General features: G+C 43.4%; 15 protein-coding genes across 22 annotated transcripts in view; 9 read left to right on the top strand and 6 right to left on the bottom strand.

The window, feature by feature from the left end:
* ttbk2b (tau tubulin kinase 2b) overlaps positions 1-2,260 on the top strand; it is an 8,722-nt gene extending 6,462 nt beyond the window's left edge. The window contains exons 14-15 of the mRNA XM_030109489.1: positions 245-945; positions 1,127-2,260. Coding sequence (XP_029965349.1) covers positions 245-945; positions 1,127-1,478 — 1,053 coding nt within the window. The 3' untranslated portion in view covers positions 1,479-2,260. The remainder of the gene's footprint in view (positions 1-244; positions 946-1,126) is intronic.
* A 145-nt stretch (positions 2,261-2,405) lies between these two features.
* Positions 2,406-3,628, bottom strand: churc1 (churchill domain containing 1). Its single transcript, XM_030109493.1, has 4 exons — positions 3,480-3,628; positions 3,179-3,314; positions 2,846-2,916; positions 2,406-2,766 (listed from the first exon to the last, which is right to left on the bottom strand). Exons 1-4 carry the CDS (start codon positions 3,516-3,518, stop codon positions 2,680-2,682), a joined length of 333 nt encoding a protein of 110 aa, XP_029965353.1. The 5' UTR covers positions 3,519-3,628; the 3' UTR covers positions 2,406-2,679.
* Positions 3,629-3,786: 158 nt separating this feature from the next.
* Positions 3,787-11,600, top strand: LOC115401359 (uncharacterized). Its single transcript, XM_030109488.1, has 20 exons — positions 3,787-4,288; positions 4,379-4,440; positions 5,203-5,406; positions 5,577-6,488; positions 6,576-6,927; positions 7,047-7,095; positions 7,734-7,888; positions 8,032-8,092; positions 8,190-8,871; positions 8,957-9,006; positions 9,086-9,225; positions 9,305-9,439; positions 9,570-9,686; positions 9,752-9,943; positions 10,022-10,084; positions 10,171-10,290; positions 10,399-10,470; positions 10,557-10,628; positions 10,706-10,852; positions 11,012-11,600. Exons 1-20 carry the CDS (start codon positions 4,166-4,168, stop codon positions 11,066-11,068), a joined length of 3,765 nt encoding a protein of 1,254 aa, XP_029965348.1. The 5' UTR covers positions 3,787-4,165; the 3' UTR covers positions 11,069-11,600.
* Positions 11,583-23,760, bottom strand: capn3b (calpain 3b). 3 transcript variants are annotated; one of them, XM_030109490.1, is made up of 25 exons: positions 23,042-23,144; positions 22,841-22,936; positions 21,805-22,132; positions 19,611-19,680; positions 19,327-19,445; positions 18,671-18,804; positions 18,189-18,357; positions 17,853-17,936; positions 17,673-17,764; positions 17,501-17,578; positions 16,664-16,824; positions 16,399-16,568; positions 16,306-16,317; positions 16,014-16,222; positions 15,864-15,900; positions 15,602-15,625; positions 15,393-15,479; positions 14,363-14,440; positions 14,182-14,239; positions 13,937-14,001; positions 13,630-13,698; positions 13,142-13,220; positions 12,845-12,961; positions 12,586-12,644; positions 11,584-12,212 (listed from the first exon to the last, which is right to left on the bottom strand). In XM_030109490.1, the coding sequence occupies exons 3-25, from the start codon at positions 22,114-22,116 to the stop codon at positions 12,186-12,188; spliced, it is 2,310 nt and encodes a 769-aa protein (XP_029965350.1). In that variant the 5' UTR covers positions 22,117-22,132; positions 22,841-22,936; positions 23,042-23,144; the 3' UTR covers positions 11,584-12,185. The 3 variants fall into 3 exon arrangements, 2 of the variants coding, with proteins under 2 accessions (XP_029965351.1, XP_029965350.1); XM_030109491.1 differs by lacking the exon at positions 15,602-15,625 and having other exon boundaries at positions 11,583-12,212; XR_003932946.1 differs by lacking the exons at positions 11,584-12,212; positions 12,586-12,644; positions 12,845-12,961 and adding an exon at positions 23,736-23,760 and having other exon boundaries at positions 13,206-13,220; positions 13,937-13,997.
* An 814-nt stretch (positions 23,761-24,574) lies between these two features.
* On the top strand, positions 24,575-30,897 carry nrbp1 (nuclear receptor binding protein 1). The gene is given in 18 exon segments (XM_030109492.1): positions 24,575-24,817; positions 25,145-25,267; positions 26,575-26,587; positions 26,590-26,675; positions 26,771-26,860; positions 26,953-26,993; positions 27,082-27,176; positions 27,293-27,376; positions 27,474-27,532; positions 27,806-27,904; positions 27,991-28,123; positions 28,272-28,362; positions 28,525-28,575; positions 28,661-28,796; positions 28,956-29,009; positions 29,089-29,152; positions 29,267-29,322; positions 29,408-30,897. Coding segments are annotated over 18 exon segments (1,614 nt in total). The 3' UTR covers positions 29,504-30,897.
* Positions 30,898-32,817: 1,920 nt separating this feature from the next.
* Positions 32,818-42,198, bottom strand: LOC115402093 (macoilin-1). The gene is made up of 11 exons (XM_030110519.1): positions 42,000-42,198; positions 40,295-40,436; positions 39,993-40,119; positions 39,742-39,865; positions 39,365-39,543; positions 38,779-39,256; positions 38,550-38,708; positions 37,438-37,608; positions 35,861-35,987; positions 34,971-35,145; positions 32,818-33,712 (listed from the first exon to the last, which is right to left on the bottom strand). The coding sequence occupies exons 1-11, from the start codon at positions 42,074-42,076 to the stop codon at positions 33,522-33,524; spliced, it is 1,950 nt and encodes a 649-aa protein (XP_029966379.1). The 5' UTR covers positions 42,077-42,198; the 3' UTR covers positions 32,818-33,521.
* Positions 42,199-45,416: 3,218 nt separating this feature from the next.
* Positions 45,417-49,108, top strand: LOC115401962 (cysteine-rich secretory protein 3-like). 2 transcript variants are annotated; one of them, XM_030110363.1, is made up of 7 exons: positions 45,417-45,544; positions 45,744-45,844; positions 46,028-46,118; positions 47,371-47,513; positions 47,711-47,805; positions 48,255-48,338; positions 48,908-49,108. In XM_030110363.1, the coding sequence occupies exons 1-7, from the start codon at positions 45,466-45,468 to the stop codon at positions 48,909-48,911; spliced, it is 597 nt and encodes a 198-aa protein (XP_029966223.1). In that variant the 5' UTR covers positions 45,417-45,465; the 3' UTR covers positions 48,912-49,108. The 2 variants fall into 2 exon arrangements, with proteins under 2 accessions (XP_029966223.1, XP_029966224.1); XM_030110364.1 differs by lacking the exon at positions 48,908-49,108 and having other exon boundaries at positions 48,255-48,342.
* Positions 49,109-58,141: 9,033 nt separating this feature from the next.
* On the top strand, positions 58,142-62,489 carry LOC115401737 (cysteine-rich venom protein TEL1-like). The gene is made up of 7 exons (XM_030110038.1): positions 58,142-58,245; positions 58,445-58,545; positions 58,749-58,839; positions 60,890-61,032; positions 61,231-61,325; positions 61,942-62,024; positions 62,314-62,489. Exons 1-7 carry the CDS (start codon positions 58,155-58,157, stop codon positions 62,439-62,441), a joined length of 732 nt encoding a protein of 243 aa, XP_029965898.1. The 5' UTR covers positions 58,142-58,154; the 3' UTR covers positions 62,442-62,489.
* Positions 58,158-76,814, top strand: LOC115401738 (cysteine-rich secretory protein 3-like). The gene is made up of 8 exons (XM_030110039.1): positions 58,158-58,241; positions 58,506-58,509; positions 74,014-74,114; positions 74,322-74,412; positions 75,188-75,330; positions 75,529-75,623; positions 76,054-76,136; positions 76,431-76,814. Exons 1-8 carry the CDS (start codon positions 58,236-58,238, stop codon positions 76,556-76,558), a joined length of 651 nt encoding a protein of 216 aa, XP_029965899.1. The 5' UTR covers positions 58,158-58,235; the 3' UTR covers positions 76,559-76,814.
* An 18,298-nt stretch (positions 76,815-95,112) lies between these two features.
* On the top strand, positions 95,113-102,815 carry rhag (Rh associated glycoprotein). Its single transcript, XM_030110283.1, has 10 exons — positions 95,113-95,420; positions 98,855-99,038; positions 99,225-99,375; positions 99,460-99,607; positions 99,806-99,972; positions 100,065-100,202; positions 100,802-100,923; positions 101,031-101,104; positions 101,222-101,295; positions 101,447-102,815. The coding sequence occupies exons 1-10, from the start codon at positions 95,225-95,227 to the stop codon at positions 101,519-101,521; spliced, it is 1,329 nt and encodes a 442-aa protein (XP_029966143.1). The 5' UTR covers positions 95,113-95,224; the 3' UTR covers positions 101,522-102,815.
* Positions 102,816-104,016: 1,201 nt separating this feature from the next.
* Positions 104,017-105,796, top strand: LOC115401416 (protein yippee-like 5). 2 transcript variants are annotated; one of them, XM_030109588.1, is made up of 3 exons: positions 104,017-104,233; positions 104,944-105,085; positions 105,478-105,796. In XM_030109588.1, the coding sequence occupies exons 2-3, from the start codon at positions 104,945-104,947 to the stop codon at positions 105,697-105,699; spliced, it is 363 nt and encodes a 120-aa protein (XP_029965448.1). In that variant the 5' UTR covers positions 104,017-104,233; position 104,944; the 3' UTR covers positions 105,700-105,796. The 2 variants fall into 2 exon arrangements, with proteins under 2 accessions (XP_029965448.1, XP_029965447.1); XM_030109587.1 differs by having other exon boundaries at positions 104,940-105,085.
* A 748-nt stretch (positions 105,797-106,544) lies between these two features.
* Positions 106,545-111,343, top strand: slc35a1 (solute carrier family 35 member A1). Its single transcript, XM_030109585.1, has 8 exons — positions 106,545-106,708; positions 106,864-107,044; positions 107,820-107,979; positions 108,901-109,053; positions 109,179-109,245; positions 109,423-109,599; positions 109,682-109,816; positions 110,050-111,343. The coding sequence occupies exons 1-8, from the start codon at positions 106,699-106,701 to the stop codon at positions 110,181-110,183; spliced, it is 1,017 nt and encodes a 338-aa protein (XP_029965445.1). The 5' UTR covers positions 106,545-106,698; the 3' UTR covers positions 110,184-111,343.
* Positions 110,445-134,362, bottom strand: rars2 (arginyl-tRNA synthetase 2, mitochondrial). Of its 3 annotated transcripts, XM_030109581.1 has the most exons (21): positions 134,349-134,362; positions 117,001-117,046; positions 116,791-116,864; positions 116,612-116,714; positions 115,963-116,046; positions 115,788-115,888; positions 115,650-115,705; positions 114,930-115,013; positions 114,781-114,857; positions 114,536-114,694; positions 114,359-114,465; positions 114,179-114,274; positions 114,036-114,096; positions 113,639-113,715; positions 113,147-113,271; positions 112,776-112,843; positions 112,573-112,682; positions 111,887-111,982; positions 111,726-111,800; positions 111,561-111,624; positions 110,445-111,032 (listed from the first exon to the last, which is right to left on the bottom strand). In XM_030109581.1, the coding sequence occupies exons 2-21, from the start codon at positions 117,034-117,036 to the stop codon at positions 110,946-110,948; spliced, it is 1,740 nt and encodes a 579-aa protein (XP_029965441.1). In that variant the 5' UTR covers positions 117,037-117,046; positions 134,349-134,362; the 3' UTR covers positions 110,445-110,945. The 3 variants fall into 3 exon arrangements, with proteins under 3 accessions (XP_029965441.1, XP_029965440.1, XP_029965442.1); XM_030109580.1 differs by lacking the exon at positions 134,349-134,362 and having other exon boundaries at positions 117,001-117,115; XM_030109582.1 differs by lacking the exon at positions 134,349-134,362 and having other exon boundaries at positions 116,612-116,710; positions 117,001-117,027.
* akirin2 (akirin 2) lies at positions 118,117-122,003 on the bottom strand. Its single transcript, XM_030109586.1, is given in 6 exon segments — positions 118,117-118,657; positions 119,730-119,801; positions 119,881-120,027; positions 120,958-120,979; positions 120,981-121,090; positions 121,518-122,003. Coding segments are annotated over 6 exon segments (534 nt in total). The 5' UTR covers positions 121,690-122,003; the 3' UTR covers positions 118,117-118,646.
* Positions 124,581-128,086, bottom strand: cnr1 (cannabinoid receptor 1). 2 transcript variants are annotated; one of them, XM_030109583.1, is made up of 2 exons: positions 127,963-128,086; positions 124,581-127,337 (listed from the first exon to the last, which is right to left on the bottom strand). In XM_030109583.1, exon 2 carries the CDS (start codon positions 127,290-127,292, stop codon positions 125,883-125,885), a length of 1,410 nt encoding a protein of 469 aa, XP_029965443.1. In that variant the 5' UTR covers positions 127,293-127,337; positions 127,963-128,086; the 3' UTR covers positions 124,581-125,882. The 2 variants fall into 2 exon arrangements, with proteins under 2 accessions (XP_029965443.1, XP_029965444.1); XM_030109584.1 differs by having other exon boundaries at positions 127,968-128,070.
* Positions 134,363-137,718: the final 3,356 nt, after the last annotated feature.

Here is a 137,718-nt window from a genome sequence, read left to right as displayed (position 1 = left end):
ACCACAGGTCTGAACGTTACGGCTTCATCTTATATCGCAAATTCATAATGATCGGAATGCAAATATTCTCAGTATTGCAACAAACACATTGTGGAGGAAGTGAGAGCAAACGTATTTCCAGAGCACCACAGCCGTGTGCTGAGCATGGCATCACATGCACATTGTTTAAAAGCAGTCATCATAAATTCACTGATGGATTTCACTTAAACAATGAAACTTATCTCTTTTACATTCCTGCTCTCAGTCCTCCAGCTGCGCCCCGCAGTCTCCTGTGCAGGAGAAGAGCGATGCCATTCCACTGGAGGCACCGTCTGGAAAATCTGAGGGTCTTGAAGAGGAAGTCGTAAAGGATGGGGAGAAGCTGGATGCAGCGCCAGCGCCCAGTCAGGCCAAAGGCCCTGCAGCCCATCTGACCGCCGACGTAGACCCAGAGAGCGATTCCGGCCTGCCCGATCGGTCCTCAGAGCCCCATCAGCAGCCTCAGGCCGACCTGGGAGGGGGCGCCGTGGAGAGCACCGTCACCGTCTCCTCCTCTCCACCTCCGGCTCTGCTCAGACGGAGAGACTCTCCCTCGTCCCCCAGACTGAGCCGGATCCCCGTCCGAGACCCCAGCAACCCCCTGGACTCTCCGAGCAGGGACCTCAACATGGAGAGACGTCACCGCTGGAGCAGTCCGGTCCCCGGGTCGCCCACCCACTCGCCCTCTCCGTCCCTCTCCTGCGACAACCTGCCCTGCGCTCTGCCGAGGGACAGGCTGCCCTCCGAGCGAGGCTCCAGGTCCGACTGCGCAGGAGAAGACCCCCTGTCCCTGTCCTCCTCGTCGGGCAGCAAAAGTAAGATCCCACGTCCCGTGAGTGCCACCTTCGTGCCGGAGCAGCTCACCAGCAGGTTCCTGCCCCGTCCACCGCCAGGGAAGCCTCCCATCCGTCCATGTGTGGACAGCAGGTGTGTGTGCTGCTCAGCGGAAACGTTGTATTTTAAGTAGCTTGTTTTATGGGAGAAATGCAATAGCAGTCATGGGATGTTTGGCTCTATTTCATAAGAAGAAAAATTCTATCATCCAAGATCCTTTAAACCTTAGGTTGTTCCATATTGTTGAAGAACGTCTTGTGTTCTGTCCCCCCAGACGCCGGCGGTTAAGGGTGCGCGCCAGCAGCACCAGTGACGCAGACTTTTTGGCCAGTCTGACCCAGCTGATGCAGGACCGCAGCGGGATGCTCTTCAGCCCTCCCCCCCGCCCCCGCAGCTCCTCCTCCTCCCTGCAGCGCTCGCTCAGCTCCTCCCCGTCCCGCCAGGAGCTCCGAGACGGCGCGGCCCTGCAAGGCCGCAGCCGCTCCCCGTCCAGCTTCTCCAGCTCTCCGCCCCCCCGCCACGCTCAGCCGCAAGACAGACCCGGCGGGCAGCCGCAGTGGGGCCACAGCCTCAGAGGCAGGGGTCCGAATTACGAGGGGAGAGGCTCTGGCAAAGTGACTCGATGATTTTCACACTATTGAGACGATCCGGATTGTGCAACTGTAGCGAGAGGCTGCGTCACACCAGTCCCTGATAGCATGTGTAAATACGGTATTTACTCAAGGGAATGTACTGTATGTAAAGTAAAATGTATGATAAATTGTATTTATTTATTTATTCATATGTCGGATGCGTCTCCGAAGACGTGACATCGTGGCTTGATACCTGCAGTTGAGACGATTGCTGAGAAAACCTTGAGATTGCCAACTTTTACCTCCCATTTCACTGTTAACACTCCATGTAGGCCTACTATCAGACCAAAAAGATCATGTTTAATACTTGAGGGATGTAAAAATAACAACTGTAGATATATATGTATATACCATGAGGAAGAATGGTATACAGTAATAGAAACTATGTATTCACATAAAGAACACTATAATAGTACATAACACGACAAGCAGCATACCAGCATCAGCGTTCCTGGACAGAACCGGGGCATGCGGCCCTCTGTTGACCTCACCTCTGTAAAACTGCTAGATTAATGATCGGGTGCAACAATGACCCATTTCTGCATATCACGTTGTAGTAGTGCGCTTTTACGTTGCTAGAGAATATTGGTCATGCAAAAAAGAATCGGCATATTAGAATGTACATGTAAAGTGCACTCATACTTAAGTATTGTTAAAGTGCATGAGTATCATGGCAAATCTTTTGTTTTTGTTTTATTTATTTGTACAATGGGCTAAAGCATCTGTATTTTTATCGAACTGCTTCTGATCAAATACATCATGATATGAGTCAACAATGACTTGCGGTTTATATTTATTTAATGTACATATTTTACCGTTTTTACAAATGCTAATTGACTTCTGTAAGTTTCTGTCGATAAAGGTCAATGCAGACAGTCTTTACCTTGTCTGGTCTTGAAATAAGAAGACCAGACATATTGGTTGTTTAAAAAAAAAATGTTTATTTACAATTCTTTGTCAATATATTGGTTTCTGACTGAGCACAGGTGATTTTGCAGATGGGGAGCAGGAGCTGCAGGCTATGGAAGAAATGCTCGACAATCAGGCTCAGTCCTTGGAAATGCCTGCTCTCTCCATCGCCTCGGGAGTATTACCGGTACACACCCCAGGAAATGCAGAAAGCAGGAATCCATGGCAGAAATTGCGAGGACAGAAAAGGGAGGGGACCAGCAGCACATCCGTTCCAACTCAGTGCCTAAAATGCAGCCAGTCTGGGGTCATTTGGTAATGCGTAGGTCACATCGTCTGCATTTCCACACAGCAAACAGAGCATGGTGTACTCCTGGAGACGACAGAAGAGATCAGTTAGAAAAAAAAAAAATCAAACAGAGGCTATTCCTAGTTTAATAAGAATCACCTACCTGATAATAATCAGTAACAGTGAATGTGTATTCGTGCCTGGCGATGACATGGTCACAGTGTTTACAGACATCTGGAGGAACAAACAGGGCGAGAGTTAATATAAAATCCAAAAGGAGTATTAGTTAATTTTTAATTACAAAAGACGAGACTTGTACTGCAAAGGCTGTACGAACATATTCATGTAAACTTTAAAAAAAAAATCTGATAGCATGACCACCTAGTGTCAAAGAGGCCTTTGGGAGTAGGGAAAGGAGTGCAAAGTGGTAGTTACTTTAGCTCTGATTTATTATTATTTTGGTACAACGCTGTAATAATCTGCCAGAAACACTGACGGTCATATGTGATAATCTCCACCCCGTCATCTTCCTCCGGGATTTTGTTTCTAATCAGGACAAAGTCCCTCTGGTGGCACGCGGCACAGCCGCGGTAATTCATCAGGTAAGAGCCGTCCTCCAGGCAGGTGGTACCCTGGAAATGGCATTGAGAGACAATCATGTGATGTTCCTACATGGCACTGATCATTCCACTCCTAAGATTTCAGGCAGAGGAACAACGCTGTAATAAAGTAGCCACCACCCCAGATAGCTAACAGCATCAACATCGTACTCAAAACTCTCTGTTGTCTCCACTCACCCGGTCTGGGTGCTCTTTTTGGACACAGCCGTTACACATTTTAATCTAAAACTATTTGAATGATAAAAATCTACCAATAGTTACAAGTTCCGAACAGCTAGCGGCTAAATATTTTGTAGCGCAAACCCCTCTTCCGCAGTGACACTCGCTGTAAGCGTGTTAGATATGTAAATTGATCTTTTACATCACGTATCGTTAGGATATCACACACGACTCATCCTTCATGTTTGGAAATCTACTATTTCTGCACTGACCAGCGATTGGCTGGCGTGATCCGGACGCATTTACGTAAACAAAAATGGCGGTGTCCTGGTGTTGGCGAAGCCTTGTTGCCATGTGAAGTCTGTGCGGTAATTTTTTTTATCGGTGCACTCATTGAATCTAATATTAAATGTGGTCCAGTTAATGCAGAAGGCATTTACTTCCCGTTAGGTTTCCCCGATGGACGCCGATGCTGTAAATGTGCAGCTGTTAGGCCAAACAGGAACGCGTTCATAGCTTGCAGCTAGCCGCAGTGCTTCTCATCAATACCATGTTTTGCTGACTGAGTGTCAATTTGATGGTTTTTGTTTTGTTTTGGACACGAACTGTTTTTCATCCCTCACCTGGTCCCGATGTAAAAAAAAATAAAAATAAATAAAAATTGCGTTTAAGTGCCAGCTTCAGTCGTCTTCATATCATCGGAGATGGAAAACGTCAAGAAGCCAAAACATGGGTTTAAACCTCGTGGGAAGAATAAACCCCAACCTACCCCCGCGAAAGAAAAACAGACCTACTGCATTCTGTGTCGGAAGATGTACTGGACGCATGTGAGTAACTGTTTTGTCTTCACTCTTATCTCAGCTGTTTAATGTTCACTGAATTTGTTTTGATCGTGTTGATATGTCTCCTCGCTACAGGACGCTCAGGAGCATATGCACAGCTTGCTGCACCACCAGGAGCTGGGCACTGTGGTGGGGATGTAAGTAACATTTCACACACAGAGGGAGATACAACAGCTTGTGCGTTTCACTCATTGAGATCACAGCATTCTTTATGATGAGCCGAGTGTGATCATGGACAGTAGAAACGCACTGGATAGCTTCGGTAGATCCATAGTCACATGCTTGTGTCATTATGAGCCTGCTTCAGTTTAAAAAAACAAAACAGATTTAAACTACTTCCTCAAACTATCAAAGTGAGAGCAAAGGCCATGGACTATAGTCACTTCCTGAATGAATCAATCACTTCAAGCAGCCAGCAGGCAGCCACTTGTGCTTTTAATGTATTCATGTTTTCTAAACAACTTTTTAATAAATCCAAATAAAATTTAACTCCACTTGCTTAAGATGTAAATGCTGTAGATGTGGTGTGTCCAGTGCTGGCCCTGGAGGGCCACCGACCTGCATGTTTGAGGTCTCTGCCAGGTGCAACACACCTGGTTACAATTACAGGATTAAGCAGGGATACGTATAAAACATGCAGGACCAAAATTAAAAGTTCTTTATTAAAGGTTCGTAATAAACGAACCTTTAATAAACACTGAGAAAATATTTGCATGAGATGACAGCATTAGCTGTTTCACAGTGGATTGTGCTTTTATGTTTGACATTTGTATTGAATTAATTCAGTATCAACTTTTCTTCTTCAGACTGTAAGATTAAAAGCCTCTCATCATGGTTTTATGATACAGCTCTGATTGGTGATTTTTGATAAAAGGATTTTTGTTTCTTTCCGTGAACAGCGGTGCGTTTCATGAATGCCATGCTTGCAAGGTGTCCGCCATGGGCTTGGATGAGTATGGCCAGCACATCCTGACTGCTCAGCACGAAGCCAACCTGCAATGCCTGAAGTCTAAAAATATCAAGGCCATTTCTCTGCATAAAACTCTGAGCGCAGAGACCATCAACCGCATTGTGGAGAGAAACAAGCAAATCAAGACTGTTGAGTAAGAATTTCACTTGTTCATAAACTCATGCGCAGATGCATGACAACATTTGACAATCGGGGATCAATCTAGGAATACTGATCCAGTTTCTCAGTCAATACTGCATTTGATAAAGTGTTTAATGTCTAGTTTTCAGATATTGAGGTTTGACTAATGTGTTTCTGTTGAAGGAAAAAAGCCATGAAAAAGAAAAGGAAGAAGCTGAAGCAGGTGGCTGCTAAACAGCTTGCAGGAGAGCAGCAGAAAATAGGGATAATAACTGCGCCCGCAGCGTCAGGGGCGAGGAAATCCAACCAAGAGCAGGCAGGAATCAACACTGCTGTTGTCCAAAACAAGGAGAACAAAAGGTCGGGTGTGCAGAGACCTTTCTCCCTCCCAGAACCATTTCCAATGGTTGAAAGCGAGACGTTTGATCCTTGGTCCGATGAAGCCCCGCATCAGCCTTCCTTCGGCTACCACAGCTTGCAGTACAACAGCACACAAGAGAAGGACTTTACCGACGACCAGCTCCCTCAGAGTGGAGCCATCATCTTTGGCAGGAGTAGCCAGTCCCCTCAGCCGACGCAGGAGAGTTCAGAGACCTCGGCTCGGCCTGCTGCGTTGAGCAAGCCCGCCAACGACGAGCCTCTGCGGGATGTGAACATCAGCTCCATGCTGAGGCACATCAGGAGAGTGCTGGGCGTGAGGGAGCCGTGCCGAGCGGAGCGGGAAGCCCGTAAACTGAGCGTCACACAGAGAAGTGCGATGAACCAGCCGGCGTACATGTCCGCAGCTCCAGCACCAACTTCACTGTTTGCTCAGTCCAAACAGACGGCCTCCGACGGGACACCAGAACAGACCCGCGATGCTCAGGAGAACTCGGGAGCAGCGGTCACGGTTTCTCAGGCGGATTCTGAGCGCATGCTGTACAACTCCGGCAAGGTTCGGATCGCCCACAAACCGGGAAAAGGCCATGTGAACACAGATGCCAAACTCAAACCGACTCTGGACAAGTTGCTCCGCCTGTCGGGAGCCAGGAGTAAGCTGAACTGGAGTCAGATGTCTAGTGATCTCAGGAAGAAGCAGATGAAAGGCATGCACAGGTGAGGACATCAGCATCACACAAGGTCTTTAGCTTTAGTCTGCATCCAGCAGGTGGGAGAGTCATCTTTTTCTCGGTGCGTTTGCAGGTTTGGACTCGAGATGATGAAGCATCCGGCGGACCAGCAAAGCTCGACACAGTCAGAGGACCTGGACTCCCCTCTGTCCGAAGGTTTCCACTGGGAGTCGCTTCCAGGCAGTCCTTTAGACCTGCTGCCTCCCCCCGAAGGCGCGGCCGACGCCGACGATCCCACAGAGGAGGAGGAGGAGGAGGAGGAGGATTCTCACGCAGTCGGACACATGGAGCCGCCCGCTTCAGCACAGCCCAGCTTCAGCAGCCGGACCGCAGCCGGGCTCATGGTGAAGATGGAGTCTGGCTTCGGGGACGAGGAGTTTAGCGACAGCAGTCGTCCCGCCAAGAGGAGGTGCGACACTGGAGCGGTGAGTTCTGACCGGAGAACTTGGAGTTTGTCACTGTTCATGTCGAATATTGTAAAGTTTTGCCTCACAAATGTAGTTGCATTGTATTGTAGCGCCTTAACTTTTATGTGTGGTTGCAGGATGGTGTCGATTCTGAGAATGTATCTAAAAGAAAGAAGTCAAACAGAGGTAATTTCTTATATATGTGAGATCCATTTCTCGTTTAAATTCTTAACCTTTTTTTTTTTTTTTTTTAACTTTTTATTTCTACCAAGCACAAAAACTGCAGGAATTCAACCAGACTTAAAACAAACTGTGCCAAAATATAGATAGTAAAATAGCTAAAACTCAATCCTCAAGTTGTAGCAATCAATTTTAGTTAATTTGAAATATGTTTACCAGGAAAAAGTCCTAATTCAGTTTATCCATGTCTCATATATTTTACTGAGCATTAGAGACGTTTTTAGAAGAATTCCATCAATTAAAGTTCCATATTGCAACACCCTCCTCTTTATGCATCAGATTTATTCTGCTTCTATTCAAAGAAATGCAAAAGAAAACACGACTGGGCCATTTAGATGCTCAAAACGAGTGAGATGCTCCTTCTGTTGCTCGTTCTCACATTTATTACTGGATGTGTTGCTTTGGCTTTGATGCATATTCAACATATTGACTTCCATGGCTCTTATAAAAGCTTTATTTAATCTGAATATTGTGTCTCAAGTGAGGGAAAAGTACATCGTTGGGCTTTTGGACACTGTCGGAATAATTTGGTGACTTTAAACTACATTTCTGAGTGAATTCAGTTGATTCCTGAATGCTTCCAGGCCAGGATCAAATGGACCAGCTGCTGACGGTGTCTCTGAGGGAGGAGGAGCTGAGCCACACGCTGCAGGATTTGGACAGTTCTCTCATCCAGGCCCGCGACGCCCTGCAGGCCGCCTACATGGAGGTCCAACGGATCGTGCTGCTGAAACAGCAGGTGAGTCGCATCCCACTTTATCGTCGCCGATTTCACTTTGGCAGTGAAGAGGGAGCTGAGGTGTTGGGTGAGAGGCTTCATCCTCTGTGATCGATCAGGATCCGTGTCAGATTGTGGATTCGTAAGTCCTGCTTTCGTTTCAGTGTGCCGTCGAGGTCAACAGACTGCGAGCCAGACGCATCGAGATCCTGCAGAACATGCAAGGTCAGCGTCGCTTCACACCTCAGTGAAACCTTTCGCTCGGAATTCTTGTGCAGGTGACGGATGTTGACGCTGCGGTTTTTATTGTGATTTCTTCCAGGTGAGCTCTCTGGATCGTCTCATCCTCCAGAGACGGCCTCATCCTCTTCCGCTGCCGTGCAGCCGCCTTCCTTCCCTCCGCCCGACGGCGTCCCCGTTCCCTCGAGCCAGCTCTCGCCTGCCGCGGCGCCGCCGTCGCCGGTCGGCCCGCTCCAGCTCCAGCCCTCTGCCGCTTCTTTATCCATAAAGAAGGAAATGTGCAATCTCCCGACGGCGACGCCTCCCAGCCGCAGTGCCGATGGGGATCCTCTCCCCGACGTCGCTGCAGACGGCTCCTCGTACGCAAACGCGCCCCCCACCACCGAGCCGTCTGCTGGACAGGAAGAGCAGGAGATCCTGGAGGAGGCGGAGGACTGCGGAGAAGCCGTTCCAGCAGAGGAGCCGCGGCCTGAACGGAGCGACGCCGGAGAGGAGACGGAGGGAATTTTCAGCACAGAAAACGTAGTCGTAGAGACCGAACCCGAAGAAGAGGAAAGTAAAGAGGACAGAGGGAACGAGAGCGACAACTCGGTGGAGGTGATCCACTCCAAGACGGAGATCATAGCCATCGAGGAATCGGACTATGAGGACTTACCTGAGGCGAAGCCAGACGGCCCCGATGGAACCGACGAGCCGCTGCAACCCGGCGGCGTGGAGCTGAGCTCTGCGGGAACGCAGACGGCGCAGCAAGCCGACGCTGACAGGTGAGGTTCCAGCTTCCAGAGCTCATCCTGAACTTCATAGTTTTTATCCCCACATTCAGACCAGCTCTTTCTCTCCACCCTGCAGCAAAGCAGATCTCATCGCCGCTAAAGCAGAAGATGGCGAAACCCCTGAAGGTGAGCGGATTTCATGCACTCCATCTGCTTAAAAAACAAGCATGGGTTGAGTTTTTGTGTTGTTAAAACTCCAGTTTAGTTTCAGAGTCTGCCGAGGACGAGCAGCCGTCAGTGGGACCATTTCTGAATCACACCGGTCCCGTCAACAGCCTGCAGGTCCACGACGGCCTGCTCTACACGTGTTCCGGGGACAACACGGCGCGGGCCTACTGCCTGGCGGTATGGTCCTCAGTTCAATCAGTAAAACGCACGCGTTCCACTTCCTATCATATTAATTTACGCGTCTTTTTCCGTGCAGACCAGGGAGTGCAAAGCTGTCTTCGAAGGACACACAAATAAAATCAACTGTCTGCTGGTGTCGTCCCTCCCCAACATGCCCACGCGCCTCTACACCGGAGCCAGTGACCAGATGATCCGCGCCTTCAGCATCAAGGCACCAAAAAATAAAATACTTGTTGGAAAATTGCTCATTTTTTAAATTTCGACTGCTCAGTACAATTGATTTCTCTTATTAGTAAATTTTCAGCGTTTGAACTTCTTTTCTTCATTTCTCTTGCTGTCAGTCTAAAAAGTGCCTGGAGCAGATCTTCCTGCCGGACAGAGTCTTGTGTTTTCACATCGCCTGGAATATTCTGTACGCCGGCCTCGCCAACGGTTCGGTCTTCAGCTATGACTTGAAGGTGAGTGGTTTAGGTTATTTTGAAGGGCTGCTCTTCGAAGGAATAACCTGCCGTCCGCCCGTCAGACCCTGAAGGAGCTGGACGTGTTCGAGTGCCACGGCCCGCGGGGGGTGAGCTGCCTGGGCACCGCCCAGGAGGGCGCCCGCCGCCTGCTGCTGGTCGGGTCGTACGACAGCACCATCAGCGTGCGCGACGCCAAGAGCGGCCTGCTGCTGCGCTCCCTGGAGGGCCACACCAAGACCGTGCTCTGCCTGAAGGCGAGGAAGCCTCACAGATCCTCTCGGCCCCGCCCCTCCGAATCGAGACGGTGCTGACAGGATGCGGTTGTTTTTCAGGTGGTGAACGACCTGGTCTTCAGCGGCTCCAGCGACACGTCGGTTCACGCGCACAATATTCACGTGAGTGTTTCACATTAATGTTAATTTGATCGGTATTTTAACACATCTCTGACCTGTGGTTTTGTTTGTTTTTGTTTTTCTATTAGACTGGCGAGCTGGTTCGTATCTACAAGGGCCACGGCCACGCCGTCACGGCCATCGTCATCCTGGGGAAGGTGATGGTGACGGCCTGCTTGGATAAACTGGTTCGGGTTTATGAGCTGCAGGTACGTTCGGCTCGTGCTTGAGGAATAATTCAACATCAGGCCTCAAGTCTGATAAATTCAAACAAGCGATCTGTTGTTTTAAGCCCATTTGTGTTTGTTCCTGTTCAGTCTCACGACCGCCTGCAGGTCTACGGCGGCCACAGCGACATGGTGATGTGCATGACTGTCCATAAGAGCGTGGTGAGTTTCAAACCGTTTAACTTCCCCTCCCTCATCACGACTCCCGGCCGGGGGGGCATGGTTGATGCCGACTCGTTTCTCTGCAGATCTACACAGGCTGTTATGACGGCGGCGTCCAGGCCGTCAAGCTCAACTTGATGAAGAACCACCGCTGCTGGGTAGGGAGCCGCCGCATGTTTCAACAGTGTCTCCTCCCTGAGCGTGTGTGGCTGAACTGTTCCCACTCCTTTTCCAGTGGCAGAACTGCTCCCTGATCTTCGGCATCCCCGAACACCTGGCGCAGCACCTCGCCGGAGACCACAGCAATCCAAACCTGCAGATGATGAAATGTCGCTGGAGAGGCTGCAGCACGTACTTTGCAACGCAGCAGCTGATAAGAGAGGTAAACGGCTGATTTGAAGTCAAAGGATACCAAATGCATGCATATTATTAAGAAAAAACAGTAGCACATGTATTATTCATGATAAAAATGTTTTAACCTCGTCTTTTTTTTATTGCAGTAATTGTATAATTTTCCTTTTTTTTTAAATTTTCCCTGCAGAAGTTGCCTGAACACATGCAGAAACACGTGGAGGAAGACAGCAGCATGCAGCAGTGACCGAGTGAAGGAGGATTAGCTTTGTCGCCCGTCACAATTCACCGAGTTCCTCTTTTGTATTACCAGGCAGAATGGGTTGTTTCATCCAGGGATTCAAACAGGAATTCCATCTCTGCTCTCGTGTAAACTCCACAGCCCGTCAGACCAGAGAGGCAAGTTGCTACTGATCCCTTAATACGTCTCCTTTTGTTTATATTTTAGGCTTCTTTTTTCCATTTTGTTTTTTAGATCGTTTTATTTATGCAATGAGACTCTTCTTTTGATGCAATGAAGACTTGGATTAAAAGAGATCAGACTGCGCCGCTCGGCCACAGAAACACCCTCACTGGTTTTGAAAGTAATTCCTCCATGTGATCGACCAATAGATAAATATTGACTTAAACAGTTGATTTGAAACTGTGGCATCACTGTTTAAGTCCTCTATTAATTTTGTCCTCATTTCCCCCGCCGCTGTCTTTGTCTTGCCTTAATTGGTATTATTTTAAAGTGCAGTATGTTTTGTGTCATAACATCAGTAATAAAAAAAATAAAACAGCCACCACCGATATTCATGTTTTATTTTAGAAATGTTTTTCTACAAAAAAGTGACAAAACAGAGATGATGCCAGCCTGAGTCATTTTTCTCATGAGTAATTTTCTTTATGATAATGTTCTGTTTTAAATTTTTCTCTTGGAAAAACATAAATCAGTCTATCAGAGGGTAAATTAGGAGAGAATGTCACTCATACTCACACTTAAGATTTATAGTCATCAGTTAACTTCCACATACACATACTCCCCTTTTATTTTCTTGTTTTCATCAAATATTTTACATCAGATCCAGTCTACAAAGAACTAAATTCACTCTACACGAAATTCTTTTTGTTTTTTTTCTTTCCGTTGGCTGGGCCCCTGAAATGCTCCCAAACCGCTCGAGGGAGGTTCGCCTTACACTCACCGCTCATGTAGACCGATAACACACAAGTAAAGACACAATTCCAAATATAAAACTGCATGAAAAGGGAAATCTGACACCGCTGACAACAGGATCTGGGTTTCTTCACAACAGCTGTTCAAAAATACACCATTTAATGAAGTGACTGTTCGTGCTGGCGAGCGTCGCAGACCGGACGGTGACCTAGGAGTACATGGTCAGCTGAAGCCACTGGGAAGAGAGCAACAGGATTTCATGATCATGTTAAAGTTCAACCACGAACCAACAATGACGCAAGATTTATTGCCACTGTAGGAGGGGAAGGTTAACAGTGATTAACTGAATTGCAATCTGCTCATTCTCCACTGGAGGGAACTAAATCTTACACGTTTCATTCAAATGTTTGGTATTTCATTTCCCACAATCCACCCTTCCTCCTGTATGCACGTATCGATACGCATACATGTGACAGACTTTTTAACTGTTCTGTCAACTAGCTGTAAAATCACTTTCAGTTATTTTTATTGTCTGAAAAGTCTGTGTGAATACTCTTCAATTGTTGAACTGAATGATTGGAAATAAAGAAAGAAAAATGTGTTTTTACCTCAAGGACGTTTAACTTGATGATTCCATCTCCATCTTTGTCAAAGGCATTGAAAGCCCCTGCAAGAGAAGCATCAGATAGTCCTCAGATTTACTCCTTCAAGGCCTCGTATATTGTACAGGATTGTCGCTATGCAGACTGTTTGCGTTTGTAAAATAAGAAAGGGAACGTTCGGAAAATTGGTTTCCCAAGTATTCACAAAGAGCTGGTGTGATGGAAAGCTCACATTGAATATGTTCTGGAAGTGGTTTGTACTCACTGAACATGCCCTCCAGCCTCACAAAGCAGCAGATGTAGCTGTCGAAGTCGATGTTGAGGCGCTCGTCTGCGTAGCGCATGGCGATGATGTCGTACAACTGCTTGTTGAGGTGAAACCCTGCAGTGGAAAAATGAGGAAGACAGGAATTTCATATCAGTTTGTTTTTTTCTGTTTCCCACCACATAAAGCAGTGAGTATGTGAACTGTGACTTCTGTAAAAAGGGTCACTCATGCAAGGCAGTGTTAGGAGTACTCTGAGCACACGGAGAGAACATGCAAACTCCACAAGCTGCCCACCTGCGTCATTAACGGCGTTCCTCATCTCAAAGCTGCTGATGGTGCAGGATTTATCGACATCATAGCGTTTGAAGATGATCTGCAAACAGAAAAAAAGAGACAAATTCAAGAGTTTGTTGTCAGATGCTCAATGAAATATGTTAAAAGGACATTTCAAAACCTTTAAATACTCTAGCGCCTTCTTTTTAAAGTCGCTAATATTAAACAGTTATGAATCAATTCATATGGAAAAAAAGAAATCTGCAAAGTGCATAAAAATGTTACAGTTTATGTCATAAAATGCGTAAAATTCTCACTGGGTATTTCTAAAATAAACATTTAAAGATGAAATACATCAATCTGACGTACTAATTTTGAACTGACAGTAGAAGTGCGTATGCCAATGTTCAATACACTTAATTATTTCATCAGGTATTCTGTGATCCACCTTTGGAAAAATTGTGAGATTTAACACATTTGCAGGTTCACTGGGGATGGAACTGTCCCACCTGCCACTCTTTGATCTTTTTCCACAAGTGTTTGAACTCCTGCAGGTTCAGCTTCCCCGTCCCATCGGTCTGAGGAAGGAGACGCTCAAGGGAAAAACACAGCATGTTTTCTATTTTAATTTATGGGAACTAACAGTCCTCACTTTCATCTTCGCTTTTAAAAAATGCAATTATGTGAAACTATTCAATCAGATTCCACGCAAAAACAGAATCAAACCCAGGATTTCTCCGATGTGAGCAGAGATTTCTAAACACTGCAGCACTGCACGGTTCCACCACATTCACACCCCTCTGGCTTTAAGGATACGTCCATTAAGGCGATCATACTCCGACATGTCTCCAGACTGAAGCCGTCCGACTTTATTTCACTGTCTGCAAAGAAGAGAGGTCATTTTAGGGGACATAGCAAGGACGCAGCAGCAGTAATGACAGTCATTTGTGCTTTACATTTAGAAAACACACACACACACACACACACACACACACACACACACACACACACACACACACACACACACATAAATCAGTCAGTGAGATCTTCTGTTCACCCACGTTTGGAAAGAACGTTCTTCATGATGGTTTTGAGTTCGTTGGCACAAATCTGCATATCCTGAGAGAAAAAGAAATAATTTTCTCCACATTCAACTCTTAATTCAACATCAGAACAACCCCCCCCCCCCCCCCCCACACACACACACACACACACACACACACACACCACTCCCCTCCTCACCTCGCCTGCAATCTGCTGGTAAATGATCCTGAACTGTTTTTCCTCTTCAGTCTCTACTTCGGGCTCCAACATTTCCCTCTAAAAGACAAATCAAATAACAATTTTTTTTTCACAAAGAGACAAAAACAGAAATAAAAAAACCTTCTTTGATAAACGATCAGTCTATAAAAGAGGAAATATCATTAACCGTCACAACCATGTACCAGCAGGGAGACGTAACAGGAGGCTCCTCCTAAAGAACAGCCACATCCTGCAGCCATTACCTGATTAAAGTTAAATATTCTCCTCTGACATGGAGAATATTCCCCCTTTTTTTTCCTATCTTTATTTATTTGAATTATTCATTCACTGACTTAAACTGTGTCCCGACTCTACACACACTGAATATATTCGTGATGTTTGGGTGGATTGAGGAAACTGAATCGCCTCTTGTGCATAAATAAATCTTTTATCTGATTCTCATCCTGGATCAGCGTCAATTGTGAAGCTTTATATTTACATATTGGGTCCACTGATTGGATTCAAGCTGCACGCACAAATGCATCCCCAACAGTATTTTAGGTTTATTACACAGAAACTGAAAAATGTTTCTAAAAAAAAAAAAAAAAAAAAAAAAAATCACAATTTTAGATTCCAAATTCAAATAATAATCAAAAGTTTTCAAAATAAGATTATAATCAAATAAGATCTACATCAACGTGATTTTAACATGAAAACACCTCAGAAAGTTCATTATTCAACTGAAAATTCAATAACCACAAAGTGTGAGACGGCACATGTACTTTTAAAACATCAGAGGAGATCAGTGCGCTAAAAAAACAGGTCATCACTGAGGCCTCATGGGAAAACAGGTGCGGCCGAGACACTTGAGATCACTTGGCTTAAGACTCGATTGTTTCATTCCCAGCGGTGATATCCGAGCCCTCAGCACTGGAGCTGTCAGGAGTTATGACGGGGCTGGAAAGCTCGCAGGTCAGGATAACGCACGCGTGCACGGACGCACATGCACGTGTCTGCAGCCCGACAGTACCTTTGGTTTCTTCTTCTTTTCCCCCAGAATGCCATCGTGCTCGATTTCCTTGTTGGCTCGAGCTCTGTCCGACACAAACACAATGGGCTGGCATGCGAGAAACAGGACACAGTTAGTACTGATGATCCGGTGATTTATTGATGGTGCAAAACACAGCTGCTCACAGCTGATCCATAATGAGGAGGAGCACCGGGTCAACACACGGTTACCTTCTCTTTCTTTTTCTTGTCTTGCTGGTGTTCGTTAAGACACGTGCAGGGGACAGAGAGATGAGATGAGATGAAGAGGGAGAAAAGAAACACTTCAATATTCATCTGCTAGTTAACCAAAGGGTGAAAAGCACCATGGGAGAAAAATACGGAGATGAATGGTCAAATGGTGAGTTGGTGAGTTTGATTCAAGCTCTGTGGAAATATTAGAATTTTAGTAATTAATCTATTTCAGTGGTAATGTCGGTATCTTGTTGCAAACCTGTGTTTTATTGGATCCAATGGTGTTTTCCATATCCCTGTGAGGATAAGCACAACAGAACTATCATGACTTTCTCATCTTTTGGTTTCTAAATCTATCTTGTTGTCAGCTCGCCCCAGAATAGCACCAAGCAGCATCGGCCGTCCTCACTCTGAAGTGTTCTGCTTCTCGGAGAAGACCCTCAGGATGAACTCTCCCTCCTTGTGGGGGTTGAAGGTCGTGGGGATGACGACGTATTCTCCCGGAGGCAGCCGGAAACGCTCCGTCACCTCCCGCAGGTTGATGTAGGTTTTGCATTTGGCCTTGGAGGCCGTGTAGAGGAAGAAATCTTTCTGCAGATGTTGATCCTGACCTCGCATCTGCGGATGGAAGTGTGTTTATCACAAACACGACTGGCTGAAGGTGGATTTCAAAATAAAACCCCTCTTCAAAATGTGCATACCTCCTTCGGGACCTGCAGAGACAGAAGAAATTCAACATGAAATCAGCTCGTGGCGTGGACCCGCTGAAGCGTTTCAGGTTCTGCGATCACTACCTCGTAGATGGAAAACCCAATGGTGAGAAATTTGGCCCCCTGGTGGCGCTGCATTCTTCGGCCTTTTTGCATCAGAGCCACGACGACGGTGCAGGCCACCCGCCCGTCCTCCGGGTCGTCGTCCTCCTCGTGCAGCTGCAGACGGTACTGAGGGTTCGTCCAAAACGTGTCTGCAAGATACAGCAGCGAAAAGTGTGGGAAAGCATGTGTTAGGCTGCACTATAAGGTGCAATATTTAACTTTTAACGCTCCGGCGGTGGCCTACCGGGGAAGTTTCTGCATCCCCCAGCCGAGCTGCCTCGGACCCAGCGGCCCTCGTGGACCGACACCGTCCAGCTGTGTCTTTCGTCACCCTGCAGGGTGTCCGGGGTCAGGTTGCACATCTCCAGCTTCGTGAAATACTTCTTGAAATCGTCAAAGGACATCCTGGAGGGGAAAACAGAAAGAGAATCTTGTGCGAGGAAATTCTGGCATGAGTGTGGCGTGTCCTGCTGCCAGCTAGAGGCAAATAAATTAAGAAAGATCTTAGTTTAAAATTAACCAAATAACGAGGAGCATTAAAAAAAAACCTGTTCCCAAATGTTTTATTTGGCAGCAACATTACAATTTGTTGTCTGATGGACATTTTATCTGTCATCCAAGTCGATACGGCGAGTGTTTTTTAGACAGATGGGGACTAAAGCATACAGGAACTTTTGAATTTTATGAGGACTTCTAATGCTCCCATTACATGATTACAATTAAAACTCAGATATCTGTGGCCAGTGTTGATAAGAAGTAAGCTGAGTGCAAAGGTTGAAAGCAATTGAGCTGTCATCTGATCAGGAATACATGGAAATAAATCCATTCAATCACTTATTAGATGAACCTTGAACAGCTGTATTGCATCAGACAGAAACATCTGGGCACTCTGGAGGCCCAGAAGACAAGAGGCACCTTGAATGAAATAACTGCAGTCCAAAAGGATCTTAAGTTATATTCTTTATAACGATGATGGACAACATACTGCATACAGATGCTATATTAATCATTCTATATTTATCTCTGAGTGGACTATTGATGTTTTTAAAAGATCAGATAAAAGCTAGAAAGTCTGACTCACCAGAACTCACTGGTCTCTACTGTTTGTTTCTTCAGGTTCTCCTTGTCCGCGATGGAAATGGTCGACCACTCCTTGGAACTATGGAAAATCAAACACAATATCCCAGAATGACTATAAAAACCAACATCTTCTCCACATCCCATAGGCGCCCTGGGTTAGCAGGTCATCTTACTTTGGACTCCAGGGTCCTTTCCAGACCACCCAGCCCCAGGGGTTACGCAAACGGATCAGACGAATTCTGCCGTTCTTTGACACGTCATCACACTGGAAGAACAACACCGACAGAAAATCAGCATTGCTCGGAACTGTTTAATATCGTAACCAACACCTGCGCTGAAACTGAAAGTCTGACCTCTTCCAGGCCGATGATGGAGTAAGCGTGACCCCTGATCAGACCCAGGTCGGTCCGAGACTCCATCTCACTGGCTGAAAAGACCTAACAGACACAAAACACGTCAGAGCCAACTGAAAATGTTTTCTTTTACAGGATGTTGAAGATAATCACAGGATCTGCAACTATTACTTTATCATTATATGGTGCCATATTTGCATGAAGCTAAATCTTCTCATTGAAAAATGTAATTTATTATTAGTGTGTTTTAATGTATCTTACAACTCCTTTATACCTGACTTGTGTTTCAGCGTGTTGTGTCGCTGTGAGGCTCAGAAAACCACCGCCAGCACTTACATCTATGGAGCAGCCCATCAGCGAGCCTCTCTCCAGAGCCTTCCTCATGATGCTGTACAGCTCTTTGGGCGGCTCGGCCAGCTCGAAGAACTCAGTCACCCCGCCGGTGAAATCCTCCATCGCTTCCAGCGTGTTTCCCCCTTTCAGAGCCTCGTACGATCCGTGCAACCTGAGAGAGAACGGTCAGAAGAGTCTGTTCCTTCTCCGAGGTCTCCATTTTTTTTTAAACAGCCACTTTAGGACACATGAGAGGATTTGAGTTCCCTGTTCAGTGTAAACACACCAACAAAAATAAACATGTTAATCATCTGTCTCGTTCAGGAATGAGTCCTAAATCATATTTGACTTCGGTTCATAAAATGCATGTGGCAGCGAGGTGAAAGGTGACTTCTTACATTCAGGGGTGTTCCACTATTTTATTTATTGTCTGTGAATGAGACATTGAAGTCAGAGCAGCAGAGGCAGTGACTGTCTCCACTCACTTTGCGTAGGCTTTTTCCAGAAGGGCGCTCCAGAATTCATTTTCTCTGAACGATTTGGTAAACACTAGCTGGTTGTTGCAGGTGGGAATGCGGTCGTCCACGATCACGTCAATCCATTCGCCATAACGCCAGAACTGGGTGAGAAAGACAACAATGAAGGACAACAAAGGAGCAGGAACTCATCAAAACCTGCAAGGGAAAGATCTTTCTTTTTGTACTTTTTAATAAACTCTATCAAACCACAACTGAGTTGTTTAAAACAAAAATTCAGCAACATGGAAGCGATTGAAGTGTGTCGAGGACTGGTTGTTTCACTTTGTTTTAACTGGAAGTTTTTATGGTGAACAAAGAGCAAACACGCATAAGACGATCCACAGAGCATGCTGCAAAGTTCACTGGCAAAGAGTCCATAAAAGTCAATCCAATAATAAAGAGTAAAGATTTTTCTGGTATGCCAGTCACAAAAACAAAAGGGTAATAAGGGACTGTTTATTTAAGCTCAAGAAGTATTTAAAGTATTTGAATTCACTGTCACATTTTCAGTTGTGGATTTCTTATTGCTGTGGCTTCTAAAACGAATCTAATTTTAAATGCACTGGTGTAAATCTAGAAATGTACTGTATTATTGCACAATGGAGGAAATGCTGATGTAAAACCTGGAAGTGAAAGATTCCTGCGTAGTTCTCTGTGAAGCTCTGGTCCTGGGGAATCACCCGGTACAGCAGCTTCTCGTTCAGGGTCAGACAGGCGATGGCAGCCAGCAGCCAGCAGTCGCCTGTCAGCAGCACATTCACCAAGCGTTCAAGTACCGATGAAACCACGCTGCTGCGTGAACCAGCCAACTTTATCTGACTTAATGTTTCCCTTTATTATCTGTAGGTAAAATAAACTTATTTGCTGCTGCATTTCAGTGTCAGTGCAGCAACGATTCAAATGTTACCCAATTCTCCCTGGCAGATATCGGTCCGGTTGGCTCCGTCGATGATGAACTGGGGGTTTTCACATATTTCCTAGAAGAAGAAACCTTTCTGAGTGTCTTGCAAAAAGATTTTTATCACAGTATTAAGTAATCCATGCACTAATGGATTCAAAAGCGTCCTAGAACAAGGAAACTATATTTCCCATTCAGTCTCAAAAGAAAGAAGAAACACTTATTGTTGAATTCACTAAGCTCCCTTCATTAACAGGAAATAAAAATGGCAATTAAACTGTGAAAACATGACTTTAGTTACTCAACATCCTTTTGAAGGTATTCAACATAAATGTAAGTAAAATAAAATATGTATTTGTGTGTTTGAACAAATTTAGCCCACAATAAAATAAAAAAAATATAAATGCCTCAATTTTTAAATGAAAACTTATGTTTGAAATGCCACCGTTTCAAACTGATTGAGCTCCAAAATGTAAAAGGAATGCTATTAATTTCAGATTTTTAGACTTGGGGAAAAAAGCCTTCTGTATAAATGTAAAAAAAAAAAAAAAAAAAGTAAAGAAAAAATAATAAAGCTTGTTCGTTTTTTTGTTTTTTTTTTTAAAAGCATGTATGGTTTTCATAGCTGAAATATTCTAAATGTGTTATTTTATTTCAACTCTTGTCTCTAAGAATCAGCACTTGGCTTGACTGACGGCACAAAACCTCGATCCTGAAACTGAAGGCCAGCTTAGGAACCATCTTTAGGGGGGTCGGGTCACAGGGGTCGTAAAGTCACCCTCAGCGTTGGATGCATCTGTTTGACGAAGCGTCTGTTGAAAGTTCACCTGGTCAAGCCGCCATTTGTCCTCTGGTCAAGCGACGACTCTACTTAAATTTCTTTTAATGGAATCATCAGTTAATATGTACGTTTTGTTCTCAATTTATGTGTAAATTGTACTTCTTTTACAGTGTGTGTGTGCGTGCGTGCATGTGTGTGTTTAAGAGGTTCTCATGCTCGCAATGTAAGGACACCTTTTCAAAACTATACTGTGAGATACCAGGTAATTATTGCCCATATAGTGATATTTCTCTCTTTAACACGTACACGAACACATCTGAGTAAGAAGAGAGGAGAGGCGCCCCAGCTGCTGCTCCTCCCATTACACGACAGATCATGACTAGATATGTAAAAACACGACTCATGTGCCTATTTTAGAGCCTGCTCAGCGGGTGACCCCTGCGAGGGATTCATGTATCACTAATCTGAGCTGAATGTCTTATGCTACATCAGTCATGTGCGGCAATAAACCTCATGATTTCTGTTACACAAAGTTTGGAAATGAGATCTGTTTTACGCGTAGTCACAGCTTGCAACTCTGGTTCAGCTCCATGTATGATGAGGGGAAAGAAAGTGGAATACCTCTCCTTTAATGCTTATTTTTGTACTCAATTCAACTACACCTAATCAACCTTCATTTTTCTGGCACCTACAATCAGTGATTATTGATTATTTTTCTTTATATGGTTATCATTTGCATCTTTTTGATGGGAGGGTCCTTGGATGTGTGTCTTCTTATCTTCTGATGTCTGATTTGTCTTTTCATCGTCTGAATGTTCCATGTGAGCTGCGACTGTCCGGGATGTTGTTTACCATACAAAGATTAAAGTTATTCTTAATATCTTATTGGATAATTTCAATAATTAGACAATAATGTTTTTCTGCATTTCATTGATAATTTCACTTTTATTATGTCAGACCTTCATGACTGGGCTTTATCCCATTTAAAATTGAATCACCATAGCTGTGTCAGAGTGTTGGCAGGTTTTACACGTCAAGGATATGTGTCTCTCCTTCATGCCAAACATAGCTGAGTGCCATCTTCAAAATGTCCTCTTAAGCGCTGCAATTACAGCTACAAATCACACCCATGTGCTAGAAACCCGCCAAGGGCTTTGGAAAGGTGTGTGTCGCACACGTATGAAAGTGTGTGGCGATGTTTCAGCCCTTTCTGAGTGAGTGTCAGCTGTCTGTGACTGTAGAAGGTGATAACCCAGAGCTATGCACCGGCAGCCGTGCACTCACATCAACCTGACCCCCCAGAACCCACACGCTGCAGAGGAAGCGATGAAATACTGTCGGATTTCAGAAGAGAGCTTCTCGAAACATGGCAGAGCCTCCTTTGTATTCAGAGCTGTCTGATGACAAGGGGCTGGCACTCACCGAGGGACGCTTCCACTCAAACTTCATCGAGGGTTTCCGGCTGTAGAAGAGTGAGGAGTCGTCTGCAGGGAACAGAGGGTCCTCAAACACAACCTTCTTCTTCACATATTTGTCTCGCAGTTCCAGAAAAGTCTTCAGGCGCTTGGCGTCTTTCACAGCCTCGTTTCTGCTCAGAATCGCAGAGTATATGGAGTTCGCCCCGGCAGGTGGATAATCAGTTTTGGCATCCAGATCTGATGATGCTTCAGTTTCATAAAGTACTTTCTCCTTTATTTCTTCCACGAGAGGCACTCTGGGTGTCTCATCTCCCATCTTGCCGCTGGTGATTCTGTTTGAAGAAGAGTGAAAAAAAAAAAAAGAGAAAAGAACGAGCCGACTCTTGCTTTCTTTGCAGAAACAGTACGTAAAGTTGCGAAAGGGTGCAGAGAAACTTCCTTTGGCCTCCCTGTGTCTAATAATCACTTTTAGTTCCTTTATTTACTGGAAAACACCGTCACAGCTCAGTGACAGCCACCTCGACTGAGTTGTGACACCACCACTCAGTGTTGTGTCCCTGGAGTGCTCTGCAGCTAAATATAGGCCCATTTAAAGGAGGGGAGGAGACTTCTCAAAGAGAGACCCTCGCTTTCCAGTCACTCTGTGCTGGAAACCTGTTCAACATACAGATTTATAATAGTGCCCACAGTCAGAATATACCCTGGCTAATACCAGACTCAAAGTTGTTTTGAGGTGGAGTTTGCATGTTCTCTCTGCTGATGCACTTTTTTTTTCTCACAGGTACTGAAACTGTCGATCGATTGACCCTTGATGAACTTGAGAGACATGAGACAGTAAAAGTAAAACACAACTACAATCAGTGGAATTTCAATAGTTTAAATCCATGTTTTTTGCTTTTTCTGTGATGATCTTGCGAATACTCAGTGTGTGTGTCTATTGTATTTCTTCCCAGAGTCCAAAAATGTTCATTTCAGGCTAAAAAGTGACCCCAGAATTGTCCGTAGAGGTGAATGTGAGTGATACTCTGTTTTGCTCTCACCTTTTTCACAGAGAAGAACCAGGTGCTGGTTCGATGCCGGTGTCAGTGCTTAGTTGATTCCATTCCAGCACCTCCGGAGAGGCTGTCGCTTTTCCACTGTCAAGAAGCCAAGGGAGAGTCACACCACTAAGTCACCATAAAACTTCAGTACGTCACTGCATGCATTATATTTCACACCAAAACACTTGTGAGAATCTGTACCTCGTATAAAGCCATCGAGGCTCACCGGATAAGTTCTTGCCGCTGACGCAGGAGACCACAGTGTTTGATCTGTGACACACCGCTGACCTGTCTCCATCCATGTCTAAAGCGGTAGAAAAAAATGAATGGAAGGACTGACTCTGGCTTCCTTCCCACAATGCTTGTGGAGTTAACCATTGACTCCAAATTCTCTGAAGGGTTGTCATGGGTGGTGCCTACTGTTAGTGTGGAAACTGTTATGTAGGTCAATAACATGATTGGAGTTACATCTTTTAAGTTATTGCTAAAGAAATGTTCAAAGTAAAATTCTTGAGTTTTACATAGTCAACAGGAAGCTGCATGCATTGAATGCTGCAACATCCAAAAAAGTAACAAGAGAAGCATCATTCATAACTTTTTTTTTAATAAAAAAATGCAAATTTGTCAAATTATTACAATTACTAGGGGATGCCTTGAAGGTTGGAAGCTTAGGCCTTCGCTTGCAGACTTGGCAAAAAAAGTTCAACAACGGCATCAAGCCATTCGCCAATAGTGAGTTCATTATTTGCACAGTGCAATCGGTAGCACGTGCAAATCGCTCAAAAGCGCCTTAAACACCCCGGATTATTAAAACGGCTTGTTTGGTTGACTCCCACCTCCATGCAGGGTCGAGTTAATATTTGACAGTGCAGAAGGGGGATCGAGGACGTCGCACCTGGCAACCCGCGCTCGGTCCTGACGTGCTGCGGCTCGTCGTGCAGTGTGCATCTGGAAGTTGTCGCCATCATATCTGGCTTCATGTTAACCGAGCCTTAAGTCATCCAGACGCTGTGAGCGGAGATATACAGTGAAAGACACCATTAACACCTCTCTGTTTCCTCTTGTGGAGTTTACTTGAAGTGTTGCGATGTTGTTAATCCGGAAACGCGTGTAGGACCGCGGCTGCTAGCAGCGGTAGCTCGCTCACATTAGCCGGGCTGGAGTCTTGAGGAGCAGCAGAGGGGCGGTGGGCAGCTACAACCGTCTCCGGCTAGCAGCGAGGCGGCCGGCGAGCCGAACACCGAGACGCGTCCATCTCTCAATAAAACCGCGGCTGTACGCGCCACCACGCAATTCGCCGGCGGTGTTTTGTTTTTCTCTCGATGCCTACTCCCGGTGTGAGTCCGTGAACGCGCCGCCACCAAGGAGCTAGCAGCGGCGCCGCAGAGCTAGCCGCGCCTCCGCCGAGAAACACACAAGACTGAAGCTAAAGGAGCCAGCTGGGATCGGCCTGCCGCACCGGGAGCCTGTTAAACTGGAGCTGGCATCGTCACGTCTCCCGTCTTTAACACGTAGGTTGATCCCACTTCTGTTAATTTATATTCAGCCATGTATCCTGACTTCTGGCCTTTTCTGCTGAAGCTAACGTCTTGTGCGGCAGGAGCGGTCACATTGCCGTTAAAGTGATGCTAATGATGAACCGCTGCTCTGATGTGTGGTGTTTACATTGCGGGACGTGGGGGGGCCCGTGTCTGTGTGTCGTGCAGCGGGCTGCTGGGCCTGACGGCTGAGAAGATGTCTGAGGGAGAGAGCAAGCAGGCCCCGGACACCGTGCAGGAGGCGAAGCCGGAGACCGCAGCCGCCGCCGGCGCTGCCGCTGCGCCCACCGGTCAGGTTTCATCCGTGTCTCCCCCGGTGTCCATGGTGACCCAGCCTCCTGCCACCGCCGCCACGGAGGACGAGGAAGAGGAGAGCGAGGATGAGTCGGAGATTTTGGAGGAGAGCCCGTGTGGTCGCTGGCAGAAACGCAGAGAAGAGGTGAGGGAGATGACTGTGCAGTAAGCTTCATGTTTACGATCTGCACGATTCACTGAAAACTCCTGGGATTACTGTGCATGCAGGTCTGTCACTGTACAACTCATTTTAATACCAGGACTACAATCAGCACAGGATGACATGTTGATCTTTCTGCATGCAGGTTTCTACACTTCACTGATAACTTTCCCTGCTGCACCACTGATTTGTAAACTTCTGGCTGATTGATGCACATGTGATCGATATGATTAGAAAAAAAAACTTCATGTTGCTTTGTGGATCTGCTGGTGATGGAAGGTTTCAATAACATTCTGTGTTTCCTTCCTGAAGGTAAATCAGCGCAACGTCCCTGGGATCGATAACGCGTACCTGGCCATGGACACAGAGGAAGGAGTGGAGGTGGTTTGGAATGAAGTCATGTTCTCAGAAAGGAAGAATTTCAAGCTACAAGAGGTGAGTGCGGCGCTGCAGCAGTGAAGTTCATCTGTCTCCCTGAAGCTCACATTTATCATGGTTATTCTGGCGAATGGAAAAAAATCCCATCAGCACTTGTTTTGATGTGTTTTGCTGCTTTCTTTAATTTTAACCTCGCTGTGCTGCTTTTCCTTCTCCTCTGCCTCTAAGCTTCTTAGTCAAGCGGTCAGACCTGTTGATGCCAGTATGAGCGCAAAGTACATACTGTACCTGAACAGCTGCAGAAAGAAATTGCAAGTATTTGTATCATAACCAAAAGATCAGGACAAGTCCTATTTCAGGTTCTTACTTTCGTAAATCTTTTGGCATTCAAGGTATTTTAATTGTTTAGCTTCACTCTTTCATTCTCTCACTTCCAAAATAGTTTGTGTCTGTTGATTACATTTTCAGATAAACTTGAACAGCTGATTGCAGTTCTGTGTGCTGTAGCTACAGATTCGTTCAAAACAATTCCTTAAATTTTGTGACTCCATTAAGTTTTTTTGCATGAGCGACACACACCTCATCCTCTGAACTGTTGATTTTAGTGCAGCTTTGTTGGACATTTACACAGCCGAGCTGGTGGTGAATATTTCCTGTGAATAAACTTTGATGAAAGCTAAATTTAGGATGTAAATATACATTTCATCATACTAATTGATTCTGTAACACAGGTTTTCAGTACTGATCCGAACATAAGAGAGCTTAGTCTTTTGAAAAAGATATGAAAAAGTGGGCTCATCTTTCTTTCGGGGGTGTAATATTCAGCTCTCTGCGTCATGGTGTGTTCCACATATCATCACAGAGGCCTCAGGAATAAGATCAACCTGCTGGACCGAAGCAGTCAAACATCAGGTGCACAGGAAGACGAGCCAGGTGCCAGACGCAGCTGTGAAAGAGTTGTTTAAGGCTTTTAAAATACTTTGGATGATATGAGAGGCTCGCTTGAGCAAAGCAGGCAGTCTGTGTGAGGAATAGTCTGAATACACTGGAGACTAGACGGTATTTAAAACTGTGTTCCCAGGAAAGAGCTGAAAAATGTTGTGAAGTGACACAGCTAATGGACCGCTTGTGACTGAACCTCAAAGTTTTCCCAATGAATAAATCAATATAAAATGTATCCAACTACTTATGCTTTAAGATTTATTTTTTAGCTGATCCTTAACGTGGTTCTAGCTTTTCAGTTTGTTTTCATCAAAATCAGAAGCTTGTAGCTTCAACTGGACATGATGACTTCTGTTGGATGTGTAAAACTGTGCTTTAACCATCAAATTGTTTTCTTGTTCTTCTTTTTTTAAACTCCAAAGGAAAAGGTGAAAGCAGTTTTGACAATTTGATCCAGCTGGAGCATTTGAACATTGTGAAATTCCACAAGTACTGGGCGGACGTGAAAGAGAACAGAGCGAGGGTATGACAACATCTGAAACACTTTTTAAACATACCCACAAAAGGCGATTGTGCTCATTTGGTGCTACTGATCCTTTTGTTCTCCTTTGTGCGCAGGTGATTTTCATCACCGAATACATGTCCTCAGGAAGCCTCAAACAGTTTTTGAAAAAGACAAAGAAAAACCACAAGACCATGAATGAAAAGGTTTGGACAGCTCTGGCTTTACTCACACAAATGATTTGAAATAATCTCTCTGTAAACAGCAGCAGCGTGTTTTAACTAAACCTGTCCAACAGGCCTGGAAACGCTGGTGCACACAGATCCTCTCTGCTCTCAGGTCAGCTTCCGCCCGCTGTCGGGATTACAGAATACCACGTGTTTAGAAAACCGTCCTGATCCTTTGACCGTTTCTCATTTGTCTCCAGCTACCTGCACTCCTGTGAACCTCCCATCATTCACGGCAACCTGACGTGTGACACCATCTTCATCCAGCACAACGGCCTCATCAAGATTGGCTCAGGTGCGCCTCAGAAGCGTTTAAAACGGCGAGATTAAAATAAAGCCCGGGGGTTCTTTTTAACCATCTGTAGCACAGATTCTCCCCTCATTAGTGGATGTTCTCCCTGCTGTTTTCAGTCGCTCCCGACACGATCAATAACCACGTGAAGACCTGTCGGGAGGAGCAGAAGAGCCTCCACTTCTTCGCTCCAGAATACGGAGGTGAGCTCCTGCCGGCGCGGCGTGGCGCTCGCCTCCGGCCTCCCGAGGAGGCGTGTTTGTGTCTGCGCGATATTGATCAGCTCTCGTCTGCTTTCAGCTGTTGCCAATGTTACCACAGCCGTGGATATCTATTCCTTTGGAATGTGCGCCTTAGAGGTGAGCGGATGAGATTCTTCTTCTCTCAGGTGTCGATCGCATCCTGATAAACATGTCGGCTGGTTTTTTCTCCCCAGTTTGTGTCAGATAGAGCAGAGTGAGTCACGACTGGCTCCTGGAGCTCTGCTTATTCTCAGGACTCGTTTTTGAACGCACTGATGCTGTTTATTCAATGTTTTCAGCTGTCATCTTATCTGCTGCTATGAAAATATCCTTTATTCATGTAAATAAGTCCGAGCAGGATTGCTGACATGAGCTCTGTGTCTTCCTTAGATGGCTGTGCTGGAAATCCAGAGTAATGGAGATTCATCGTATGTGTCTCAAGAAGCCATAAACAGTGCCATTCAGTCCTTAGAGGACCCACTGCAGCGGGTGAGCGAGGCAGAGGGCGGCTGAATGAAACCCCAAGTGGCCGTTCAGTAGTCAAATAAGTGGCTTTGTCCCTCGCCGCCTTTCAGGAGTTCATCCAGAAGTGTCTGGAGATGGATCCCAGCAAACGCCCCACAGCCAGAGAGCTGCTGTTTCACCAGGCCTTGTTCGAGGTGCCCTTACTGAAGCTGCTGGCTGCGCACTGCATCGTCAGCCACCAGCGTGAGTCAGCACACACACACACACACACACACACACACACACACACACACACACACACACAAAACCTGAAGGATGCCGCTGTCGCTGAAATGCAGATTTTGATGGTAGTTGAATCTTTCTTTGTAAACAGTCTCTCGTTTGTCTGCAGACATGATCCCAGAAAATGCTTTAGAGGAAATGACAAAAAACATGGACCCCAACCTGGTGATCGTCGAGGCGAAGGAGGGAGTTCAGATGAAGTGAGTGAGATCGCTGTCTATCATTTGTTCATCTTTGAAGCTGGTGGCCGAACTGAACTCATCACGATAGACTGGAGCGATCGCTGCTTCGTCTTGTGTTGTAAATGTTGACTAAAAGCAGCTCAGTCGAAGATGACTGACGGTTCTTCATCTTTCCGTCAGGCTGTCTCAGTTTCCCGCCCTGGAGCTGGATAAATTCCTGGAAGATGTGAGGTGAGTACCGAGGTTTCCTTCAGTACTCGCAAAGCTGGCAGATGGAACCACAAGTGCAGCGTTTCAGTCTTTTCCGATTCTTCAGGAACGGGATCTACCCTCTGACTGCGTTTGGGATCCCGTGTCCACAGCAGCCTCAGCAGGAGGCGGTAAAGTCGCCCATCGTCCCCCCCTCAGTGAAAACCCCGACTCCTGAGCCTGCAGAGCTGGAGACCAGGAAGGTATGAGCTGGAGGCCAAACGCAGGCTGATTTATCTCAAATCTCCATTTTGTTTTCAGCTTTCTATCTGATTCCTAAGCTGTCTTTTCTTCCGCCTCAGTGTTTTCTGAGACACTTTATCTGTTTCTGTAAATCCCTACATGTTTTCTTTTCATGCCAGGTCCTTCAGATGCAGTGCAATATCGAGCCCGTAGACGAAGGCACAAAGCATCACGTGAGTCTCCTCTGCCTCTCCGATGAAGCCAAATCTTTTATTTTGGATATTTAAGTGACTGTATTTTGTCTCCTTTCAGTTGACCTTGCTGCTAAAACTCGAGGATAAGCTCAACAGGCATTTGAGCTGTGATTTGTTACCAAGTGAGTATATTCACATTCAAGCTGACATTATATCACGCTGTTTGCTCCCTGGGTTTTCATAACTCCAGGTATCGGATCTTAGTCTGATGGTCTGCGCTCGTTGTTTGTGTCCAGATGAGAACGTGCAGGAGCTGGCAGTGGAGCTGGTTCAGCTGGGGTTCATCAGCGAGGTGAGAGGCGTTCACCCCCTCCGACCTCTCGCGCGCTTTCCTTCCCGCCGCGCCCTTCAAAACCTCCCGTTTTTTCCCGTTCCAGGGCGACCAGCCGCGACTGGCGTCGGTCCTCGAAGAGGCCTTCTCCAAGTTTTACAGCCGGAACGGCTCCCTCAACCCGGTGACGGTGTCCTCGTAGCGGAGGAGCCGCCAGGCCTTCTCTCAGCCCTCCCCGTCCTCCGCGGCGTGGACGAGCGTTCGCTCCGTCGCCGGAGTCGCAGGAAATCACCGCGAGGACGGAGGAGGGAGCCTTGGTCTGCCTGCAGGTCCTGCAGCAGCCTGTCCTTGTAAACTACTGGCGGGAAAAGCTGCCACTAAGTGGCTGGCGCTTTCTATTTCTTTATTATTATTATTTTTGTTTTCTCCCACCTAATACAGCCATCTGCTTCTCTTTTACAAGAGGAAATCCTAGTTACAACTTGATGGAAAACACCAATGTTGTCACTCTTTGGCTTATTTCTTTCGTCTGTGGAGAGATGAGCAAAACGAAATGGATAACAGCAGTATTTCCCTTGAGTCAGTGTTAAAATTGTATTTTAAACATTTTTACTTCAAGCTGTTGAATAGTTGTCTGTACGGAGGCGGCTGTGTGTCCCGGCATACTGAAGCGTGTGTGTGTGTGTTCTGGTGTCGTAAGGTAAAGTCTGGTCGTCCGGCCTTTCAGAAGTTTCTCGAGTGGAGCCATCTTTCTGTGAAGACACGAGACGGCGTGTCAATTCGCGCGCATCGTAGTCAGGAAATATGCAGCTGCGACACCATCTGATGAGCGACAGATGAAATATAAGAAGAAGAAGAAGGAAAAAAAATCTATTTGTGTATCTTTTCCTCGGTGTGTCATGTTCTTCACTTCCAGCACTAAAGCCAGTCGGTGGTTGCTTTGAATGTATGTTTCTACCTGCTCCTTTCGCTCTTGTTTTCCATGCAGTGTGGCGGTGTCGTCTGAATACGAATCAACTGAACACCAGGCAGTTCTCGCAAATTGGGTTTAGAGGGGAAAAAAAAAAAAAGTTGCATTTTAAGCACAACAATGAATTTCTATTACATGCCAAAAAGCTAATTTAAATTCGATTCGGCCATCGTCCATCACCATTGATTTGTTTTCCGTTCGACGCCCCCCCCCCCCCCCTTGCCGTTTCTGATATATTCATTCTTTGGCTCTGACCACCTATTTTACATTTTACCTGTTAACTGTTTGAGGATCTCTCTGCTAGTTTGCACATCTGTACACTTCTGTACCCTGTTGGAAACGTCTCCTGGCCTCTGGCTCCGTGCACATCGACAGGATCTAATTTAGGAAAGGCGTCATCGGAAAGCTTGGCCGGCGGCGGAGCCTCGTCTCCTCTGAGCCGCGACCGCCTTCCTGACACGGTGTGTGTAGATACGGCGAGATACAAGCGTGCGGCCGCAGCTTGACATGCTTGTAACCATCTTGTACACTGTATGCTGGACACTGTTCTCTGTTTCTGCAATGCATTTATCCTCTTTTTTTTTTCACTTCCTGAAATTAAAAAAAAAAAAAAAGTACACTATCAATCGTCTTGTCTGTGGTGCTTCCCTCAATTATTGATTTTTACAAGTTCCAGCAAACTTTAGAGCCTGAGGAGTCAAACATACCACAAAAAAAAAAAGCGAATGTGAATAATTAACACACAAAGAACAAGAGAAAATTCCAACCGTTTAAATTATTTATACAAAACTCCATCCTGGTGTGACAGAAGTGTTGAGCGCCGTCCTCAGAGCGGCGCTGCTCGAATTAACAATTATTGGTTCAAAATGTTAAGAAAACTGTAGCCCTTGTACAAGTATATCCATGTACATAAAGTCACAATGTGTGCTCAAATAACAGTTGGATAAAACACATTTCATGCTGACAAACACGTTTTGCCGTACAAAATTACAGCAGTTTCAATAGAAGTACAGCGAGACTAAAAAATATTCTTGATATAAAACACCCTAAAAACACGCTCTAAATAAAAAGCTACCAAAAATGGTGACATCCAGTTCATGAGTGTTTTTCAGCTGCGTGGGTATTTTCAATTCTGTACAGCGTGAGTACAAAAAAAATCAAATCAAAACAAACAAAAAAAAAAAAAACTACAAAAACAGTACATAGCACTTCAATTCAAACACATTACTCTTTCACATTAAATTTGTGTTTTTACTTCCCAGGTTGAAAGTAATGTATATAGGCACAGTAATTAAATCTGCGAGCCATGTCTGGTTCCTGTGTTGTTAAAAACACCGCGGCCCCCCCGACAAAAGGCTACCAAACATGAAACATAGCTGTCAGCTGAGTGGCAGTAAACTCCAGCAAACTGCGTCCCCTCAACTTCCATCAGCTTACTCAGTAAAACATCACTGTATTTGTTCTTAAACGTCCCCCAGGAGGCGCCATACAAAGACAATTCCTGTTAAATAGAAATATTCCAAATTTGAAAGGTTTCATTTTTTTTTTTTTAGAAAACACTGTATTTTTAGATATTAAAAATGTAAATCAGATGCACCCACACCTTCAGTTTCAAATTTTAGCACAATTCAAATAGTCTCTATTTACAGGCACAGACATCATGTTGCATACTTGCCTTAAAATTCATGTTAAATAATTACATTTACACTTTGAGAAAAATGTATGTATGACATTGTTCGGACCAAATAGTATTCTTTCAAATAAAGTCATATTAAATTTTAATAAAACTCCATGGACACAACTAACAAGGTTGTTAATTCTCCGTCATTATTTTTCATCTTTATATGCTCGAACTGAGACGTCTCACAAATTTCAATATAATGCTTACATTTATTTATTTAACCTTTTTTTTTCCTGCTTTTTTTCTATCTTATTTCCAGAACATCTTCCCTTCTTATAACTTCATTTGAAGAAACTTTGCACAATAAGTAAGTAAATCTGCAATTTCTTTGTTTAAAAATCGTACAAGATTGTGAAGGCTGTCAATTTTCTTTGTAATGATACCATAAGTAAGTAAGTAAATAAATAAATAAATAAATAAATAAATAAAACAGAGAAAAGCAGTTTGGCATCTGAAGAAAATATTTGGCAAATTTTTCATGGGGATCACCCACATCTACATACTCTGATGCTCATCCTACAAATGCATTTTTCTTTATGCCAGGGCAGAAACTATGCAGCAAAGCTAGATTATGAGATAGTTGCACAAATAAATTTGGTAGAATTTGGTAGTTTTATGAGCAAATCTTAAGTTTTATTCAAAACGAGTGAATTTAAAACATTTCCTTCCATATTTTTTTCTTTCTAAAGGTCAGGAAAACAGCTTTTCAAATTTCATGAGTATGCTGTGCTATGAATATGAAATATTTGAGAATTATTTTTTTTTTGTATTGTGGGTTAAAAAAGAGCACAGATGATCCAATACTTCCTCAACAGAACAGTATGTCTGTTGGAAAAAGGGGTCCATTTCATCATTTTGTGATACCCAACACTGGAAACTTTTTGTGATAATAAAGTATAAAAACTGAAATAAATACTGCAATGCTTAAGAAAATCCTGAAAAGTTTTAAACAATGTGATTATATTCAGTCAATTCCTCAACAAAGGTAAACATAACACGTCATTTTAAAGAGTGTTGAAGTGGTCGTCAGAAGTTATACGGCTGCATTTATTGCATCTGTATTTTTTTTTTATTAGTCAAGTTTACTGGTCAAGCATCTCTTTACACAGCGTTTTACTAAAGTGAAGGATTTGGGACTCGCGCTTCCTGTATTTCACTGATTTTCAGAGTAAAAATGTTCACATCCAGCCGCAGGTTTTTGAATTGAATCAGCCTGCAGGGATCGATTCAGCCAACATGTTGTGCTTTGACTCCTGATTCTGTATTTCTTGATGATCGGCTTGCGTTTACATTAAAAAGAAAGAAAAGAAAAGGCGTCTCGAGCAAGCTCTGCATATTAGGATACCTCATTTTTGGGAGAGAAGCTCGCTGTGGGAGGAAACAGGAAATGTACAGAATAATATCGAGTTAGCACCGTCAGCGCAGCAAGAAGGCATCGGGCTGGTGGAGGCTCGCTCTGATTCCATTCATGGCTGGAAGTGAGACCACTTCACAAAGTCGTGTCGCTCTGCGATAAACCCGGAGAGGATTCCAGAGGGCGTGGCGGGGGGGGGCCGGACGCCTCTCCTCTCACTTCTTCAAACACTGGTACATCAGCGCCCGTGGGTTCAGCATGTAGCGCTCCGAGTTGAGCAGCTTGGTGAGATACTGAGGCACCTGAGGCCGGGGAGCCATGTAGGACACGCCGGGGCTGACGGCCATCACCTCCGCGATCTTCTGCTTCATCTCGCTGATCTCCCGGTCCTGCTTCACCACTTTATCTGCGGAGACACATCGGACCGCGGTCAGGGGGGCATCGTGGTCATTTCAATGCACATACACACACAATAATAACAGTTCATACATTTTGCTTACGCCGAGCAGAACTAATTTAGACTGATATACTGGGAATACATGCACCAGTTTGTTATTTTCAAACTGAAAAAAAAAATACTTGGAAACGTTTTTATCTGCTTAAAAACACAGACACGGCGGGAACGGGCTAATGGGATCCAACATTTCTGGATGTGTCATCTTCGTTTGGCTGCGACTGCATAATGGTTAATAATGAGTTATATAAGTCGGTGGCTGCAGTTCCAAAAAGCTTCATCCACCAGGTGCACGAAAATGATAACAGGATATGAAAAACACAAATGTAGCACTTTGTCATCCAAATACACGCCACGTCTGGACTTTGGATTAAATTTGTAAAACCACTGGGTCTAAAAACATCCACCGCAAAGCAATTAAAAGACGAATCAAAAATAATCAAAAGTGGAATGGAACAAAACTTTGATTATGGGAAGTTTCGTGTCTGTAGTATTCTCTACTTTTATGAAAATAAAAAAACTAAAGTTATGTTGGAGTCACTAATCAGCCCCAAATATCTGTTAAATCTTTTTTTTTTTTTTTTAGCCAGCAAACCAAAATACAGGATGTGACGTCTCTGGTAGAGATAACTAGCAGTCACATGGCTGAACCACCTGAAGGGCAGACTCTCTTCACTGGTGACTTCAAATGTGATTAATTGCCCTTCTTGGAAATAATCTCACAGGCTGCAAAGAAGGCCGACGTCTCTGTTCCTGTGTCCTGCTTTCAGGGGCCCAGTAATCATCGACTGTGATCTCGAGGATTTTGGATATTTAGACTTGTGTTTTTTCCTTGGATTGGAATAAAGATGAGCTCCTGTTCACCGACAATAACGTCTGGCGTCCGGAGTCGTCCTCTGAGCCAAACGCAACATGTTTTGTATTTTTATATTCCCACAGATGTCTGCGTTTCTGCTTCTGATGAAGGGTGTGTGCCTGTTGGCCACACGGTGGTGCTGTTTAAAGCAAAGTTTCTCCAACAAACCATGTTTCTTGGTTTCTACTCAAAAATATAAATGTTTAATTTGCTGCCAGGCTTTTTTTTTCTGTTTCCTCTAATTGCTGGCCCATGAAACAAACAGAACTAAGAACATGAAGTTCTTCTTTTACTCAAGAAAAACACATGAGGATTCAACGAAATGATTTTGTGAATTTTTTTTTTTGCACGAACCTTGAGCGATTTCCAGCTGCCTGCGGGCGTCTCCCAGCGCGGAGAACAGGTCCAGTTTGATTCGCGTCTCGGCGCTCAGGTTGTACTCCAGATGCTGAGCCTTCTCCTGCATGGCCGACAGAGTGGACAGCAGCATGTCCGTCTCCTTCTCCACGCAGCGGTACTTTCCCAGAGCCTGAATCCGAGAAGCGCGTCAGCAGTGAGGCCGAGCAGAGAAACATGAAGGATGACCTCCTGCTGTGACCAGCGGGAGGAAGGCGGCGCTTTGGTTTCCAAAGTATCTTTTGAAAGATTTAAAGCCGGCGCTTGAGTTTTATTCACCGACATGATTTTTTACTTTTTGGGACTCACTTCGGGAGCCAAAGCGCCACAGAGAGAGATCACACACTGATGATGGACTGGCCAGCTACTCAGAGCACATAAAAGCTTCACATAAAAAAAGAGGGATATTGCTCTGAAAGATGATTCTTTCTGCGTTAACATTAATTTTTTACCATTTCTCACATTTGTAAAAGGGGGCTCGGGGCCCCAAAGACCTTTAAAAAAGTAATGCAATGCTTTGATGAAAGACCCGGCATCATGCTTCATGGAGAGTGTGTCACTAAAATGAAACCGAATGCCACACAGTACAACAACACGCACGATAATACTGCATACCGACGTGATGGCAGAGTGCAATACGAGGACTTCAGGCCAAAGGAAAACATCACAAACAATATAAAAGCTCTTCATAAAAAAAATAAAATAAAATAAAGCCACTTACACAAACACATAGAAAAAAATGCAAAAAAACTATCAAAACAAAACTGAGGACGACCAAGAACTTGCACCATTCAAGACTCACAGACATTAAAGTCACAAATTCATTCCCAAATAGATGAAGGAGATACCTCAACATCACTCTCTAGATCTACCACACGACTCTCTTTCACTTGACACTCCAGCTGCAGTTGTTTGTACTCTGTTTCTAGATCTTTTACTCTTTTCTTTAACATTTGGGTTTCACAGTGTTCCTGCCTGGTGTAAGAAAATGGGAGAGAACGACAGTCGTAAGCACAGAGAGAGAGGGTTTCATTGGAAATGCAGACCAGTTCACACAGAAAGAAACATGACATTTCATTTGTCTCTTTGTTCCTAAACGGCGGTTAAAAGATAAGCAGTGATGATGGAAAGCGAGCAGCAAAGCGAACAGCCTCGTGTGTTTCCTGCCTGCTTTCGATAAGATCAACATCACTCTCATATCTGCGTAAAGAGATGACAAAAACACACACGTAAATCACTGATTCACAACTACAGATATTTGAGTCAAAAGCTGAAGGAAACGTCCGTTTGATCGTTCTCACCAAAACAAACTAGAAAAGCTCTTTGTGCTCTTCAAGCTGAGGAAACAAAGCTGGAGGGGAAATGTGAAATGCTCTGTCGTCTGTGTTATTTCTTTTCATTGTCAGCCATGTGACCACTGATTTTCAATGTCACAGATTCAAAAGACGTCTTTTCTTAAGGGTAAAACCATTTTCTTGTCTGCTTTAAGCATTTCCACCTTCCATGTCATTTACGTACAGATGCTGTTGTGGAGGCCACGCTTGGAATTATACTTTCCACATCTATATTACACATCTAATATTACTGTTTTTTTTCCAATATGCCGACAGTTTCAGGGGGAAATAGTTGTTCACTCTGCCTGTTAATACTAAATACAGACTAAAACAAGCTGAAGGCACGTTGGAAAACTAAATCACCTGACTGCATCACAGAAAGTTATTTTGTTTTCATTTACAATATAACACAGTGATCTTTCATGAGCCACTCAGGGATGAAGAAAGGAATGACTAGCAAAGGAATTAACTGCCTTGTCTAGGTTATTATGCAAGTTAGTTTTTACATTAAATGACATTAAATGACAAAACTGATATCAAAAAGCAAGAACTAAAGATGATGTCAAATCGTAGAAAGTAAAAAAAAGTACAGATTACTCCAGGAAAATGTGGCCAATAAATGTCACAATCAGAAGCTGGAGTCCAGACACTGTTAATTTACACTTATTTTATCATCTTTTTAATTACTCGATCAGAATTTAAGCAGATGACTTAAGTTAGTAGAAAAAAAACCATGTAGTGATTAAAGTTAACAAGTTCCACCAACTCGCAGCCACAGAGCTCACATAAGAACAAGTTATGTCTTTTTTTTTAAAAAAAAAACTGGAAGGCAAGCAAAAAGTCTAAAATATGAACCAACAGCATTTAGCTAAAGCTGGCTCACTTCATACAGACTGGAGAGTGATGCAGATCTCCTCCTCTAACTCTCAAAACAACAGGAAAACTAGAGTAATTCATGGCGTTTCTTAAAATATTATCTGGAACCCAGCAGAATTTAATAATGCTTAGTGAGATAAAAATGCAAATGCAGGCTTCAGGCACTTCATCACTTCAGTAACAGGTGATGCGGAGGTCGCGCAGGTGTGATTTACCTGTTCGTCAGACTTCTTGCTGTGCTCGCCGCCTCCTCCAGTTTCTGAGCCTGAAGCTCTGCCAGCTGCTTCTCGGCAGCCAGCCGGGCCTCGGCCTCGGCTCGGCTCTTCTTCTCCAGCATCACGCTGGTCTGCTTGTCCCTCTGTTTGTTTTTAGTCAGGCACAAAATCCTGGAGAGACGACATCATTAAACCCCACTTCAGCAGATCCGCAGCGAGGCGCAAACAGACATTAAACGCTAAGTGTGTTTTCATTTCATCCTCGCAGCGGCAGAGTCACTGAAGAGCCCCTTCCTGTAGAAAGTGGAGCATATCCCATCAAAGCTGGAGGTGCTGATCGAAACTGCATAACATATTCATCTCGAACACGATTTAAAGCCTCTGGCCTCAGGATGAGGCTTTGATCTGCAGAGACTCTGAAAGAGCTACGTAATGGAGTGAATTCCTCATTATTTTAAGTGCTTAGTGGGCTAATTGGTTTAAACTGACATAAAAACAGTAAAATACATGTAACATAACACATCTCTGTAAATCTTCATCTGCGCAGATTGAAAAAAAAAGCTGATGATTAAACATGAAATTCCCTCGTCTCTGTTCGGTTTTGTTTGATAAATCTGAATTTCACCTGGACTATTTACTAATAACAACTAAACAATCAGTGATTTTATTGTGATTTTTTTGGCTACAGCTTCTTAAATCTGAATTCTTGACGTCGTCTTGTATTATGGCCTACTTGAAGCATCCTCGGCAAGCGATTTCAGATACATAACTTACTTTTTCGCTCATTTTTTTTTCTTAACATCAATGAAGAGAATTCTTAAAATACGTATTTTTGTTTACAGCTGGTCTAAAAATAAAACATTTCATTTACAGTGCACCATTCATGCATGAAAAGCAACTCAAGTGCTTCACAACTCAGGCAAAAAGGCATTACATAATAAAATGATCAATATTTTAAAATGTGCTCAGTCATAGTCTGCCCACATTGCATGCCCAACGTGTTTTTATGTTTTCATCCCTCTGTGTTGTTAACAGACTGATGTCACGTGCGAAGCGTCTCTCAGCTGGAGCAGCGGACCGGCTCTCCCCAGCGGCCGCGGCGGACCACTCACTTGCTCTGCAGCAGCATGTTGGACTGCCGGAGCAGCGACACCTCCGGTCTCAGGCTCCTCTCGCTGTTGGTCAGATTGCAGATGTGGCTTCGGAGCTCCTGCTCGCTTTGCCGACTCGTCTGCAGCTCGCCCTTCAGCCTCCTCAACTCCTGCTCCAGCCTGGCGGATCCGGAAAGACCTGTTAGCTTTGGCCGCGCGTTTGAATTAACGTCCGTCGATCGTAACTCACTTGCTTATCTGGTCAGCGTGGAAGTTCTGAGCTGCTGCGGCACTCTTGTCCGCCGCGTCCCTGTTGGGGCTGATTGTTTTCGAGCTGGACCTCTGCTTCTTCTCGGTCCTGCCCGCCGGCGGTGAGGGAGTGTTTGTGCTGCCTCTGCGGCCTTTTGGCGACGAGCTCTTAGCTGCTGACCGCGCCGGCTTGCTTCCGTACTCGTCCTGAGGTAGATTTTCTGTGGCTGCAGACGCCTCCGGTCCCGCCGTCCCGCTCTGAGGGAGCTCTCTGGACTCGGCCACGGCGGGTTTAGACGACGAGGACGGCGCCCGCCGGTTCGACTCTGCAGTCTTCGCCTCCTGAGAGCCCTTCTCGGCCACTCGGTCCTCGCTGCGGATCTGGAGGCAGTCCACGGTGTGAGCCTCATCGTGAGCCACCACAGCGCCGTTCTGACACTGGTACTGACTGGACTCAGGCTTGACCTTCCACTTGGAGCCTGCGTGGAAACAAAAAGGTTAATGTCTATGGTGCGTGACGGGGCTCCGTCGTTATTATTAGTCAGGATGCTGAGTGGAATCGTAAACTTTTAGGTGACGAGACTCACTGCTGCTGCCATCTGCGCCCGTCTTGGGGTAAACCTGCAGGCCCGGTGGGAGCGAGTGCTGGAGGAGATGCATGTGGAAGTCATTCTCACTCTGCACGGCTTTCTGTATGCGCAGCTTGAAGATGTTGGTGAAGTAGCAGGTGGCATCAAACCCCAGATAAACTACAGGGTACCCAATACTGAAAGCAAATACAGAGGCAAAATGAGTCTGTTAGAATATACAGCTGATTTCCTGCAACTGACGTACACACACACACACACACACACACACACACACACACACACACACAGCTTGGCATGTTACATAAAACTCCAGCATCTGACATAAGTTATGAGCTTATTTTAAAGTAAAACAAACAGAAATCAATTCCACACACCAGTGTGCAGCGAAAAGATGAGACAGGTTGGCGTGAGAAGTTTTAAGGTCTTTGAGTCGTAGTGAAGCCTCTGTGTACACGAGCAGGATCCACAGGGACACCGTCGATATGCAGATGCCCTTTTCTGAGGAGAAATTCACAATAACGTCAAACTTATTCAAATGAAATACCTGGGAAAGCAACAAATCTATGACCAGCGGGGGTGTATTTCATCATGAACAAGGCCTGAAAAGAATAATCTATTTACTCACCTGTGTGCCAAATGTAATTGAATAGCACATAGGTGCTTGCCACAAAGAACAGCCAGTGCAAAGGAACGAAAATTAGACAAAAAATGTCCAGCGTGAAGGCAGCACAAACAAAAACAACACAAATAACCTGAAAACAAAAGAAACAACAGATTTCAGTAAGTGACATTGATCTTAATTGAAAAAACCCGGGGAAACAATATTCTCCGTGTGGTAAATGTCATCTGTCTCCTCGGCTTAGCTCAGACTAGATTATCATTGCAATGATGGCACAGAATGTAAAATAACATGGCAGGAGTCCTCACCAGCCCGTGGCAGTGGAAAGTGGTGTACACGCTGCCGAAGAACAGCCAGCACGGCCACAAGTACTCCAGTCTGAATTCAAGGATGAAATCGGCCAGCAGCACCAGCGTCCACATCACCATAAACTTCAGGAAGGTGTAAGCACTGCAAAACAAAGCCCGGCCTCTTTGTTATGACAAAGCACAAGGAAGTGGGTGTTTTCTACCACGTGGAAGAGGACCTGCGCCCCTCCGAGTGAATAAAGGCATTTCAGACGCACTCAGTCTAACCATTAAACACTAACACACCCCCCAAAATGCAATGCAGGAAATCGCATACACTGAGCCAAAGAAATAACTGTGCAGCTGTGTCTTAAAAATAAAAAAAAAAAGCAGTCCGTCCTTTCATGTGGAAGCTCCACAAGAACAATGACTGTCTCCCTCGTTCATTTTATGAGGCGACCACAAGCCAGGCAGGAGCTGTGGTTTCCTCCTTTGTTCTGCTCATCCATAGGCTGCTATCACATCACCCCTTCTTTGTTTGGTAACCATGGCAATATTTCATCTGGAGGAGAGAGGGAGCACACCAGCATCCGACTGCAAGTTCAGATATGCCCGTCTTTCTTAAAAATTGATCGATAAATAAAGCCAACTGAAGGCATTTTGATTTATTAAAAAAAAACCTAAAATGTAAGATAGAATTAACAAAACAGAAATGACTTCAAATGAAAATGATCTCATTTGGAGGTATGGAATGGGGCAGGCAGAGATATGAAATTATGCATGTAAATGAATGTTTGCCTTTGAATAGAACTGAAAGAGTTTGATATTTGCTTTCAGATTTTGCACTGTAGCTTAAAGGAAACCTGCCATACCTGTAATTAAGTCATCACTAAAACAAGCAATATGTCACATGGTCAGGAGAGGGGTGGGAGAATCAAAATAGCATCTTAGATGGAAATAAAAGTTAAAATAGTAGTCGTGATCATCAGATTGTATTTATTTTAGGATACCCTTAAATTATTTCCAATAAAGCAGTCAAACGTGCAAATTGTCACTCTCGAAAGGGTAGGAAGGAGCACAAAGAGCAATAATTTAATAGCTGGGGCACTCAGCAAATTGAGGGAAATCCCATCACTTTTCATCTTTTTATTTGATGATCATATTTTGTGTGCAAATGCCTTAACAAGTGCTTTATTTTTTTTAATCTATGGCTACTTTACCTCGACACTGTCCAGTCTTTTGTGCAAATTGAGCTGGTTTACTTGCACGCCAGTAAGAGGAAAGTGTTGGAAAAGACACGGTGCGTTAACTGTGCACACAATAGGTGTGGGGAATCCGGGAAATATTGTAGAAATAAAGCGGCTTTAGAAGGCTGGAGACCGATATCAACTTGCACAACTGCTAATGAACGTGCGTGTCTCTGTAAACAATGTAGGCTGAAGTAACTCGGCGCAACATTTTTTTTCCCCCCCTGCGCTCCCCGCCTCCTTGTTCCAGCCGCAGTGAGGCTTTATTATTAAATCTGCAGACGGGATGCGCTGCATGAAAAAAAAAAAAAATGTGAGGATTTAGATGAGATGTGGAGAGATGCGGGGATGGGAAAGGCAGACAGGTGAGCAGACAGAAATGACGACGGATGAAATCTAACACAAAGACGCGCAACCACAACAAAAGCGGCGGCGGCGGCCGCCAGGGGCGACGCGGCTCCGCTCCGGGCTCCATCTACCTCTCAGACAGCTTCTCGGTGATTTTCAGCTTTTTCATTTTCCGGAGCCTGTTCGCGTCCACATAGCGTTTCTTCATCTTATGGCTTCTCCTCCCTCCGTGCTGGATGTGTGACACCGCAGCAGCGGCAGCGGCAACGAGGCGACAAATAACAATTATATTGCAATTAAAAAAGAAAAATAGACCGAGAGAAAAGAAGAAAGGGGCAGCGAGCAGAAATAAATAAAACAGCAGATTCCTCCTCCTGGTGGACGAGGACCCTCACTTCAACCTGCTGCTGAAGAAGATGATGATGATGATGATGTCTGCGTGAGCATCACGGAGCAGACGGAGCGCTCTGCGCATGCGCAGACGGAGCCTGCACCTACAAGTGCTCATCGCAGGAGGGGAGCAGATCAACGGACTGTACATACTGTACAAATTTGTCCAATCCATTATTAAAATCTGCATATTTCCTGATGCAAACAGCCAGCTTCCCCAGAACACATGCAGGAATACAAGTAGTTGTACCTTTTTTTGCTTATTAAGTATGAACAACATATCTGTCATTATCAAGAAGATGATGATGATCTTTCCAGACATATTTGAGAGGGCAGAAAAAAAAAAAACATTTTTCAGTTTATCAACACTGATTTTTTGCACAAAATGTGCCCTATTTGATAAAACGATCAATATTTTTGAATTTTAGATTTTCATAATTGAAGCAGTTTCCTTTTACCCACACTGATGGATATTGGTATAAAAAAAGGACAAATTTAAATCTTGATATAATTTGGGTGACTTTAGGCAAGGTAATCACATTTCAGGGTAAAATGGTTTAGATGGGATAAGGATGACATAGTAACTTGGCTCAGAAAGGCCCCAAATCTCTGGAAAGTTTTTGCTGTGAGGCAAGACTTAACCTAGTTATTAAACCAATACGTCTGTTAGACCCAATCCAAACTGGACTGTTTAAAGACTTTCCCTGATTAGCCCACCAATATCAAATCAACTTATATTTAGTAGCAGGCCTTTAAGCCTTTAAGGCTGGTATTTTAACAAGTTACTGCACAATATCCAACCTCCCCTTTATTTCTAAAATCATGGAAAAGGTTGTTGCAAGTCAGCTACACAAACATTTATGTATAAATCTGACTGTTTTCAGTCAGGTGTTAGAGTTCATCATAGCACAGAGACAGTGCTAACCAAAGTTAGTACAGATCTTCTCATGGCCTCAGATAAAGGACTGGTCTCTGTTCTCCTCTATTAGATCTCAGTTCTGCATTCAATACTATTGATCATAACATCATACAACAGATTCTGGAACATATTGGGATTAAAGGCGTGGCATTAAACTAGGTGCAGACAGGTTCCACTTCGCTCATGTTAAGGACTCTTCAGCTCAGACTAAAGTACCACAGAATTCTCTTGGGGGCTTTACTCTTCACATCATGCTTGCGATTATCAGGAAGCGCGGCATTAATGAAGACGACACACAAATGAAATCTATTATTTATCAATGAAACCAGATGACACCGATAATCTTGTCAAATTAAAAGTCTGTCTTTAAAGACATGAAAACCTGTATGAGGTACAAGAGGCCAGTATAGTAGACAGCTGCCACCTCTGAATCTGGTCGTGTAAAGGTTTCTTCTTGTTAGAAAAAAAATTTTTTCTTTCCACAGTCTGCTTGTTCATGAAGAATTGTTGAGGGTTTTTTTGTTTTTTGTTTTTTTGTTTTTTTTTTGTCTGTAGCACTGCCTGGAAACGGCTGTTGTATTTGGTGCTGAATAAATAAAGTTATGTTGAGTATTGCAGTGACAAGGGACATTAGGGCCACCAAGGATTTAACCTCATTTAGATATTTAAGTAATGGTGTAACTGAGTCGTCATCCTTCTATTTCGGTTGTCTGCAGCATAATAATGAATGGAGATACCACACGATCTGAGAGCAGAGCCCAGGGGACGGAAATGAGGAGATAAAAGCAGGGGGCCGAACTGAGACCCGTAGAACTCCACAAGAACAGCAGAGAGGAGGAGGACACCGAATCAGAAATGTTTATTGGTTTGGTTCTATCTGGCAGACAGGAGCACAACCAGTCCAGCGTAGCTGTTTGTTTCAAATAATGAAGTTTATTGGAAGGGAATAACAGTCAGCTGACTGCTTCACACATTTTATCAACCTTTCCTGTGAGCAGGCAGCTGTTTTATGCTGAGGAAAAAACAAACTTTTCCCACATTTTATCTTGTGTTATTGTGAACGAGATAAACATTTCTACAACTTTCTCAACACTTATCATTACAGCTGATATATTCCAGTCTGAAATAGCTCTGTTGTTGTGGAAACTACTGAAGTGGTTGGAAATTACTTTCAAACAAATTAAATTCTGAACAACTGTTGGGTTGTTTGGTGTACGACCACACACTTTTTGTCCTTGTGCATGATAATAAAAGCCTAATATTTGTGAGAATTTGCCCAAATAAAAATGCATTTGCTTGCTGCATGACCTCAGCAGAGAGCCGAATAATGTTTTGCATGAGATATCAAAGGGTAGGAAGTGTGAACACAAACTGTTATCTCCAGATGCCGGGAGAAATTTACAACATTACTAAATTGATCAAAGTCAACATTTGGTTTCGAAGCCATGTTCCGTTTGGTTTTGCATAAAGTATACAAAAGCTTTTACGGCGTAACAGAGACACAAGGGACATTTCACAGGTGTACGCTGATTTGAGAGGTGTTGTTCGATCAAGTGTGCCCTTGAATTTGTGTGTTTAGTTATCACGTCTGCATGATCCTGCATATCGTGACGGTTCGGTGGGGCGGATGTGGGAGAAGTTTTTTATTTGACTTTTTACGGGTGCCAGCCAGACCTCTCTCCTGACATCTAAGATTTAGTTTTATGTTTTAAGTTTCAGCTAGGGATTGTTTTTTTCAGTTTCAGTTTAAATTTTCAACACTTGTTCCGTTCCCCGCTAAACAAACACATGACGTGAAAGTAAGCAAAGGACACCATCCCTTTTGGAATGGAATAAAAAAAAATGAATTCAAGATTAATTGTCTTGATTCAGTTTAGTGGATTTTTTTAGTTCGTAAATGAACTAAAAGATAATGAAATTAATTTCTTTGCTGTCTGATGTCGGTTAACCCGGTCCAGAGAGGGGAAGCATTAGTGCTGAAAAGGATGATGGGAATTGTTTGAGGGTCTGAATGGAGCACAGAAGAAACTTCCGGTCGCGCATTGCGATGAGGTTTTACATCTCACTTTTAACAGTGCAGCGGAGACGTTTCCCTGAGTGTTTGGCTGCAAACTCTCACCTGGCAGCAGTTTTTAACCTGCAGGGTTATCTCTCAGAGTGAAGGCTCCGCCCAGAACTCCACAGATAAACAACCTGATCAACAGGCTGCCTCTCAAGATTGACTGTCACACTATATAAACATGACTTGCAGTCATCGAAGGCGTAGAGTCTTTGATTTACCCTGAACCATGTACACCTTCTCCTTTCTCTGCGCTTTGGGCCTGGTGGCTGCCCTCGGGGTGCCGAGCACTTTGGCCTCTGAGGTAAGTATAGAATTCAACATCTCTTCTAATTATTGTGGAAATAAATTGTTTTGTGCAATAACTTAACTGTCATTTTCTCTTTTCAATGGAATTGAAATCTGAAGGGAGGTGAGTGTTTGAGCCCTGTAATTTTTCCAACCTTCTTCGCTCAGGTCGTTCTTCACTCAGTCACACTGTTTGTTGTTTTTTATGTCTTCATATAGTCACCGTCCGGACGACTTCCACTGAGCAGAATGAAATTGTGAACAAACACAACACCCTGAGGAGGTCCGTCAGTCCCACTGCCACCGACATGAAGAAAATGGTAACACACAGCACAGTGCTTCAACGAAAATCTAAAATGTGACAGAATTATAATACTGTGATCACGAACTAAATGTTAGTGAGACTTGTCAGTTTGTGAGAAACCGCCAAGACTTTAACATTATCCAGTAGTGTACATAGTGTAGTCATCTCTAAGTGCCAGTCTAATGCTCACTCTCCACAGAGCTGGAACAGCGAGGCTGCAGCCAACGCCCAGAGATGGGCCAACACCTGCTCCATGAAGCACAGCTCGTCAAGCGACAGAGTGATCAGCAGTAAGCTCCTGCTCACACCTCACTGTCTTTTAACAAGCCTGAAACATTTGTCTGACTTTTACCTTCTAGATCTGTATCTATAGGAGAGGTATTCAAAACCCCAAAGAAGCTGCACATGAAATAACCCAAATATTCCAATAATTCTGTAATGTTGTTGTTCTAAAGGCTGGGTGAGCGCTAAACAGTTCACATAGCTTCATATGTCTAAAACTAGAACAAAAGTAAAACCCCAACATATTAAAATAGAACAGTTTAATTACTAAAAGCAAGACCCCTAGATAATTAAACTCCTCTTCCTTTAATTACTAAAAGCAGCGTGAGATTGACAGGCAGATCGGTGCAGCGGCTGCAGTGATGCGGTTGTTGTATCGGTCCATCGTGGTGAAGAAGGAGCTGAGCCGAAAGGCGAAGCTCTCGATTTACCAGTCAAGCTACGTTCCCACCCTCGCCTATGGTCATGAGCTTTGGGTCAGACTGAAAGGACAAGATCCCGGATACAAGCGGCTGAAATGAGCTGGGGCGCTCCCTTAGAGATAGGGTGAGGAGCTCAGTCACCAGGGAGGAGCTCGGAGTAGAGCCGCTACTCCTCCACATCGAGAGGAGCCAGCTGAGGTGGCTCGGGCAGCTGTTTAGGATGCCTCCTGGACACCTCCCAGGGGAGGCATGTCCCACCAGGAGGAGATCCCGGGAAAGACCAAGGACAATGTCTCTCGGCTGACCTGGGAATGCCTTGGGATCCTCCCGGAAGAGCTGGAGGAAGTGTCTGGGCACAGGGAAGTCTGGGCGTCCCTGCTGAGACTGCTGCCCCAGCGACCCGGCCCCGGATAAGCAGTGGAAGATGGATGGATGGATGTATTCAGTTGAAACAATACATTTTGCTATATTTTCAATAAATTAAGAAAAATGTAAACAAAGACATGCAGCACTGGTAGTTTCTTATGAGTGCTGTCAAACTTATTGACCAGAATTTGGCTTTATGTGAAACTGCTGTTGTTCTGTTTTTCAAAGTTTAACAAACTAGTTTTATCATTTTAAGTAGTTTTTATCCTCATTTTAAAGGTTATATAATGCAACCTGGCAAAACAGGCACTGTTAATTGTAAAGGCTGCCGACTCCTGTTCAGAGCATATTTCTTCCTCTTTCATTTGTGATCATGGCCGAGCTCTCTGTCATTTTTTAGGGGGGGGGGGTTGAAATGCGACAGAATTCCCTCCCTCTGCTGAGCTCTCCACCTGCTTCCCTTTAACCTCAGGCAGCGGCTGTGGAGAGAATCTGTACATGTCCAGCGCCAAGAACTCCTGGAGCAGTGCCATCCAGAAGTGGTACGATGAGGTGAAGAACTGGCGCTACGGCCAGGGATCCATCAATGGAGGGGTGGTCGGACACTTCACACAGGTGCGGTCACAGATGAATATGGTTTACATCAGGAATGGCCAACTTTTATCTCTGTGAGGAGCATGAAAACATTGTTTTCACTGCCAGGAAACCAAACTGTGATCAACAGTCTGTTCTTTCAAAACTGGACTGACTGTAAAAATAAGGAGAGAAAGCAGCCATCGCTGACATGTTCTGTTTTTTTGGTCTTTGTATAGGTTGTTTGGTACAACTCTAACAAGATCGGCTGTGCCATGGCCTACTGCCCCAACTCTACCTACAAATACTTCTACGTTTGCCAATACTGCCCTCCGTGAGTACACTGCTTCGTAATGCCACCCCCGTTATTTAATATAGAACTTTTGCATGCATTTCATGAACTAACTCAAATGTTTATATCTCAAGGTGCAACGTTTTTTGCTTTTGGACATATTTTCTGTTTTCCTGAGTTACCTACACCTCAAACCTTTATGGAATACTCAGTGTTATTCTGCTTCAAGATCAAATTATTATCGCTTAAAATACCCAATAGTATTGGGAATTTTTAATTCCCATTATTTTGTGATTGCCATAATTTAATTTCAAAATTAAGGCAAAGTGATCTCAACCATATTATATTTCATGAGGAGAAATGTACAACTAAAATGTTGTGTGTCCATTGAATAATGATTTAAATTGAGTTTTCGTGACATGTTTGTGCTCATATCCTGCATGAGTGTTTGCTGTTTTGTTTAATATTTGATGGTCTGGCCTTCATTACAGTGGAAACTACCAGTTTACTCGTCCCTACACTTCAGGAACCTCCTGTGCTTCCTGTACCGGTTCCTGCGATAACAAACTGTGCAAGTGAGTAAGACAGTGTTGGGACTGTAATCCAGTAATCTGTCAATGACCGTGAAAGACTGGAGTTGGTCTGAACAGAATACACAATGATTTGTGCATTGGTGTACATGAAAGGCAGAATGAAGAGAAATGAGCTCATCTGCACTGATAAAATGTACTAATTCACCATTTTGGTAAACTCTTTTCACAACCCCGAGGTGAGTTCTACTGATTCATGATATAAAATATTTCAACACATGTCCATTTCAATTATACTTCCATAAATGTATTTGTCTGCTCATCATCTTCAGAAAGTAATGGTCAAACACACAAATCTTATCTGTATAGAGAGCTCTCTTACGTATATATTTGTCATTATCGTGCACTTGTTTGTTTTTATTCAACATTTGTTTCTTGCATCAGTTAAAGTTGCTGAAGTTTCTGAGCGTGCTGCATGTTGCTTTGGCTGCAAAAGAAAACTGCTGCAGAGCTGCTGTCTCTGTCTTAAGAAAATACCACTGAAGTTGTCCAGCTCCTCTGTTCCAGTCAGTGTCATTCAGTCGCTCTTTTGTTTCCTTTTGCTTCCCTCTCAGATAAGCTCTGAAAAAACACCGACCAGTGCAGCAACTGCCCCGATCTGAAGCCGCAGTTTACCTGCAGCCACAAGGACGTGGCTTCCTGCTGTCCGTGCACGGACCGGATTATCTGAGCAATGCACGTTCCCATGGGCTCTGACTCTCGTATTGGTCTTAAAGCAACTCAGCAATGAAAACCTGTGTTCGTGTTGTCTTTTTACAAACAAAAACACACAGTTTGAGAAGTGGTTCTCAGAGAAGTTTTTTCTTGTTTTACTTTTAATAAAGAGAATCATCAAATAAAGAGGACATTTTCTTTGGCAAAGCAACTCTCTGGCTGCAGGAGCAGGTGCCCTTTGGCTGCATGTGAGGTGTGAACTCAGAGAGGAAGGAGAACAAACACGACGGGGTGGGTTCAGCAGAAAAGGGGAGGGAAGTTATAAATGGTTTCCAAAAGTTGGGCCAAGAAACATCCACAATGTAAGACCACACCTGCTGAAATATGGGGCTCTAATAACAATTTGCTTGTCCTAAATCATGATGGCCTGGGAATATTAAAAATTTATGCCAAATTGTTTGTATATATATTCAATTCTGACTGTGTCTGGACACACACAGAATGACAAACACACTCACTATAACACCTATATGCAACTCAGAGTCACCAGTTAGCCTCGCATGCATGTCTTTGGACTGTGAGAACTAAATAAAAGCACCCAGAGAAAACTCATACATGCACATGGAGAACATGCAAACTTGAAATAGATTAAAACCCATGATGTTCTTTCTTTTGAAAGTGGCAGCTTTGTGACTTTATATTCCTGTGTGTACAGTTTTATGATAGTGGGAATACTTTAACAGTGTTGTCAGACAGTAGTTTGATACAACATCATCAGTCAAAACACATGAGGAATTATAGCAACTTTACAGATGCAGAGCAGAAACAATCGTATCTCTGAACCACTCCACACATTTTAATAAGCACAAAATTAAAGGAAACGAGAAAAATTCACATCTCTATCCTTCACAATAGTCTATGTAATGGAAATTTCTCATGTATGCATGCTTTTCCTCACTTGTAGTGCTCATAGAGGTATTTTTGTAAACAACCGTAGCTCACCGGCGGATGCCCTTTATTAAATAAAATTGCCGTAACATCTACAAAATGGACAATAATAATGTTTCAGAAAGGCCAACACAGTCCACTGGGTGAAAGTTAATTTATCTCTGTACATATATGCAAAAAATGCAGAAGTAATGTCAGAAACACCTCCAAAGAAATCCCCCCTAAAACAAAAAGGCCTCCACAGAAGACGGAAACAGCCATCCACAAGGACCTTGATTATCTTCATGTTTTTGTTTCTCACTGAAATGAAGAAAAGAACAGACACCTCTTGCTCCCTGCAGGAGGCTGAGCGGGCCTCTTCTTGGTGGTCAACCAAACATGTCCCCCTATCGCGCAGTGGGGTCCTGGTTCACATGAGGTCGTGTTGGTGTGAGTTCATCTCATGCAGGCCACATTTGAGAAGCACAGATGGATCTGATGACACTTGTGGTTCTTCAGGATGGGGTCCTTTTTTAGAAAAAAAAAAAAAAAAATCTTTCCTTGTTTTGCTTTACACGGAGCCCCTAAAGGGACATCAGTTTTTTTTTTTTTTTTTTTTAAGGGAGGGAGCGGTGGACACGTTATAATCCGCACACTCACTACGCTGTGAAATATTAATGCAAAATTACGAGATTGAGTTGTTTTTGCAAAAATTGCTAAGATGGAACTACTAAACATGGCATCTGGGCGTAGTGATTTCAAAAGAAAAAGTAGTTCCCATTATTTGCTTCAATGTATTGTTTTTCTGTGGTGCTCTGGCACATGCATATACCAGTGCGACCGGCGTACGCGCATCGCGGTCTCAAAATTTGGGCTGCATGCTGACGTACGCGGGGGGATCAGCACGGGTGGGAGCGTTAAAAGTTTCACCGTGTGCACGTTAACAACTTTGTGTGCTCCCCTGAAAGTTTCACGGGCACACGTAAAGTTGCTTACGTGCACACTTCAATGTTTTAAGGGAGCATGGAAAACTCCATTTAAAAAAAAATTAAGTTTGATGTCCCTTCAGGGGCTCCGTAGCTTTACAAGCCTGTCATGAGTTCCACTCTGAACTCAAAGCAGAGGTTGTTTTCATTTTAGATGAAATAATCTATTCTAGTTTCAGTTTGGGAGGCTGACACAGCCTTTTACTTTAAAAAATTGTGTTAAAAGCTTCTACTCATCAAAGCTTTCAGTTAAGGCCGATTCAGGCCACTGAGAATCCTTTTCTCGTCTTCCATCTCTTCATCCCAAGTAGAACAGTAGAAAGTCACCAACTCTGAGTCTGGTTGTGCAAACGTTTCTTGTTAGAAATAAGTTTTTTCACTCCACAGTCTCTTATGCTTGTTCATGTAGAATTGTTGAGCTTTTTTTTGTCTGTAAAAGTGCCTGGAAATGACTGTTGTATTTGCCACTGTTTGAATAAAGTTGAATTGAATTGAGTAATTGCAGTGACAAGGGACATTAGGGCCATCTAGGATTTAATGTTATTTAGACATTTAAGTAATGGTGTAACTGAGTCGTCATCCTTCTATTTCAGAAATGCAGTTTTCTGCAGCATAATAATAAATGGAGACACCATACCATCTGACAGCAGAGCCCAGGGGATGGCAATGAGAGAGAAAAGCAGGGTTTGGTTCTATCTGGCAGACCAGTCCAGCACAGCTGTTTGTTTCAAATAATCAAGTTTATTGAAAGGGAATAACAGTCAGCTGATTGCTTCACACGTTTTATCAACCTTTCATGTGAGCAGGCAGCTGTTTTATGCTGAGGAAAAATCAAACTTTTCCCACATTTTATCTCATATTATTACCTCCGCCAAGGAGTTCACGTAATCACGTCGGTTGGTTGGTTGGTTGGTTGGTTGGTCTGTTAGCAACATTACGGAAAAAACTATGGACAGATTGCAATGAAACTTTCTGGAAAGGTGGGTCTTGGGCTAACTTAGAATCCATTAAATTTTGGTGATGATCCGGATCACTGTCTGGATCCAGGAATTTTTTTAAAGGATTCTTTATCATTGAGCGATGGGGCAGTCTTTCACATAGTTGGGCAGGCCCGCCAACAGGGGGGGACAAACGCCTGGTTCACACAGGACGCGCCGCGCGTGGAAGCGGAATCCAGCTAAGCGTGCGGTAATGAAGAAAGAGACCGATTACCTGCTAGAAAATGGCTTAGCTATTCCCAGTTCCAGTTCTTGGAGTTCCCAGTGTCTGTTGGAGATGAAACCTGATGGCTCACCGTGCTTTATTACCAACTATCGCCGTGTGAATTCTGTCACTAATCTCGACTCTTATCCCCTTGCTCATATGGAAGATTGTGTTGACACTATTGGCACCGCGAAGTATGTCAGCCAATTAGACTTGTTAAAAGGATATTGGCAAGTTCCGTTAACTGAACGAGCATCCGAAGTCTCCGCTTTTGTAACTCCAGACGGCTTCCTGCAGTACACAGTAATGGCGTTTGGAATGTGTAATGCCCCGGCTACCTTTCAACGTTTAGTTAACACTGTTTTGTCTGGGCTTCCTAACTGTAATGCCTACTTGGACGATTTAATCGTGTACACCATGACGTGGGAGTCATCTCCACATCCTTGAGCAGGTATTCACTCATTTGGCTAGTGCCACTTTGACATTAAGTCTTGCCAAATGTGAATTTGGAAAAGCCACAGTTACCTATCTGGGGAAACAAGTGGGCCAAGGTCAAGTCAAACCCCTGGCAGCTAAGATATCTGCCGTAGCCGAATTCCCAGTTCCGAGCATGCGGAAAGCTCTCCGCCGTTTCCTGGGAATGGCAGGATATAACAGGGGCTTCTGCCGTGATTTCTCTTCAGTCGTTCAGCCTCTAACTGCACTGCTGAGTCCTGAAGTTGACTTTGTTTGGTCCCCTTGCTGTCAGCATGTTTTTGACAGCGCTAAGTTCCTCCTCAGTCATGCGCCCGTCCTCACTGCGCCCGACTTCTCGCGCCCCTTTAAACTAGAGGTAGATGCCTAAGCGGTTGGTGCCGGAGTTGTTCTCCTGCAGGAAAATGGCGATGGAGTTGATCATCTGGTCTGCTACTTCTCGAGGAAGTTTGATAAACACCAGGTGAGCTACTCCACCATAGAAAAAGAAACTCTTGCTTTGTTGTGGGCGCTCCAGCACTTCGAGGTTTACGTGGGTTCTAGTCCTCAGCCGGTGGTGGCGTTCACTGACCACAACCCACGAGTTTTTCTCAAACGCATGTACAACCACAACCGTAGACTCATGCGGTGGGCACTGATCATGCAGGACTACAACCTGGCACAAGAAAGGGTCCGAAAATGTGGTTGCTGATGCGCTGTCCAGGAGTTGGGACTGATTTGTGAAACTGTGATTTTGTTATTGTTGCAAGCCATGCTTTGGCTTGCAGCTTAAGGGGAGGGGTGTTACGGCCGTTGCCGTATTTTCTGTTCTCCCCCCCATGTGTGAGTGTGTGTGTGTCTGTGTGTGTGGTTCCCAGGTAGCTGCTGCTGCAGGAGCCAATCATCTCTTCATTGCCTGCACCTGGGGAGCCTGGCCCGAGAGCAGCTCGTCAACTGACCCTGCCGAGCAGCTGAGGAGTTAAAAGCGGCCGGCGGGACACAAACTGCAGCTGGCTGTAGCTCGCCACGCTCACGTGCCTCTTAGTGTTAGCTGTTACCGGTTGCTGTTTGTTGAAAAGTACAATGTATGTGCTTAAAGGGACTTAAGGTAACTTTACAAAATTTACCTCAGTGCTTCTGCGATAGGTGCTGCGGTTAACTGCAGCCACCAGCCAAGGCGGCACAGGAGCGCGCACTTTACAGTGTCCGCCTTCACTGCACTGCACCAGGGATGCTAATGCTGTTTACTACGTTTCGGTTTACTGCAAGACCACAGTGCATAATATGTGATTTTTGTCAACGTCCGTTTCTACTCCACATGCAGCTGAAGTTCCCTCCATGAATCAAACGCATATCCAATATTTAAATATTTATTTGGGTGCCTGCCCGGCTTCGGTCGTTTTTTTTTTTTTTTTTTTTTGACTCACGAGATAACGCTGATAAAGTCCTTTTTTTTTCTTCGTGGTGGCACTTTTTTGTGGGCTTTGAGTGGATGCACGTGGTTTGATGGCTGCGGAAGAATCCATTTGTATCCCAGCCAGGGTCGGGGTGGAGTTGAAATTCAGCCCGGGAGCTGCGTTTGGAGACTCGCTTTATCCGATAATATGGGTTGGGGAGGGGGGGCTGAGAGGAGACCTGGCCCTGCGGCTCATGCTTCGATTCGCAGACCGGGAGCAAATATATAATATACCGGGGGGGGGGGGGGACATGCAGGGAGAGTCTGGGCCGTGAGAGCGGGAGGGTTTGGGGGGGCAGAATAGACCCCACCAGCCGTTTGGGAAACCTCCCGAACCTCCCGTTGGCCACCCCGCCCCTGATCCCAGCAGTGTTTGAGCCCATGTCCACGGCGGCCATGTTCTTCCTGTTCAAGAGCTGTCGGCAACGCGCATACAGTGTCAATTTACATCACATCCCCACGATTGCGCGGGAAATTCGGACGTCGAACTGCAGCCAATTATGTGGCACACAGCCTGTATAAGGCAACAGACAGATACGCGGATTGGCCTGTTATTTTAGGTTTTTAATGCTTCACGGCCCATTAGCATTGAATAAACTGGAAATGCATGTGCAGTTTTTCACAAATCTTGCCTTAAATCCCTTTAATTTTCTCTAAATAGTCTGTAATAAAGGAGCAGATAAACAGTCTGTAGTGCTGGAAAACCTTCTCGAGGATGCGTGGATCAGTGCGCCTGCATGGAACGCACACAGCTGAGCCCAAAATGTAGCATGGGAGAAAGCGTGTGCGCATTGGTAGTGCAGTGAGGCTCCAAAGCGGACGCAGACGCATTGGAAGCATGGAGGAACCTTAAGGGTAGGTGGCTCCACCGTCTGCGGGTGTCGCGATCACCAGCCAATCAGGATTGGCATAATGAGGTAATTGCCTCTGAGGCATAAGCTGACGGCGTATCCCATAGTAAGATATCTCACTCATGCTACTCTGAGAACCGAGGTTACATTAAGTAACCTAAAGATTCTATTCAACTACAGACACAATAACACAGAGACAGAGCATATCTCTGAGTGAACTCGCTATAAATGTACACATCAAATATGTGTGGCAGCTGCATGACCCCTATTTCTACACTATTTGAGGATTGACTCTTGAGTGCTCTTCACGACTGACATGACTATTAAACCCCCCCACCCCCACCATGACATATATCTATGTCAATAGATGTAGAAACGCTATCGACAGTTAGAAATTAAATTTGATTTGTGTCTTGTTTCATTATCACGCAGCGACGTCTGAATAATTTAGATCAGTGGCCCTCAAACCAGTCCAGATTGAGCCACTGTGATGCTGGTTTTTGTTCCATCCAAGCAAGAGCACACTAGACTCCACCTATTTCACCAAGTCAGGTGGACTCACTTGAGGAAATGGGTGGAGTTTGATGTGGTTCGATTTGGTTCCAACCAAACAGGAGCACATCAGACTCCACCCATTTCCTCCAGTGAGTCCACCTGTAGACTTTGTGAAATAAGTGAAGTCCAGTGTGCTCTTGCTTCGATGGAATAAAAACCAACAGCCACAGCAGCTCTTTCTGGACTGGTTTGAGGAACACTGATTTAGATTAATGTTGTTTCCTGTTTGCAATTTATTCTTTCAAGTGTTCATTTATTTAATTAATCATATATTCAGCTTTGTTATCAATAACTGAACAAGTTACTAAAGTTCCATTAAGAGGTAAACCAAATTCTGACATATTTAAACTCTTTTTTCTAAAGTAATGTAATAGCTACTTTGCCTAATTATTAGTTACTTTTAAAATTGCATAATTTAGTTACTAAGCTACTTTTTTGAAAAAGTAACTAGTAACTATAACTAATTACTTTTTAAGAGTAACTTGCCCAAGCCTGGAGATAAACACACATGATTTAAGTGTGATAAAGTAATTAAAGTGTAAGACATAAGGACATTATTTAAGTGTGAGATATGGGGACAATTACATAAATTTAAAGTGTTTTTGTTGCCAATAAAAGGAAAAACAGCAGGATTCAAATATGTTTTATATTTTATAAGGTTGTTTTCATTTTTTTGTTTGTTTTTGTCTGTCATTTCGTCATTTGTGTAAACTTTGCGAATTTCCAATACTTAAACGCCTCACGAAGGCACAAGCTGCCTTAAAGGAATACTCTGAAGATTTTGGACCCATGCCCTATCCCGATCATTTACAAAGTGAGATAAGCTCATAAATACCTTTTTTGTGTCCGTTCGTCCAGTGCCTGACTACCAGCTGTTAGCATCGTAGTTAGCTTAGCTCAACTACGGCAGGTGAAGAGGAGACAGAGCCAGACTGAGAAAATGGACAAAATACTCCTTCCAGTGGTCCAGGGGACGGCGTATGAGCACGCGAAGTAAATCCGAATGGTTATAAAGCATTTTAAAAGACGTGTTATCTTTTCAATCCTTTAAAATAATGTTTTGATCCACACAGACCTGCGCATGCGCAGTGCTCCGCGGAAGGATATACCGGAGCACAGCAGTAGAAGCATAGACTCAGCCGCTGTGCGCCTGGTATATCCTTCCGCAACGCACTATGCTTGTGCAGATCTGTGTGGATCAAAACGCTATTTTAAGGGATTGAAAAGATAACACGTCTTTTAAAATGTTTTATAACTATTCGGATTTACTTCGCGTGCTCATACGCCATCCCCTGGACCACTGGAAGGAGTATTTTGTCCACTCTCTCTTCGGAGTATTATTTTAAACCTTACTGGAGAGCAGCAGCAGCAGAGATCGGGCTGATGAGAGGAGCAGCTGGTTGAGCACTGAAACTGAAGAATGATGAAGCCCCACCTGAGAAATTTACCACCAGCCACAACTTACAAATCCCTTCGAGACCGCTCAGACAGTCCGGGACATTCCGAGACCAGGTGACCCGAGACCGAGACTGTCGAGGCCGAGACGAGACCGAGACCACAAAAAAGTGGACCATTCTCGAGTCAAATTTTCATGATAATACAACCTAATATTTGTGAGAATTTGCACAAACTAAATTTCAGTTGCTTGCTGCATGACGTCAGCAGAGAAGTTACAAATGTTTTACATGAGACATCAGCGGGTAGGAAACACAAATTGTTATCTCCAGATGCCAGGACAAATTTACAACATTACTAAATTGATCAAAGTCACCATTGGATTTCGAAGCCATGTTCCATGTGGTTGTGCATAAAGTATACAATGGATTTTATAGCGTAACAGAGACACCAAGGACACTTCACGGGTGGCACGCTGATTTGAAAGTTGTTGTTCGCTCAATTGTACCCTTGAAGTTGTGTGTTTAGTTGTCACATGTCTGCGTGATCCTGCGTATTGTGACGACTGGATGGGCGGATATGAGAGAACGTTTTTATTTGGCTTTTTGGTGGTGCCAGTCAGGCCTCTCTCCTGACATATAAAATTTAGTTTTATGTTTAATTTTCAGCCAGGGATTGTATTTTTTTTTTCCATTTCAGTTTACATTTTCAGCAGCTCAACAGCTTGTTCTATTCCTCACTAAACAAATACATAACCTGAAAGTAAGAAAAGGACATCATCAAACTTAAAGAATATTCAGTCCAAAAAAATTATATTCTTGGAAAAAATAAAAATTGAGTTCCAACATTAATTGTCTTCATTCAGGTCAGTTCATTTGTTTAGTTCATAAATGAACTTAAAAAAAAAGAAAAGAAAAGTTAATTCATTTCTTTGCTGTCTGACAGTCTGGTGTCGGTTAACCCGGTCCAGAGGGGGGAAGCTTGAGTGTTGAAAGGATGATGGGAATTGTTTGAGAGTCCGAATGGAGCACAGAAGAAACTTGTGGTTGTGCATTGTGGTGAGGTTTTACTTCTCCCTTTGAACAGTGCACCAGAGATGTTTCCCTGTGTGTTTGGCTGCAAACTCTCAGCTGGTAGCAGTTTCTAACCTGCAGGGGTATACCCAAACCAATCTCACAGCAATATGCCTCAGAGTGAAGGCTCCTCCCGGAGCTTCAAAGATGATTAACCAGATCAGGCTGCCTGTCCAGGTTGACTGTCACACTATATAAACATGACCTGCAGTCATCGAAGGCATAGAGTCTTTGATTTACTCTGAACCATGTACACCTTCTCCTTTCTGTGCGCTTTGGGCCTGGTGGCTGCCCTCGGGGTGCCGAGCACTTTGGCCTCTGAGGAGCGAATGGAGGTAAGTACAGAATTCAACATCTCTTCTAATTATTGTGGAAATAAATTGTTTTGTGCAATAACTTAACTGTCATTTTCTCTTTTCAATGGAATTGAAATCCGAAGGGAGGTGAGTGTTTGAAACCTGTTATTTTTATAACCTTCTTCGCTCATGTCGTTCTTCGCTCAATCACACTGTGTTGTTTTTTATTTGTCTTCATATAGCCACCATCCAGACGACTTCCACTGAGCAGAATGAAATTGTGAACAAACACAATAGCCTGAGGATGGCCGTCCATCCCACTGCCACCAACATGCTGAAAATGGTAAAAATTAATGAAAAAACTCATAATTTCAGGAGCACAGTGCTTAATTGAAAATCTGAAATGTTGCTGAATTATAATAATGTGACCATGTTTTAGTGAGACGTTAGTGAGACTTGTCAGTTTGTGAGAAGCCCCCAACACTTGACAACTGACATGATCCAGTAGTCATCTCTAAGGGCCAGTCTAATGCTCACTCTCCACAGAGCTGGAACAACGAGGCTGCAGTCAACGCCCAGAGATGGGCCAACACCTGCTCCATGAAGCACAGCACGCCGAGCGACAGAGAGATCAGCAGTAAGCTCCTGCTCACACCTCACTGTCTTTTAACAAGCCTGAGGTTTTTGTCTGACTTTTATATTCCAGATCTCTATCTAGGTGAGGTAGATTCAAACACTCAAAGAAGCTGCACATGAAATAACCCAAATATTCCAATAATTCTGTAATGTTGTTCTAAATCTGTGTTCCTCAAACCAGTCCAAATTGAGCCACTGTGGCTGCTGGCTTTTGTTCCAACCAAGCAAGAGCACACTAGACTCCACCTTTTTCACCAAGTCTACAGATTCATTTGAGGAAATGGGTGGAGTCTAATGGGCTCCTGTTTGGTTGGAACCACATCGAACCACATCAGACTTGACCCATTTCCTCAAGTGAGTCCACCTGTAGACTTGGTGAAATAGGTGGAGTCTAGTGTGGAATAAAACACACTAGACTCCATGCTTGGTTGGAATAAAAACCAGCAGCCACAGCAGCTCATTCTGGACTGGTTTGAGGAACACTGGCTTGAGGCACATTTTGCTTGGTGAGCGCCCTTAAAACAGCTCACATTGCTTCATATTTCTAAAATGGGAACAAAAGGAAAACCCCAATATATTAAAACAGAACAGATTAATTACTAAAAGCAAAGAAATTCTCTTACTGAAGTGACATGTCATTAAAAAAGTATTCTGTTCTCTCAATGAACCCGAATAAATAGTTTTTATCTGAAATTGTGAATTTAACAGATTTTTCAGTTGAAACAATATAATTTGCAATATTTTAAATAAATTAAGAAAAATGTTAAAGCTAGGGTTGGTGATCTTGGAAAACTAGCGTTAGCATGTAGCATCTCCCCAAGGCTCCGCCTAGCTAGCTCCGCCCAGCTCCCACCCCATTGGAGGAGCTCCCGTTGGCAGCGGAGACGTTCGCGGCGTGTGAGGTGCGCGCGGCACTTCCGCGTGCAGTGCGTTCCTGGCGTAACCTGTCCTCAGCGCTTTGTTTCTTCGTTTTTCTTTATTTGTACAACGCCAAGGTATGGCGCTCTCAACGGTAAGTAAACCCCCAAACATTTGTCTCCGCCGTTCTGCAACGACGCTTCGTCCTTCTACGCGCGCACTGAACCAGGGTCAGTGCACGCGTACATGTACGCACAGGGGGCAGGTCGAACGGCAAAGGGATTTGATTGGTTTAAAAAAAGGTGTCCCCTCAAGACTATTGGTTGCTGTTTGTCCCGTTTTACTCCTGCTGTAGATAGCGGATATTTTCCAAACTACTTTAAAAACACGCTATGAATTGCTTCCCATCAGGTCATAAAGATAATTTTAACCAGTATTTAAAAAAATGTATCTCATTGAAATCGCCAACCCTAGCTTTAAGACATGCAGTACTAGCAATTTATTGTGAGTGCTGTGAAAAGTACTTAAAGGGATACTTCAGCATTTTGGCAAATTGGCCCATTTAGCGCAATTCCTTAGTCATTTCGAACAGCATACTCACTTTTTTTTGTGAGGGCGAGCTGTTGTTTATTCAGAGGTGAGTCGGGGAAGGTTTGTGAATGTGCGTATTATAACGTGTCCACCAAAGTGTTTTGGGGTTGTTGGATTTTGTATTTGATGAGTTCGACGAGGGGAAGCAACAATACCATCCACTTCCATTGTGTCCATCCTGAAAACCTTCCCCGACTCACCTCTGAATAAACAGTAGCTCGCCCTCACAAAAAGTAAGTATGCTGTTCGAAATGACTAAGGAATTGTGCTAAATGGGCCAATTTGCCAAAATGTTGAAGTACCCCTTTAATGACCTGATTTTGGCTTTATGTGAAAATGCTGTTGTTCTGTGTTTTGAAGTTTAATTAAATAGTTTTATCCTCATTTTAAATAGTTTTTATTCTCATTTTAAAGGTTATATAGTGCAACCTGGTAAAACAGGCACGATTAATTATAGAGATCGCCGACTCCTGGTCAGAGCATGTTTCTTCTTAATTCATCTGTGATCATGGCCAAGCTCTCTGTCATTTTTTGGGTTGGTTAAAATGTGACAGAAGTCCCTCCCTCTGCTGAGCTCTCCTCCTGCTTCCCTTCAACCTCAGGCAGTGGCTGTGGAGAGAATCTGTACATGTCCAGCTCCAGGAACTCCTGGAGCAATGCCATCCAGAGCTGGTATGATGAGGTGAAGAACTGGCGCTACGGCGTGGGATCCGTCAACAGAGGGGTGGTCGGACACTACACACAGGTGCAGTCACAAACGAATACGGTTTACATCAGGAATGGACAACTTTTATCTCTGTGAGGGGCGTGAAAACATTGTTTTCACTGCCAGGAAACCAAGGTGTGATCAAAAGTCTGTTCTTTCAAAACTGGACTGACTGTAAAAATGAGGAGAGAAATCAGCCATCGCTGACATGTTCTGGATTTTTTGGTCTCTGCATAGGTTGTTTGGTACAACTCTCACAAGGTTGGCTGTGCTATGGCCTACTGCCCCAACTCTACCTACAAGTACTTCTACGTTTGCCAATACTGCCCTCCGTGAGTAAAATGCTTCCTAATGCTGCCCCCGTTATTTAATATAGAAACTTTGCATGCATTTCATGAACTAACTCAAATATTTAGATCTTAAGGTGCAACGTTTTTTGCTTTTGGACATATTTTCTGTATTCCTGAGTTACCTACCTCAAACCTTTATGGAACACTCAGTGTTATTCTGCTTCAGGATCAAATTAATAATGCTGACATTCCCAATGAAAGTATTTTGTGATTGTCGTGCAATGATGTGTTCCTCAGTCCAGTCCAAAATGAGCCGCTGTGGCTACTGGTTTTTATTCCAGCCAAGCAAGAGCACACTAGACTCCACCTATTTCACCAAGTCTACAGGTTGACTTACTTGAGGAAATAGGTGGAGTCTAGTGTGCTCTTGCTTGGTTGGAACAAAAACCAGCAGCCACAGCGGCTCATTTTGGACTGGTTTGAGGAATACTACGAAAAGTGATTCTAACCATGTTTCATGAGGAGAAATGTACAACTAAAATGTTGAGTGTCCATTGAATAGTGATTTAAATTGACTTCACGTGACATGTTTGTGCTCATATCCAGCATTAGAGTTTGATGTTTTGTTTAATATTTGATCGTCTGGCCTTCATTACAGTGGAAACTACCAGTTGGCTCGTCCCTACACTTCAGGATCCTCCTGTGGCGAATGTCCCAATGCCTGTGATAACAAACTGTGCAGTGAGTATTACAGTGTTGGCACTGTAATCCAGTAATCTGTTAATGACCGTGAAAGATTGGAGTTGGTATGAACAGAATACACAATAATTTATGCATTGGTGTACATGAAAGGCAGAATGAAGAGAATTTAGCTCATCTGTACTGATAAAATGTAATAATTCAACATTTTGGTAAACTCTTTTCACAACCGCTAGATTAGTTTCACTGCATGACTCATGATATAAAATATTTCAACAAATGTCCTTTTTAATTACACTTCCACAAATTAATTTATCTGCTTCCCTCTCAGCTAACCCCTGCCCATACACCGACCAGCACAGCAACTGCCCCGAACTGAAGGCTCAGCATACCTGCAGCGACGAGGACGTGGCTTCCTGGTGTCCCGCCTCCTGCAAGTGCACGGACCAGATTATCTGAACAATGCACGTTCCCATGTGCTCTGACACTCAGATCAGTCTTAAAACAACTCAGCATTGAAAACCTGTGTTCGTGTTGTCTTTTTACAAATGTGAGGTGTGAACTCAGAGAGGAAGGAGAACAAACACGACGGGGTGGGTTCAGCAGAAAAGGGGAGGGAAGTTATAAATGGTTTCCAAAAATTATGCCAACAAACATCCACAATCTAAGACCACACCTGCTGTCATATGGGGCTCTAATAATAATTTACTTGTCCTAAATCAAGATGGCCTGGGAATATTCCAAATTCATGCCGAATGGTTTGTATTTATATTCAATTCTGCCTGTGTCTGGAAACACACAGACTGACAACCACACTCACTATAACACCTATATGCAACTCAGAGTCACCAGTTAGCCTCACATGCATGTCTTTGGATGTGAGAACTAATTAAAAGCACCCAGAGAAAACTCATACATGCACATGGAGAACATGCAAACTTGAAATAGATTAAAACCCATTGTAACAGAGTGGTGTGTGGGGTCAATTTGGGTGATTGTATGTTCCTCCCAGCTTTCCCAGTGACACAGAAGGACACACAGGTTCACCGGTTGACAAAAGGAGTACAGAGGTTCCAAGTTGAAAATAATTTATTCTCTTGTTGGTTGAGTTCGGTTAAATTATCTTTACAAAAAAACTTAATTTACAGACGAGCGCTTCATTTCAGTCAAAAGTCCCGTGCGCAGTTGGGCTGGCCCACACCAACCCGCCACTGTACCGAGGACACGACACAGGATAACACTTAACATGACAGCAGCTCCAGGACGAAACAAAGACAAAGACAAAGACAGCCGTGGTGTGCCTGCGCTGGGAACGGGGCTCGAACAGGGCAGAACCTAAAATAAAAAGGGTTTGTTACAGCCTGCACACCTGTTGATTAACGTAAAGTTACCTCAACAACATACCGCTTCCTACATCCGTTAGCGGGGCAAATGCTCAGACCAGCACCGGACCATCGGGACCCACGCGGCCGACCTACAGCTGCTGCGGCATGCGCTTGATGCGCTCCCCCGGAGCCATCGCGATACTGCAAGGCATAACTTCAATCAGGACCAATATGAAGTATATCATAGAAGGGGGGGATTAGCCTTTACCTGCTCTCATGGAACACCGCTACCAGCCAGCACCAACCCGGAAGTGCAAGAACCAGAGGACGACACAGACGTACGAGGGGTTTTTATAGCACCCCCAGCCAATAGATGGAGAACAACACTAAACACATCCATCCTGCCACACCATGATGTTCTTTCTTTTGAAAGTGGCAGCTCTATGACTTTATATTCGTGTGTGTACAGTTTTGTGATAGCGGGAATACCTTTATAGTGTTGTCAGATTGCAGTTTGATACAACATCATCAGTCAAAACACATGAGGAATTATTGGAACTTTACTGATGCAGAGCAGAAACAGTCGTGAAGTAATATCAGAAACACCTCCAAAGAAATCCCCCCTAAAACAAAAAGGCCTCCACAGAAGACTGAAACAGCCTTCAGTGGCCACAAGGACCTTGCTTGTCTTCATGTTTATGTTTCTCATGGAAATGAAGAAAAGAACAGACACCACTTGCACCCTGCATGAGGCTGAGCGGGCCTCTTCTTGGTGGTCAACCACACATGTCCTCCTATCGCGCAGTGGGGTCCTACTTCACATGACGTCGTGTTGGTGTGAGTTCATCTCATGCAGGCCATATTAAGGAAGCACAGATAGATTTGCAGACACGTGTGGTTTGTCAGGATGGGGTCCTTTTTTAGGAAAAAAAAATCTCTCCGTGTTTTGTTTTATACGGAGCCCTAAGGAAATGCAGAATTGCCACAGGGAAGAAATAAATTTCTGTGCTGTATCTCGTAATAACAAGAAAAATGAGAATTACCAACGGAAGCGCACTCGAACAAGTCAAGCAGTTCAAGTATCTAGGAAGTCTTAGAAGATGGACGTAGCGCGAGAGAGGTTAAGGCTAGAATAGCGGTGGCGAAAGAGGCATTCAAAAGGCACAAGATCCTGCCTATCAAAAACGTTGACAAGAGCCTAAACACCTTAGTTTGGAATGTGTTGACATATGGATCCGAAACTTGGACACTGAGGAAGGCAGAAATTAAGAGGCTGGAAGGTTGCGAGATGTGGATGTGGAGAAGAATGGATAGGATCAGCTGGATGGAAAGAGTAATGAATGAAGAAGTGTTGAGCAAAGTTAATTAAAGGTTGTATAGAGGATTTTCCACGGAGGGAGAAATCCAGTGACAGTTAGTCCTTTTTGAAATGCTGCGCATGCGTGACCAACACCCCCTCCTCCCCTGCTCTCTCCGGAGGACCGCCTCCTCCTTACGCAGAAAGTAGCAAGTAGCATGTAGCAACTTAGCATCATAGCGCTAACACATAGCTACCAACGTGTCCTTTTGAACAACACAAAACACAGCGAATATGAGTAAAATCCTGTACTTGTGCCAAATCCTGTCCCTGAGCCGTCCCTGCTCTCGGATGGATCAGAGGAGGATGGGGAGGTTTGTGTGCAGCTGCAGGACTGGAGCAGACTCACGCTCGGAGCTCACAGCTGGTCTGTCTGCGCTGCAGCCTGCAGACGTGAACAAACCCCCCTCCTCCTCTCACTCTCCGGACTTTTTCATACAAGTCTTGTTTTAAGATTAAACATACATTTTCGCCAAATGGCAGCACGTTGTAGCTATGATTAAGAAATATTGTCTCAAGTCTACATGTGAAAAGGTGTTGATTGCGGCAGCAGAGCTTAGCATGGGGGGAGTGGGGTGGAGCGCATGGGGGAGTGTTGTGCCGACAACAGGAGGGGGGGTACGTAAAGTGCGTAGGAGCATGACAGTTACGCTAAAAATGTAGAGAGGTTGATTGACACGTTAGAAAACCAATAGATAACGAGGCTACCTCGTTATTGATTGGCTAAAGTAATACTGATTTTACAACCTCCAGAGTTGATTAATTTTTATTTTATTTTTTTTGATCATGATAAAAACAAGGCTGCTACAGCTTAGTAACACCATTTTTATAGCTTTAATTCATTTTTGTAAGTAATAAAGATCTTCTATACAACCTTTAACAAGGAAGGCTAATTCAGTCCATCTGGAGGAGAAAGGCGAGATGGATTGGGCATATCCTGAGAAGTGAAGGGTTGCTGCGCGATACCATCGAAGGAAGATTCGAAGGGAGAAGATGGGCAGGAAGAGAGCCATGTTGCTGGACGACGTACAACAAGGATGGAGCTACCGACCAATCTAAAGTCACTCCATCAGCCAGTGCAATATTGTGTAAAATTGCACAGGCCAAAATAAAGTCACACGCCGTTTCGGAGCTAAAACAGCAGTGCTTCCCCTGCTGGGTCTGAGCGTCTGAAGCTGTTCTACAGCAGCACATGTGCGTCTTTGTGCACTGTTAACACAGCACTCCTCTCCGTGGAAGGATGGACCAGCAGAGTTTTTAAAAGTTAAAAATCCTTCATTAATCCCACAAGAGGAAATTGTATTAGATATTCTGTAAGAGCATTATTTTATTTTTTATTCTTTTACTTTTTAATCTGTACTGAATATGTGCTGCTTGTGCTTTATGACATGTTTGAGGTTTGCTTTATAATTATTTTCATGCTCCACCAGGTTTTTCTGTGCTGCACTGCAAATCCACACAAAAAAAAATATGAAGTCCTATGATGAACATATACAGTAATAAATAAGACGTTTTGAGGATGCTAATGGAAAAGATTTAAGGCTTCCACTCTGACATTATAAGTGAAGGCTTGAAAAAAAAACTGCGGTTTGGCGTTTGCATGTAAGCAGAGAAAAATGGAGACTGGCTTTCTGCCTCCATCAATACTGTCGTGGTGGTCTGTGAGCCTCCAGCTGGCAGCCGCGCTGGTTTCACTTTGTTTACCGCTAGTAAAGAGCTAGATAGCTCTAGCTCTAGCTGTTAGCATCTCCGCGTCGCCTCCAGGTGAAGGCGGTGCGGAGATGGACAGTGCCCACTCTGGTTCTCGCTCACGTCGTCAGACAGACCCCCTCTCAAGGTAAACGCCTTCGCACACAGGGTCTGGCCTCCGGGCCTCCTGTACGTGTTCCCTCCAGCCCACCTCTTGACCCCGTTGCTGTGCAGGGTGAGGACGCAGAACCTCCACATGATTGTGGTGGCTCCGGATTCCCTGAGCGCCCGGTGGTTCCCGGACCTGGTCCAGTTGGCAGTCGGAGACCCGTGGCCGATCCCCGACTGGCCCGACGCGCTGCTGCAGGCAGGGGGCGCCCTTCGATCCCGCCCTTTCCTGGGTGGGAGGCTCCTGGCTTGGAGGCTGAAAGGGTGAGACTAGTGGAACTAGATCTCCCTCCAGCGGTGGTTTCCACCATCCAGAGTGCCAGGGCCCCCTCTACTGTCAAGGCCTACAGGTCTCGGTGGCAGCTCTTCACGACGTTGTGCTTGGAGAGGGGTCTGGACCCGGTCTCCTGCACTATTGGTGGAGTTTTGGTGTTCCTCCAGACCCTGCTGGACAGCGGTCGCGCTGCATCCACTCTGGCGGTGTTTGCATCGGCCATTACGGCGGGTCATGGCGGCTTCGGCCACTTCTCTGTACGCAGTCACCTACTGGTGAAGCGGTTTCTGCGCGGGGCGTGTCGGCTACGGCCAGGCATGTGTTCTCCCCGTGGGACCTCCACACGGTGTTGGAGGGTCTTAAGGGACCCCCCTTTGAGCCTTTGGAGCAGGCGGAGGACCGCTTTCTCTCCTTTAAGGCCACCATTTTGTTGGCGCTTGCATTCACCAAGAGAGTTGGGGATCTCTGCACTTTGTCGGTTCATCCCTCCTGTATGGTGTTACGTGCCGAGGGCACGATCGGCTGTTGTCTGTTCCGGGCAGATGGTTGCCAAAAAGGAGGCAGCGGAGCTGGGTGGTATGGTGCACAAAAAGGATGTGGTTTATTTACAAAAAAGGAAAAAGAAACAGGAGAGGCGATTAACAAAAGGGAACCAACGGGCAACAGGCAATACAGAGCTGGATCAGGACGTGCTGCTAAGGGGGTCGGAGTCCACTGGCCCACTGGCAGTGAGCAGGCAGCAGCTTCAGCTTCTTATGCTGTGTTGATTGGCTGATTGACTCCACCTTGTGTGGCTGATTGTTTGGAACAAGGGAGGTGAGGTGCAAGGCAGGAGAGCACACAGACACAAGACGGTCCAAGGGCCGTAACACCCCCCCCCCCCCCCCCCCCCCCCACACACACACACACACACACACTTAAAATCATTGCCAACATCTACCAAAAATAAATAAAAATGTCCATCAGCACCATCAGTTTTTGTCTTCTAGTAATACATGAGTTCTTCGGGCAATAACGTGGGAATGGGCAGCCAGGGCTGCGGCTGTCCAACGGGCTTGATGATGAGGACAGCCTGAGCGACCGGTCCAGGACAGGAAGAGGGAACCACAGACGGATACGGACCACCAGGAACCACCACTGGGATGGGACACCTGGACACAGGGAGAAGAGGAAGCACAGCGAGCAGGGGGTCAGGATCAGAGTAACAAACACCCCCGGAACTGAAACAGTTACCTCAACACCGATGGGACATGCCCATCGATGTGCAGAAATGTCACGCAGCGGGGCTGTATCAGGCGCAGCACCCGACGCACCAGTCCTCTGCATGGTCCGGCAGTTGTCCAGGTTCAGAAACGGTGGTCGCAGGGGAGGTGGTCCTTACTGTCTGGATAGCGCGTCTGCAACCATGTTGTCACTGCCCTTCTTATGCCGGATGACAACATTGTATTCCTGGGCCAGCCGGGCCCAGCGCATCTGCCGCTGGTTGTGGTTATACATTTGGGCCAGGAACACGAGGGGATTGTGATCGGTGTAGACTGTAACTGGAATGTTGGTGGAGCCGACGTAAACATTGAAGTGCTGGAGAGCCAGAAGCAGGCCTAAAGTTTCCTTCTCGATGGTGGAATAATTGAGTTGGTGCTTCTTAAACTTTGCAGAAAGGTAGGAGACGGGATGAAGCACACCACTATCACCATCTTGCAACAGCACTGCACCAGCACCAGTGGCACTGGCATCCACCTCCAGACTGAAGGGCTTAGTGTAGTCAGGTGCTGACAGGACTGGGGCACTACACAAAAGAGACTTTGCAGCATTGAAGGCACTCTCACATTCATCTGTCCACACAAATGGGACAGCCATGTTACAAAGGGAGGTCAAAGGAACAACCAGCACAGAGAAGTTTTTACAGAAACACCGGTAGTAACCAGCCAAACCCAAGAACCGGAGTAACTCCCTGCGAGTGGTGGGAGTAGGGTAAGCAAGTACGGCCTCAACTTTTGCACTAGCAGGCCGTACCTGACCGTGACCAACAACTTTACCCAGGTAGGTTACCATGGCTTTACCAAACTCACATTTGGCCAGGTTCAACGTTAAGCTGGCCTTCGCCAAGCGCTCAAAAGTCAGGATGGGGGACTTGTGCACCTCTGGCCTAATGTGGCCTTTCATCCCAAGGTGATCACTTCGGACTTTCGGTCACGAGTGGTCCAGGTTAGGACGCTTGGCTCTCTGCCTGGCTCGTCTGGGGACGATCCACGGCTGTGGTTGCTGTGCCCGGTCAGGGCTCTGCGTTGCTATGTTGAGCGCACAGCTGGCTTTCGCACTACGGACCAGCTGTTTGTGCGATACGGAGCCAGGGGGTGTGGAGCTCGGAGGTGGGCACGCATACACTCGTAGAACTGGAGTTACGTTTAGTAACTACTAATTGTCATCCATAGCATTCGTTTCGATGTCTCACTATGGGATACGCCCCCAGCTTATGCCTGCTAAGCATTTATCTCATTACGCCAATCCTGATTGGCTGGTGATTGCGACGTCCACAGAGGGTGGAGCCACCTACTCTTAAGTAGCCTGCGCCACCTAAGCACCGTCACTCAAGCACCTCTTCTCGCTTCATGTAGCATATCCCTATCCTCAGTGACAGCCAGCTTAACTGTTCACAGACAAAGCTACTTCTGCTCCATCGCTACCACACCTTGTGACCCTCCAGCCTTGACCATAGCCTGGAGAGTCCACTGCCTGACCACACCACAGAACAGTTGACGCGGTTTAGCTCACCAGCTAACACCGTCCTGCTGAATAGCATGCCAGCTAATTCACGGCACCTCAGGCTAGCTCCCAGCTAACCACGATGGACGCCCACGTTTCTCACGCCAGAGGAGATGGAGACTCCGGCTCTGCACCTGCGGCAATATGATATCAAGCCTCGACTCACACCTGGTCACCTCGTTTTGCCTCAGGTTGCAACATGCCCAGCAGGCTATCGAGGCCCCATTTTCCTGCGAGCATTGCGACCGCTTCACTATTAAGAGTTTCCGACGACACCTAGGACGCCAAGCTACCTCTCCCAGTCAGGACCCCTTCATTCCTGCGGGTGACACACCTGTCACCAGCGGGGAGAAGGATGTTGATGAAGCGGTTTTTGGTCTTTGCCCCAGCGGCAGCTGGGACTTCCAGACGGACCTAGCTGCTCTGACTCCGGTCGCGGAAGACGTCCTGGAGTTGGACTATGAGGATGACTGCGAGGCAATCTCGGAGCTCCTCATATCCGAGGATGAGAGTGAGGACGATGTCCTCATTCCCTTCGTTCAGCTCGCCACACCAGGTGCTGAGGCTGTCCTTGGTGATGAGGAGGGAAGTGTGCCCGCTCCCTCTGCTGTCAGCATGGACATGCAGGCTGTGTGCAAACGCACTGCTTCCTGGCTGAACATCCCTTGGCCTGAAGAAATAACGGAGGCCACCAGGCCCCGTTATGAAGGGAAGAAATTCCCACAAGCTGCGAGAATGGCTAAGCAGCTACTCCCCGTCTTCCCCCAAGCTGCTCGACAAGTTGTTCACCTCATGGAAGAATCGGCCTTTCAGCGGCAGAAGTCCCATACATGGAGCTTTCTCACTGGATTGCAAGGGCATGTAGAAGCTCGGTATTCTCCGTATGCCCCCCATGGAGCCATTAGTCGCTGTGCATTTGCACCCACGGTAATCGCTTCATCCAGAGATCCCTCACTGCCCTCCAAAGCAGACCTCGTCCAGTCCGCCATGACGGAGTGGGCTTACAGGGCAGCAGCACTGGCTGTGAGGGCGCTCAATGTCTCCTCCATGCTGTCCGCTTATCAAGCGGAGCTGTGTGAGGACATGGCAACCAAATCTGACTCAGTGGTGTGGGACGAGATTACCATGATAATGGACATCTGCCTCTGCATTCAGCGCTGTGCCGTCCAAACCACGGATAAATCTCTGGGGACGATGGTGTTACAGGTCTAGGTCTCTTTATTACTGTAAGTGGAGGGTGTTTGAGGAGTGGTGTCAGGAAAAAGGACACATCCCCTTTCAGTGCACTGTTGGTGTTATTTTGTCATTCTTGCAGGACTTGATGGATAAACGTAAAGCCTTCTCCACCATAAAGGTGTACCTGGCTGCAATTGCTGCATGCCATGTGGGGTTTGGTGGAAAAACGATCATCCATCATCCGTCAAGAGACAGGTTAGTTTTACCCTACTGATGATGCGTTGTTGCAATAGTAATTCTGCTGTCGTCTTCTGCTGTAATTTTCTTCTGTCGTTTCATGAAAGCGGCATGCAGGCTGCTTCGTGTTTCCAGGCCGCTGGCGCCCCCATGGGACTTGGCGGTGGTTTTAAATGAGCTCTTCGGGGCTCCATTTGAACCATGGGGGAGGTTAGCTTGATCTGTCTCTGACGGCAGCGCTGCTTCTAGCTTTAGCCTCTGCCAAGTGTGTTAGTGACATTCATTCACTCCCAGTGCACTCCTCGTGTATTCAGTTTACCCCTGGGAATGCCACGGTGTCACTGAAGCCCCACCTTGCCTTTGTGCCCAAGGTTGTGGGCTCATGCTCTACTATTGTTCTTACAGCTTTTTCTCCACCGCCTTTTTCTTCTCCTGAAGATCAGCAGTTGCACATGCTGTGTCCATTCCATGCCATGCAGATTCATATAGACAGGACAATGAGGTTTTGGAAAAGTGACCAGCTCTTTGTGTCCTGGGCTCGCCCCTACATTGGCAGACCCATCACAAAGTAGCGGCTCTCCCAATGGATTGAGGGAGCGATCACTCTGGCCTACACATATCAGGGTCTTCAGGCCCCTGTGGGCCTGCGGGCTCATTCTTTCCGTGGCCTGGCTGCATCCTGGGCCCTGTGTAAAGGGCTGTCAATTCAGGAGATTTGTGCAGCAGCCAGCTGGTCTTCACCTCTCACCTTTGTCCGCTTTTATAAGCTGGACATCCTTGCTCTGAGCCTGGGTCATGCAGAACTGACTGGAATAAGGTTCACAGATCACATTTGTTTTTGTTTTGCTTTGCTTTGTTTTTGTCTGTCATTTCATCGTTTCTGGAAACATTGCGAATCTCCAATAGTTTTAAAGGGGCTGTACCATGCAAAATTCACTTTTTATATGTTTTAACCTTGTTATATAGTTATGTACTCACCAAACACACCCCCAAAGCGTTTTTTTCCTTCGTGCCTGTGTGTTTGAGCTTTCCTCGTTTTTGTGCTGCTCAGAGAGGCAGCCCCTCCCATACCCGTGAAAACGGGCTGTTTCCCAGGCCGACGTCGCACGGAGAAGATGGCTCCCCTGAGCCCCAGCACCACCACCACCACCACCACCAGGCCCTCGGTAATCAGCGTTGCTGCTTTTTGTATCTCCGATTACGGAGATAAACTTTAACCATCGTCTGAAAGCAACAATCAAGCAAGAGCAAGAGTCTGAAGGGTCTGCGCTTGGTGCGTTTCTAACAGGAAAAGACGTTTTCGCGTGTCTTTGCAAGTAGAGAAGCTAGAGCTAAAGAGCTAAAGCTAGGCAGCATATTTGTTTTGAAGTGCTGATTGAAGTACGCTGTCAGTCAAAGTCCACAGGGGGAGAGGCGGGATTTTCAGTGAAACAGAGCGTTTTCTCTTCCGGGTTTCAGAATTAGCCCCAGAAAATCTTTTATTTCACACAAAATGACTTTTCCTTAGTGCCAAAAATAAACTATTACCATGTGAATGCCATTTCTAGGGTTTGGACTAGCTAAAAAAGCATGATACAGCCCCTTTAAATGCCTCACGAAGGTACAACCTGCGATAAACGTAACTGGAGCGCAGCAGCGGCAGAGACACGGCTGATGAGAGGAGCGACTGGTGAGCACTGAAACTGAAGAATGATGAAGCCCCACCTTAGAAATTTACCACCAGCCACAACTTACAAATCCCTTCAAGACTGCTCAGACAGTCCAAGACTTTCTGAGACCGAGAGACTCCAGACCAAAACTAAGACCGAGACCATAGACTGTCGAGACCGAGATGAGACCAAGACCACAAAAAGTGAACCGGTCTCGAGAATTACAAGTCTAATTTTCATGATAATACAACCTAATATTTGTGAGAATTTGCACAAACAAAAGGCAGTTGTTTGCTTCATGACCTCAGCAGAGAGGTGAATAATGTTTTACATGAGATATCAAAGTGTAAGAAATACAAATTGTTATCTCCAGATGCCAGGACAAATTTACAACATTACTAAATTGATCAGCATTGATCAACATTTGATTTCGAAGCCATGTTCCGTTTGCTTTTACATAAAGTATACAAAGGATTTTACAGCGTAACAGAAACACAAGGGACATTTCACAGGTGTACGCCGATTTGAGAGTTGTTGTTCACTCAAGTGTGCCCTTGAATTTGTGTGTTTAGTTATCACGTCTGCATGATCCTGCATATCGTGACGGTGGGGCGGATGTAGGAGAAGTTTTTTATTTGACTTTTTAGGGGTGCCAGCCAGACCTCTCTCCTGACATCTAAGATTTAGTTTTATGTTTTAAGTTTCAGCCAGGGATTGTTTTTTTTTTTTTTTTTCATTTTCAGTTTAAATTTTCAACTCTTGTTCTGTTCCCAACTAAACACATACATAACCTTCACACATCTTAAATGAAACGAAATAAAGGACACCATCATGGAGTGTAGCACCGAAGAAACTTCCGGTCGCGCATTGCGGTGAGGTTTTACTTCTCACTTTTAACAGTGCAGCAGAGACGTTTCCCTGACTGTTTGACCCTCCAGACTCCCAGCTGGCAGCAGTTTTTAACCTGCAGGGTTATCCCTCAGAGTGAAGGCTCCGCCCAGAGCTCCACAGATAATTAACCTGATCAACAGGCTGCCTGTCCAGGTTGACTGTCACACTATATAAACATGACCTGCAGTCATCAAAGGCGTAGAGTTTTTGATTTACCCTGAACCATGTACACCTTCTCCTTTCTCTGCGCTTTGGGCCTGGTGGCTGCCCTTGGGGTGCCGAGCACTTTGGCCTCTGAGGTAAGTATAGAATTCAACATCTCTTCTAATTATTGTGGAAATAAATTGTTTTGTGCAATAACTTAACTGTCATTTTCTCTTTTCAATGGAATTGAAATCTGAAGGGAGGTGAGTGTTTGAAATCTGTTATTTTTATAACCTTTGTCGCTCAGGTTGTTCTTCGCTCAGTCACACTGTTTGTTGTTTTTTATGTCTTCATATAGTCACCGTCCGGACAACTTCCACTGAGCAGAATGAAATTGTGAACAAACACAACACCCTGAGGAGGTCCGTCAGTCCCACTGCCAGCAACATGCTGAAAATGGTAAAACTTAATGAAATAGCTCATAATTTCAGGAGCACAGTGCTTCAATGAAAATCTACAATGTGACTTAATTAAAATACTATGATCATGAACTGAATGTTGGTGAAACTTGTTAGTTTGTGAGAAGTCCCCAACACTTTAACATTATCCAGTAGTGTACATAGTGTAGTCATCTCTAAGTGCCAGTCTAATGCTCACTCTCCACAGAGCTGGAACAACGAGGCTGCAGCCAACGCCCAGAGATGGGCCAACACCTGCTCCATGAAGCACAGCTCGTCAAGCGACAGAGAGATCAGCAGTAAGCTCCTGCTCACACCTCACTGTCTTTTAACAAGCCTGAAACATTTGTCTGACTTTTATGTTCCAGATCTGTATCTATAGGTGAGGTAGATTCAAAAACCCAAGAAGCTGCACATAAAATAACCCAAATATTCCAATAATTCTGTAATGTTGTTTTTCTAAAGGCACATTTTGCTTGGGGAGCACTTTAAAAATAACTCACATAGCTTCATATGTCTGAAACTATAATAAAACCCCAGTAAACCCCCAATTTATTAAAAAAGAGAATAGTTTAATTACTAAAAGCAATGAAATCCTCTTACTGAAGTGACATTTCATTGAAAAAGTATAAGTAAATGTTTTTTTTTTATCTTAGATTGTGAATTCAACAGATTTTCAGTTGAAACAATACAATTTGCAAAATTCTGAATAGATTAAGAAAAATGTAAACAATGACATGCAGAACTGGTAATTTATTATGAGTGCTATCAAAACTACTCATTGACCTGAATTTGGCTTTATGTGAAAATGCTGTTGTTCTGTGTTTTGAAGTTAATAAAATAGTTTAATCCTCATTTTAAATGGTTTTTATCCTCATTTTAAAGGTTGTATAGTGCAACCTGGTAAAACAGGCACGATTAATTATAGAGAGCGCCAACTCCTGGTCAGAGCATGTTTCTTCTTCTTTCATCTGTGATCATGGCCGAGCTCTCCCTCATTTTTTAGGGGGGGTTAAAATGTGACAGAAGTCCCTCCCTCTGCTGAGCTCTCCTCCTGTTTCCCTTTAACCTCAGCCAGCGGCTGTGGAGAGAACCTGTACATGTCCAGCTACAAGAACTCCTGGAGCAATGCCATCCAGAGCTGGTACGATGAGGTGAAGGACTGGCGCTACGGCCAGGGATCCATCAATGGAGGGGTGGTCGGACACTTCACACAGGTGCAGTCACAAACGAATATGTTTTATATCAGGAATGGCCAACTTTTATCTCTGTGAGGGGCGTGAAAACATTGTTTTCACTGCCAGGAAACCAAACTGTGATCAACAGTCTGTTCTTTCAAAACTGGACTGACTGTAAAAATAAGGTGAGAAAGCAGCCATCGCTGACATGTTCTGGATTTTTTGGTCTCTGCATAGGTTGTTTGGTACAGATCTAACCAGGTCGGCTGTGCCATGGCCTACTGCCCCAACTCTACCTACAAGTACTTCTACGTTTGCCAATACTGCCCTCCGTGAGTACACTGCTTCCTAATGCCGCCCCCGTTATTTAATATAGAAAGTTTGCATGCATTTCATTAACTAACACAAATGTTTATATCTTAAGGTGCAACGTTTTTTGCTTTTGGACATATTTTCTGTTTTCCTGAGTTACCTACACCTCAAACCTTTATGGAACACTCAGTGTTATTCTGCTTCAGGATCAAATTAATAATGCTGAAATTCCCAATGAAAGCATTTTGTGATTGTTGAGCAATGATTACACCATTAAAACAAAGTGATTTCAACGGAATTACGTTTAATGAGGAGAAATTCACAACTAAAATTTTGAGTGTCCATTGAATATAGTGATTTAAACTAACTTTTTGTGACATGTTTGGGCTCATATCCAGCATGAGTGTTTGCTGTTTTGTTTAATATCTGATCGTCTGGCTTACATTACAGTGGAAACTACCAGTATACTCATCCCTACACTTCAGGATCCTCCTGTGGCGAATGTCCCAACGCCTGTGATAACAAACTGTGCAGTGAGTATTACAGTGTTGGGACTGTAATCCAGTAATCTGTTAATTTAATGACCGTGAAAGATTGGATTGGTCTGAACAGAATACCAAATGATTTATGCATTGGTGTACATAAAAGGCAGAATGAAGAGAAATATGCTCACCTCTACTGATAAAATGTAATGTTTCAACATTTTGATAATGATAAACTCTTGTCATGGCCCTAGATTAGTTTTAATGACTCATGATATAAAATATTTCAACACATGTCCATTTAGAATGCACTTCCGTAAATTAATTTGTCTGCTTCTCTCTCAGCTAACCCCTGCCCATACACCGACCAGTACAGCAACTGCCCCGAACTGAAGGAGCAGCATACCTGCAGCCACACGAGCGTGGCTTCCTGGTGTCCCGCCTCCTGCAAGTGCACGAACCAGATTGTCTAAACAATGCACGTTCCCATGTGCTCTGACTCTCAGATCAGTCTTAAAGCAACTCAGCATGAAAACCTGTGCTCGTGTTGTCTTTTCACAAACAAACAGTTTGAGAAGTGGTTCTCAGAGACGCTTTTTCTTTTTTTTTTCTTTTAATAAAGAGAATAATCAAATAAAGAGGAAATTTTCTTTGGCAAAGCAACTCTCTGGCTGCAGGAGCAGGTGCCCTTTGGCTGCATGTGAGGTGTGAACTCAGAGAGGAAGGAGAACAAACACGACGGGGTGGGTTCAGCAGAAAAGGGGAGGGAAGTTATAAATGGTTTCCAAAAGTTGGGCCAAGAAACATCCACAATGTAAGACCACACCTGCTGAAATATGGGGCTCTAATATCAATTTGCTTGTCCTAAATCATGATGGCCTGGGAATATTAAAAATTGATGCCAAATGGTTTGTATTTATATTCAATTCTGACTGTGTCTGGACACACAGAATGATAAACACACTCACTATAACACCTATATGCAACTCAGAGTCACCAGTTAGCCTCACATGCATGTCTTTGGACTGTGAGAACTAAGTAAAAGCACCCAGAGAAAACTCATACATGCACATGGAGAGCATGCAAACTTGAAATAGATTAAAACCCATGATGTTCTTTCTTTTGAAAGTGGCAGCTCTGTGACTTTATATTCCTGTGTGTACAGTTTATGATGGTGGGAATACCTTTGCTGTCTTGTCAGATTGCAGTTTGATACAACATCATCAGTCAAAAAACATGAGGAATTTATAGGAACTTTACTGATGCAGAGCAGGAACAGTCATATCTCTGAACCACTCAACGCATTTTAATAAGTACAAATTTAAAGGAATTGAGCGAAATTCACATCTCCGTCCTTCACAGTAGTCTACAAAATGGACAATAATAATGTTTCAGAAAGGTCAACACAGTCCACTGGGTGAAATTTAATTTATCCCACTTGTATGCAAAAAATGCAGAAGTAATGTCAGAAACGCCTCCAAAGAAATCAACTGAGGTCGTGTTGGTGTGAGTTCGTCTCATGCAGGCCACATTTAAGAAGCACAGATGGATCTGCTGACGCATGAGGTTCGTCAGGATGGGGTCCTTTTTTTAGAAAAAAAAAAAATCTCTCCTTGTTTTGCTTTACACGCCTGTCATGAGTTTCCACTCTGAACTCAAAGCAGAGGTTGTTTTCATTTTAGCTGATGAAATAATCTACTCCAACCTCAACATTAGATTTCCTATTGCCGCGATGTGACACGCACGGCTATTGTGTTCAAATCAGCTCCCCTTCCATGTGATAAATACTCGCTGCTTTAAAAATAAACACTTGGGGTGAATTTCTGTCACTTTGCCTGTTAGCCGAAAAAGACAAGTTTCATTGCATGCAGGAGTCAAACAAATCCGAGGGCCTCTTGTTCCTGCAGTTAATTAGCGGAGTCGGGAGGGCATCACCTGAAGTGAATGCACTTGAGTGGAGCTGGCAGTGGTGCTACTCCCCCAGCAGAGGGAAGATAAGGAGATGAGCTCTTCCTCGTCCAGCGGGTCCAGTGATAGCAGAGCTCCTCTGGTTTGGTCAGCCTTGATAAGACCGGCCGTGCCATCCTGTGCAGCTTATCGTCTGCAGCAGCGAGCCTCAACAGTTGGTCCCAGGGCCAGAAAATGTTTATGACTTTGGCGTCAGTTGGTCTTCCTGAACTGTTGATTGCACAATATGGAAAGAAAATAATTACTTTTCACATGCTTTTACAATAGAAGCCAACTGCTTGGGGAAAATGACAGTTTGCCTGACTGCCTTCCTGTATTGTCACTTCACTGACTCCTCATTCAAATCACACAAGTAACTTAAAACAGCTACAGCAGAGCGCTCTCCTGTTAGCATGAAGAAAATCATCAATTGTAAAGAATAAATTACACACAGAACATATGTAATGAAACTGGAGACAACAAGAGCAAAAAAAATGTAGCAAAAGCAGTTTTATAGGCGGGATGACACAGAGATCAGACAGATCAGTCTGTCCAGACTGAAGACAAGTCATTTAGTCTGAGGCGTTATCTCACTGCATCACAGTCCCTTCAGATTAGAAACAGGATGCTGACCAAAAAAAAAAGGAAGAAAAAAAAAAAAAGACCTCAGTCTATTTAAAAATGAGCAAAGATCTCAGGGATCAGTGCAGCCGACTGGATTTAATCTGTTGAACTGACTTGGAAAAGCAGCACTAAATGCTTCATGACGGAGAGGAAAACTAAAAAGTAACATTGCCTTTAGCTGCCTTCAGGATTGTTTTATTTCAACAAAACCAAACATTTTTCTTTTTTTAATGGGCGAACCATCAAATAAATGTGTATTTTGTTTATACACTAATAAACACTTATCTGAAATGAAGTATACCAAAACTTAAACTCAAAAATACAAAAATAAAAGTCTTTTTGTTGACTGAGTTGTTTTCCTAATAAATTGGTAGTTTGCATTGTAATCTCCAAACAACCAGTTTGACAATGTTATCTCTGAAAACAAATAAAGAGCTTATTTATTCTGTTATGCTTTATATTTGGCGGTCTACCTCCTGTCCCTGCCGTTTCTGTCAGATGGCCAAAAAACTATGAAGTTTATTCAAGTCCAGTTTAAAACCCTTTCATCAGAATGTCAGAATGGATGTACGCAGTCGCACCAGAGCGAGCGAGTCGGTCTGATTATATTTGCATAGAGAGCAAAGCGCTCAGTAATGATCTTGATCATGAGAGTGAATGAGCAGCTCACATTTAAACTGGTTTCTGGAACTAAAAAAGGTCTCTTTACATTTTTTTCATATTTAAGTAAAATGTTTTTCCCTCCTTGTAAAACTTACAAAATCTTTAATAGTATATAATAAAATGCTTAATTACAACGAGCTGATATTTTACTACATCCACATTCAGATCTATTTTCTCTTTTTAAAAGGGTTTAAATCTATTGAACAAACAGCTGTTTGTTTTACTGTTTACATCTCATTTGCCTACTACAGTTGTAGATTTTTTTAGTGTCTCTGCTGCTATGAGTGAAGGAGTGTGTTCTTTTGAAAGCAGTTGCTCTTAGATTACGGCTGTAGGTCCCGGTGCAGCCCTGAAGCATCACCTGGGGGAAGTGAGCTCCCGTTACAGGACCCGCCGGAGAGGCGTCTAATGAAAGCTGCTGCTGCTGCAGCTTCCTTCCTTTCATTGAGCACTTATAGACACAGGACAACAAACCTCACCAACAGGCTCGTCGGCTCGACTCTTAAGCTTTCAACACACAAACAAGGGAACATCTGACCCGCAGCCCGCTGACAGGAGATCTCCTCCAAACACTGACGGATCACTTTCATCGAACACTTGAAGAAAGGACGACTGCAGGCGCAGAAAACACTCTATTTCTAATCTGTGCAGGCTACAGTAGCCACATAACTTCCATATATTGTCCTCGAGAAGTTCACGGCCTGCGGACTGGGCACCCAGAATGCCCAGTGCTTCCTAAAGGGCCCGTTAGTTTGATTGTGGTCATTGTTTCGTGAGTGAGCGTGATGGCTGCGGGTTCAGCCAGTGGCCAAACGCTGAGCTCTCCCAGCACACCCGGATAAATCAAACAGGCCTGCTTCGCATCAGCCATTAGCAGGCGGGGGGGGGGTGTTGTTCTTTCTCCCAGCCGCTGCCAGTTTGAGAGCTCCTCTCACTCAATGGTCCTCTGGCAAATGTACATAAAACAAACATTTGGAGAGGGGTCCCAAAACGGCAGCGGAGGAAATGGTTAAAAGGGGAGTAGCCCAAACACAACATGTGGTAAAACACTCATCCAAGCACAACCGCAACAGTGAAAAAGTAAAACCGAGTTGAACAATCAAGTTGGAGGAAATTATAGTTCTAAAGTTTGATCAATTTGTTTGACGATGATTGTGAAAAGAAATATTTTTTAATCCCGATTAATCACTGAATTTCCTTACTTAACTGTGATCAATTGCATTTTCAATTGCATATTTAAAATTCAGTTATTTTGCATTTTAAAGCGATACTTCAACATTTTGGCAAATTGGCCCATTTAACGCAATTCCTTAGTCATTTCGAACAGCATACTTACTTTTTTTGTGAGGGCGAGCTGTTGTTTATTCAGAGGTGAGTCGGGGAAGGTTTTCGGGACGGACACAATGGAAGTGGATGGTATTTTTGTTCCCCCTCATCAAACTCATCAAATACAAAATCCAACAACCCCAAAACACTTTGGTGGACACGTTACAATCCGCACATTCACTACGCTGTGGAACACCAACAAATAATATTGTAGTGTTACAATAAACACCCGAAAACCTTCCCCGACTCACCTCTGAATAATCAACAGCTCGCCCTCAAAAAAGTAAGTATGCTGTTTGAAATGACTAAGGAATTGCGCTAAATGGGCCAATTTGCCAAAATGTTGAGGTATCGCTTTAAGGCAATTTTAATCCCATAATATAAAGTACTTCTTACCACAGTGTTTTTATTGGGAATCAAATGAACACAAAATAAAGAATTTCCCATTTGACACGTACATCTCAACACCGTACATAAAATCAAATAAATTCCTTAATTTACCACCTACTGGCACATTTTTTGAAAGCATATAATTAGAATACAATATTTTTATACAAGTGCAAAATGATTGAATGCAAAATCAAAGTGATTGAAAAAATAAAATGAAAATAAACCTGTAGTAACGAGGTTTTCACAGGGATCAACAGCAAATACCAAACCTGCCAGGAGTCTTCCAAACATTTCCAAACTGTGACAGTTCACAGCAGTAATAAAGACGTTGAGCCGCTCTCTTTGGTATTCAAGGCATCCAAACAGAAAGAGGTTCTGGTTTGATCTGTTATGATCAGGTTAGAAAACCTTTCGGTTTCTGAACAGTTTATCATACAAACCTCCACTGTCTAGAATCCACAAGTCAAATAATTTGGAATTTAGCATTTGGAATATAATTGACAATAACAACAAGAATAATAACAATAAAAATTAAAAAAAAGAATAAAAATAAAAGAAAAAGGAATAATCGGGATTATTGTTATATATTTAGTTAAAATTAATATATAGATTAGCTTCTTAATTCATTAAAAAGATCAATAGTGTGATTTTTTTTCATGGGCATTGGATGCTTTTTGCTGGTCCTGGAGCGTCATTATGCTCTACGTGATTGGTCATGTTTATCCATGAGCCCAATTCAATTCAATTCAATTCAATTCAATTCAATTCAATTCAATTCAATTCAATTCAATTCAATTCAATTCAGCTTTATTTATGTAGCGCCAAATACAACACAGTCATTTCTAGCCTGCTTTTACAGAGAAAACGTAACAGATGAGCAAACATAAGCAACTGTGGAAAGGAAAAACTCCCTTTTAAAAAGAAGAAACCTGCAGAGCCAGGCTCAGAGGTGGTGGCTTTCTGCCATTGTGAATAACTTGCTGTATGGTATGTTGACACATGTGTGAGCAGAGATGGGAATCGAACCAGAGACTTTTCAAGCAGACAGCATGGTCTGTCAACTGAGCCACAGCTGAATCTTTCTTAAAAAAAACGATATTCAAAGTGGACTTGAGTATTTGCTAGGACCTATTTCTGCAGTGAATAACTACATGTCAGCTTTTCTGCTAAACACAGCTGCTACAGTGTGTATGGGAGGAATATCCAAAATAATTCAGCCTGTGTGTTTATGAGCTGCATGCATGCAAAGGAGCTTAAGAGTCATACAGAGCAACATGCAGACACATATACAGCCCTGGAGTTGTTTTGATTTGTGTACATTGATGCGATTTATGTAATGTATAGTTTAAAAAAAAAAGGATCACATGGCAGATAAGAAACAATTTTTGTGTTTCTCTCTTAGCGCAGTAAACCACATGATGCTGTGTCAGAATAAATGCTGAGACTTGAACAGAGCATGCAGATCACTTTTTAACTGCCAGCTCAAGGAAAGTCTTTCAACACACTCATCAGATGTCTGTTTCTTCTGCGCTTAATGTAAATGCCCGTGTCAACTTTTATACAGCGCATCTCCTGAAATATAATCCTGTATGAAATCCCTGAAAATTGATATGTGGGAAGAATGCATGGACCATTTATCTGTCCTGGTGTATTACCGCACGGCGTCGGCCCTCTGCGCTGACAACTGTTGCATGACAGTGGCGCATTATTTTCTCCGGAGCACCGTTCTCACTGCACTTCTCTTCTGAGTACTTCTTCCCACTCTTGGCCCCCAATAATAAATAAGCCCCATGGGTCTTTACATCTCCTTATCGCTGCTGCCACAGTAATCTGACGCAGACCTTTGCCGGGCCTGACATTTACACAGAAGACGGGGAGAACATTCCTCCCTCTCATCCTGGTCAATCTGTTTGCCATTAGCCGGTGTCAGGCAGACGCAGGGACCAAATCCATACGCTTCACTCAGGAATGGCTTGGTCATGCAGGGGTCAATCACTCACGCTTCATTATTTCAGCCAGCAGCAGATGCATTCCTTCTGCAGCAGCTATGTGACATGAGAGCAAATAGTTTGAAAGGTCAAGGCTTCCTGGAAAAAAGAAGTTCAGTAGGTATTTGTAAATATTGTAAGTTTGCTTGTAAAGTTTGTCCAACAACCAACTGGTTTCATGAGATTAATTTCAAAAGCCTTTAACATGTAAAACAAGAGTTCACTCCGAGTTCTGTCCAATTCTCCATCAACAGTACAAATTATCAAGAGCTTTAACATAATAGTTGAAAAGTAAGAAACTAAACAGTCATTCAGTTGTCCATTCATATCCCTGGTTGGAGTGCAGGTTGTATTAAAATAGTTTATTCAGTATGGTAAACTATTTTACCAATAGGTTATTTGTTACATTATTGTAGCAGAATTAGCTGGTAGCTGCAGTCAGTCGTAAATTAATGAATAAATACATGACTTGGAAATTGAATATTTGTTAATGGCTTTATGCAGGTTTTTTTTTTTTTCTTAAAAATGTGTTTGGTGATGGCCGTAGTTGTCATATTTATTACTTCACTATACATTTGCAGCATGGAATTATGGCTGTAATTATTTATTTCCTAATTTTTTTTTTTCCATTACTTGCAAATAATTGCGTTTTTGGCTTTGTGACATTTAAAACAGCCAAAGTTATTATTACTGGCCGATATGACATGATTGGTTGTGACAATCCTTCATAAAAAGTTTAAAAAAGTTATTAATATTTTGATTTTTTTCATTAAGTTCGCATTTTCTCCCTGTGCATGCATACAAGTCCTTTCCCAGCGCTCCAGTTTCCTCCCACAGTTCAAAAACACTCCTTTGAGGCTGTTTGGCGGCTCTAAACTTGCAGTAGGTGTGAATGTGAGTGGTGGATTGGAGACGTTTCCGTGACGTATTCTGCCTTCAGTTCCAGCCGCCCTTCATATTGTGTTTAATTAAGCCGTATAGAAGATAGACGGATGAATTACATTACCTTAATGCCAATGAGATTAGAAAACACACAAAAACTCTCAGAAATGTGTATTTGGAGTGTTGCATGCTGGTTATTTTGTTCACATTATTACAACTATGTTTATTGTTTTGTTTGATTTCTGTAAACATTTATCAATACTTAATTTTTAGTCGATATTTTGGTCAATAAAAATAATGTATCTCTTGATCTCAAGCCTGAAATCTTGTACATGTCAAATGATAACTAAGAGCGAATGTTTTGCAGATGGATAGTATAAACTGTAGGTGTTGGCCTGTGAGACAGTCTGTCAGTGGGACGACTCCGGCCATCTTAAATGAATCTAAACTTCATAATGTAAATCAGGTTTGAATTTTTACCCTGTGTTTTCAGGTGTGATGTCAAAAATTTCTCCTGGAAATTTCTCATCTGTTTTGAGTTTTATGTTTTATGGGGGCTTATAGCATCTGCGTGAGAGGCGAGTATACGTTTGCACAGTGAAAGGCTTGAACTTTCAAAGGGAATATAAATAACAGATATGGGGGACACGCATGGTCAGTAATCATGTTATATAACGGGAAAATCCCTTCCTCACCTCTGACTGCTGCACAACCCCAACCAACAAGATCTTATCATTAACATCAAGTAATTTATAGTTCTACTCTATCCGGCTGCATAATTTGGTAAATAATTTCCAGCAGCTTCAGTTTGTCTTGAATGAAATATGCAGAGGCCTTTTGTAGCGTCAGCTGCAATCACAGCTGCTGCGCTGTGCAATATCGCTTGCAGTACCGCTTCATACATCTTTTAGCCAGTTCTTCTTCACAGAATAGCTCAGGCTCAGTCGGATTGGATGGAGAGTATTTGGAAACAGCAAATTTCAAGCCATGCCAGAGATTTTCAATTTGATTAAGGTCTGAACTTTGACTTTTCAATTATAACACACGAATATTCTTTGATCTAAATCACTCCGTTGTAGCTCTGCTTGTATGTTTAGGGTACATAGTCCGGTTAGAAGGTGAACCTTCGCTCTAGTCTCAAGTCTTTTGCAGATTCTAACAGGTTTTCCTCCAAGATTGCTTCGTCTTTGGCTCCACCCATATTTCCATCATCTCAGCCCAGCCGCTCTGTCCCTCCTGAAGAAAAGCTTCCCTGCAGCATGATGCTGCCACCACCATGTTTCACAGTGGGTACGGTCTGTTCCAGCATGCAGACAGCAGGAAATAGCGCTGAAGAAATGGTAAATGCAGCACTTTGTTAATGACATTCACATACAAACTCACATAATTATGGCTAATAGCTGAAATGCAAACTGCGTCCGGGCCTCATTAGGAGCATTTTCAGGTTCAGTGTCATTCTCAAGAACACATAAACAGGCTGAGAAGGGAAATTAAACCTGCGATTGAAAGATGACCCGCCAAAGGCTGTTATCAGAGACTTCAACCCTAAAAACAATCCTTTGGTGATGAGCAAGGATCAATGGAGTACTATGCAATATATATTGTATAATTGCTTGACAAACCATGATTTGCAAATTTATTTAAAAACATGTAAAACTCAACTAAATTACTCAGATTTCACAATTTATTTCTTCAGAAATCGAAATTTCACAATTTTTTATTCATCAGTTATGACACTGTCTTCAGTTTAACGAAGAAACAGGAAAATCTTTCCAACTTAACATTTTGAATTCCATAAAAGTAACAATTCGTCTGTGAATCACTCCCAAATCACTTTCATTACGCTGACGCATTACTTTGAAAAGAAATGACATACATTCTCTCCATTAATGACATGTGATATCCACTGACAGGAAACTTTGTGCACCGCTAAATCTAATCATCCTCTTGAATCTAAAAGCGAAGCTTCATTCTGATGCCTTAAACTAATCAATCATGCCCATCATGTTCACCACAACACCCTCTGTGTGAACTCAGAGTAAAATCAATACTGCATGCAGTCACACATCCACACATATTTGTTTGCAGTACTTACATACAACTTTTTTTTTTTTTTAAGACAAAACTCTTCAAGCTAAACAAACTTTGGCCTGATACATATGAAATAATCCATGATTTCATGAATTCACAATCATGGCTTTGGTTTGTAGAATTAATCTGTCACAGAAAAGCTTTAAGAAGAAAGAATAAACACTCGGTTCCTCATGCTGATGGACTCATACTTTAGATGTATTTATGTAATTAACATGCCTCCTGTAATAACTAGCATCTGTGCTTACATTTAAACGGCTAAAAAAAAGCCTTGATGGAAACATGTTTAACATGCATGTGTCATGTGTCTTTGATACGAACAGAAAATTGATATTATTTAAATGGATCTTATTACACAGCTGAAATCCTCCTGATTTGTTTGTTCTGGCTGAGAACCATCTCTGCGGACTGTAAGGGTTTCGGCCATGCATTTTTCAGGCCTCATTAGTTTACATCATGTGCACACAGCTCCTCCCAGCTGTGTGGTCGACCTCGCTGCTTGCGTGACAAGTCATTTTCTCGTTTTTTTTACTATTTCTCCATCATGCCTGCAGAGACCAATCTCCCTGCATCCTGCCAACTGAAAACCCACTCCCTGCGTTGTTTAAGTCAGGATGTTTTCTCTCCATCTACGCCGCTGCTCCCCTCCCTCCCTCCCTCCATTCCTCTGCCTCTTTCTTCCATTTTTTCCCCCTATTTCTATGGGAAGTCCTGGGTTGTGGTCCAATCATTTTAGTTTTTATTAAGATCTGAAGATAACGCGGCAGGTTGATTGCTCTGTGGAGCCGCATGAGGAAAGGGTGCGGCAAAGATCCTCAATTAGGCGTCATTTAAAGAAGCCCGTGCGTAGATAAAGCAATTACGACTTCACTGCGGGGAGGCCCCGGCCTTAAAAAGGCGCTGTGACATCAGGATGCACGACAGAGGAAGCTGCAAGCGCTGAGCTATCGAGTGCCGCTTTCTTCCAACAATAATATCCAGGCAGTTCCTTTAAAGCCAGGAAGTTTTGATGTGAGGAGAAAAACTGTACGGGAAGAAGAAAAACCAACAGGGGTGAAGTTATACGTCCTTTAACACGGCCTGAATTATGCCGTTTGTGTGCTGTGCAGACAATCGGCCTGACATTTAAAAGAGAGAAGAAAAATGTGGCTTAGCAGAGACATTATGAGTTCACGTCTGGAGCTCGACCTATCACACACACGCCGCCGCTGCTTAAGCGCTCGTCTCGTCACTTTTATGGGAGAAATGTCAGAAATAAGATTCAATAGAGCTTTATCGTTCTTTTTATGCTTGCAGTGGCCCGGGATACAAACTCGCCGGTTTTATCTTTGTAATTGAGGAAACTAAAAAGTAAAGCGAGGCTTTATCTCTGTTCGCAAGCAAACAGAAGAAGTCCCACGACGCCGCAAAGCGACCCAACATCACTCTCTGCCGCCTCTTTGCAGCTGGAATGTTACACACTCTCCTTCCAATAGGCTGCGGCTGTAAAGGACATCACAGTCATCATGTTGTCATCCTTTCACAGAAAGCTGTAAAAGTCAAATTATCATGGAGCAGCAATCCTGAAAGTGTGGGGTGCCAGGGAAATATGGCGGCGGATCAGGGATAAGCCTTTTCAATGATTTGAAATGATTTAAAAAAAAACACTCAATGCGTGATCACGTTTGATGTATCTGTCTTTAACTTTGATTCCCTCCAGGCAGGTGAAGTGCTGAACCTCAGCGTCGAGGCGTGAAAGTCTGCAGTGCAAGCTGCAACGGCTTTCTGTGGCGACCCCCGTAAAAGGGAGCAGCCCCACAGAGACCGAGATTATAACTGATTCAATTCTAACCACAGCGGAAAGTCAAATGCATGTTTCACTGGTAGTTTGACTTATCTTAATTTTAGATCTTCCAGGTGCAGCGACCGCAGCTCTTTAAAATGCGTGAGATAACCTCAGAGGCTCCGCCGCTGCACATTTCTTCCCGCTCTCACGGAAAGAGCTCGTAGCTGCACTTTCTCTGGATCACGTTTTGGACATGTGGCTTTGTTCGTGCCGTGTGCGTTACTGTCGGCAGGCTCCCCTGTCTGCACCGCCCTGACTGATGCCTGCAGCGCATCCCGCGGTAACACAAGAGGCGCACACGCCACTAAATCTTCTGCGCACCTGTTAAACATTTGAGTGCACTCGGGCATCTTCAAACAGCTTCTGCTGATGGCTGGCAGGTGCTACGCTAAAACGAGAACGTTTACTTTGTGAAGATGCCACAAATGAGTGACAACAAGGTATTTTTCTTATCAAAGTTTTATCCCAGCATGTATTTTGGGACCGAGTGTTTCTTTCTGCTGTGTTTGTTTTCACAGTTTCCACCTGAGTTTGCTCTTGGAAGCAAAGCGTGCTCACATATCATCAGAGATGTTTCCACTATGGGATGCTATGGAGGGATAATTGCCCTGCACTTAAATAACATAAAGGGCCAGCGCAACATAAACATGATGGCAGCTTGTGATTGTTCCTGATTACTCGCATCCAGCGGGCTGATTAGGCCGCTTTGCAGAGGCTTCCCTCCGAGCGCGCTTATCAGGGTGTGCAACTGTTCCCCTCAGCCCTCCGCCACAGGAAACGAGGGGTGTGGTGCTTTCAGGGGGCGGCGTGGTGAGAGCGCAGCCCGGGAAGGGAGAGGAGGAGCGCTCAGGGGTGATCATCTGCAGCGTTTATGCTCCACGTGGCGTGAGTCAAGAATTTGGGGATTGAAATATTCAAACTCAAAAAAGTGAATGAGAAATTTGTTCGAAATCAGAGCAAAATATTTTATTGAATTACAGAAGCGAGCTTTGCTAAATAGAAATTTTTAATTTCTCATCCGAGTTCATTTATTCCTCCCTGACTTTGGCTGAAGGGGAGAGATAAGAGGAGTGCAGAATGGAGTTGATTTAGCCAAAAAAGCAGTTGCTGTACCCTGAAGATGGAGCTTGTTATTGTTTTTGTGATTTACTGTGTTGGTACATTTAAAGACAGAAATAACCAAGCAGTGCAACCCGCTCAGCCCCGAAGAACTGGGAAACAGAGCAATTAGTGCTTCTAACGGTGTTGGTAACAAAAAAAAAAAAGCTAAATAAATGTAATCTGGTGCCAATTTAGAGCGTGAACAAGCATCGCTGGCGCAAACAAAGTAAATATAAACAGCATGTCTGATGGGAGTGAGCACTCTGCCTCAAGGTGAGAAAAACCCAGGTTGAAGTTCAAGTTTCTGAGTTTTCTTTCTCCTGTGCATGTCTGGAGGTTTTCTCCAGGTAATCTGATTTCTCTCCACAGTCCAAACGTTTGCACTGGAGGTTGACTGATGACTTTAATTTGTCCATGTGAGTGACTGTTTAAGCCAGATGAACATTCAGGGTCTTCTCTGCCTTCATACATTGTCACTGTGGGATTGACTCCAACCTGCTTTCCTTCTTGATTTGAATTTTAATGATAACTATTTTAAGTAAAATATTTGCTTGTGAAATGATATTGACACATGGAAAGCAGAGAGATGATTAGGGTTACCTGCACAGAGCGCAAAAATCTTTTAACAGAAACAATATTTCCAAGAAAATATAACTCTAAAAATTTACTTGCATGAGATTTTCACCACCTGCTTGTTCCAGTAACTCTGAAATCCTTCAGTACGTATGAATTCATCTGACCCGACGGTACCGTGTGTCGTCAATGAGCGCAACAGCTTTCAATCATTTTTATGCTGAAACGCTTGAAAGCAGAAAAACATCTGCTGTATTATCAGAAAGCTGCTACAAAGACTGACCCACAGCTGTGGGGACAGGATGGTCCCTCAGCTGACGTAACCGCAGTGTCAGCTATGTGATCCCTGTTAACGTCAACATGCTCACGTCTGTCAAAGTGTCCTTAAAACACTCAAAATAGCGCCGGCCCTGACCTCTGACCTCCGACTGCGTGTCTGTTTCACAAGGACATAACAATTACAGTACAAATTTTCCCACATAGCTGTCCAGTGTGCTTTTCTCTTAAATGCATCAGCTTTATAGATATATCAGAATGGAAAAAGATGTTTTGAGTAAACCTAAATAAGAAGTTAAACTCGCTGCGACTTGTGACCGTGTTGCAGCTGCGGAGTGCGTCAAGCAAAAAGTAAAATGCATCCGGTGCAAATACAGCTGCTTTTCTCAGTGGGGCTCGTTCTCGAAGCCATATCTATGGCCGTATATCTATGCTCGAAGCTCCTGCTGCGGGATGTAATTTTCTGCTGCGCTTCCATTCCGGATCTGTGCCACCAGTGTAAAATGACCCTTGAAGACCCACACTAATGAAAATCATGTTTTTCATGTTGTTCACATATTCGTGCGGCATTTTTCTGATGCTAGAGGACATATCTGGAGAAAACCATGCTCGAAATTGCATTTCTGAGCATTTCTGCATTCTCTGTGAACAGTAATCCAACCAGAAGCTGCAGAAACAGGCAGACTGGATTTGATGCAAATTGCTAAAAAGCTCTGCAGATACAGAGGCCAATGGCACCGATTTTGTGGCTAAAAACTTCCCAATTTAAACACCCCTGAAAATGCTTTAAAATAGCTACAAAAGGGGAGTGGAATGGAACTATAAGAGCAACTGACTTAGCTGTTAAACACCAAAACAGTTATAAAAGTTGAATAGAAAGAAAATGATTCGATAAAAAATTTAAAAAATGCACCTTAAATTATGTCAGAGCAGAAAGATCTGGAATAAAGAGGAAAACTAACGGTACATTTCAGATTGAGGAACAACTCAGCTCATCATTTTTGGCAAGAAGCAGATATAAAATCGTATTGTTACAAAACTGACATGTGCTGAACAGGTGAAACTTTTGCCAAGAACACATAGAATGGCCCAAGGAGAAATGGTGCAGCATTTAGTAAACTGATAACAGCAAGACTGTTATTTTTGGGACTAGTGGCTACAGATAGGGTGCCAGAAGACCCCAAACACTGAATTCAAGCCAATGACGACAGACAACGCAGCAAGCGTTATATAATGTGGATGGTTCTCATGTTAAGCTGCAGGACCTACTTTTTTATTTTAAAGTTGAAGTGCAGACATTCATCTAATAGAATGAACGTATGGTGATGATAAAAGTGTTGTTTTGAGAAGGAGAAAATGAGGATCTTTGCATGTAATACGATATTTCTGGGAGGAATACCTGTTTGTATCAGAAGTTACATCATACAACATAGATGTGAATATTCCAACAGTGATTTCCATCGGCGTGGGCTGCTCTCCAGGTGTGAACAGGCAGGAAATGAAGGGCAGACAAAGCTCTGAGGTGGCGGAGTCACGGCTGGGGCAGGAGGTACCGGTGCGGTCCATAGCCGCAGGGCGGGCAGGCGTTGGCTTTTTCCCAGCTACCAGAGCGGACAAGGCCAAAGGCAAAGAGAGAGGACAGGGGAAAGTGCAGGCAGGAGTGGTGGAATCATGAGCACTTATTTCAGTATTTTGCAGCTTAGTTCTGCTGAATGTGTGTCATTGTTGATGAAATGAGCTGCAAATCTAAACTGCAGCTGCGTATCAGTGTTTTGAACTGTTATCTCCTTTGCTCCTTCACTCATACACAAAAAAGAATTGTGTTTCATGCCAGTATGTGAGTCGGTGTTGGTTTTAGCCCTGCTCAGGATATTGTTCTGATTTGTGATCAACATTTGGCGAGGCTTTCAGAGTCAGATTTGTCTGCAGCTTGCAGTCAGTTGAATAAATTCAGTAGTTTTTGTTCCACTGGAATATTTTTAACTTCCAGGTCCCGGTACTCGAAGCTCTCCAGGATGAACAGACCTGCAGCACTGCTTCTTTTAACCTGTAACAGATTGGGAACAGAGCAGTGCTACATCAATTGTCTCCCAATGGATGCGCTTGCTTTATTTGACTTCAAAAGTTTCCCCACCGCCTCACTGTGAGTAGAGGTCGGCATTTATTTATCTAGGCTCGTGAATCAGGTTGGATTATTGAAGATACTGCGCATGCAAAATCTCCCTGGAGCTCATGCACATTCGCTTGGATTCCTGTGTGATGTTCCAAAGCTACCCCACTCCACAAATGACTGATTATTTTACCTCTTTTTCTCAGGAGGAGAAAAGACCTGGGTTTTGTCTGTCACACTAACCGGCTTCTGTTTCCAATCAGCCACTTAAATGCATATCTCTATATGGAAGAATCCCCCAGACTGTGGAATTTGTTCCTCCCATGGGTTTACAGAAAGGGGCGTGTGTGCATACCACTGTATGAGTGCTGAGGTCTGTATGACAGAGTGTAAAGAGAAGACTCCATGTGAGGACATCCTGGTCTGAATGATCACAGATAAGAGGGTCGACGTTTGTAGAATTGACCTTCGCACGAGAACGAACAACTTTCAACAGAATACTGTCTTACTTTTTAAAAAATACAATAAATACTGGTCAAATTGATGCCAACCAATTGGCCTAAACATTGTGACCACTCACCTCATCTTGTCAAGTTCCTCAAATGTGACTTGGACCATTTTTTTATTGATATTAACCTCAGCAGACTGGGAAAGAGATAATCAATGTTATTCATCTCACCTAACAGTGATTGTAATGTTACGTTTCATCAGTATAAATTCAGTACTCAACAGTAAATATGAGGTAATGACTCTCCAAAACCTCGGATTGACCCCCGAGCGTGACACACTGAGGCTTGTGCAGGAATGTCCGAGACGTAGAAAATTAAAGCCAACCTAAAGCAGCGATCTATCTATCATCGGGCTCCCTCGCTCTTTGATCCCTGACACTCGCCGACTCGTCTTACCGTCACAGCGAGACTTATGTGTGTGACAGATGGACCGGGCGAGTCGGGTATCAACTACACAGCAACTGGACTTGAAAGCCGTGCGCGAGCCTCGGCGTGGTCTCTGTCGTCATGTGCATTGCATAACGGCACGTGGGGATACGAGACAAAAGAAGCGCATTTAGGCCTGATGGCTTGTTTATTTTCCACAAATCTGCGTTTTACCGTGGGGTTGTGAGTGAAGAGAGATAAATGGTTTAATGGATTTCCTGGAATGTAAATTTCACGGGGAGGCTGCATGAAAACAGATTTTTCCTGATAAAGAATTACTTTTTTATGCGAGGAGCGTATTTGGAGCTACAACAAAGAAACACCGTTTGATGAAATGCCAAACTTTCAAATTCTGTTTTAAGACGCGACACATGTTCAAAGCTGTGCTGATCCTGATACAATCTCACTGTTAAATGGTTCTCTCCCAAAACACACGCAGCAACCACACTGCTTGTCCACAATAAACCGAGAAATGCAATACAACTTTTTATCAGACTGTAAAACTTTCCACAGCTGCAAACACGGCTCATGAAAGTTTAAGCCATTGTGAATGAGTGTGTTTTCCTCCTTCATGCTCTTAACAACTGTCTAATCTGTGAATCAAACGCTGACACTTAGTCACATGCATAATCATGTGTTAGCAATGAGAAGCGCTGAGAAAGTCAACAACTCTAAGAATACTCGTACCTCTGGGACGTCTGCTGTGAAACGTGTACATTTAGTGTTAGCAGCGTCGAGGAACATAAACGGTTCTCATGCTCCGTGCTGTCAGATCACTGCTGGGCAGAGAAACGTTGATCCTCATGACGGTAAACAATACAGACACGCCGAGCGCAGACTGGAGGTTCACTTATTAGGGCAGAGTTACTTCGAGGACAGAAATAATTGCAAAATTAGGTTAAAGACGTGGTTCGTTCAGTAGTAAACGGACTGAAATCTAATAAAAGAAGACAGGATTAGAGCAGAAGAATCTGATGTGAGGGAGCATCTGTCGTCGTTATGAATGAAAGACTGTGATGCTTAAAGCATAAATCCTCCCATGCTTTTCAAATTTACTTGTCTAAAAAAAAAAAAAAGGTGGGTCTTTGACTTCTTGCATTGAAACATCCTCTTCAGGACGGCCGAAACTCCTGCAGGGCTCACTGATTGAGTAATGAGTCGACCAAAGTAGATTAGTCGGAGCACTACTGCAGAGTTTTTGATATCTCTCAACATTTGGAAGTAATTTCCCAAAGGGTCTGGGAAAACCCTCGGTGCTCCCAGCTCCAAGACAAACAGAAATGTGTTGCTGGCAGCGATTACCTTCTCCGCTCATTCACAAAGCTCCCGACCTCAACGCAGGACCTCTGGCTTGAGGTAATTTGGCGAGAGGCCTCAGATCGCCGCAGCGGGGGCCACTTACTGGATCAGAACGTGCGGGTTGCTCGGAGCGGGCATACAGTTGGACCGCTTCCAGTGGGAAAGGGAGAGGAGGCTCGACGGTGAAGGACCCGACCTGTGAAGTAACATAACGACTGTTACACTCTGCCTACACAGGTCATGTGTGGAATGACAGTGTGCAGCATTTGACGAGGCAACATTACACAGAGAGGCCGCCATGCAAGGATTCTGTGGGAAAGCTCGCATATTTCAGTTTTGGAGGGTTTTTTTTTTTATTGCAACACGTTATTGCTTTCATAGAATTTAATGGGTTCATTTTGTTTTCCATGTGTTTCAGATGATAAACACCAGTGTTTTTGCAGTTGATTTTCTTCACCTTTTTACAATCTGCTAACATATTCTCTGTAAATTTTCCACCTCTGAATGCACGTCTCTGCTTGCGATTGCTTTCATTATGTTTATGAAGCTGCAGGTGCATGTGTCAGAAAAACTGCAAAGCGGTTTATTGTCAAGGGGAAACTGAAAAAGAGGAACAACGATCCGCGGAGCGATTGGAAGAGAAACTATACTGCATGAGAAACAATAACAATATCATTTGCTAAAAGCATGTATATCTATGTTTCTGGTAGTAAAAAAAAAAAAAGAAGAAAAAAATCAGCCTGAAGTCAAGTCAACAAACAGAACTTGACAGTGAAAAATGAGCGGGAAGGAGCAGTCATTAAGTCTTTTTCTCATGTCCGCCCACTGGCCGGTGTCATTATATTTGTGTTTTGCTTTGTCCCCTCCGCTATCCACAGAGGAAACCCATCCCTTGTAAGCATGGTGCTCGAGGGGGGTGTTGACCAGCGAGGCCCCAGTCTCCAGCCCTGCCATTGGTCACCACAAAACATGCACCAGTTTAAAACCAGATGCCGCCTTCTTCCCTCCCTTCACACCAAGCAGCCCCTGACAGACAGATAGGGACAGACAGGCAGGGCTGGTGAGCGTGTGAGTGACTGTGCTAAGAGATAACCAGAGTTCGTCTCAGGATGCCAGCGTACGCCACCAACATGAGGATGAAGTTTCCCATCGTGGCCTTGGCTTTGGAGATCGTCACCATCATCCTGTTCGCAGTGTTTGTGGTCTATGATGATGGGAAACGAACCAAGCCCAAACACGGGCACGAACACGAGAAACCCTCCAATGAGACGCGTCCTGAACTGATCCGCTTCGAACTCTACCCAAGTAAGTCCACCGAGACCTTGCGTGCTCAAGGATGCTCTGCTTTCAAAGCTTTCATTTCTAAACACTAAAATCGGTCGTAAAATAGGAACAGTCAATGCTGATTGCACAAATAGTTTGCAAAGTCTCTGAGCCTTGGTTCTTTATTCTCAGACTGTTGTCCTGAATTAGCCAAATAAATCAATGAACAAATAAATAGACACACTTCTTTTTATTGTCATCCCACAAATTCTATTTTGAGGGTTTAATTTTCCAATTACTGACATGGAAGACTTTTGGGGTTGTTTCCAGGGCAGGTCTGCTGAGTGCAATAAGAAGAGTCACGGGGCTGCATTCTTGTCTGTCTCAAAGTCTCTTCAAACAGCTGGGATGTCAGAAGGATCCTGCAGAGAAAAGTGTCAGCTCTCACACAGAGCAGGTCACATGGAATTCAAATTAATGTGTCCAGCAGAGCTAATAAAGCACAAACACAGGTGGTTGCCAGAGCAGAGAAAAATGCATGAGGCCTGTACAGCCATAAATTGTGAATGAAAATGTAATTTTTGTTTAAACTCTGTTTTGGGAGTGCACGAGCCTTCTTTGCGCCCTGACCAGTTATCTGCATGAAGATAACCGCTGGCATAAACCGTTGTTTGACTCTGTGAATACTTTGGGCGTGGCATGGGTGAACTTGAGTGTATCTTCAGCTTCAGATGCAGTGTTTTCATTTTAAAAACATCAATTAAAAAAAAACTGGGTCAAAATCTACATAAACATTTTCCAATTTCTTTTTCCTTTTATCATTTATTGTGCAGAATAATGAGGGGTGGAGCACATAAAATATACTGTTAAAGGCTTAATTATTGTGGGGCAAGTGAGTTATTTATTTCTAAATGTACAGGAAAAAAGCTAATTCTGGCTGCATGGGATCACAAAACAAACAAGGGGTTATGACTGCAACACAAGATGAGTTACTATAAAGGAAATACAGCAGTATTTGAGAGGAAAAATTAACAGAAAGCAATAAGTAATCATTGTGTACTGGCTGCATCATTTCTTTGCAGTTGGTCCTGAGGGGATTCTCTCTCTCTCTCTCTCTCTCTCTCTCTCTCTCTTACTGTCTTCTGAGGATTACACATTACCTAACATCTGGGCGTGGTGCCAGTTATGCTGCTTTCCAGTTCCACCTCATCCTCATCTTTGAGCTACTGTTCACAAAAAAAAAAAAGCTCAAAATGCATGGAAAGCAAATCTGAGTCACCCAGATGAGAAACAGAGGAGAGTCAAAGAGCAGGTGGAGGTGTGAAAAGACCCTCTGCTAAACATCTCCATGGATGAGAGCCCAGGTAGAGAGCTGACAGCTGGAGCTCTGGTGTTCAAAAAAAACAGCCTCTAATTCATATTATAGTGAGAAGATGAGATGGCACCACTATCCCAAGGATATTTTTTTCTCTGATCTTAATGAGATATGCTGCTAAGTGAAAGTCTAGTTTCTCGGCTCATGCAGGAATCACTGTTTGCAGATGTTACCTTGCACTTGGATGGTTCTTTTTTTTTTCCCCCTTCTTCACTACCGGAAGATGTGTGAAAATATGCTGACATGCTCCGTATGCAAATATTGCAGATGAAAAGGTGTGAAGGAGTTTAATCTTCCTAATATTGCCACCTGACAGCTGCTGCATTTTAAATAAGAGCGTGCAATATTTTCGGTGTGTTATGGAAATGTTCTCTGTATTAAACAGCAGATTGGGACTCAGATGTGAATATTGCTGGATTTTGTTTTTTTTTTTTTTTATATAGATCACAAACTAAAAGAAACAAAGCAACTTATATTAGTATGCCATGTAACACATGAAAATCTGACTGTAATTCAAACATATGAGGAACAGATGATGCAGAATTGTGTGTTTTGTTTTTTTTTTAGTAGCAAAACACTTGCATTAATAATAGCGGAGTTGAAACTGTTATGTGTGAATAACAACAGAGAAATATGCAGGACTACCCTAATACTTTACATGTGTCCATTTGGTATTTTCCCCATTTCTCCAAACAAATTTGTAAGCTGTAAGTTGATAATAGTCAGAGAATACATACATCCCGTTACGTAATACATGCTGATGCTGAACATTCCTTATGATGTATACTATTTGAGGACAGTGCTACACGTATATCCAACATAAAATACATGTTTGAGATACATATTATTTTGGTCAGTTGTGCAATTTGAAACAAGTTTAGATAACCATACTTAAATCTAATAGGTGTATGTATATCGTTTTATTTCTTTGTTTCTATGTTCCAAAAATGCCTCAAAGTGGGATTTCTATCAAGTTTCAAAGTATTAAAATTGGTGAAATTGCAAATTACATATATTAAATACCACTACATTCACCCCTGACTCCAAGTGTGTGAGAAAACCCTGAGTAGCCGTGACAAATGAAAAATAAAATAATTGTTTGAGTTCATTTGTCCAGACTGACTGAATGGGAAGAATTCTGGAATGACCCAGAGGAGCTTTTCAAAAAGGAAATGATTCCAGTGATCATAGATCCTCTTAAATTAAACAAACTGGTGATTACAAAGTGAAATCGCAACTAGCTGTAAAATATCTTACTATCTTTTTAAAGAATAACAATGACAAGCATTAAGCAATTAAACAAAGAAAATATTAACAAAATTAATGTCATAATAGCTTTTGTGCAAACAAGCAGCTTAATATCACGAACCTCCACACAGCAGGTGAGTCCTGCTCTCTTTAGGATCAAAGCGTCTCCTCAGCTCTAGTTTTTACGTTAATCTTTTCTATGACATGAAGGAAGAACCCCATTGTTTTCCAGCCTGCACGTATCTCCACCTTGATGCGTTTTCCATATGATCACATCAAGGCTCAACTTTTAGTAAACATGACTTCCACTTCCTGTTACAGAGATGACCCTTCATGGCCTGAATCCAGATCAACTCAGAGCACATCCCTGCTTGTCTTTCATTTTAGGTGTGTTGTTACTGTTGATTAAAAGGCTAAATAACCACGTATGCATAATAAAGCAGAATTTTATTAAAGCAAATGCCTTTTGGAAATGGCTCTGGGGGATAAAGGTCGAGGAAATGTCCCTTCGTCCCGACTTGTTTAGATCATATGCCCTTAATAGAAACACGTTAGAAGATTAGAAGCCTAACAGGAAAAGTAGGGGAATTTTCCAGGGGTGCAATTGGTAGCCTCATTAAATTGCTTTTCCTGCAGGTCAGGTCAGACAATAACAGCCCTGGCTGATGAGGAAATTACTCCTGTGAAGTCCAATAGCGGTTCAATAAATCACCTCCGGGGCAAAGCTGTAATGTGTTGTTAAAAAAAAAAGTTAAATAATTGAAGACTGAAGTCATTAAGGGTTTTCAGATTGTCACAGCAACGCTAATGAGTCTGCCACTGGATGAGCTGACACCTTTTTGTGGATCTTCAGTGTTTCAGGACGTCCACGTCATGATCTTCATCGGCTTCGGGTTCCTCATGACGTTCCTGAAGAGATACGGCTTCAGCAGCGTGGGCATCAACCTGCTCCTGGCGGCCTTCGGCCTGCAGTGGGGAATCCTCATGCAGGGCATCTGGGACATGGACGGCGGCAAGATCAAACTCAACATCTTCAAGTATGGCCATCTTTCACTGCTCTTGCTGGCTTCAAATGGACAAAATGCATTTAAGAACAACGACTTTTGAAGGCATTTCAGTTTTCAGTGATGAAGACTTTTTGATGAGAGGAGAAACTTTTACAAATATTTTATGAATCTTTCTGCATTATCCTTCTTTTTTTACGCTCTTTTCTCCTCCTGCAGAATCATCAACGCAGACTTCAGCACAGCCACAGTCTTGATCTCCTTTGGTGCTGTTTTGGGTAAAACCAGCCCTGTGCAGCTCCTCATTATGACCATTCTAGAGATTTCCATCTTCTCCATCAATGAACATCTGGTGGCTGAAATCCTCCACGTAAGTTTATATTGACACAGATGTATGAATGTGCGTGTGAAACGCAAGTTAAACTGGGGGCCTGTCTCGTGTTTTCTTTCACAGGCTAATGATGTTGGGGCGTCGATGATCATTCACGCTTACGGGGCCTATTTTGGCCTGGCAGTGGCTCGAGTTCTTTACCGGCCAGGTTTAAGAAACGGACATGAAAACGACGGATCTGTTTACCACTCTGATCTGTTTGCCATGATTGGTAAGTGACCGTTGGACTTCAAGCATGATAAAGCATGTTTTTGGTAGTAACTTCCTCTCACTGGTTTCCTGCACACGCCTGCTCTCTAGTGGACACAGGCAGTAATGCAGCTTGTACTGTGGTGAAAATCTGCAATAGTTGATCTGAAGACTGAGTCAGCTGCACTATGTCTCGACATGAGCTTCTTTATTACTACAGGAACAGTGTTCTTGTGGATGTTCTGGCCCAGCTTTAACTCGGCCATCGCTGATCCGGGCTTCAGCCAGTTCCACGCCGTGATCAACACCTACCTCTCCCTGGCTGCCTGTGTGCTCTCTGCTTACGCCATCTCCAGCCTGGTGGAGCACAAAGGCAAACTGGACATGGTCGGGTCACCTTCTCTTCTCATATTGAGGCAGTTTAATGAATTGGAACACACAGTTTCAGTCAACTTTTTCCAACGTGTTTTACACTACAGGTGCACATTCAGAATGCCACCTTGGCTGGAGGCGTTGCCGTGGGAACGTGTGCTGATATGAGCATTGGACCATTTGGGGCCATGCTGATTGGACTGGTGGCTGGCATCATCTCCACACTTGGCTTCAAGTTCCTCACTGTGAGTAGAAACATGAAGATCAACTTGCATCACTCGAGCCAACAGGCTTTTCAAGTGAATTTGGTTCATACGCTCCCAAACCCCGGGAAATAAAATACAAATTGCTTTAAAAATGTTTTAGCACTATTTATTGTGATTGCTTTCATAATAGCTGCCAATACACTCACAATAAAATGTTTCAGTATTGCTGCCATAAGACCATAGTACTGAGATCTGAACTAGTTCTGCTGATTTTACTTTTCTCCTCACATTGATGGAAATGTGAAATCAGGGAGTAAATACAGACGAACGCTCTCTGAATTCTAAACAGAAGCTCACAGCAAACAGTTATATATATCATTAAGTCATTTTGTCACTCAGGGAGGCTGCAAGGACTTTTTTCCACAATGTTCAAATTTTGATAATTTAGTAAGTTTTGCTCAAGGATTACTCTTATTTACAAGACATTCAACACACCACTAAAGAGGTCTTAATCTGGCAAACATTTTACAGTCTCTTGTTTTAATTCTCCATATTTTGATGATATCAGGGAAGAACTTCAAGCTGACTTTAAAAAAATCAGTTGGACATTACAGGGTTTTTTTCTCCCTCTTCTGCAGCCCATCCTGGCATCCAACCTGGGTATCCAGGACACCTGTGGTGTCCACAATCTGCATGGCATGCCTGGCATCCTGGGCGGTCTGGCTGGTATTGTAGCCGTGGCTCTGGGAAAGAGCAAGAAGTAATGACCGTCTCATCCACCATAGTATATGGTGACACATGCATATACTAGACAGTGTTATAGTGCTTTTCACCTCAGTTAAAACCCTTTTCTCTCCTCTATTTTAGAGGTACTGCCGCCATGCAAGCTGCTGCTTTGGCTTCGTCCCTCGGGTTCGCTTTGGTCGGCGGTGCTGTTACAGGTAAGTGGGGGACGAGCACCATAAATGTCTCACATTATTTCAAATTCCAGTGCTTGATATAATAATTTCACAGGAAGGTAAATGTGAGCGATCAAGCAATTTATCCTCTCTTTATAGGTTTGATAATGAGGCTGCCCTTCTGGGGACAACCTCCAGACCAGAACTGCTTCGATGACTCTATTTACTGGGAGGTAAGGAATCTCATTTCAGCATTCAGATCATATTAAACCGATGTGATTCACAGCATCAAGCAGGGTTTCATTCAGCCAAAAAACTAGTCTCTCTGCAAGTTTATACAATTGTTTCTCAATGCCACAAATATGTTGTGTTTCATGTTTCCAGGTTCCTGAGGAGGAGGAGGAGAATGAGGAGAGCCTGGCTCATGCAGATCACTCCAAGAACAAAGCAGAAGCTTAAATATCTGCCCACAGTCCTTTCACAGGGATCGTAACTCATCTGCACTGTGGCCACATGTATTAAATTTGTTGCTTATGTGATTGAAGTTTGGAGAAGAAAAAAAAAAGCCACATGCATTTTACAATTACAATGATTTTTTTTTTTCACATTTTCCCCTAAAAAATATCTTTACACAAAATATTTTTCATAATTTAGCTTGAATCTGTAATCCCATGTGACACAGAGAGCTTCGGAGGAAAAAAAAAAACACGAGTGATGGATGCAATTTAGAAAAAAAAAGAAAACAATACACTTCAGGGATTTTCTTAAAATAAGCTTTGATTACTGAATCATGGACCACCATGTAAAATACAGGAGTTGCTCCACAGCTTGACTGTTGATACACAACTATATGTATACGCTTTTCTTTATGCCATGTTATATTATAAAGCGCATAAAAGCATGTTTTAAGATATTAGCATAATCATCATGTTTCCCATAATGCCTCACAGATCATTTCATATTTTCAGAGAGGATGTGAAGTGGGCTCTGATCCGCTGCTTGGCGTTACCTCACTGGAGCCCAGTCCTCGTGCGAGGAGTCTGAGCCGACCACAGCGCGGCTCTGACGTGGGCAGGGATAGTCGTATGATGCTCCTGCAACTAATGAACCTTCGTATCACTTCTCTCCTGTTAATTTCAAACATTTTCTGTCTCTGTGACGGACAGCTGTAGAGTTTCAGCGTTCAGCTGGCTGTCATTAGGTTTGTGTTTAAATCTGTTTTCTGCTTGCAGCAAAAGCATTCTTCCATGTACATACAGTTTATATCTTAAAATGGATTGACGTAGTCAGTTTTATCCATGGAAAAAAGTCACTGGTACTGAACATTTTTCAGATATCTTCAAACTAATTCAACCACAAGCTACGTACTGGCAAGAGATCCAAGTATGACAATGAACTGTTCTATCAAAACCTATCAGTCGGCTTTTGACCTCTTTGTTGGAAAGGACTATTTCTGAGATTGTTTTTTTTTCAAGGAAGGTGAAACAAATCATTTATATATCATAGGATCAGAACTCACTCTGTCATTATTGTTTTAAGCTGCATCAACATGATGTAGTGATGAACATGAGTTTTACGTGTTTATCATCCAAACACAGATGAAACTGACTACAATAATGTTCTGGTTTTTTAAATGTTTTATGATGACCAGGAGACTGAAACACATCAAGATTTTGTATTTTTATACAGTTGATGTATGCTTTTTTTGTATAATATACTAATACTGTTATAATAAATGTGTTTTTGTACAATGCATGTTTTCATGTGGTCATTTAGAGGTAGCATTGCAACAAGAGCCTGACTGAGTGAAGGTTTAAGGTATTTTACTAAAGTAATATTGCCAGTAAATAGGTGGAGTTTCATTGTAAGTCAAATATAAAACAAAGAGCTACATCACTGGATGTAATCTGATATTAGATCAATTGAATCAAGGCTGGCTGGCCTCTGCAATTTCATGAGATTTTCAGTCAGATCCACAGTGGCCCCAATAAGATGAAACTGTGATGCTGCACAATCATGAGATTGATATTTGCCCTTCAACAAACACCGATCATGATCCGATACAGCAACATAGAATTAACATGTTTAAAGCACGACATTGGGAGAAAAAGATCTGCACCAGGTAATTTCCTTCATGAGCTGACAGCCAGAAATCACAGCCAGTGCAAATTTAGTTTGCTTTATTCATAAAACATTTGAAAAAAGTCCACATAGAAATTTCTTTCAATGTAATTTTTAAAAAGTGCTTAAGGAAATTGTTTGAATTAAATTAACTATGAAATGAAATGAATGTGAGGTAGGCTTTAAGAGGAGAATAAGAGGGTTCATTCCTAAAAAATTAAAATCAGACAGCAAGAATACTGTTTGATTTATTATTGTTCATTTCAAAATATTCAAAGCAAACCATAAAATGGAGTAAACTGACTTAAAAATGTAATAAAGACATTTTTGTTTGCATGGAAACCATTTCAAAGAAACATTATTCTCACAAAACAGTAAATACTTATACTGGGTGAGAGAAATTCTGCATAGGAAAAGAATAGCAGCCCATAAAATTGAAAATAGAAACTAAAAAGTAATTGCTTCTGTGCACTACTTCAATTTATTTTTACATGTAGCCTAAATGAGGAGGGTGTTGTATGGAAAAAAATGATGCAAGGAAGCAATATGAAAGCTAGAAAATATTATTACAGCACAGGAACATGAATAGTTGTGGTGGAGGACTGAGGACAAAATTCAAATAAATCAAATGTGCCAGGAAGAAAATACACATCAAATAAAGCATAACTTAAGCCAAAGTCTGTAAAAACAATAGGTATCTGGTATAGTTTGTCATTAAAATGGTTTTGTGACTTTAAATTGTAATTTATGATTAAAGGCGTTTCATCAACCAGACTTGTTGATATGATCAGTTTACGTGATGACGCCATGTGTTACGCTTGTACCGTAATGTCTGCTGTAGAGACTCAAGCCGTAATACACTTCAGTGAGAGTTTTATCGTGTTTTCAGGAGCAACGGCGAGCGATACCCCGGCTCCCCTCTTCTGTGTGGAGACAATAACAACCGAAGGGATTTGGGAATAGTCTGGAAGTCAAGAACGAGAAGAATTGGACGTGTTTTCACCTTCGAAACTTCAGTTTCTTTGACGGCTTGTCCGCTAACCGTGCCAGGTTAGTCCCATTACCGTGACTCAACATGTCCTTTTTATACATCCTCCGGCCAAGTCTCAGTCAAACTGCGTTATTCGTTTGTGCTCTGTTTTGTTTTGAATGACACCATGTAGTTTTCCGTGTTTCTCACGGGAGCGAAGCGGCAGGGTTTCGTGTTTAACTGTTGTTGACATACCAGCCAGGCCTGATGATGCTTTCAGGTGACTCTCGTAAATTCAAGTATCGATGGTTTTCGTTGCTCTGGTTTGAAATATATCACAATGTGATGCCAAGTGTTTGAGAGTGATTCTTTGTTCAAAATCATTCAAAACGTAAGCCTTTAACTAGTGGTGGCTTCATTCTAACAAAGATATTCAGGCATCTTACTTAGATTGCAACCATAATCACAGAATGATGTATTTTGCCAAAAGGAATAGTGAACTTACTTAATTGATCTATCATCACAGAATTTCTTACGTATTTATGCTGTCATTATGTTTATATTTCCTGCTCATTTCATACCTTGCATTTGATTCAATGCACTCTCACAATCTTTTACATTAAAAACCTTTTGTCCACTCTCGTGCCTTTAAAGCCTGTCTCTCTTGATTTCCAGCCTGTTTTGTTTTCAACCCATTTGTTTAATAACAATGACTCACTATATTACAACTGTGAGAAACTTCATGAACATTGCTCCTGTCTTTCTGGTTGATCTTTTTGCTGGTAGACAGAATGGGCAGAATCTTTTTGGATCACATCGGAGGGACTCGTCTCTTCTCTTGTGCCAACTGTGACACCATCCTGACCAACCGAGCAGAACTCATCTCCACTCGCTTCACTGGAGCCACTGGCCGAGCCTTCCTCTTCAACAAGGTACCCAGACATCACATGATGGACAACACTCATAATGGAAAGTGATCAGCACTGTAATTTGACTGGCCCATGAATTATGGTGGATATTATAAGCAGAGTTAGACACGTGAGCATGTGTTGACATTTTGAGATTGCCAAGTCAGTACAAAATTATCTAATTTTCATCCTCATCTTCATGAATGACCTTTCTGCCACACCTTTTAACTAATATATGCTGTCCATAACAATCAGCTCCTTGTTCACAGGTAGTGAAACACTTTCTCATTTGCCCCATATCAGCAGCATTTCTAAATGCAAATAGCCAAGCTCTTGTGCCGTGTCTACACAAACAAGATGATCCTTTAAAAGCCATTAACTGCAGCAGTGACAAACGTGTGCCGTCTGACTTTTAGGTGGTGAATCTGCAGCACAGCGAGGTGCAGGACAGAGTCATGCTGACAGGAAGACACATGGTGAGGGACGTCAGCTGCAAGAACTGCAACAGCAAGCTGGGCTGGATGTACGAGTTCGCCACTGAGGAAAGTCAGCGCTACAAGGAGGGTCGAGTCATCCTGGAGAGGGCCCTGGTGAGGGAGAGCGAGGGCTTCGAGCATGTTCCGTCAGACACCTCCTGAGTTCACTTTCAAAGTGCTCAGTCTGTGCACACTAAAACCTCTCCTCCAGCACCACTGCATGCACTTGCATGGACAAAATCCTATTTAGGAGCAAAATGAAAAGCTACCTGCCAGATTTTTGGGAAAAGCTCCAGCAAGAAGTGGATATTTTCTCGTAATTTCCAACATACTATATCTGGGAATTTCTCCTGAAATGCAGTTGTGTTTCAGCTCATTTGAAATCAGATGTAGCTATAAATGTGTCCAACAGGCCGCGGTGTTGCGTGTGCTGTTGGTAGCTGTCAAGTGAAGATGCAAACCTGCAGGACGCTTTGACAGACAAGACAGATTCAGATGCTGAATCTCAATAAAAGAGTTGTCCGGTTGAGATTGTTGATGTTAACCAATGTCATGACAATAAACTTATTTTGAATCTGCTTAAAGAGATTTTTATCGTTTGATTTTCTTTTTTCTTTTTTTTATTCCTCAAAAGAAGAATAGTATCACTTTTGTTTGAGTTTACTTGTACAGGAGTATTTCCCAAAGTAAAACAACTACAAGAAAACAGACTTTTGAAATACAAAATAAATGCTTTAAATTAAATTATTTTGTTTTAGGGATCAGTTTTGCTCTGCTAACAGTTATATATATATATATATATATATTTATTTATTTTTTTCATAAAATAATGACATAATTTTGTTCATCACCACTTCTATCCCTGGTAATAAGTAATGTCACATCTGGAAGTGCTCAGACTCACTGCCATACATGCCTGCTGCGGTAGCTCCCGGTGCAGAAAAAATGCGCACCCCTCGAAGACGTCACAACGGGTTGGCGGTGCATCATGGGAGTTGTCGGCTTCTTCGACAGGAAGCTAACAGGCTGTGTAGTCCATGCGTCTCAGGTAGGGCAGCATTCCACGTTTCTCAGCGGATACGGCTCTTAATTTCATGGCATGTAAGGTGAGGAGGACGACCGACATCGCTGCCTCTAAGACGGACACAAACCAGAGCAACCATGGCCGCCGGTGAGTTTATTCCTCAAGTCGGGCTAGCCGGAGAAGCTAATGTTAGCTCAAGTTAACACAGAAATGAAGAGAGATCTGGACTGGGATTTATTGGGGAGATGTGAGTCACGTATCGCTGATGGGGGGGAAAAAATGCCTTTTTTTTATTTGCTTAGAAAACGCCAGCGTGATCTTCAAGGTGTACTGCCTGACAGTGATGACCCTGGTAGCGGCTACATACACGGTGGCGCTGCGGTACACAAGGACCACCTCCACAGGGGAAATGTATTTCTCCACCACAGCTGTTTTCCTCACCGAGGTCATTAAGTTGATCCTCAGTCTGGGGATGCTCACAAAGTAAGTCTTTGAAATGTCCAAATTCCTCCAAAGTTCAGCCTGACATGTGGCCACAGATGTTGATTTAATGTACCCGAGAAGAGACTAAACATGTAGTCTGTAACCACTGACAGGGTGACTGTTATCTTACAAGGAAACACAGGCTGTTTAAAGAGACAGAGGCTTTGCAAGAGCTCTATGCAGACTTTACAGGCAGCTGCAGGCTATCTTCACTTTTTCCAGTACAACTCTTTTAGTGGGCAGCTCATGCTTGCACCATCACAGACCTTTACATCGCCATCACATCAAAACACCCCTTAGGGAAAATGATGAATGAATGAATTCTGTGTGGCTTACGGTATTTCTTACTGTCCTTTTATACCGATGCTCTTCTTGGATTGTTTTGTAATTTGACTGATGATCAGAAAACAGGGTTTTAGTCCTGGCTGCCAAACAGCTGTGGTAAAAGTAGTCCAAACAGAGTCAAGCTGTGATCACACCTGCTGCTCATCATGACTTTTCTGGGGTTGTTTGCATTCTCTGTCCTTTGTGGGAGAACACGTTTGAACCATGGTCCCCTCAGGAACAGCAACAATATTTCTTTCATAGATTAAAACAAAAAAAATAATATCTATCTATATGTATATATATATATTTACAGTCTACATATCGCTTAATAACTGTCCACATATAGGACCCTTTTGTAGGGATAACAAGACAAAAGTCTCTTGTTCAGAGGAGCTGCGATTCATCGCAGTTCCACAGATTGAAGTGTGCATTTCTTTTTCTTTCTCAGGGAAATGGGAAGCTTTACCAGACTCAGAAACACGATCATGGACCAAGTCGTCTTCAGCCCCAAAGAGCTGCTGAAGCTGAGCGTGCCGTCGCTGGTGTACGCCGTTCAGAATAACATGGCCTTTGTTGCTTTGAGCAACCTCGACGCAGCAGTTTATCAGGTAGGACCTGAAAGTGTTTTTACTGGTCGTCAGATAAAGGAATGTAAACACACACCTATGCTTCGCCCACAGTCGGGTGTGGACTGTCAGTTTTTGTTAACCTTATGGCTCTATAATAAACACAGGGAGCAGCTGACAAATGTCTCTGAGACACCTGGACACAGAAGCTTTCTCACTTCCTCTCTTGAGAAGCTCAAACCAAATATTATTAGGTTTCAGTCTTTCCAGAATAATCTGCTTTCAATTTCTGCTTTTCTGGCTCAAAACATTTAAATTCTTATTGAATGAATACATTATTTATATGCGCTGTATTTATTTATTACGTTCCATTCATTGCTGGGCTGAACTATCAGTTGCTTTCATGCTTTTCAATATATACAGGTTTCTGTTAATCATTTTCCAGTCACTCATGGCTGTCTGTCATAAAGTAATTGGTTTAGACAATAGTCACACATTTCAAATGCTTCAGGAAGTTTCTGTTGAATTTCTACTCTCAGATCTTATCTATTTTCAAAAATACAGTGTAGCTTGCTTCATCTGGGACTATTTTAAATGTGTGTGTAAACAGAGTTGTATTCTGTAAATGTATAATTTCTGGTGTAGTGAGATGCGTGCAGGAAATGTCAAACATTTACATTACTGGTGTGTCTCGCCTGGATGGATCTTTACAAGCAGAGTTTGAGTCTCTCTTACCGTCCTTATATAGCAGAACTATGGTGCTATTAGTTGCTGTACAGGTCTGGGAGACGAGGCCAGTGCTAATTTTACCGTGTACGCAAATCTCATTACAAGCTCACAGAGATCATCACACACATCCAAAAGCTACATACTTATTGTTATCAGTTGCCAATCTCATTTGTTTCTGTTGTTGAACTTATTTGTCTTGTTTTTTTTGTTTGGTTTTTTTTAATTCCCATTCAGGTGACCTATCAGCTGAAGATCCCGTGCACGGCGCTGTGCACCGTCTTCATGCTGAACCGCTCGCTCAGCCGGCTGCAGTGGTTCTCTGTCTTCATGCTCTGCGGAGGCGTCATCCTCGTCCAGTGGAAGCCTGCAGAGGTCACCAAGGTTCAGGTGGGAGCCGGAAGCGCTCGTACGTCAGCGCTGCTGCGCAGTAAAGCTCCAGTTTGCCTTTGGCGTTTTACGACTGCGCGACCTTTTGTCCAACGGCTCCTGTTGTGTTTTATTGTTCTCCACAGATTGAGCAGAATCCGTTTATTGGCTTCATTGCTGTCGCTGTAGCCGTTCTCTGCTCTGGATTTGCAGGTACGGGAGGCGCTACGTTCATGAAAAGCAGTAGCAAAAGTTGTCACAATCGGATCCTCCACTGCTACTTTAACTCAACACACAATACTGTTCAGAAGTAAAAGTAAAGAATTCCTAACTGTCTGAATGAGCAAATGCATCAGCAGCTAACTAGAGTGTTTCCACTCTCTGGCTCAGGCGTCTACTTTGAGAAAGTGTTGAAAAGCTCCGACACGTCTCTGTGGGTGAGAAACATCCAGATGTACCTGTCGGGCATCGTGGTCACCATCATCGGCGTCTACATGACCGACGGAGAACAGGTCCTGGAGAAAGGCTTCTTCTTCGGTTATACTCCCTGGGTGTGCTTCGTAGTGTGTAAGTATGGCTCCACCTGAGGATTCTTTAATGCTCACTTTGAGTGTGTGGCTGATCCTGCTCTGTGTGTGTGTGTGTCCAGTCCTGGCCAGCGTGGGCGGTCTGTACACATCGATAGTGGTCAAGTACACAGACAACATCATGAAAGGCTTCTCCGCCGCGGCTGCCATCGTCCTCTCCACGGTGGCGTCCGTCATGCTGTTTGGACTGAAGATAAGTACGTTTGTTTTTCTTCACCTATTTATAATACACCTTTTTTTTTTTTTTTTAAATGAGAAACAACATGCAGAGCTCTGGGTCTGTCACTGGAGGCGGAGGATATTTCTGTTGTGTTGAAGCTGACTGTATCAGTAAAATCTTATCAAAAGTTCCAGCTGAACCCTATAAAGAGCCCGTCTTACTCCTTGTTGCGTAACGTTAACGCACGGTCTCTGCTTCTCTCTCGTGCAGCGATCACGTTCGCCTCCGGCGCGATCCTGGTCTGCATTTCCATCTACCTGTACGGACTTCCAAAGCAGGACACGTCCCGGGTGGGCCGGCCGGACCCGGACAAGGAGGCCAAACAGAAACTGATCACAGTGTGAGTCCAGGAGGATCATCTCCGGCTCGGGGTCCTGCCTCCCGGGACTTGGCGTGGGGAGGGGGCGAGTGACCGCGGTTCCCCCCCTCTAAAGACTCTGCCATCAGTTTCGGCTGCGTGTTGTGTCTCGTCCGCCACACAGATGACGTCTGTTTCAAGGTAATGTAGGTCTGCTCCTACCTCCACCCGCATGGGACTGGTGACAGTACTGTGAATTTGATGAAACGTTTGTTTTGACTCTTTTTTTTTTTTTGTAAGTGTCACAACAGGCTGCTTTTTTAAAAAAGTTTTTTTAATAGTCTGATACAATCAATGAAGTTTTGGACCCTCCCTTCGGCCAGAAGCCACAAACGTCGATGGCAGTTTTACTCTGAAGCCTTTGTGTCTCCGAGGGTCGACAAATATCACTACTCACTTATCAGACTATTTTCTCCAATCGATAATTATTCTGCTTTAATTGTGCAATGCTGAGCGTTTTAGGTTGAGATCTTAATGTGCTAAATGACCACAGACCGCATCAGTGGTTTGGTTGATATCATCTCTGGTGTCTTGTAGTTTTTTTTTGTTTGTTTTTTTTGTATCACTTTTGTGTTGCCTTATCTATAAAATATCTGAAAGCCTTTGATCGAACTGTATGGAGCGATGGAATAAGGAGCCGTTTCCTGTTGCAGTAATCCGCCGGCAGTCTCAAACCATTGGTTTCATTTTCAAAACTGTATTTACAGTTCAGGTTATCCACAGCGCCGATCGGACTGTAATCCGAGCGTCACATTTTATCCACCGGCGAGACGCCAAGGATCCTCATCCCGTTGGCCAGGACCGAGCGGGCGGCGCCGAACAGCCGCAGCCTCGCCTGTTAACGTACAAGCAAAAAGCAGACGGCGCTTTTTTTAAACTGCCAGCTGTGATCTGTAAACATTCACCTGCAGCCTGACCAAACAACAAGTCTGATTTGAGTTGTCTGAGGCGTCTCTCCGGGAGAAAAAAAAAAAAAACAGAAAAAATTGGTTCGGTTTCAACAAATCGCAAGTGAACAGGAAACACAACGACAACAACACATGAAGTAGCAGCAAAGTGGAATCAATAACTTTTTTGTGAAAAATGTTTGCACTGAATGTAAAAGGAGATGGTATAAAAAGACCATAATAAAAGCTGTCAAATGTTCTCGGCTATTTATTGGAGCCATAATGACTAAACTTATTACCCCAGGTGCTTAACGCCCTGTGTAATTACACACACACACACACAAACACACCTTGCTCATGCTCAACAAACAGTTATGCCTCCCAGCCCTGATTTACTACTAGTACTCAGAAAAGGTAAGGATCAAATGTTTATTCCTTTGGAATTCACCTTTGATTGTTGCTGCGTGTTTTCCTACCTGAGCCACATCCTGCGGGCTTCCTTTCACCGGCAGCTCTCTGTGTGCCGAAGCGATCAGATGGCTGCAAAGACAAACAGCTATTACAGCAACTCAACAACGGGCCCCGAAGGGAGGACTACACACAGCGGCCGGCCCTCCAGAGCCAACATCCTGGTCCCTCACCACAGCTTCAGGAGGAAGGTCACCAGGTGTCGGGGCTGCAGATCCTGGGCGGAGTGATGCAGGACCTCGTCGTAACTGCAGACGGAGGAGATCGGGTGAAAGATGAACCGGAGCGAGGAGCTTCCATTGTGTCCCGTCAGACAATAGAAATGATTGTTTACCGAAGAAGGTGCTGCAGGATGAAAACGCCCGCCTGCTCGGGTAGAAGGGACGGATCGAATGATTCTCTGTCCACACCTTCATTCTTTCGCATTAAACTAGAGCGAGAACATCAAACACACAAACAATTAAACAATTAACTCCAAGGATAATTTTTTATTTTTTTTTTTTAAATGAGTAACTTCAATGTAAAAAAGCAAACGTGAGCTTGTTGTTTCTTATGAGTCACTTTAGAAGCAGTAGAAAGGTTGAATATGAATTGTGTTGAATGGTCACAGTTGATGAAAATTCTTCTCTTAAACAGAAACCAAACAGTTTCACATCTATGTCCTTTTATTATCCTAAAATTATAAACTTAAGTTTGTGTACTTTAGTCCTTGATTATGTAATTATGAATTAATTCAGTCTGACCAGCTCTTCACACAAGAATCTGTACTTAAGCTTAAGTAGAGAAGTAAGCTGGTTAAAATAACCAGTTTTTTCTAAATGTCTGCAGATCGTGAGTTGTTTGGTAGTTTCTAAATGACTTCAGAGACGCGTTAACCTGAAACTTTGTGACTGATGGACACAGACTGGGGCTCCTCGGCTCAATAAGGACTTCTACTTGGAATAAAAACAGCTGGGCTCTTCAAAGAGTCGCACCGTTAAAACCAACTAAACGGGAATTCCTGAGATATTTCCGTGGTACCTGCAGAGTCGAGCGTGTGTGTACTGCAGGAAGACGCCGGTGTCGCCCTGAGCCTGCAGCATCCGGTCCCAGTCGAACTTGTAGTCCGATAGCAGTGGACCTTTAAAGTCCTTAAAGGCATTGTTAAAAAAAAAACAAAAAACAAGACAGTTTGTAAAGAAATGCAGTATAACCTGAACCTGCTGCATTCACTGATGGCTCACCTGGACTATGAGAGCGCTCATCCCTACTTTCTCCGCTGTGTCTGCAGGCTGCTCTGTTTCTTTTGTTGCTGCGAAAAAATCAGAAACCAGGTTCACTTTACTCCCCCATTGAAGTGTTTTTCCTTTGGCACATTTCCTTGAGATTCTGGTTACACAATCTTTTAAAGCCACGTGTTTTATTTGATTTTTACTTTGAAAATCAGTCATATTAATAATGGTCCATTATGGATGATGATTATTTGGATTTCTGCAGCTCGTATGGAGTAAAATGTATGGGTTTATATCTCTACTGCAACTTTGGGAAGACAGCAAACACTGCTAATCACCGACCTGTGTGTGTAAATATTGGCTCAGTGTGTGGCGGGCTTTACTGTGGCTCTGGCTCATGTTGTGCAGCATCCTGGAGCGGGCTTCGTCCAGCACGTCCTCCAGAAACACCACCTCCCCCGTCCTGGTCTTCATGCCCCTGACCAGGCCGAAGGGCACGTGTCGACACCTGCAGCCGGGAGGGAACGCCGCCGAGGGGATTTTCATGACGGAACATGTTCTTTCATTGCATTTCTCATGATGAGGCGTCATTAAAATTTGCATTTTGTTGAAATTGCACTTATTTTTTTTTATTGTTAATTTAATTTAATAAAAAGGAATAATTAGCAAAAACTGGTAACTGATTCCAAGGATTTAAAACACTGGGAGATGGTTCTCATCAAGAACCGGTTTTTGATTGATCTCTACTTAAGTTTGATGACGGAAAACTTCTATTAACCAACATTTATCGGCGCCTGTTTGATCCTTCTTTACTCTGGGTGGATGTGTGGTGCAGGTGGAGCTCAGCTCTTGACCGTTCAGGTTTTTCAGGTTACCTTTTCGCCCAAGAATGTCCCATGTTGAGCAAAATCTGGAACAACTGGTGGAAGTGATTCTCTTGACTTTTGTCTGTCTGGAAACAGTAAAGCAGACCTAATGAGTGGCGAACGAAATGACAGGAATTCAAGGCAGAAACGTCGCCTTTTCGCACAGCTGAAAATATTCTATAGAAAATCTTGGCGAAGTGGCTTCAGAAACCTGAAACAGAGGAATGGGTCAGCTGCACTTTGCATTTCTGTGTTTGGACATCATGTTGTTAGTCGTCCTGTATATCTGCTGGAGATAACATTTTTCTTTTTTAATAGTTAATAATTAACTGTTAATTAGAAATACGATCAAGTCCAATAAAAGTGCCACCGGTGTGAACAGCGTTTGGCGTTTGCATGTTCTCACCACGTAAATCATCTCATCGAAGTGGTATTTTTCCTTTCGGTCGATGGCTGCGGCGATGTCCCTGCAACACACAAAATAACACTTTTACCGACACTTGCGCTCTTCGCACAGTCTAACGCACGGCGTCAGCGGCTCAGGCCGACCTGGTGATGTACAGGGTGGTGCCGTCGCTGCGGAGCAGCGTGCAGACGCTGCTCATGTCTCCGTGAGGTGAAAGATCCACAACGCCAGTCCCCTTCCTGCCAAAAACAACAACAACGACGACGGTGGATGAAAGTCTGGCGTCTGTCCCGGCAGTTACTGATCTGAGTGGCGTCCCGTACTCGGAGGTCTTCAGCAGGCCGCGGCCCTGCAGCTGCTCCACCACCTCGTGCGCCCCGCGCTGGTGAAAGGACTCCCCGCAGTACACGTCAAAGCGAATCCCTAAACGCTGGACAGATTTCAGATCAGCCTCACCGGTCATTCTGTCGCGAAATCAAATCTGCCGTGGTGTATTTTACCTCATAGACACGGCGATACTCGTCCACCGTGATCTCTCTGAACTGTCGCCATAGCGACACGGCTTCGGCCTGGTGCTGCTCCAGCTGTCTGAAAAAGTCTCTGGCAGCTCGGTTTATGTCTTCGTCGCGCTCTGCCTCTTTGTTCACTTGGACATAAACCTGCAGGCGCAAAGCAGAAAACACCAAATGCAGACAGACGCAGAGAGGCCGCCTGCGGCCTCGTCTCCAAACATTTCCACGCTCACCTCGAACAAATGCTGCAGCGGGTTTTGCTTCAACTTTTCAAAAGATCCAAACCGACTGAACCCGGCGCCCAGCAAGCCTGAAATCCAGGAAATCTTACTAATTCTATCCGTAAGACACACTATTAATACATGCCCTGCAGTCTACTCACCAAACTGCATTCCCCAGTCTCCCAGGTAGTTCATCCGGACCACTCTGTTTCCCAGTGACTCCTTCAGGTTAGCGATGAAGTTACCTGGAAATGTAGACAAGATCTTGTTTATGTGACTAATTTAAAATTCAGGGTTTGGCTTTACACACATATTCAGTACAAAAGTTGTGTGTATCAGCCATTAAATGCATTATACAGTGTGTATCGTGTTTTTCCAGGGTTGTTCTATCAAAAAAGTTCACATTCTTTAATGGATTTTGCTTATTTGCACTGATATCTGACATACGAGTGCATTATTTTTACCTTGAAAGGATATATCAACACAATATGTTTAGTTTTTGTTCAGAACTTGGGTAAAACTGAGAGTTTTGAAATAAGCAATAGGGTAATCTTGCCATGTTAGCAGTAAAATGCACTGCTTGACCCGACGCCACCTGGATTTAACTAAGCAAATAGGCACAAGGCTCCTATTGGACAATCACTGCCTGGGCGATTATCTTTCAGCAGGCAACAAGTTTTTTTTTAACCCCAAATGGTGCAATGAGTTGCTTGTAATACAACCATGTGGAAAGAGACATCCTGTGGTCGTGGAAAAGATATTTGTCTGTTTGAGAAGGGCGAAAGTAAGAGCATTTCCACACACACACGATGTGGAGGGAACGCAAGGGACTAGGGCTGAGCAGCTGTGTAAGGCTTCAACACATTTCTACCTAAACGTACCAATAATGGTGGAGCGTAAATGTCCAGCGTGGAACTTTTTGGCGATATTCGGTGAGCTGCAACATAAAGACACATCCAGCAGCGTCAACATCAAGGTGATAAAAAGCAACTTCAAAGAATGTTCACGAAAGGACCCACCTGTATTCCACTAATGTTGTTCCTCTTTGGAAAGATTTTAAAAGTTCACTGTCCAACCCAAATGTGTTGTTTTCTCCATTTTTAAATGACTCCAACATTTTCTAGACGAGAGAAAGCAGAAACACTCTGATAACAGTGGGAGGATGGGGGATTGATTTCCGTCTTTGTCACATACCTCGGCAAGAAGCCGGCGGTTCACTCTGAAGTTGATCATTCCACACGCAGCGGAGATTTCCTCCACCACACTGTCCTGCTTCAGCTGAAGAATATGACGTTTCTGATGTTACTGAACCATAAATGCTGTACGACAGCAGCAGAGCAGAACAGAAAACCACAACGCCTGCAATAAACAGTTCACTGATCATGATCTGAAGGTTGAGATTTGATCTGAAGTGACCTGTTTTGTCCGACAAGGTAGAAGTTAACGGTGACTGAAGGAGACAGGAAATCATCTGGTTTGGATCAAGAAGAATCAGAAACGTGTTCAACCTGATTGGCTGCTCCCTCCCTTCATTGGTGGTAACAACAAATCACCTGACTCCATCTGATCCTTTAAATCGTCTCTAGCCCAACTCCCTGGCAGCTCCATCTCCAACACACCTCTACCCAAACAATCCCAACCTGGCCTTTCTAGCTTCATCACAAAACTGCTCAACCTTAGCATCATCTCCGCTCTCTCTTCCTCACCTCTTCTACAGGGTTGACACTGAAGAGTGCATTCACACACAAAGATGTACAGCAGAAACCATTTGCTGAAACTATGATGTGAAACAGAGCATGTGTATGCAATAGTTATTTTTGGAGGCTGTGTTTGCACTTCTCACCTGAGCCGCCAGGTTTTCTGTCTGCAGCTGGATGTCTCCACTGGATGGTAAAACGCCACCGCTTCGCAAAGGGCCAATGGCCAGTCTGAAGTCAGCAGACTGCCTGAGGAGAACCACGGGGTCAATGAGCTTTTAGAGGACAAAAACAGGGGGAAACACCTTGAGGAGCGACACTTAACTGTTTCTTCAGGACTGGGATTGCTGTCAGAGCTGGTATGAAGACATCCTCGGACTGCTGCAGAGTCCTGCCCAGCTACAAAACAAAAACACACAGCACATGGTGAGGACTTCACTGACATGCATTATGTTGTTTGCACTGGCTCCAGGGTCACAGCCTGTTAGCGTTCATTAATATATTATAATATTTACTGGACATCTCGGCTCATTACCTTCTCTGCTATTCTTCGTCTAAAAAAGCAAGCCATGTTTCTCAAACTTCAGCATCAAATTTGAGTGGGCAAACAGTGAAATCTGCCCATTAGTTCACATTGACGCTGCAGCAGCACTTCCTTATTTTAGGTCGCCGCCCCCTCTCGGTCCGTCCAATCACAAACTCCGATTTTCCATACGTCACAGGTCAGAAAAGGAGCGTTCGATTTCTCTCTCCACTCCTCCCGAAAAGAGCAAACCCAAGACGCTGAGTATTTACGTGGAAATCCACTTGTTTAAAGGGTTTTTCGACTCTGAGACCTGAAGTATGACTGCTTTAATTTAAAGTTACCTTTTAATTTACCTTATTGGACTGTCAATATGTATTCATTTCATATCAAATGAGAAATGTAATGAATTTATTCTCTGCAGTTATTTCCTAATATATCCATCATTGATCCATTTCATACGGTATGTATTGCAGTATTTGCCTTTTCGCAATTTTCCATCAGTTTTGTTCCATTTAACTCAGTATGACTGAATGGCAGTAAGATTAATCTCATAAATATGTATTATTCTTCTGTTTGGTTTCAACTCTTTTCAAATCTGTTTATCAAAATTTTCAGCTAGCAATTTTTAACTATTAACATCACATTTGTCGTTTCAGTTTTGTCTAACTGTTTTCTAGCTAATTTCACTAAGAAAGTCACAATAGCTTGCACTCGAAAATGCATTTCCCAGTTGTCCTATTAATAATTCTCTACTTGAATGAAAAGCAGCGTAAAAAAAAATTGATTTTTTTTATTTTTATTATTGTATTCAAGCAAACTTTAAGTGTACAGAGCAGCAGGTTATGTCCCTAAATTCTTTAACTGGCTTCTCATGGAGTACTTTTGAAACTTCAGTGCACCTTTAATCATGTCATTTTGCTTCTGGGTCTTCTTGCACTGTTAAATGAGATCTTGGAGAACTCCTCTTAAATGGCTTCACATCCACTCACAGCTGCATGATAAACACAAAAACACTGAAGCACTGCTCTCCAATTCTTCGAACGTTGGTGACATCCAAAAGTGACACATTTCAAATAGAAAACCAAACATTTGTGGAAAAAAAACCTTTATTACTTCTGGTTTTGGTCAAATCAAAGCCTGTTTTGATACCGACAGCAGATATAATCATAAAAATCTGGAACAATGAACAAAACTAAAATAAAAAATAAAATACAGTGTATACAATGCTTTAACAATGTCAAAAAAAAGCCAAGACTTCTGCTGTTACTGTAGTCCAATCACAAAGCTGCCTCCATTCTGCTCATCATCCCTTTTTCAAAATGCTTTGATAAAAAGCTGCAGCTAAAAACCCTCTCTGTGTGAAATAACTGAGTGACGAAAAAAAAAAAAAAAAATCAAGTAAAATCAGAAAAAGTGTGTCGACAGTCTGCCTTTCACAAAGGCATCAGAACAGAGCCAAACATATCAATACGGCAGTGAAGAGACCACTGGGAGTCGCAGAAAGAGTCTTGGGGCACGTCGGCAGGAGGAAGCCCCCCTAACGTCCACGCCTGAGGCAGTGAGTCCACAGAGAGGCAATATGGCACAGCGAGGAGAAAAGTCCAACCAGACCCACCGAGGCCCTGCAGGAGCTCGCAGAAACAAGACGCCGACACTCAGGAAACGTCTGCGGAGGGAAACAAAGGACTGAATAATCTGGATCAACACATTCAGAGAGGATGAAGCCAAGTAGACCGTTGTCACTGGGTGACCATCACTGAAGGATTCCATTTACACAAGAACGATCTGCTGGAAACTGTTTCCATTAGAAAAGGATCACATGCATACAGCAACACTTTGGTATCGAACAAACAAGAGCAGCGAGAAACCACTAGTCAGCGTTGTGTTCTTTGAATTGCAACTACATAAATATATGCAGTTATTGTGGTGGTCCAGTGAAAGTTTAATTCAGTAGAGCGGTCACCAAAAGCACCACTGTGGAATCCACCGTTGTTGAACCACGAGCACATGAGCAAACGAAAATATTAGGCTTACTCTGACACGGGTCATTTTTAGATCAACCTAGTTTTTGGTCTTGACTGCAGTGTGCCAGAACAGCAAAACTCTGGGGCGGGGAATGAGGTAAATTCAAGCAGTCTGGAGTGGTGCAGATTTTTTTCAAATACATCCCGGTTTGTAATCAGGTGATGTTTAAAACTGTTCTAATGTATGGTAAAGAGATTTCCTCTTTGTTGCTGGTCTGCACTAACTGACTAATGTCAAAGCACCCTAAAGAGATCACTGCTTTTAGTGATTCACTAAGAAAGTTGCTTTCAAACTGTGTTCTTTTCAGGGACTCCCAAAAAACTGCTGCTGTGTGACCAAACAGCCAAAACAAACATTTAGATTATGCGTAAGCAAGGCATTTTCAAGATAAAACCTTTAGTCTAAGAGATTTAAGAAATTTCTTACACATCTGAAAAAGAACACACACAAACAGGTTAGGGTTTATTCAGCATGCGAAGCATGAAAATAAAGTATCACAAAGGTAGTCTGGATCAAGCGACAAGCTCTTTGTTTAATAGTTTGGTCAAGAGATTGAATCAGTGTGTAACACATCCCACCAGTGGATCCACTCAGACACTGCACCATCATATTTCCATCCACTCAAGAAAACAAGTTCCTTTCTTCTGAAAGCCTCAAAACCTGATGTGTTGTTTCATGCAGTACAAGATGTGACAAATCCAGAATATACTCACAGCTGGCAGGTTGCTCTCCAAACCGTCGCATCAGCTGGTCGTGCGTGAACTTGACGAACGCATCATATTGCTCTGTTTGAAGACAAAGCATTAATCAACACCCGGTTTACACAACACATGAAACTCATTAAAAACACACAAACACACACACCTGCGAGCTTTGTGGTCAGAATCTCGTCGTACTCCTCGCGAATTTTGTCCTCTCGCTCCTTCAGTAGTCTCTCGCAGATCATCCCGACCTGTCTGAGGGAGAATAACGGCTGTTCTTTCCTGACGGGAGAGGCGCCTGAAGACGTACCTGTGAGGAGAGTTTATGTTGCATCATTACTTCGTCCAACGTTACAACAACATGCCAACGCTGACACTGCTTTACATTTGTGTCACATGAATCGGAACATGTTGGCAGACAGGAAACAAAGTGGCTTGCACGCAGTCTGTGGCATCACTATCTGTAATCAGATTCATCACCTGACTTGACAGCTGAGTGCAGGAAAGCAGTGCTGTTTCTGAGGCTTGCTCTGTACTACAGGTTGTGTCGGCTCCATTTTTAATGATCCAACCTCAAAGGGCATCATTTTTCTTTGTACATTTTCGGTGGAGGATTCCCCGGAGCAAACAAGTTTCTTTGGAGTGTCAGGCTGTATGACTAATTCAGTGGGGCTTCGCGATAAAAGCCAGTGGAAGAATAAAGACTAATCCGCTCTTCTTTAACCCTTTGTAACTTGATGTAATTTATGTCACAGAATGCAAGGGCTTCTGCTACAATGTCTCCAACAAAACTACAACTGCATCTAGCAATTCTTCAATTTTATGTTTTTGAATACAACACACGGGTGAATCTTATCTGTGATTGGCTAACTGTACTATGGAGAGTCCTGTGAACCACTGTAATTACTAGTATAAATGCACAAAGCTTGGGAGTCATAGTTAAGAGAGGACAATGTCTTAAATCACTAGTGAAAGGGTTAACTGGTTTGCTGAGACTGTGGAGATCCCCATGCTTGCTGTTAGAAATGACAATACCACATCAAACGGTCCCCACAGCAACACAGCTATGAAGAACATATTGAAACTACAAGACTGTCAGGGTTTAAATATTCAAACAATGTAGGCAGAACATGAATCCAGTTTTAAAGGTCAGCTTGCCAAGTGTGGCTCTTAGGTGACGGCTATGATGTTTCTCTGAATATAACCAAGTCGGGGGTGAGTAATGAGCTTCTCCTAGTACCTGGGAGGGCCGAAGCACCAGGGGATGTTGTGCAGGTCCAGAGGACAGCAGCCGTCCACCTGCTGGAGAGCACTGTCCAGGTGTCGCCGCTTCAGTCGCTTGTACTCCTGCTTGATGTTGTGGAGAATTTGCTCTGAAAGACACATTCACCTCGTGGATTAGAAAGACATTCTCTAAATCCAAGAGGCAAAACACAAAGACGATCTATTGACAAACACAAGCAGCTGCATTGGGCAAATTTAACACACAAAGCTTTTTTCTACTACACACTGACACCAAATAATACAGTAACAACAAATGTGGACGCAAATTTATTGTTAAATATATGGTGAACTATGATGAGATCTATTTGAAGGTCACCCCAACTCATTTATCTGTTAAGTTTCTTAAAAACACAAAAAAACAACACAAACTTCGAGAGACAGTTAGCTCGATGTAGCTAGAAACACGCAGAACAATTACAAGGCAACAATGCGCATGAAAACGACTGCTGTGGACCATGTAACACAAAGCAGAAGCGAGGTTATCAAGATTACAGGGGAAATGGGAGTATTTCTTACCCGCGGTGAGTCTGGACGACACTTCCCCGAAAGGCGACGGCTCCATACGCAGATACTTCTGCGGCGAAGACACCGGAGACATAACCGGGGCGCACCTTCGCCTTTTGGGCGAAGCCTGGTTCATTAACGGATCAAAATCCAGAGTCCTTTTCAAAGTAGCGCCACAAGCCATCGCGCTTCAAAGTGTCGAGAAAATAAGAAGTATCACTGAAAAATAAGACTGAAGACTGGGCCCCGGTATGTCGTGCTAATGCTGCTAACTCCCGTTAGCTCGGCCGATACCGGGCGGCGAACAAATACACACTTTTTCCGTTTGTCGTTGCCTTTTATCAACAAATCTTCCGACCTCCGCTTTACCGACTATGTTTTCAAGATGCCTCGATAAGACGGAGCTGTTTTAGCCTAATCAACAAGCAGATGATTGAAGATTTAATGGTATCAACACCGGACGCTCTCTCCTACGACCCCTTTATTCCTCTCGCCTCCGTCCTCACTGCGCGTGTGCGAGAAAACACGTGAATGCTGGGAGCTGTAGTTTGTAATCATCATAGGTTCATTGTGTGAAACACCTGTCAGTACTACATTTCCCAAGAATCCAGAACATTTTGTTTTTTAAATTTGTTTTTGTTTGTTTCCAAAAATTCCCCTTTAGTAAAGTTTTACTTTCATTCAGTGTTTTTATTTATTCGCATACAAAAACAAACACAATATCAAAAAACCCAAGCTTGTTTTATGAATAAATAGTTTTGAAAAAGAATGATGCAGTACGATTTAATACAACACGATATTTCTTTAATTTATTTAGAGCAAGTTCATTGAAATACATGTGTCCAAATTTTCATACGAGCAAACTGAGCAAATTTTCTGTTTGTGGATTTAAATTACCGCTGGTTTGAACATCAAAAAGTGAAAATAAGGAGTCAGCAACTTGACAACCTATCAAGACTTTCAGGGGAATCAATATTTATAAAGACAGAGTGAAAGAAATGTGGTATTCATTAACACTGATCAAAGTCTTCATGTTGCTTTCCTCTGTCTGACGTTTAAAGGCATTTCCCATCATTGCAATCACTTCCTGTTACCCTTGCAAACATTTTTATTGTTAACTGTAAAAGAGGATATACAGGGTATATTGCAAAACTTGTTGGGACTTGTAAAAGCAGCAAAGCAACTTGCAAATTAGTGTGACACTGTGTATCAGTAACTTTAAAAGCACTTGTGGTACAGCTGAAAACACTGCACTATCGTGTGCCTGTAGTGAGTCACTGTACCATATTTCTCTTTGGTCATGCTTTTCAGATTTAATGTTTTGGCAGTTTGTTTTCTTGATGTGTATTTTTTCAGCTTGACATTTTTATTGTTGGACTGAGGGTAGATTTTATTTGCAAGACTCGACAGACTGGAGCAAATTAAATTGAAGGAACCCTACAGCCTGACAAACACAGCACCTTGTTCAATGACTGCTTGAATTAAATCCCTATTGTTTTTCATTTTTTATGAGCTGATTTTCATAAGATTGAAATGAATATTCAAAAAACTGTACCGTGTTTATGTAATCTCAAAGTGCATAAGATAAATTCTGAAGTTAAACAATGATTAATTGAGATTTTTGATATCCTTTTATGGCTTTTTCTGAACTGATCGTTGGCAAAGTTAAAGGTTATGTGTGTCATGTGGTGCGGACAAGTGGTTAGCTCTCTCGCCTCACAGAGAGCGATCGCCGGTTTGAGTCTAGTTGGACTTATAGGTTTTCTTCAGGAACTCTGGTTTCCTTTCATCATCAAAACATATGTCTAAGGTCAGTGGTGACTCTGAACTGTGCATTCTTATACGTGTCAATTTGTGTTTTCCTGTTGATGAACTGGAAAACTGTTCAGAGTGTACCCTGCCTTCCATCATCGTTAACAGGGATCAGCTCCAGCTCCCAGAGGCCCTGAAGTGGGATTGAAGATTGATGGATGGGACCATTTTTGCAAACCCACAGTGATTTCTGTCAAATGCTTGCTGAGCTCCTTCAGCAACATAAGCAGCTTACAAGTGACATCTTTAATTTAACACTGTCTGGTCATTTAAATCAATCGAAGCCTTCTCATACATTACACAAGCAGATCAAACGTGGCATGGTTCATATTTTTTACATTTAGATTCTTACATCCAACTGTGGCTGCAGCCCTGCATGCATTAAGTAAACCAGGCTTGTGGCTTTGGCGAGATTGAAGCATCTTGTTGCTAAATTAACAAAATCCTCTTGACATCTGTGTGAACAGATGTTGCCATTTTCCTCTTCTGTAAGCAAGGAAGCCAAGAGATGAAAAAGACCAGAGCAGATGTTGAAGTCAGAAGATGCTTTGGCAGCCGTTTATTTGTAATTTGTCACTTTCATGGCTGTGAGACATAACCACAGTGTTATTAGATGGAAAAAGGGATCAAATTCACTGGCGGTGAGACGCTGCTTCACTGCAGTTGCTGATGGTGTCTGCTTGTCCACGAGGGGGCGCTCAGACACCACTGATGATCCTGATCAGTCATCAGCTCAGGGCCTGGCCTGGAGTCTGGGAGATCATCTTTCTTCAGTGGATCAGTCAGGGGAGTCTGTTAATCAATCAAACGAATTCAAGACAAATCACCACCAGCTGCAACTTTATTCAAAAGTTTGAAAACAGCAATACAAAAAAAAAAAAAAAAAAAACACTTGACTGCTTGTGATTTTTAAGTCATAGATTCCTCATTATGCCACCAATGTACAGAAGCCACTTGACAGTTGACATTTTGATCTTCAATACTCAATAATACAAGAGGCAGCAAAGCATACTGATAAACAGCTGTCCGGATAACTTTACATCAAGATAAATGTCTACAGAACAATTGTGCTGTGAGGTTTCTAGATTAAAAGTACTACATCATCTATTAGAAAAATCGCATTTTCTCAACTTCTTTTGCAAGGTCAGTTGTCAATGCACAACATAACGCATACACACAAACTCCCATCCAAGGTACCAGTGAATGAAAAGACCTTTGCTTTTTTGTTTTGATAAGTAAAATTAACAGCAGACTTTTTTTTTTCAGAGTTACGCCAAAACTACTTCACTAGCCCTGTGCATGGGTTGCTTTTGGTTTTCCCCCAATGATGCCCCGCTGCAACAGTAGCACTAAAACAACTCACAGCAATGAATCAAAAGGCTTGGGGTTGGAAATATATCACTAAATCACAACGTATCACATACATACAAGGCCAGTAAAATCATACATTTGTTGAAAGCAGCTATCGTCAGAAACCCCAGTCAGTTTGATGCATTAGTGACCAGCACCCTGCATCCAGATTCAGCTTTAATCTGCTTGAGCTTTGACCAAATACTTGTTATTGTTGTCATTATCATTGTTGTTGTTGTTGTTGTCTTGGCTGTATAGCTGAGTGAGTCATTTCGAACAATTTTATTTTGCAAGAAAACACTGTACAGTTGTAAGGTATACATTTGAACAAAGACACATTACTGAAGGTGTTACAGCTAGCGAGTGAAGAAATGGACATCAGGGACAATCACTGCCACAGAAAATGCCATTTCAAATTTCACAAACTCAAGCTGTGAGTCTATTTATTACTGACCTCTAACTAATTAGAGTTTCTTTTGTCATGGTGATAATGTTTGTCTTTTTCTTTGAGCATGAACCACCTCTCACTTCTCAAAAATCTCTTTACACATTTGCCACTCACTGAGTGTTGTCAGAAGAAGTACAAAAGTGGCATGTTGAATGGCTATTAAAAAAACCCAAAACAATCAAGAGTCACTTTAACTTATTTTTCTACCTGCTTATAGAAATGTTTATATGCAACATGTACATGAAGCCTGTAGAAAGTCAAGGCGCAAGGATCTGTCATATTAATGGTGCAAGACACATGTTAAAGTCTAAATGACACAGAAAAAAACAACTCGAATTAAAAATGTCAGTAGCCCCTTATCCCGTAAATGAAGAAATATTGTTTTCAGAACCTGAATTCACAGTACAAAAATATAATATGCCTTCACTAATTGGATACCATGAAGTCTATGGTAAACAGTAGACTTGTTATAGTCTTTGACAATCCTCTCCGGTTGTGAGTCCTTCTATGACCTTGCATTACCATTTGGCACTTTGGCACACCGTGTGCTCATACACAAACAAAAAGTATGTGACCACTAAAGCGTTGATGTGAGCGTGTAAGTCAACACTTTGTTTTGAATACCTAACTTCTGCTTTTTTTGTGTGTGTGTGTGTGTGTGGAATGGGATCGTTTGAGGAGGATGACATTTACACAGTTTTTTTTCTTTCTCTCTCTCTCTCTCTCTCTCTCTCTCTCTCTCTCTCTCTCTTTCCCCTGACAGCTAATTAGACAGCTTCTGCAGAAGTTTCAGTTGACACAGACATTGTAACTTTGGCTATTTTCACAGTGGTCTTCACGCAGCTCTCTGCAGCCCTGTTGGCGGAGATGTTGGCATTTCGATTCTGGCAGTCCGACTCCAGGCTATTGTCCAGCTGCTGGGCGCTGCCCCTGCAGGCGTGGCAGGAGCTGAGGAAGGCGTGCCGCAAGTCTTTGCTCCTCAAGGCGTAGATGATGGGGTTGACGGTGGAGTTGAGCAGGCAGAGCATGCTGCAGAACGCAAACACCGTCTTGATGTCATCGTCCATCCTCCAGAAGAGGTCGTACACCATGATGGCGAGCACAGGGCCCCAGCAGATGACCAGCACCACCAGGATGAGCACCAGGGTCTTAGCCAGACGGATGTCCATGCGGGCCTGCTCGGGGCGTGTGGTCTGCACTTTAGTCCCGTCCGCCGAGTACACGACGAGGCTCTTCTGGGAGGCGCGGCTCAGCATGCGCACGGCGTGGTGGTGTGCTTTCCACAGGATATATATGTAGGCGTAGATAATGAAAAGAACCAGCACGCTGGTCACCCCGATCCAGAACAACAGGTAGTTCTCGTCAATGAGAGGGAATATGTCTGAGCAAACGGAATTGAGACGTTTACAGTTCCAGCCCAGCAGGGGTAGCACTGCGATGACAATGGAGATTGTCCACATCATACAAAAGGCGATGACAGCCTTTGTCCTGGTCACTATGCGCCTGTAGGCCAGCGGCCGGTGAATGGAGATGTAGCGGTCGATAGCGGTGAGGAAAAGACTCCCGACCGACGCCGTGAAGGACGCCGTGACTCCACCCAGCTTGAAGAGAAAAACATTGGGGCTGTCCTTCCTGTGGAAAACATGGAAGTCCAAAAAGCTGTAGACAAAGATGACGCTGCCCAGCAGGTCTGCCACGGCCAGGCTGCCAATGAAGTGGTAGGACGGCCGGCAGCGGAGCGTGCGCGACTGCAGGATGACACAGAGCACCACCAGATTCTCCAGCACTGTGAAGGTACCCAGAGTCAGCGACATGACCGCCACAGCCAGCTGCTGGCTGGGAGTCAAGATCATGAAGCACTCCATGTCCATAAAGTTCTCCCCACATTGTATAGTGTTAGTCTCATCTCTGATTGTGCTCCTGTTGCCAAACAAGTCTGTGGCGTTGGTGGGGAAGAAGGGAATGCCCTTGAGGATGAGCTCCTCATCTGCAGGTACTTTATCCGGGAAGGAGTTGCTGCGGAAGGCAGACAGGGGCTTCTGCACAGAGAAGCTGCCCTTGAAGTCTACATTATTCATGGGATCGTCGTAGTTAGCATCGTTGGAGCCCAGATACTGTAAGCCAGATGTGATAGTCCGGAAGGTGGTGTCCGCCACACCATCCAGCACAGATTTCATGGCTGTGTCTCAGGGTAATACTGCAGTCTAAGATGCCCGGACAACCTACAAATCGACAATAAACATTTTTAGACATATTTTGGAAAAAGAAAATTGTCATAACAAACAGTTTAATTTGATAATATTTAACAATCATGAACACTTTCCATCCTACTGAAATATCATCACATAATTTAAATGTGTCACTGCAGATGTTTGCTCCTTGGCGCCTTTGTACAGATCAGATGTGTTTTTCACACATTTCTGACTGTGCATAAAACCACACCTGGGCTTCAGGGTCCAGATCACACTAATTGCATTATATTCCATTATGCAACAATACATCAATTAACTCTTATGCGCGTCTAGAAACGTTTGAATACTTACAAAATAAATGAAAACGCCTTCATTTCTATCTGACGTGATCTCTATCAAACATTTATGAAAGACCAAAAGGATTTAAAATAATGAAAAATGAATACATGCCAGATTTTTGCTTTACAGCAAATTTAAACAGTTAATTTAACATTTGGTTTGTTGAAAAAGTCTGGCCATCAATGAGGAAACCTCAATTTAAGATTATTTTACTGCTAAATACAAGTAAAATAGAACAAAATAGACACTTAAAGAATATAAAGAACACAAACCATTACTATAAAACCTTAAAAAAAAAAGATGTTTTTTTCTTTACCTTACATAATTTTCCAAAGTGCGCAGAATCGTCCTTTATCGCCGCGCGTTAATCCAAGTCAGAAGCGCATCATCCAACCAATTCAGATCTTACATAAAAAGAGACTGGAAAAACCAGCATGAAAGCGCTTGGAACAATTCGTCAGCTTTATCACAAGTTTGTTTTCGCAAATTCTCTGTGTAAATAAGTTTTTTTTTTTTTCTGAATAAATGTTTCGTGCGCTCGTGCTGTGTGGAGTCAGCTTGTTGCTGCTGCTGCTGCTGCTGCTGCTGCGCCTCCAGCGTCTCTCCAGCCTCTTTCTCCGTGTCTTCACACTTATGAAGCGTCGCTCCTACAAGCCCTGTCACGTGTCTCCATACGGCTTTATCCGCCCAACCCATGAAGCCGTCAAGTGCGGCGCGCGAGAACAAGGGAGACGACGGAGGAGGCTTATTAAAACGGATTTGATTTGTAGTCCCAAAGCTCTTTTTTTTGTTTGTTTTTTTTTGGGGTTTTTTTTTGTAGAGAATGCGCTCCTCAGACAAAGAGCCAGCATCGACAAAGCATTAGACCAGTTTCATCTTTGTAATTCATAAAGTGATCACGGACACTGTGTAAGAATCAGTAAATGTTCTTTTATCAGCGCTGGCTGCACTTTCCTCCGCTTTCCTCTCGTCCAGCAGCGGATAGAAGAAGCTGTAGGGTTAATTGATAGTCAGCGCACGCCTGTTTATTTTGTGAATAATGAACCAAAAATCGTCAAATTCAAAGGAGAGAAAGCTTGCTTTCGTATTTCTGATGCTGGGTGAATACTGAACCCAGCCGTCCCTGATCCAAAACTCCTGTCTGCAAAACCCGAATATCGAGTTTAGATTTGAATGAACATGATAATAGAAAATTACTAAAGACTGATGAGTGAAATAATTTGAACAGCAATGTGGTCCTGGGGTGAATGATGCACATTTATTTATGCATTTTTTTTTTTTTTTTTTGCGCTGTGCACGCGCCCTTGACGCTTCTCCTGCTCCGGACAAATCAGCCAGTTATCAGCACATTCAATCCGATTACACACCAACTAATGAAGGAGTCAGATCCTGGAGGTAATCACAGTAACAGAGGTGTGACCTCGACTTGGCCTCCTTATTAAAAAAAGAAAAAAAAAACACCCTCAGTGAGGAAGAGGAATGATTTCATTTCCATTTATTCAAAGCTTTTGGTGTGATTGTCTCCTCCTCTCAGCCGTGCAGGCTGCTGCTCGCTGATACAATCAGAGGTGCAGGCCCAGGAGACTGGGATGAGTGGCTGTATTGTTGGAGATAAAGCAAGAAAACCTAGAATTCATGTGGTATTTTGAGGAGCCTCGGGAGAATTCACATGAAGTACCTGTTCCTCATCAGTGGATGTAATCAGGGAGCCATTTGTGATGAAAGCAGAAGGGGATGTGTTTTTAATGGTGGAAGAGATATGATGAAAAAAAAACACGCTTTTAGTTATTTGTAAATGTATCTTTTTTTAAAGTGACTTCTCTTTTTGGTTTATTCTTCTATTGCTATTCATTTATACATTTTTATTTTATCTTTTCCCATTTCATTCTGCCATTAGTATTTCTCTGCTAAATGGTATTTTTTCTTGCCGTGGAGAGCAATCTGCATTCTCTTCTATGGAAAGTGGTTCATAAATAAAGTCTATCAGTGATGTAGGGAGCTAATGCAGACAAAGTACGTTTCAAAGGTGACTTATGCAGAATCTGAATTTCAGCAGCCTTTTGCTGCAAACTGCTGATAGATACTGCATATGGTCAGGAAAAGACAGAACCATGGGACCAGCTCTTCTAATTTTTCTGTGTATTTATTGTTTTTTATTTTTTTCTCCCTGAATTGACTGGTAACAGTTTGTTAGTGTGAGCAGCTGAGCTACTTGTAAAGCTCCAATCCTCTAAGCTCTTTCTCATTAATCTTTAGGCAAACTGTGAAAATAAACACAATATTTACTGTCATGATCTGCCGGACAAGATAAAGATTAAAATCTGGGCTTCACACACTGACACCCTGAGATGGGACCAGAATGAAAGCTCTCTTCCCTGGCTGTTGATAACTGATTAGGGCTGGCAGAGTACCTGGCAGATAAATGCCTTGTTCTAGGAAACATCAAAGCGGCGAGAGAAGAGCAACATTAGTTCACTTCCTCTGCTGCTCTGGGCTTCTCACATCCAGGTAATGATCTCGGTCTCCAGTTTGCCTCTCAGACCCCAGCGAGGAGACTTTCACTGCTGAAGAGGCTCTATCTGTCCTGCTGCGGTTCATCTTTCGCCTCTGCTTTGGATTGTGTGCTATAGTCCACTTCTTCATTGTTTATGTCAACTTCGGTTAGATATATATACTTGTGGGGGATATCTGTGAGGAGGCAAAAATGTTGTTTGATGCAATTAAATTAGGTGTGGAAGAATAATCTGGCTTGGGAGCAAATAATGGCATTCATCATTCCTGCTACATTTAACCAATTGAGAATTATTTTTTTAACGAAAAAGCCTCTGTGGTGGATCAGTTTATAGACTCTTGTTTCTTAAAGGACCTTTAAGAATGATTTTATGTCACAAAAAAATATTCAATCACAAAGGAACGGTGGTGATAAATACAAGAATAGAAGAAGTTGTTTTTCTAGGCCTGGTGTTTCTAGGGGGAATTTGCATGTTCTCTCTGTCTTCATATTCTCATTAGTCTGGGCTGGAGACATTTTCTAGCAATTAAATTAAATTGGCGAGATTTGTTCATTTGGCTTCATCGGTTCTTCTTTTCTCAGGGCTGGGCAGTTTTCTCTGTGTCCTGGTTTCCTTCCACAGTCCTGTGATGTGCATTTGAGGCTTGATTTTGACTCTAAAGGTGTAAATATGATTGCATGGATCTTTCTGTGTTGGCCCTGGACCCCAGGACCCTGGCTTGGACAAGACTCTGTTGAAGATGGATGGATGGATGGATGGATGGATGGATGGATGGATGGATGGATGAACTTTAATTTGATTGATATTATAACACGTATTTGATTTCCACCATATTTGAAAGTGGCTCAAATCTGATTTAGGAAGATGTGTATTTGTCCAGTTCTGATTGTCAGTAAAGAAAAAACAAAAATCAGAAATTTATCAGATATGAAAAGGATGGTCACATTTAATTAATTTTTTCTTTTACTGTGAATGTTACATGAGAGAGAGACTTGACCATGGAAAACGTCTCATTGAATAAAATGTCAGTCATCAGTGACCTTAATTAAGAGAAATTTCTTAAGGTGCTGATGTAAAGTAAAGCGTTTGCAGGCAGGAACGTCAGCACACTGACCTCTTCTTGGTCTGTACTTGTTTGCACATGAAGAGTACATTCCTGAGCCATTTCTTTTCCCACACCAGTAACAAGGCTGCATCTACAGGTCCACATGGTGCAGATTTTACTTATACAGTGTCTGCACTGCCACTGCTGAGGCCCGATGAAAACCAGCCCACAAGCTGCTGAGTTCTCTCATTCTGAACCAAAGAACTTACAGACCACATAAATAATGCCCCGTACGGGCATTTCATTTTTTGATGCTCAGTGTTTGGTAAGCTGGAGGCAACCTGGAGAAACATACAGAGGTTTGTTTTCACACATACACATCATTCCTGCAGAGTGAAACATTTATGTATTCACATTCATTTGAGTGACAACCAGCAACACCTAAATATGCCTCTGTAAGGACGAGGCTTCTGCAGCTTGGATGCAAACCCCCCTGTTATCTCCATGCAAAGTAATTGGCCGCATTTTATGTATGCTTAGACATGCAACACCTATAAATATAATTCATATCCGCCTTAAAGCATCTGAGGGTGTGGTGTCGGAGGCATCGGTTTTACTCTGAATACGGACACTGCACAGAATGCTCCGGCTGGAACGTGAAACATTTGAATTTCATCTGCTTATTATTCTCATCCCAGTAACTGAGACTTTGTAATTTCCACCACATGGAGCAGTTTAACTTTAGGCGGCGGGGTGGTGTGCCAAGCTGACTGGTGTACTGTGACAGTTTTCTCTGACTTGGTTGGCATGCTAACCTGTGAGTGAGCAATGAGTGACGGCTGAAGCAAAGCTCACGGCCATCTGCGTTTCAGTTGTGGTAAATAACATTTTGTCCTCTATTGACTCACTCCGAGTCCACAGAGCAGAAGAAAAGGAAAAGGGGCGGGGGTTGGGTTTTTTTCTGGAGGGGGGTTACACTGCAATCAGAAAGAACTAAAAAACGCCAGAGTGCCATGCAAGCAGGTCAATTTGCAAAATATAAAATATAACTGACCCCTGCAGTCACACAACAACAAACCCTGCATGTGTCACATCAGCGTGCACAAACAGCTGTTTGCACCTTTAAATGTCATGCGTTGGACTAAATATTTATGCGCCATCACATGACAACAGATGGCGACACACAAACTACATCTAATGTTTCTGTTCACATTTCCATATTCACACCCACTAATTACCAGGTGTTGGTGCCTCAACGCTGGAAAAGGGACAGAATTTACATTTATCGTCGTGACACAGAGGTTAGTTGTTTAATGATAGAAATTTGTGCTGGAATTAACTCTTTAACGGGCACTAATGATAATTTTTCACTTCAAAATCTCAGAAGTCTTTTATTTAAAGGTTCAATGATTGTGTTTCCACATCTAGTGCAGCACTGAATCCTACTTTATAGGATATGTAGTCTTTATGTCCAACTTTAAACACTCACCTGACCCACTGTGTACATGCAAAGTGCATATACTCAATTTTAATGTCACAATTCGTCCTATTTTCTATAGTTTATAGTGAAATGCATCCATCAGGTGCACCGAGTGGCAGTGAGATATGCTCGGCCGGAGCAAGGAGGGAAAACACAGCTGAGGTTTCCATAATAGGTGTGAAGCAGTCGTTTCATGCACTGTCAATGTTTTCACAAATTTTCGACGCATACAGAATCGGCATCCATCTCACTGCAGTGCACAGCTGTTGATTCTGTTCTCTGTGAGCGTCCTCAGTGTCCTGTTGATAGTGGGGAAGGACAATAAAGCTGGCAAATACAGTCACTTTCCTGATAGACACGGAACATTTGATGACGTTGGTTGATAAGGTTGCAGATGAAAACATGTATTTGTGAACTTTTTGGTTTTAAAGTAGTGATCAATTAATGTTGAGTGATGGAACATGCTCATTGGTTTGTGTTTATTTTAACTGATGTTACAGTAATCAAAGCTTCACTGAAGTGCCACACAAAAATAAAACCATTTCCCATGTCTGAGCACAAAATCAGGCGCACTCTCTGTGTTTTAACCTGGTTTGTGCAGAGACGGAGAGCCTGTGATATCGGGGATTCAGTGATATTCGAGAGGTTCACAGAAGTGCTAATAGATATAAAAAGGCACAGAGCAGAGTTTGTGTGAGACTGCTGCGCTGCGGTGAAAAAGAGGAGCTGGTCAGGACAGAAGTGTGAGGGGAAAAAGAGAGGGCAATGGAGGAGTGATGAGTCCAGAGAGGCAGCATGGAGAGGTGAGGACTGGGGCAGGTAGAGAGAGAGAGAGGGAGAGAGAGAGAGAGAGAGCGAGAGAGAGAGAGAGAGAGAGAGAGAGGTGAGAAGAGAAGAAATGGAGAAGGATGGGAATGTGATCGAAGAAAATAATAAAACAAATGACAAGTGGAGCAGTAGAAGAGCAGAGTTGAAGAGGTGAGGCGTCAGTGGGGATTGGAGAGAAGATGGGGGGGAGAACCCAGACCGAGCTGAACAATCTGCACCCGCAGTAAAAGTCTAACATTTTTCTGATAGAACTGCCACCAGATTCTCTCTCAATCTTCTTTCACCTCCTTTTTCCATTTTACCTTTCAGACCTACTATTTTGCTCTTTTACTTCACTCCTGTCTTCATTCCAAGTTTTTTCCATCTGATTCTCTGGTTCCTTTCTGTTCCTTTTACTCTCCCTGCCTCCTATGATTATTTTGTCTTCTCACTACAATTTTCTCCCATGACAACTTTATTTCACTCTTAATCTTTTCTCTCCTCCGACACACCAGTCAGACTTCCCCCTCCTCTTCTCTGCCCGTTTCGTCGTTCTCCTCCGGACTGGTTCTCTTTTATCGTCCAGACTTCATCTCTTGGGTTTAATGGGCTTCACAGCTCCTCTCCAGCACATCCACCGCCTTTGGTTAGGCTGAGTCTCTGAACCGGTCCTCAGTCTGGAGCTGCTGTTTTTTCTGTTGTAGCCACGAGCGACGCTTCTTCTCGGAGGTCGTCGAACACGACCCGGCCGCTGGCACAGCCTGATGCAAACTGGAGCAAGGTATCACCTTTTCAGCCAAACTTTTTTCTTTTCTATCAAGATGCACAGCTCAGGTTTTCGTGAGAAATGACCCTACTGTTAACATGAGTGTTAGCGTAACAGTGATTATGTAACTAAACTCTTGTTTACTGGAGGAGTTCGTCATTAGCCTGCATCCTCAGCAGGCCTCTCTATTCCTGACTGTAAATAAATAAACCTATGAAGAGCTGAATGCTGTGGCCTGCATTTTGGCGGTTCATCTCAGTCGTCCCGTCTCTGCTTCTTGTCCTTATTTGTTTCTAAATTGGTTTCTCTCAAAAACAGGTGTTATGCCAAGTCATGCATGACTCCCAACAAGTGCTTCGTCCTTGCAGGAGGATGTGGAACTTTAATAATAATTGATGCGTTTGAACAGACCGAAATAACAAGTGTGCGCCTCCGCTCACCTCCTTTATGCATGGCGACTTCAGGAGAAGTTAATGAGTGGAGGAGCTCCGAGACTGAAGCACACGGCGCTGACAGCTCAGCGAAAGCGTCAAAGCTCTGCGAACAAAATATTGGCATCCTAATCGAGCGAGATAATCAAAAGTAACTCATGAGTTACGTCAGCAGTGACTCAGCGGACAGCAGCTGCCAATGATCCACGGCCATCACTTTAAAGTGCACATTAGAACGTCACAGGCCAGATCATCTTACAGAATGAACATATTTTATAGATTTAACTGTATAGTAGAATAATCTGGAATGGAAAATATTACATTTAAATTTTAAGTATAATAGAATTTCACTGAAACCTTCACAGAAACACATCTTTTAGATTTAAATGTAGAATAAAATTAGATACAATTCTTATGAAATGAAAATTTTATACATTCAAATGGAAAACCTTATCAGATTGAATATAAAAGAATCCTTGCAATAGAAAATGATATAAATGTAAATGTGGAAGAGATTCTTATCTAACAGAATCAATTATCCAAAATCTGGAATAGAATCTCAGAAAATATTGTAGTCTAGAAAATGAATTAAATGTAGATTAGAATAAAAAAATAATATCTGAAAGATACAGTTGGAGGATTGAATTGCATCGAATTCAATGTCTTAGAAATAATATTGGAGAGTATTTTCATTGTTTGTGCAATGAAGTTCAATTCCATCACTTTCAGTGATCACAAATCTCCAAAGCACACATATTTAAAAGTCAAAATATGACATTGACTTTTTTTTGATTTGTTGTTGATTAATTATGATGTAATAAACTCAAAAATGTATTTTATAAACTATTCTGTATGTGACATGAAGGCTTGTTGCAGCAGTTCTTTTTAATTGTTGCTTGATTAGTGCTCTTTGTGAACATGCTGAAGGCATCGGGGTCGCCTGGTTTACCGGGTTCACATGTGACTCGGAATGAGCAGCAGGGAGAAAGTTCACACAGGCCACCTCATGCATTTTGATCCATCCTAACATCCTGCCCCTTTCCTGCTGCTGGCTGATCCATATTTACAGCCCTTTCAAGGGTTAACTCTGACCATATGAGCCAGATATACTGCAAATACATCACTAACAACTTTGTTAATGTGAGAAGCCGACATGAGTGGAATAAAGAAACTCTGTGTTGCACACCTTCACTCATCCCAGCCTGCTTTCTCAGCGGTATTCCCCTGATCTGAACTTTGAAGTCACCCATCTTCTGGAGAAACCTGAGAGCTCTTTTGCTCATGCTTTTAGTAAATAGGCTAAAGCTGCGATTAAGGGTATCACATGGCTCATGCATGAGTCAACTCCATCTGAAAATAGGCCACAAGAACTGTAAGCAGATACTTTTGTCTTTTCGCCAGTAAGCAGTTTAACCAACTTTGAGCTCATTTTTCCTCGCGTGGCGCGCTCTCAGAACGGCGAGGAAGCTGTAGAGACGAACGAGCTGTTGTCGGGCGTCTCCGTAAATAAACACACAGCAGCATTAAAGTCTGCGTGTGGATGTGACAAAGCTGCAGCTGCAACATCATGACAAATTACCGTTTACTCCAGTCCGACGACAGCCCTGCGACGCCCACTCCGGACTCCTGCTTATTCACGCTCGACAATGAGCCAGCGATTGTGATGAAGAGATTTGATTTGTCTCTAAAACAGTTGTTGAAGAATCGCGCGTCTCATCTCTGTCTATTGTGGCCGGCGAACAGGCTCAAATTATCGCTAGATGGACATTTCTATTGTTAGCACGTCTCCGGTGAGACTCTCTGAAATTTCAGGAGACTTCATCCTGAAATGCTGTCAGCTACAAGGTTTGTTTATGTCTTTATTGATTTCTTTTTTATTTGTATTTGAACACACCTTTCCTCCGGTGACCTCGCTTCAAAACCAGACAGAGCTGAAAATAAAACGGGCAATAAAGCATTTAATGACTCGGATAACGACTTTGAAAGCACAATTTGATCTGAACATTTGTTTCAGAAACTCTGTTAATGTATTATTGTAATACGGTCAGTGATCTTGTGCTTTCATGGCCCTGTTTCCCGAGGTCTTTCCACAATGTCGGATTACCCTGTAAGTCCTTTTTGATTTTATTTAATGAACAGGAACAAATGTGGAAGCGACTAAATTTAGGGTTAAATATTAAAAAAGAAGAGAGAAAGTTTAAAGCTATTGGATTTCATCCATCGTTTCATTTGTCATGAAAGTTGAGCTAAAAGTGGAGAACTTTCATTTTGAAATGGAAAACATATAGAGACGTTCTGCTGCAAGCTGGAAAAAAACATAAAATCAGCATTTTCTTATCTCCCTGTTCTTCTTTAACTTCCATAAAAATGCAATGAAGTGGAGGTGTCTCACATGGATGAACACCGCAATGCTCTGCTGCTGCAAGCGGACTGATGATGGGCCTCTTCAAGCATCCTCACACATTCCAGGAATCAGAGGGAAGCTGATGAACTGATGCAGGAGAGACACTCTCTGCACTCAAAGCTGAAAATAAGAAATAAAAAAAAAAAGGGAGAAATCCAGACTTATGTCATTTACATGCAGCTGTGTGCCACAAACCAACTGCAGGAGGTGAGCAGGTGTGAAAACCAAACTGAACTGCAAATTTCAGAGCAGCTTTAATTTATCTGAGCTTACAGCTTCGGCTAAGCTAATTTATTTAAAACGAATGTTCTGCTGCGGTTAAGCTCAGACTGAAAACTAAGAAAAAGCTGCAAAGGATCAGCTGGAGGCGACGTCAACTGCATTTCGATGTTACTTTACGTTCTCTCCTCACCTTGGTTGCCATACTGAAAGTCAAATTTGCGCGGTGACACTGAATGATGATCAGAGTTCGCGATCCTCACAGAACAAAGAGCTCCATCCTGTCCAGCTGAGGCAGGACAGCAGCAGTATCGGGCTCTTATTCCTGCGAGGGCTGCGAAGACGGCCTGTCGCGCTGGTTTTCTGTCACGCCGCTATGACGAGCCGAGCTGAGCAGCTGGCCGGGA

Source organism: Salarias fasciatus, chromosome 15 (genome assembly GCF_902148845.1).
Source record: "Salarias fasciatus chromosome 15, fSalaFa1.1, whole genome shotgun sequence".
Lineage (NCBI taxonomy): Eukaryota > Metazoa > Chordata > Actinopteri > Blenniiformes > Blenniidae > Salarias > Salarias fasciatus.
Note: the sequence above shows the minus strand (reverse complement) of the source record. Positions and strands in the feature narration are given on the sequence as shown.

Excerpts from the sequence above, each read along its gene's own strand:
- churc1 (XM_030109493.1), bottom strand. The coding sequence starts at position 3,518 with ATGTGTAACGGCTGTGTCCAAAAAGAGCACCCAGACCGG. Across the intron at positions 2,917-3,178 it reads GGAGATTATCACATATGACC|ATGTCTGTAAACACTGTGAC; the intron begins GTCAGTGTTTCT and ends TTGTTCCTCCAG. Across the intron at positions 2,767-2,845 it reads CTGTTACTGATTATTATCAG|GAGTACACCATGCTCTGTTT; the intron begins GTAGGTGATTCT and ends TGTCGTCTCCAG.
- LOC115401359 (XM_030109488.1), top strand. The coding sequence starts at position 4,166 with ATGGAAAACGTCAAGAAGCCAAAACATGGGTTTAAACCTCGTGGGAAG. Across the intron at positions 8,872-8,956 it reads CAGCAAGCCGACGCTGACAG|CAAAGCAGATCTCATCGCCG; the intron begins GTGAGGTTCCAG and ends TCCACCCTGCAG. Across the intron at positions 10,085-10,170 it reads TTCACGCGCACAATATTCAC|ACTGGCGAGCTGGTTCGTAT; the intron begins GTGAGTGTTTCA and ends TTTTTCTATTAG.
- capn3b (XM_030109490.1), bottom strand. The coding sequence starts at position 22,116 with ATGGGAGATGAGACACCCAGAGTGCCTCTCGTGGAAGAAATAAAGGAG. Across the intron at positions 15,480-15,601 it reads ACAAGAAAAAGAAAGAGAAG|CCCATTGTGTTTGTGTCGGA; the intron begins GTAACCGTGTGT and ends CTCGCATGCCAG. Across the intron at positions 12,213-12,585 it reads TCAAGTTAAACGTCCTTGAG|TGGCTTCAGCTGACCATGTA; the intron begins GTAAAAACACAT and ends CTCTCTTCCCAG.
- LOC115402093 (XM_030110519.1), bottom strand. The coding sequence starts at position 42,076 with ATGAAGAAACGCTATGTGGACGCGAACAGGCTCCGGAAAATGAAAAAG. Across the intron at positions 39,257-39,364 it reads GGGCGCAGATGGCAGCAGCA|GCTCCAAGTGGAAGGTCAAG; the intron begins GTGAGTCTCGTC and ends GTTTCCACGCAG. Across the intron at positions 38,709-38,778 it reads CACGCTGACCAGATAAGCAA|GCTGGAGCAGGAGTTGAGGA; the intron begins GTGAGTTACGAT and ends CGGATCCGCCAG.
- LOC115401962 (XM_030110363.1), top strand. The coding sequence starts at position 45,466 with ATGTACACCTTCTCCTTTCTCTGCGCTTTGGGCCTGGTGGCTGCCCTC. Across the intron at positions 47,514-47,710 it reads TGGTCGGACACTTCACACAG|GTTGTTTGGTACAACTCTAA; the intron begins GTGCGGTCACAG and ends GTCTTTGTATAG. Across the intron at positions 47,806-48,254 it reads GTTTGCCAATACTGCCCTCC|TGGAAACTACCAGTTTACTC; the intron begins GTGAGTACACTG and ends CCTTCATTACAG.
- LOC115401737 (XM_030110038.1), top strand. The coding sequence starts at position 58,155 with ATGTACACCTTCTCCTTTCTGTGCGCTTTGGGCCTGGTGGCTGCCCTC. Across the intron at positions 58,546-58,748 it reads CCACCAACATGCTGAAAATG|AGCTGGAACAACGAGGCTGC; the intron begins GTAAAAATTAAT and ends CACTCTCCACAG. Across the intron at positions 58,840-60,889 it reads GAGCGACAGAGAGATCAGCA|GCAGTGGCTGTGGAGAGAAT; the intron begins GTAAGCTCCTGC and ends CTTCAACCTCAG.
- LOC115401738 (XM_030110039.1), top strand. Across the intron at positions 74,115-74,321 it reads CCAGCAACATGCTGAAAATG|AGCTGGAACAACGAGGCTGC; the intron begins GTAAAACTTAAT and ends CACTCTCCACAG. Across the intron at positions 75,624-76,053 it reads GTTTGCCAATACTGCCCTCC|TGGAAACTACCAGTATACTC; the intron begins GTGAGTACACTG and ends CTTACATTACAG.
- rhag (XM_030110283.1), top strand. The coding sequence starts at position 95,225 with ATGCCAGCGTACGCCACCAACATGAGGATGAAGTTTCCCATCGTGGCC. Across the intron at positions 95,421-98,854 it reads CCGCTTCGAACTCTACCCAA|TGTTTCAGGACGTCCACGTC; the intron begins GTAAGTCCACCG and ends GTGGATCTTCAG. Across the intron at positions 100,203-100,801 it reads TTGGCTTCAAGTTCCTCACT|CCCATCCTGGCATCCAACCT; the intron begins GTGAGTAGAAAC and ends CCTCTTCTGCAG.
- LOC115401416 (XM_030109588.1), top strand. The coding sequence starts at position 104,945 with ATGGGCAGAATCTTTTTGGATCACATCGGAGGGACTCGTCTCTTCTCT. Across the intron at positions 105,086-105,477 it reads GAGCCTTCCTCTTCAACAAG|GTGGTGAATCTGCAGCACAG; the intron begins GTACCCAGACAT and ends TCTGACTTTTAG.
- slc35a1 (XM_030109585.1), top strand. Across the intron at positions 109,054-109,178 it reads CAGAGGTCACCAAGGTTCAG|ATTGAGCAGAATCCGTTTAT; the intron begins GTGGGAGCCGGA and ends TGTTCTCCACAG. Across the intron at positions 109,246-109,422 it reads TCTCTGCTCTGGATTTGCAG|GCGTCTACTTTGAGAAAGTG; the intron begins GTACGGGAGGCG and ends TCTCTGGCTCAG.
- rars2 (XM_030109581.1), bottom strand. The coding sequence starts at position 117,036 with ATGGCTTGCTTTTTTAGACGAAGAATAGCAGAGAAG. Across the intron at positions 114,097-114,178 it reads ACCACCCTGTACATCACCAG|GGACATCGCCGCAGCCATCG; the intron begins GTCGGCCTGAGC and ends TGTGTGTTGCAG. Across the intron at positions 112,844-113,146 it reads CAACATGAGCCAGAGCCACA|CAACAAAAGAAACAGAGCAG; the intron begins GTAAAGCCCGCC and ends ATTTTTTCGCAG.
- cnr1 (XM_030109583.1), bottom strand. The coding sequence starts at position 127,292 with ATGAAATCTGTGCTGGATGGTGTGGCGGACACCACCTTCCGGACTATC.